The sequence below is a fragment of the Marmota monax genome, unplaced genomic scaffold (assembly GCF_021218885.2).
Source record: "Marmota monax isolate L192 unplaced genomic scaffold, Marmota_monax_Labrador192_F-V1.1 WCK01_AAM20220418_F8-fsc00024, whole genome shotgun sequence".
Lineage (NCBI taxonomy): Eukaryota > Metazoa > Chordata > Mammalia > Rodentia > Sciuridae > Marmota > Marmota monax.
The window spans coordinates 18,558,717-18,694,689 of NW_026695224.1; the positions used below are offsets into that span (position 1 = coordinate 18,558,717).

The 135,973-nt window shown below is 42.2% G+C and overlaps 5 protein-coding genes across 10 annotated transcripts; 4 read left to right on the plus strand and 1 right to left on the minus strand.

The window, feature by feature from the left end:
* Nucleotides 1–1,043: 1,043 nt before the first annotated feature.
* On the plus strand, nucleotides 1,044–14,999 carry LOC124086649 (chemokine-like factor). Of its 2 annotated transcripts, XM_046435069.1 has the most exons (4): nucleotides 1,044–1,234; nucleotides 7,418–7,576; nucleotides 12,120–12,215; nucleotides 14,822–14,999. In XM_046435069.1, exons 1-4 carry the CDS (start codon nucleotides 1,154–1,156, stop codon nucleotides 14,942–14,944), a joined length of 459 nt encoding a protein of 152 aa, XP_046291025.1. In that variant the 5' UTR covers nucleotides 1,044–1,153; the 3' UTR covers nucleotides 14,945–14,999. The 2 variants fall into 2 exon arrangements, with proteins under 2 accessions (XP_046291025.1, XP_046291027.1); XM_046435071.1 differs by lacking the exon at nucleotides 7,418–7,576.
* Nucleotides 15,000–15,294: 295 nt separating this feature from the next.
* LOC124086392 (uncharacterized) lies at nucleotides 15,295–40,645 on the plus strand. Its single transcript, XM_058575901.1, has 4 exons — nucleotides 15,295–15,943; nucleotides 31,766–31,924; nucleotides 38,889–38,987; nucleotides 40,496–40,645. The coding sequence occupies exons 1-4, from the start codon at nucleotides 15,467–15,469 to the stop codon at nucleotides 40,634–40,636; spliced, it is 876 nt and encodes a 291-aa protein (XP_058431884.1). The 5' UTR covers nucleotides 15,295–15,466; the 3' UTR covers nucleotides 40,637–40,645.
* A 174-nt stretch (nucleotides 40,646–40,819) lies between these two features.
* On the plus strand, nucleotides 40,820–46,482 carry Cmtm2 (CKLF like MARVEL transmembrane domain containing 2). Its single transcript, XM_046435072.2, has 4 exons — nucleotides 40,820–41,378; nucleotides 41,506–41,664; nucleotides 45,086–45,187; nucleotides 45,806–46,482. The coding sequence occupies exons 1-4, from the start codon at nucleotides 41,238–41,240 to the stop codon at nucleotides 45,908–45,910; spliced, it is 507 nt and encodes a 168-aa protein (XP_046291028.1). The 5' UTR covers nucleotides 40,820–41,237; the 3' UTR covers nucleotides 45,911–46,482.
* Nucleotides 46,483–50,406: 3,924 nt separating this feature from the next.
* On the plus strand, nucleotides 50,407–58,977 carry Cmtm3 (CKLF like MARVEL transmembrane domain containing 3). 4 transcript variants are annotated; one of them, XM_046434308.2, is made up of 7 exons: nucleotides 50,407–50,460; nucleotides 50,793–50,903; nucleotides 51,103–51,296; nucleotides 54,228–54,383; nucleotides 55,267–55,362; nucleotides 55,750–55,870; nucleotides 57,886–58,977. In XM_046434308.2, the coding sequence occupies exons 3-7, from the start codon at nucleotides 51,150–51,152 to the stop codon at nucleotides 57,912–57,914; spliced, it is 549 nt and encodes a 182-aa protein (XP_046290264.1). In that variant the 5' UTR covers nucleotides 50,407–50,460; nucleotides 50,793–50,903; nucleotides 51,103–51,149; the 3' UTR covers nucleotides 57,915–58,977. The 4 variants fall into 4 exon arrangements, with proteins under 4 accessions (XP_046290264.1, XP_058432014.1, XP_046290263.1 ...); XM_046434307.2 differs by lacking the exon at nucleotides 50,407–50,460 and having other exon boundaries at nucleotides 50,589–50,903; XM_058576031.1 differs by lacking the exons at nucleotides 50,407–50,460; nucleotides 55,267–55,362 and having other exon boundaries at nucleotides 50,555–50,903.
* A 597-nt stretch (nucleotides 58,978–59,574) lies between these two features.
* On the minus strand, nucleotides 59,575–119,777 carry Cmtm4 (CKLF like MARVEL transmembrane domain containing 4). Of its 2 annotated transcripts, none has more exons than XM_046434306.2 (4): nucleotides 119,555–119,777; nucleotides 74,092–74,268; nucleotides 67,708–67,806; nucleotides 59,575–66,857 (listed from the first exon to the last, which is right to left on the minus strand). In XM_046434306.2, the coding sequence occupies exons 1-4, from the start codon at nucleotides 119,738–119,740 to the stop codon at nucleotides 66,693–66,695; spliced, it is 627 nt and encodes a 208-aa protein (XP_046290262.1). In that variant the 5' UTR covers nucleotides 119,741–119,777; the 3' UTR covers nucleotides 59,575–66,692. The 2 variants fall into 2 exon arrangements, with proteins under 2 accessions (XP_046290262.1, XP_058432013.1); XM_058576030.1 differs by having other exon boundaries at nucleotides 119,642–119,776.
* Between the last annotated feature and the right edge of the window lie 16,196 nt (nucleotides 119,778–135,973).

Consider the following 135,973-nt stretch of genomic DNA (forward strand, 5'->3'; position numbering starts at 1 on the left):
GGAAAACATGGAGTATCTTAAGGACCTAAGACTGTTCTAGGTATGGAAACACTAGCATCAGTGCGAGGTAAAAGTAAAACTATGCGAACTAACAGACTTACAAACCTAGACTGTGATGCCCTGGGAACACAGATAGCATAAGAGATCCAGGCCATTAGTTCAGGCTACACAGCTACTGTTTGCCAGACCCTGCCGGGAGAGACACAGACACAGACAGGTCCTTGCTTTTGTGGGATATGTATTATTTTTTTAACTAATACACAAAAATTGTACCTATTGGGACTGGGATTGTAGCTCAGTGGTAGAGCGCTTGCCTCTTATGCATGAGGCACTGGGTTCGATCCTCAGCATCACATAAAAATCAATAAATAAAATAAAGATATTGTGTCCATCTACAACTAAATACATTTTTTAATTGTACCTATTTACCAGGAACCATATGATGTTTCAATACATATATACATTCTGTAGTGTTCACCTCTTTGTGGTGAAAACACTCAAAACCTTTTCTTTGGACTTCTTATTTTTAAGCGAAATAGTACATTATCATTCTCTGTAGTCACCATAGGGTGCCATAGAACACCAGAACTTCTTTCTCCTAACTATAACTCAGTACACATTAATCAATCTTTCCTCACAGGAATCAGCCTTATGATATCAGCTAGAGATAAAGGCTGAGGAGAGAGTGACGGTGACCACTCTGCACAAGGTGATCAAGGGAAATCTTCTCTAAGGAGGTGGCATTTGAGATGCCACAGTCTGCGGAGACACAGCAAGCATTCCTGGGTCACCCTCCCTTGCCCTACCCCAACCCTGCCAGAGCCGGCCTACTGGGAAGCTCCTGGGGAGAGTTATGGAGAGTTATGGTCCTAGGTACCAGGCAGGGCGAAGCGGGCTAACAGGAGGCGGAACCACTTTGTTGCACTCCCAGGTTGGCTTTGGGCCAGGTCCACCAAGCGGATCGCAAGGCTCCCGTTGGGCGCAGGCGCACGAATGCGAGGGCGGGGCGGGGCGGGGGGGGTTGCTGCGCACGCGCACGAGGGAGGGAAGCCCAGAGGGGCGGCGGCCGTTGAGATCCTCTGCGCGAAGCTTGGCGGGGTCGGGTGCTGCGGAGAAGGATCGAAGAAGTGCAGCTGTCAAGTCCGCTGGCGCAATGGAGACCGCCATGCAATTGAAACCAAGACATCGCCCCTTTTGCTGCAGCGTGAAAGGCCACGTGAAGATGCTGAGGCTGGTGAGGGACAAGGCTGGGGACAGGGCGCGGGGCGAAGTGAGTCAGACAGCAAGGGTGCTTAAGGGCCCGGAAGAATGGTCATTAAGTTTACAGTGGAACAACGCCACATTGGTTCCGTCAACTTTGTTTTTATCAAGGTTTCCCAACAAGTAAGGCATTTTGCTCTGCCCTCTAGGGGGAAGGAGTCATAGAGCTCTGCCCTCTCCCGAGAGGGTTGGGGATACAGTCATTAAACAAAGTCCACAGACCGACCTCAATGGCCTACTCTTGGACCCCCAAGCCTGCAGATCAGGTGACCAGGGGATGCAGTCATAGCTGTACCACTCAGAACCCAACAAGATCGGAAAGATCTTAAGGGTTTGTTAGATGCTAAGGTTACTTACTGTAAGTCAAACATTTGATGTGATGAAGCTCAAGGCTGATATTGTCCAGAGCAAGGACAAAGACGGAACTTGCCTATTTTAAGGCTTCATACTTATCAGGAGCATTGCAGACAGTTCTGGACCGTGGTTTAGAGGAAATTAATTATCATTTGGAGGGGAGTGGCTGGGCTAGTTAGAGAAGTGGAAACAATCTTAGTTGAAGGAATTCTAGAAAACTCAAGGAAAATGAAAAAAATATTGTTTTAAATTTTAAAGAGTTAACATGGGAGAGGAGGTTGAAATAGTTAAAAGTTACAAGGAAGCAGTTGCACATAGGAAAGAATTTTATATTGGCAAAAGGTTCCAAAGTTAAATTGCCACTTGGGAAGCACTCTATTCCGGGGCAACAAAGATAATATGCACAGAGGAGCACTTGGGAAGGATGTTGTAAAGCTTCAGACTTCAGGTGAGTGAATAGAACAAATTGTATATAAGATCCTTCCCACACCAAAAGTCTGAGATTCTGAGAAAAACCTATATAATAATACAAATTAGGATGCATATGAGAAGTTCAGGAACCTACATTGGAGTTTTTTTTTTTTTTTTTTTTTTAAGGAGGGGGAGGGAGAGAAGTGGGGGGGAGGGAGGGAGAGAGGTGGAGGGGGGAGGGAGACCTTTGGTTAGGAATAAATAATCAGGTGAAAAGTGACCTGAAGATCTGGAGTGTTGTGTTAGGTACCAAAAGCTCTAGAACACTGAAAGAGGAACAAGTTTCATGAGAAAAGTTTAGTTTTTGACATTATTTCCTTAAGCAAACAATCTGAATATTTAGTGTATTCCAAGTTCTGGGCTAATACCAGGGACAACAAAAATGTACCAAGACAAGTCCCTTACTCTTAGGATTCTTCAATTTAGTCAAAGAGACAGATACAGAAGCAAATAACTATATAACAGGAGATAAGGTAGAGATAGGGTACAAAGGTAAGGCATCTAACTAAGGAAATAAAGAGAAGTATTAGGAAACTTTTATAAAGCAAATTAGGGTGGGGTCTAAGAAAGAGCCACCAAGGCATGGAGAAAAAAAATATGATTTATACAGCAAATTATGAGAAGTTTTGAATGTTGCCTTATTTATTCATTCAATGGATATTTATTGAATGTATAACATCTGTCAGGCACTGTTCCTGGCCCTTGAGAGGTTTCAGTGAACAAAGTAAAAGATCCCTATCTTCATGGAGTTTACATATTGGGGTAGGAGAGCCAGAGAGACAAACACAATAAATTAATCATGTGATATTCTAGGAAGTGATAAGTGCTATGGAATAAGAGAAAATAAAACTGGGTAAGGGAGGATACAGAAGTGGGTGGAGGGGAAGGAAGTTTGAAAAGGAAGTTTGCCATAGTAAGTTAGTCCTTGTTGAGATGACATCAGAGAGTTGAGGGAGTTATGTGGAGAAGAGTGTTTAAGTCGGAGGAAAATCCAATAATGGTCCTATGGCAGGAATGTACCTAAGGGGTCGATATTGAGCAAGGTAACAAGTGTACCTTGAGTGGAGTGAGAGGAACACAGTGGAGATGAGAAGGTTTTGAGTAAAGGAGTATATAATTTGACTCATTTTTTTTCAAATATATTAACAATAAATAGTTTGATGGGAAGAGATGGGGTGGGGTGGTTGCTGGAGGGTAAAGATAGAACCAAGAAGGCCATTTAAAGCTGTTGTGGTATTCTGCACAAGAGATGATGGTGACTCAGACCAGCCACTTGGTGGCTGGTGGTAGCCGAGTAAGTAATAAGAAGTTGTCACATTTGAGTTGGGCGAGGTGGCACACGCCTGTAATCCCAGCAATTCAAGAGGCTGAGGCAGGAGGATTGAGAGTTCAAAGCCAGTCTCAGCAATTTAGAGAGGCTCTAAGCAACTCAGCGAGACCCTGTCTCAAAATAAAAAAATATTTTAAAAAGGGTTTAGTAGTTAAGCACCCCTGGGTTTAATCCCCAGTACAAAAAGAAAAAAAAAAGTAGTCACATTTGAAATATACAAGTTGAGTATCCTTTATCCAAAATGCTCGGGTCTAGAAGAGTTTCATACTTTCATATTATTCATATGTTATGAGATATCTCGGGGAAGGGACCCAAGACAAAATTCATTTGTGTTTCGTGTACCTTATGTACATAGCCTGAAGATAATTTTGTATAATAATTTAAAAAATTTTGTGCATGAAAACAAGTCTGTGCACTCCTTCAGAGATCAGTTGAGGAATTTTCTTCTTAAATTAGCAACTCAAAAAGGTTTGGATTTTGGAGAATTTTAGATTTTCAGATTAGAGATACTCAATATGTATTTTGAAAGTAGTACCTACAAGATTTGCTGATGAACTAGACACAGAGTAGGATAAAGAGAGGAATCCAAGATAACACCAAAGTTTTCTGCCTAAGCAACTAGAAAGATTCAGTTGTCATCTGCTGAGATCAGAAAGCCTATGGGTGAATCATATGTGAGAGGAAGACTAGAAGTTCAATTTCAGTGTTAAATTAGAGATACCTATTGGACATCCACGTGGAAATATTGAATAGGGAGTTGGAATAAACAAGACTGGATTTTGGTAGAGAGGTCAGGCTTCAGAAATAAAAGTATTTAAAGCAACAAGACTAATGAGTAAATCAAAAGAGCAGTATAGGTAGAGCAGAAAAGAGGACTGTGGGTTGAGCTCTGGAACATTCCAATATTCAGAGGTTGGGGAGGAGAGAAGAGACTAGCAAAGAAGAACTAGAGGGAGCAGTGGGGGGAAGGCAGGAATAGGAGAAACCAAGAGTATGGTGTCCTGGAAGCTAACTGAACACACTCTCAGGAGGGCGTGGTCAGCTGCATCAAATACTGATATTAATTCAAGTAAAATGAGGACCAAGAAGTAAACTTTGGAATTATCTTGTGGATAAGTTGTAAGACAAGTCTGCTAGAGAAGTAGACAGGAGCTAAATCACAGAAGACCTTGAATACACGATGAGAGGGAGGCTCTGTCTAAAGACCATGTTGAAGGATTTTAAGTAGGTGAGGAAATGCATACACATTTGCATTTTAGAAATTTTACTGTAGCATCTTTGGTAGTTCTAGGAAAGGATGCTGAAGAGCAGTAGTTGTAGGGATGAAGAGCAGAGAGTGACAAACAGGTTTAGGCATGAAGTCAACTCAGTTGTCAGGAGTAGGAGCAGGATCTTAGTCTTTTGGCTTGGATAACGAAGTAGATCGTAGTACCACCAACTGAGGTGATGAATAGAGGAGAGGCAAAAATGAGCTCAGTTTTGGTGAATCCAAGATTCCTGTAAATCTGGTTAGGGTTTCTGAATGTCTAAGTGTGAATTGTGGGCTTTAGAACAAGAACAGAGACTTAGATTTCACACAGTGGGATGTGGGCCAAATCCAGAGGAATGCCAGCATTTTAAAGAGGTGGATAAAAGTGGAGGAGCCCACCAAGAGAGAACAGATGCAGGAGACATAAGAATAAGGGAAAGTGACCTTTGGAGCCAGATGAACAGAGAAATAGGCCCTGGATTCCATCCTGAGTAACACAAAAGAAAGAGAAAAAGCATGTATTAAATTTAGTACTTTTGAAATCAGTGATAACAAAGTCAGTTTCCATAGAATACTGAAGAGATTTACAGGAATCTTGAATTCTCCAAAATTGAACTCATTTTTGCCTCTCCTCTAGATGTTTGAGATGTGAACAGGGTAGTTAAAAGATAACTGGAAACAAAGGCCACAAGTTTAGGAAAGTGCATCAAGGGAGAACCTGGTGAGACAGAAATCATGGAAATTGTAAGGAAGTGGGATATTACCAGTGCCAATAACCATGATACATACAATAAGGCCACAGAGGATGGGGACTGAAAAAAATGAGCCTTGATTTTATTTAATTGTTTATTTGTATACTTAACAGTATTAGGGATTGAAACCAGGGGCTCTCTACCAGTGAGCTACATCCCTTGCCCCCTTTATTTTTTTTGAAATTAGGGTCTCGCTGAGTTGCTCAGGCTGGCCTCAAACTTCTCCTGACTCAGCCTCCCCAGTCACTAGGATCATAGGCATGTACCACCACACCAGGCTTGACCTTGATTTTTATGATCCATGAATTCATTTGAGATGACACATTGCTAAAGTGAAGTAATTTAGTAATTTAGTTATTGGTAGTCAAACTAACCAATTTAGAAATTCAAAGATACTTTGGCACTAATAAAGTAATTGAAAGAATTATGAATAAGTAGCCTATGTAGGCTTAAAGTTAAAAAGAATATGTAAAATGGTACCATCTGGAAGGTATTATAAACATCTAGCCAGGGAAGACTCTTGACTAAACCACTTCCAAGAACACAAAGAGACTTTAGATAGAGCTCTATTTCCTAAGAACTTCATGGCATTGATAGAACTCCCTGGAACTCACCAACTCTTTTCCTTTAATAATTCAAATAATATTGACATATTCTCTATCTTCCTTTGGAAATGAAAAAAAAATTGAATTAGACTAATTATCTTCAGGGGTGTTTTTTCCCCACACTTAAAATGTCCTTAATTCTGTTGGCATTATGTTTAGTGAGAGAAATCATGTAAAAATGTACTTTAGTAGTACAGCCATCAAATATCAAAATGTTTTTTTCTCTGACAACACGTTTTAATCCCCACTGGTATTTTTTCATGATAACATTCCACTTAAGTTATTACTCAGCAATAAAAGAGAATAAAATCATGGCATTTGCAGGTAAATGGATGGAGTTAGAGAAGATAATGCTAAGTGAAGTTATCCAATCTCAAAAACCCAAATGCTGAATGTTTTCTTTGATATGAGGAAGCTGATTCATGAAGGGATAGGGAGGGGGAACATGGGAGGAACAGACGAACTCTAAATAGGGCAGAGGGGCTGGAGGGGAAGGGAGGAGGCATAGGGTAATTAATGATGGTGGAATATGATAATCATTATTATCCAAAGTACATATATGAGGACATGAATTGATGTGAGTATACTATGTACACAACCAGAGATGAAAAATTGAGCTCTATATATGTAATAAGAGTTGTAATGCATTCCACTGTTATATAAAAATAAATAAATAAAGTTTTAAGAAGATTCCAGATTGCCAACAGTTAAGAAATGATGAGTGAATACTAAGGAATTATAGATAGCCAGTACACAGACATTTTTGAGAAGCAAAACAAGATGTAGAAAACAGAACCGGGATTTCTATAAGGAACAAGATGAAAGGGTGTGTGTGTGTGTTTATTTTTGGAAAACACAACTTAAATTTATTAGGATATCAAGGAAAGGAGCTAGGAGAGGAAGGCAAATTAAAAGTATGAGAGGGAAAGAAGCTATTTGGTAGGAAAAGATGAAGAAAACAAATGTGGGAAACTGTAGTACCAGAAGGACAAATGAAGCCAGGCACCGAGGTGCGCCTACGATCTCAGTGACTTAAGACACTGAGGCAGAAGGATGGTAAGTTTAAAGCCACCCTCAGCAACTTAGCGAGACCTCATCTCAAAATTGAAAAAAAAGGAGTTGAGGGTGTAGTTCAGTGGTAAAGAGCCCCTGGGTACAATCCTCAGTACTGGAAAAAAAAAAGGTAAGTGGAGTAATTACTTAAAACACGAGGGCCACCCCTAATCCTCTAAAACACAAAGAGTTTCTGTATTCATACATTTTAGTCATGCTCTTATATGTATGTGTATATGACAGAAGCCTATTTATTTGATCATTGTAGAAATGATCACTTTTACGGCTTAAACTGTATTCAAAAATCATTGAGTAAAGCATGGTTTGTTTGTTTTCCTCGTAGGTAGTAACTGCGACATCGATGACCTTTTTTATCATCGCACAAGCCCCTGAACCATACATTGTCATCACTGGATTTGAAGTCACTGTTATTTTATTTTTCATAATTTTATATATATTTAGACTTGATCGAATGATGAAATGGTTATTTTGGCCTTTGCTTGTAAGTGTTCAGTTTCATCCTTAAGATTTAATTACTTTTTCCTGCCACTGTGACATATTTTAGTAAACTCTGTTGCTTGATTCTCTTATACCTTTAAGATGATCTCAGACTCAAGAAAAAGGAACTCTACCCGCTGCTCATATGCTGCGTACTGTCCTTGAGGGAGGGTCTCCAGGGGATCCTGGGCTGCCACAGAATATAAATTCTCCTCTGTGTTCCACCTACTAGTAGATGTGGCTGGCCTTTCTTTTAAGAGAATTCACTCAAATATGGGTCTTCTAAAGAAATTTATATTTAAATTTCTTTATGATCATGTTAATAAAATTATACAGCATTTTTAATCTTTACTTCCCTTTTAACTGCATGTTGATATGGCCTCAAAATTGGGGGATAGAGATGACAGCAGGTACCTAATATCTATCCTTGTTCATCCCTGGTCACTAAATGAAAAATCAAACTGTTTGGGGAAGATAAATAAAATACAGTGTTATCTTGCTTGAAAATGTCTATGGGATTTGAAAATATCTATAGTCTTTAATGCCCTTCCCATCTTTGGCTGGACAGGTAGCTGCCATGTCTTTCTCTGCTGTACTTGTCTTGGCCTCTTGGATTCCAGCGTATATCCAAGCGTATATCCAAGCTGGTAATTCCTATTGAGGAGAGAGGACGTTAGAGTTATTCTCTGACTATAAAGGGTAGCTTTTGGGACCACCTTTGAAGGCTAATGATGAGAATCTCAGGCTAATCACAAGCTAAAGAAGTCCCAAACAGGGAAAGCTGGGAAATAGATAGGCTCTTCATAGCCCCTCCCACTTGATCTACACTTCTGAGCTGAACCTGATTGGAGGGAGGTCTAGGAAAAGAGATTACAAGTCTTTTCTCAGATGACCCTCAGTAGCAGAAAGAAGTAAGCTAGATTGTCTAAGGATTTCTCAAGGAGATAAGGAACACTAGTCCACATTTGCTTAAAAGTCATATAGTCGGTCTTCCTGCTCTGCTTCTCCAGAGTTAATAAAACTGACACATTTTAGTATTTATCTCCAAATGCAATAATTTTCTGGAGCTTCCTACATGTTCAGTAATAAAATTGGAGCCCCAAATTTAACAGAATACACTGAAAAAGTAGCTTAGTAGTCTCCAAGTCTCAGGATCAAACCTTGCCAATGTTGTAATCACTTAGAAATAATGCTATATGAGCTGGGCACAGTGGCGCATGCCTGTAATCCCAGTGACTCCAGAGGCTGAGTCATGTTCAAAATCAGCCTCAGCAATTTAGCAAGGCACTTACTCAGTGAGACCCTGTCTCTAAACGAAACATAAAACAGGGCTGGGGATGTGGCTCAGTGGTTGAGCACCCCTGGGTTCAATCCTCAGTACCAAAAAAAAATAAAAGAATGAATGCTATATGAGTAGTTAAGCGACTGCTGCATTATGCTTCCCAACTTTTTCTCTGATCTTGATCTAATGAAATTATTTATTCAACAAATGATAAGCACCTGCTAATCCCACACTTTTAAATCTGTTCTCTGATAAAACAAAACACAAATCTTGCACTTGAAAAACTTTCAATGTAGTCAGAAAGCAAGATAGATGAGAACCCAGTGACTCAGGGCTTGGTAGACATACAGGATGGTGTGGAAGCATCCAGCCAGAAAAGGAGACAATCACAACAGGCTCATGAGGAAAGATTGCCTAAGCCAAAGTGGTTAGCAGCAGAGTGCTGGAAGAGAAAGGGGCTTCCTCAGAAGCAGTAACATACTCAAGGGTCTGGGTGGAAAAGAGCATGACCCTCCAGGACCTGCAGGCAGCTCTGAATGGCTTGAGTATCAGTTGTGGTCAAGAAAGCAAGCAGAGGGGGAGGCTTGAGGCAGTAGGGAGTCAGAGCATGCAAGGGCTTCTGTGCCCTGGGCTTTAACCAAAAGGCTGATGGGAGCTTTTCAAGATTTTTAAATAGAGGAATATGACAAGTTTATAGGTTACCATCATAGACACTGCCACCAGTGTCTATAGTGGCTTGAAGAGAAAAAAAAAAAAAAACGACAGGAGGTTCTCAAAGACCATTTAAAAGTCTGTCATCATAATCTAGGCATGAAAATGATAAAGGCATGAACTAAAGTTACAACTGTACCTAGAAAGGAAAGATGGGTTAATGAGGTAGGATTGATAGGACAGGGGAACGAGGTAGAATACCTGTTGTTTAAATATCTACCTGGAGAAGATATTGAGAGGAAGAATGGGCTTAAGGAAGGGTGGAGAGAGCTGTATGCAACGAGTTGGGGTGCAGAAATGTTGTTTAAGTTGTTTATGGGAAATTTAAATGGCAATGTTCACTACAGGTCTGAAGCTTAGAGGGAGGAGCTGCAGCTGGGGTTTGGAAGTCATCAACTGCTGATGGTAACTGAGCTTGGCCTGGCCAGACAGGCCTAGAGAGAGTGTGGAGGGAGCTGAAGGTAAAACTAGGTGGTGAGGAGTGGCCAGGGAAAGGCAGTGTCACAGAAGCCAAGATAGAAAAGCATTTCAAGCAGAAGGGTCACATAGAAAGAAAGAAAGGTAGGTGCTGAAATATACATATATTCCTATTCATTCACTGGCTGTATTAATAAAGAGCCCCCTAAAGGCCTTTTCCAGAGCAGTTTGCCACAAGTTAAGGGACAGAGCAGGGAAGGAAAGAAACAGTTGGACCACAGAGGCCACCAATGAGTAGAGGCAGTTTGGCCAGGGACATTGAAAGGTTGGCAACAGAATGTAGTCCCTGCAGAGTGAGAAGAGAGGCAGAACACAGCTGGAGAATTTGCCAGGGGCTCTTTAACTGCCACTCAACTGAAGGACTCTCCGGTAAAAGATTCCAGGTAACCTGTGGGCGGGAGAAAGGCAACTTTTAAGTACTTGTGCCTTAGTGATTAGAAGGGTTGTCATCTGCACTTGGATTTCTTATTGTTGCACAGTTGTAGTCCCTGACACAATCTGTAGAGCAGGTCTCCTCTCTATGTTAAGTGTCCCATAACAGAAAGCACACCAACTCAGCCAACCCAGGCCTTGGAGGCTCAAAATTTCTGTGAAATCTCGATTTTTGCCATTAAGTTTACTTTCTATATATTGATGTTTTGTTTTTAATATGAAAATGTTTTTAATTTCCATTAAGGATCATTGATGTCCTGGGGCAGGTACACCACTTTTTTCCTGTGGTTCTCTGCACTCCATAGAAAACCACTTTTATCCAAAAGCCTTTTATATAGAGACCAAATTGCCCACAGGAGGAAGGGCTCCCAGGTTGAAGTAGTAATGTGGCCTTTTACCTTGAATCAAAGCAAAATATTCAGCACACGGGAAAGTTAACCTAGGATTGCCAGTTTCAATATTTCCTGCAAATGAGAACTTTCTTCCTGAGTGTCTAATCTTGTCCTACCCCACCCCCATCAAACCTTTTCCAGCTTTCTTTTGAATAACTACTTTCCTAAGTTATTAGTTATGACATTTAGTATTCCTGTCTTGATTCCCTCCTGCCTGCTTATCTGCAAACATACGTAAACCAGAATAAAGACAAAGTACTTACCCATGTTACCCATACTACATATCCATTCAAAATTGTAAATGGCACGGTTTTTTTTTTTTTTTTCCTGTATTGGGGATTGAATCCAGGAGCCCTCTACTACTGAGCTATATCCCTAGCCCTTTTAATTTTTTTATTATATTTAATTTATTATATTTTATATTTAATTTAGCGAGACAGGGTCTCGCTAAATTGACAAGACTGACCTTATGCCTCAGGCCTTCTGAATCACTAGGATTGGTCAGGTGCCACCATGCCTGGCTAAATTGCACTTCTTAAAACACAGTTAAGAGTGAAAAGTGCTTTGTGTGGGGAATTTATTAAATGAGTGAGCTATATAAGGCAATATCATTGGCCAGCCATTGTATACAGATGTATATGGGATTCATCCTGAAAATTACCACTTTCTCTTAAGTGTTTGCTGTCTTTATTATTAGTTTCATTTTAGTAACAGAGTTGTTTGATATACAATGCAGACTACTCCACATATCTTCATACATTATTAAAAATGAGCATTATAACTTCCCAGAGTATCTACCCATTCTACCCTAAAACATATAATACATCTCATACTCTCCAGATGAGTTCTGCTTCCAGTGACATTTATGTCATGTCAAAAAGAAATAAATGCTTGATGTATTATAGGTAAAGAGAACCACTAGGTGTCATTGTAGACCAAATACTATATAGGTGTCCTTTACTGTAGCACTTTGGCTTCCTGAAAGATATATGCTAAAAAATTTAATAAAATATAATTTTCGAATTTTTTAAGGAGCTGATCCTTTGTTGTTTCTTGATGGACTATTCTGTCTCTCTCTCTCTCTCTCTCTCTCTCTCTCCCTCTCCCTCTCTCTCTCTCCTTTTTTTGTTGTGCTGGGTATCACACCACACAAGGTCTTGCACCTGCTAAGCAAGGCCTCTATATTGAGCTATACTCCTATACTTTGGTGGTCCTTTTGTAAAGCTGTTCTGTATCCTACTCTGTGTTTTTAGGATATTATCAACTCGATAGTAACAACATTATTCATGGTCATCGTATCTGTTTTGGCACTGATACCTGAAACCACAACATGGACAATCTTTGGAGGGGTAAGTAGATGTCTTCCTAGTTATTTGAAAACCAGAAGTACAGAAAACTATAATATATCCTTTGGGTTCATAAGCCAATATACGGTGCCTACTGGCTTGATATTCTGTATGAATGAATACATGCCCCGATTCTATTAACATGAAGAGATATGAGGTTCCTACACAGTCTTTATTGGTATAAAGGGCTATATCAGACTGGAAAAAGCTGGTAGAGTCAGTTTCAATATTTAGCCATGAGAAACCTGATATCAAGCAAAAGAAAAACATGATGAGGTATACAACGAGCCAAAATGCATTCTGCTGTCATATATATTAATTAGAGTAAATAAATAAATAAATTTTAAAAAAAGAAAAACAGGTCTCGTAGCTCACATTTTTTAAAGAAAAAGATACATATCACTTGTTAAGGTGAGACAGACTGTTCTGATACTTTTTCAGGTGGACTATAATAGATGTCCTTATGACAAAGGATGTGGTAGGAAGGCTTGCAATTAAAGGTTAATTTGAACACCACTTGAAGAAAAATAAATCAATTTAATCTGACTTTACCCTAGAAAACAGCCAAAATAAAAGAGTCAAGAAATTTAATTATACTTCCATCTGAGATTCTTCTGGGGTTCCAAGTCACTTGATTTCTAAGTTCTAATCTGGAGAATTGAATTACCAAGTTCTTCTCTCCTGCTTCCTTGTACTTTCACAGTATGGACCACTTAGAAGAATGGACCCCTCTTAGACAGCCATATATTTCAGAACCCATGGTTTTCACCTCCCTTTGGCCTAAGCAACCTCTGGAGGGACCAGAAATGCTAGAAATTAGGCAACACCATAACAGCAGTTTCCCCTAATTGCTTTTTAAGACAATCTTATTATCCCTCTCTAATATGAAGAAAAACAGCCCAGGCATAGGACTTATATTCATTCATCTATCTACTTGTTCATTTGTTCATTCATCCCTTAAGTGCTGACCCAGTAGAGGGCTGTGCTACCCCGTACAATAGTCACTAGCCAAATGTAGCTACTCAGTACTGGAGATGTGGCTAGTCTGGATTGAGATAAGATGTAAGTATCAAATACACATTGACTTTCAAAGACTTACTAGCCTGCCCCCAAAATAATACTTCATTAATAACTTGATCATATTAACACTATGTTAGATGATAACATTTTAGATATATTGGGCTAAATAAAATATGGCAAAAAAGTCAATTTTACTTGTTTACTTTTTTAATATGGCTCTTGGAAAATCTTAATTATGTGGATTATATTGATGACTCACATAGCCCTTTTGAACGGTACTGGGCTAGAGTATGAGCCCTGTCTATCCTCAAGTTGCTCAAAGCCTTACCCAGGAGATAGACATGCACATAGCTGCATAAAAGCAGTTGGCAGTAATTCTGGGCATAGAAAAGAGGAAAAAACTGCTTCCCCCTGGCAGTGGAATTGCAGTTTACCTACAATGAGGAGAAGAAAAGGGGAAAGTTTCCAGAGGGAAGAACCAGCAATGTGCATAAATGCCAAAGTCATAAAAGGATTGACAGCAGGTACTTAGTGTGGTCAGGACCTAGGAGGCAGTGGCTTGAGACTAGGTGGAAAAGGAGACTGCAGGAGCAGGAAAATCAAATTTCCTGGTGGCTGGACAAAGCTGACCTAGTGGTATAGAGACAATAACATCTCCCTCCTCCAGCCCAGGTGCTAGCTCTCAAATAGCCATCAGAGTACCTAAAGGCCACCTCCTGTTCTATTGGTCCCTTTACCTCAATTTTTTTTTTTTTTTTTGGTACTGAGTACCCCAGGGGCACTTTACCCCTGAACTACATCCCCATTTCTTTTTTATTTTGAAACAGGGTCACACTAAGTTGCCAGAAGTCTCACTAAATTGCTGAGGATGGTCTCAAACTTTCAATCCTCCTGCCTCAGCCTCCCAAATTTTATAGGTGTGCACCACTACTCCTGGCTCAACTTTATTTTCTTAAAGCCTGTTTAGAATCTTACCCCTTAAGCAGTTGTAGCCCAGCCATTGGGAGTTCCCTGAATCATCACTCCAGTTCTCCAATTTTTTTTTTTTTTTAATCACAGTTGTAGTCCCCATGATTTAATCTTGAGCTGGCATTAGCTTTGACACTTTCTTTAGTGGTTTGACAATAGAGAAGTCAAATAATTGAACACTTGGGATAGAAATGTTGATCGATAACTAAATATGGTCTGTAGGGTTGAAAGGAATACATGCAGGAGCAAGTTGGCAGAAAGACAAGTTGGGTGTGGTAGTGCCCGGCTGTAAGCCCAACAGCTCCTAAGACTCAAGCAGGAATATCCCAAACTTGAATTCAGCCTTGGCAACTTAGCAAGAATCAGTGGTTATAGCTCAGTGGTAAAGTGCCACTGGGTTCAATTTCCAGTACAAACAACTTCACTAGTATTTCTGTTCACTTAAATTATCTTTTTCCTTTCTGTAGGCAGGAAAACTTGGTAAAGCCTTTTTCAATTTTAATTTCGAGGGCAGCAGCAGAGAGCAATCTCAGCACCCTATCAAAAGGGGAATTCCTTGGGCAGACCACTTAAAACGGGTGTGAATGACAGAAGTCAATGAGACATTGTCTTTGTTCCAGGTGTTTGGACTTATCACAGCAGTGTGCTGCCTTGCCGATGGTATCCTGCTTTACCGGAAGCTTTTGTTTAATCCAAGTGGTCCTTACCAGAAAAAGCCTGTTCATGACAGAGAAGTGTTCTAATCTTGTGTTTCTTGTTAGTTGGCAATAAGTATTAAATGTGTTTCTTTATTCCACATATTATCTGCTGTTCTTTTTGAACACTCAGTATGGGAGCTGGAGGGAGAGGTTTTCCAACCCTGTACCCAGCGGGTCTTACTAGAACTCTGTGGGAGTGCCTTGAGCCCTGGGATGGAATCTGGTTTTCCCTGCTCCTGGGTCTGTGCCAGGGAAAGAAGCATCAGGACCCCTCCAAATCGTCTCCAGAACGCTGTTCCTCCCGGGCTGGCCAGCAGCACCCAAGGGTGGGTTTGAAGAGTAGAGATACTGAGTTTCCATGCTAGGCAGCAGCATCACATCCAGGTGGCAACAAGGGTGGCAGACAGACTCAGCTTGGTGGTGCTCGCGGCAAGAGCCGGGTGCACGCGAGGAGTAGGTGTTCAGCAGCCGTTGGGTTGCGACGCTGGCTCCCAGAGAAAGCTGTGGGGTCAGTGCTGGCCTAAAGTCACAGGGCTAGCCTGACAAGGCCAAGCCTGAGGGCCCATCATGGATCCCCAGGACCCCAAACATGAGGAGCCTGCAGTACCTGCAGCGGCCCCGGGGTCCCCACAACCACCCGATCCAGCACCCTCTGCAGATCAGCCTTCTACAATCCAGCCTTCTGCATCGGTATCCAACCCTCCTGAGTCCAAGCCTGGGGTGGCCAAGCGCCCTGCGTCCAAATACCCTGCAACCAAGCGCACTAAAAGAGCCAGAGCCTTTGCTCCTTCTGGGCGTGCAGAGCGACCGTACCCTGCTCAGGGTCAAGCGCGCAGGGCGCCTGAAGATCGCCGCAAACCTACAGAACACCCTGGGACACCACAAGCCCCAAAAGAGAGTCCTGGTAAACCCCCTATGTCCAGAAGGGCGATGGTAGCTGTTCAAAAGCGTGCAGAGGGCCGAGCTAAAGTCCCGGAGACATTCAGGGACAGCGCCAAGTATTTTTGTTTCTCGCCTACTGGATTGTTGAAGATCCTGAGACTGGTGAGCCGAGAGCTGATGACCTGGCTGGGCGGGATGCAGGCCGCGAGGCCTCAGGGAGTGATGTCCAGGGGTGCCCCCTCGGGAAAGCGTCCATATCCCCTCTGCCACTCTCTTGTATCACCTTACCTTTCCTCCCCATTTCTTGCCCCTTCCACACTTAACACTTACTACTAAATTTGCCCCCTACCTCCTGCCCCTGTCTTTTATATATCTGAGCCTTCCCCTCACAACTGAAATTAGAGAAGCAATGAAGATAATAGAAAATTTGTAAGTTAGCAAACATAAATAATAGGTTTGATTAATGTAAGCATTGTCATTTGAAAGAACTATTGATAGAACTCTGACCAATATAATCCATTAAAAACTGGGCAAGAAGCAGGTGCGGTGGGCGCATGCCTGTAATCCCAATGGCTCAGGAGGTTGAGGAAGGAGGATCACAAGTTCAAAGCCAGCCTCAGAAAAAGCAAAGAGCTAGTCAACTCAGTGAGACCCTGTCTCTAAATAAAATACAAAATAGGGCTGGGGGTGTAGCTCAGTGGTTGAGTGCACCTGAGTTCAATCCCCGGTACCACCATCCTCTCCCCCCGACCAAAAAAAAAAACTGGGGAAGACAGAATATATAAAGTTAGAAAGCAGAAAGTGAAAGGATCTATAGGAGATTACAAAGCCAATGGATGTGAATAATTGGATGAAATGGTTGATCTGCTATGAAAATGTAAATTACCCAGACTGATCCCAGAATAGATAAAAATCTAAACAAATATAAACAGAAGAAAATAAGAACCTTATCAAAGTAGTACCTTCCAAAATGAACCAGGCCCAGATATTTTCACAGGTAACTCTTTCAGACTTTCATAGACTATACTTCTGATACTACTCAAACTTCTTCAAAGATTAGAGAAAGAAGAAACACTTCTGAAATGTTTTTACCAAGTCAGTTGAATACTGATGTCAAAACCTGATCAAGTTTAGAAAAATAAAACAAAGATCTCACTTGTTCCAAAGCAAAACAATAATATAAATGGGCTGGAGATGTGGGTCAGTGGTAGAGTGCTTGCTTACATACATAATGCTGGGTTAGATCCCCAGCAAGACCAATAATAGTAGTAGTAGTAGTAGTAGTAGTAGTAGTAATAATAATAATAATAATAATAAATTATTATTATTTATTAGCAGAAAATGTTAATCAGGATTTTTAAAAACCATATCACAGGAAGAAACATTAGCATGATTCAATATTAGGAATCTATTAACATAATCCACCATATTATAAGTAATATGAGATAAAATTATGAGATTAGATAAAAAATAGGGTTCGGAATACATGATAAAATTTAACATTCCTTTCTGGTTGCCACAAAGGAGGATGAGGAAAAAAAGAAGCCAGTAAAGCAGAGAGACATAGGTATTTCATCAACCTTGTAAAAATAAGCATTTCAACCCAAAAGTCAGTATCATCTTTAATTAAACAGCAGAAGTATTCCTATTAAAATGAGGAAGAAAAAGGACACCTACTAGCAACAATATTATTCAATATTTTCTCTGGAATCACTAATCATCACAATTGAGAAAAAAGAAGTAAGTAAGAACATTTGAGAAGAAGCAGCAAAATATATCATTTCTTTCAGCTGATATAATTGTAAATCTGAAAAACCCCAAATCAATTTTAGATTGTCATAATTTAGGTGACAACTGAGTTAATGAATAAAATAAAAGCTTTTCTGCAAATAACCACCTAAAATATAGAAAATATTTCTTTTCACAACAATAATCAAAAGGATCAAATACCTACAAGCAAATGAAATAAACATGAAATACCTACACAAAGAAAATGTTAAGACTACCGGGAGGAAAAAAGAAGAAACACTAAAATAAAGGGAAAGACTTTTCATTTTAATATTCTTTTTTAGTTGTAGATGGACACAATACCTTTATTTTATTTATTTTTATGTGGTGCTGAGGGTCGAACCCAGTGCCTCAACATGTGGTAGGCAAGTGCTTCATTACTGAGGTACCAGCCTATCCCCAGCCTTTTTTTTTTTTAATTCAGGTTTTATTTTTATTTATTTATTTACTTATTTTTGTGGTGCTAGGGATTGAACCCAAGACCTTGTGCATGTAAGGCAAGCACTCTACCAACTGAGCTGTATCCTCAACCCCTATCCCCAGGACTTTTGATCTTTTATCTTGATCAGGGTCTTACTAAATTGCTGAGGCTAATCTCCAGTTTGTACTCCTCTAGAGTCACTGGGATTATAGGCACGCACTGCCATGCCAGACCCATACTTGGTTCTTGATTAGGAAGACTGAGTTTTGTAATCTTTCTAAGTTAGAAGGTATGTGAAATCCCAATCAAAAGACCAGCAGGCTTAGTTTGGGAAACTTGACCAAGACAAAAATGGGAATAAACAGTCCGAAAATGAAAAACAGGAGGAAGACTGGGCCACACAGCATAGGGTGAAGTTTCTGTTTTTCTAAAAGTACTCAAAGGAGTTGGCGATTTAATGAGAACACTCAGATTCAGGTACATCTGAGAACTTAGTATATGACAAAGATTGGACTTCAGATCCATTGGAAAAACATTGGCATTTCCCAGTCCATGATGTTGAGATGACCAACAGTTGTTTGGAAAGGAAAAAAACAAAAACAAAATAAGGCTCTACTTCACTCTATCAAAATCATACATATTTACTTCACTTTTCCAGTATACGTACAGACTTCTTTCTAGAAATATAAACCTGGCAATAGTGATTAATTTTTTTTTAAAGAGAGAGTGTGAGAGAGAGAGGGAGGGAGAGATAATTTTTTATTTTTTTTTTATTTTTAAGTTTTTTTTTCGGCAGACACAACATTGTTGTTTGTATGTGGTGCTGAGGATCGAACCCAGGCCGTACTCATGCCAGGCGAGCGCGCTACCACTTGAGCCACATCCCAGCCCCAAGAGAGATAATTTTTTAATACTTACTTTTTAGTTTTCGGCGGACACAACATCTTTGTTTGTATGTGGTGCTGAGGATCGAACTCGGGCCGCACGCATGCCAGGCGAGCGCGCTACCGCTTGAGCCACATCCCCAGCCCAATAGTGATTAATTTTAAGGAAAGAGACCAGGAAACATTCAAGATGGTGGATTAGAAGAAGGTTGTAATTCCAGTTGGTCCAGGATTTGAGATTCAAGCAGTAGGAATATTGCTTCTCAGCAAGGTGGGTGGAAGAGGGAATTCACTCAAATTCGATATTAGACAATTGTCACGTCCCACAACTAAACACTCAAGGTCACTCCACGTGAACTGGGCTGGCACGAAATAATCACACAGAAGCAGAGAAATACCTTTTTCTTTGGGTCCTGTGACAGCTCCTGATTTTAGGGGTCCGTGGAAAGAGAAAGAGGAGCACGTGCTGAACCCTTTTATTGGGAAGAAGCCATTCAAATGAGGCAATGGGTAGGATTACAGGGGAATAGGTGAGTGTAGCTCAACCCCCCGACACACAGGTGATGCCTGTACCTGGAGCCACACCTTGCTATCCGGCCTGGGACAACGCCCATGTCACCACGAAATATAGTGATTGGTCAGAGCCTCGTGCTTCAGGACTGGAATCCCTGGTCATTCAGAGCAGCTCCCCACAGATAATCAGAGTGTGTTATAGACTTAAGAAATTTGCATGCCTTGAACAAAGAGCAATAAAACAGTACATTGAAGCCAAGTCAGTTGCAGCAGCAGTGGCAATACTGGTTCAACAAAGAGGGAAGGAATAGCACAGAAACAGCGGATAAAATTGGCACGGAAAACATCCATAGATCAGAAAAGCAGCCTGAACTTTACTGTTTCAAAGGATGCACAGCTAACTGGTGTTTGGAAATTGCTCTTTATTTCTCAACGGGGAGCAGAGAGCTGAGGCAGGAGCCATCTGGAGGCGACCACATTGCAGCAGCTGCTGCTGGAGCCCAGGAGAATGATCATGGCAAACATTGCCCTATTGCCCCAGCAAGTGCCTAGGGTATATTTACCGGAATGTGAGTGAAACAGGGCACAGAGAAGAGTGTACCTGGGGATTCAAGTCAGAAAAATGAAGTCAACTCCAACTCGCTTTCCCTTTGAATCTGGAGGCCCACGTGACCAGCTGAAGAAGGTCAGGAAACTGAATACACAGGAACTGAGCCTGGGAAGGCCATATTTGTGAGCAGCAGAGTGTATGAGAGCTGTGGAAGACTGCTTCCTGCCCTGAGGAGAATTCTTTGGAGGCTCCTGAGCCTCACACTCCCAGCAGAGATCAGCATCTTCCAGGCCCTAGAGGGGTGTTGATCTAATTTCTCCAGAGCAGATAACACCCACCAAAGCCCCTAAGTCCTGGTCAGACCTAAGTCCCAGTCCTGGAACCCCCCTCACAGAACTCAGCCGCAGCCTCTCCCTAGAAGTGAATTGAGCTGATATGTCCAGACAAAACTGCAATCAGCAGTATTTCTCATTCCATCCTGCCTTATGCTAGTGAGAAGGGAAGCTGAGAGCTGTTTCAATCAACTTAGGTTTTAGGCCACTCCACCTGGCAGCTCAATGAGCAAGCAACACAGAAAGAGGAAGGGGTTAAACTTTAGCCCTTGCATATCTCTGTCTCTGTCTCTGTCTCTCTCTCCCCGCCCCCGCCCCATAGTGCAAGAAGAAATGGAAAGAAGGATAATCGGACATAAGCAGCAACCATCCATCCTTGTCTACTGTTTTGACAACCTCAGTGAAGAATTCTTTCATTTTTCATTAATGGTCATTAATATTTATTTTTAGTGTTCTTGCCACACTGATTAGTTCGTAGATACACATACATATTTCTTTTTTCTTCTTAGCATTTTTTATGAGAGTTATTTTTCCTTGTCTTTTGAGGGTTAGGGTTTTGATTTGTTGATCTTGTTTTTGTTTCTCTTTGTTTCTCTTTCTCTCCTTCTTCCACTAACAACCAAATTGTCTTGTTCTCTCTTTCTCTCTCGCTTTGCTTTTCCTATTTTTATCCTCTTTTTTAAAGCCAACCCTTTTAGCATCTCTTCTGCATTCTCACTCTTCATATTATGAACATTCTAAACTTCCTTATAAGCCCTACCACATATTCTTTTCTCTTAACTGAATTTTTACCATCCTTTAGAACGATTTGGTTTATGTAACTTACATCCCCACCACTCATATTTTTGCAGTTACTAGCATTGTGCATGACAGAGTTGACACCTATTGTTTACTTTAATGCCAGATCTAGTTCACCATATTTGTGTTTGCTATTGGCAATTGCTGACACCACCATTCCTGTTTTTGTGGCAATTAGTGTTGTGAATGTCATAGTGCATACCAGATATTTATTTTGATGTTGTATACTGTTTGCATCCATTGTTACTATTGTTTGTTTCCCCCTTTTCTCTGCTGGTAATTTACAGGGAAACTACCCATTCTCAGGGTAGAAACTCTCCTGCTAAACTAAACCCAGCCAAAAGACAATGCACCTTGCTCCACATACAAATTAACCACTCTCAAACTTCAGCTATACTTTAATACAAGAAATTGAAGAAATAAAATCCCCTAGTGACCCAGCCCCAAGTAGGAATGGCCTCAGGTCCCACACATGGATATCTACTCCCACAGGGGGGAAAAAAAACAGAGAAAATTAACACAAAGACTGTGAATACCACACCTATGAAACGTTTCAACCTAGACCACTCTAGGACACTTTGGCAAGAGAAAGATGTGCCCTAAAAAGGTCCACACATAGAGTGGAAGAAAAATCCATCCCAACAGATGCATAAACCCAACACAGGAATATGAAAAAACAAGGTAGCATGACACCACCCTAAGTTTGTAATTTATCAGCTACTTCAAATAGTTTGAATGGATGAAATATCAGCTAAAGAATTCAAAAGTGATTATAAAAATGATCAATGAATTCCAAGAGAACACAGAAAAACAAGGAATTCAATAGAGGTCATCAATGAGAGATTCAATAAAGAAATGAATACAAAGCAGTTAAAAGTCTCTCTCATAGAATAGATCATTCTGAAGAAAGAATCTCAGACCTAGAAGACAAAGATGGCTGGCCTTGAACATTCAAAAAGTATTAAAGAAAATAAATAACCATGACTAGATTATACAAGAACTTCAGAACAACATTAAGAGACCAAATATAAGAATCACTGGAGTTTAAGAGGGTTGTAAGATGCAGGTTAATGGAATGGATAACCTCCTCAGGGAAATAAAAACAGAAAATTTTCCAAAACTTGAGAAAAGGATGGACATCCAGATACAGGAACCCCAAATAGACAAGATCAAAAATGAATCACTCCACAACACATTATAATTAAAATGGTTAACATACCAAACAAAGATAGAATTTCAAAAGCCTTGAGAGAAAAATGTCACAGGTCAAATTTAAACAAGTCAATCAGAATTACAAACAGAAAATAGCAGTCAGCCAAGATTAGTATATCTAACAGAGCTATCTTCCAGAATCAAAGGTGAAAAAAAAAAACCCTTCCAAGATAAGCAGAAACAAAATGAATGCATATCGACTGAGTCAGCACTGCAGAAAATGCTTAAAGAAATATTTCACAGAGAAGAATTCAAAAACAAGCCCCAGAGCTCATAAATGAACAAATCTCATTTTAAGGGTAATTAAGCAAATGAGAAACAGGACCAAATTAAACATTAGAAAAAAATCAAAATGGCAGGAACTAATAAACACTTCTCTATAATAACATGAACGTAAATGGTCTCAACTCACCAGTTAAAAGACATAGACTGGCAGAATGGTTTGAAAAACAAAATCTTATTTGCAAGAGACACACTTTACAGGCAAAGACAGCCATAGGCCAAAAGTGAAAGGATAGAAATTAACATATTATGCAAAGTAGCTACTCTGTATTCAACAAAGCAGACATAAGCCAAAATTAATCAGAAGAGATAAAGAAGGTAACTTTATATGGGAAAAGGAAATAATCTAACAAGAAAATATAATGCTAATAAACATTTATGCCCCAAATGTTAGTGCACCTAATTATGTAAAAAAAGACACTATTCAAAGACTCAGCTAAACCCCACTACTACAATGATAATAGGTGATTTCAACACACCTTTCTCACTGATAGGTCATCTAAACATAAACTTAGTAAAGCCTCTTTGGACCTGAAAAATATTGTAAATCAAATGGACTTAACAGATATGGATAGAATATTTTATCAAACATCTAAATACACTTTCTTCTCAGGGCTCCATGGAGCCTTCCCCCAAATAGATCATATTTTAGGTCACAAAGAAACTCTCAGCAAATACAAGTAGACATAATTCCTTGCATCTTATTGAATCATAATAGAATGAAATTAGAAACCAACACACACAAAAAATCCCTACAGAAACTATATAAATATATGGAGATTGAAAAATACACTTTGAATGATGAACAAGTGATAGAAGAAATTAGGGAAAAAATTTAAAAGTTCTTAGAATGGAACAAGAATAGTGACACAACACACTGGAACCTGTGGGACACTATAAAGGTGGTTTTTAAAGGAAAGTTTATTGCTATGAGTGTTTACATAAGAAAATCAGAAAGATTCCAAATAAACAAGGATGATGCATCTCAAGGCCCATGAAAAATAAGAATAAACCAATTCCAAAACCAGTAGGAGGAAGAGAATAAAATCAGAGCCAAAATTAATGAAATTGAGAATAATTTTTTAAAAATCAACAAAATGAAAGGGTTTGTTCTTTCTAAAAATAAATGAGATTAATAAAACCTTAGCTAAATTAACCAAAAGAAAAAGAAGACTCAATAAAATTAGAAATGAAAAAGGAGAAACCACCACAGACATCACAGAAATCCAGAGGATTATTAGGAACTATTTTGAAAACTTATACACCAATAAATTGGAAAACCTAGAAGAAATGGATACCTTTTTAGACATATACAACCTACCCAAATTAAATCAAGAGGACATAGAAAACCTGAGCAGACCAATGGCAATTGGCAATGACAGAGAAGCAGTAATAGAAAGTCTTTCAACAAAGAAAAGCTCAGAACCAAAGAAAAGCCCAAGAATTCAGCTGGACTCTCATCTGAATTCTAGCAGACCTTTATAGAAGAACTAATGCCAGTGCTCCTCAAATGATTCCATGAAATAGAAAGGAATGGAACACTTTCAAATTCATTCTATGAAGCCAACATCACACTCATACCAAAATGTTAGGGTCTGTAAACAAGTCAAGATGGCGCCTGGCATTTTGCCAGAGGGAGTGGTTTGTGAAGTAACGCCAGCGAGCCATTAAGTGTGGAGATTCCTTATTGGTTGACTGCTGTATCTAGTTTATGTTAATTAAGATAAGCTGTGTGTAATGTATATATACCCCTCCTGTCCTGCAATAAACGGCTCCCACTCCTGCTGCATCAATGTACACAAGTTGCTCGTCACCCCCCGGTTATTTTGCCCAGCCAGCCGGGCTGCAGCACCAAAACCAGATAAGGATACATCAAGGAAAGAATACTACAGAACAATATCCCTGATGAACTTAGATGCAAGCATCCTTAATAAAATATTGGCAAATTGTGGGGGAATCCAAGATGGTGGGCTAGAGGGAGGCTGCAATCTGTGTCTCCGGGACCTGGGATTCAAGTAGTGGGAATACTTTCTCTGTGAGTTATTAGAGGACCCCTGACAGCTGCTCTGGGGCAGGTATCCAGGCCTCAGTGTCAGCACAGGACTCCTGACCACTCGTCCACACAGGTCCTTCAGGTGTCCAAGTAGGACCCCGGTGTTAGTACTCATGCAGGAATTCCAGCCACCACTCCCATGTGGACCCCCATCTACCAATGTGGGGCTACTCCAGTCACCTCCATCTTGGGGCATTGCAACCACCCCCACAATCCCCTACACATGGTAGCCTGCATCTGGGGACATTGCACTGGGACAGGTGACAGACGCCAGCCACAATACTACATGCCACAGAGCTACATCTCTGAACACGCTGCTCAATGCCACCACCAAACCCCACCGCACATGGCACCCCATCGCTGAAAGCATCTGTCTCCATCTTGGGACACATTTATCACCATCTTTACTTGGGGCAACTCCCAATTTGGAACACTGGCCAAGGCTTAGAAACAATATCAAGGTACCAAATGTCCCCAACTCCCCCCTCTCCCTAGCAGCTGCTAACCCAGCACAGTACCTGTAGCTACGTGGCCAATCCATAACTTGCAAAACCAGGTCACAAAACCGGGTACTGAACTGCCCAATATAAAACAGCTTTCCATGACAGGTGTGCAGCCCCCAGAGTGCAGCCCACAAGAACTCTGGAGAGAAAGGTTCCTGACTAGGAAGTAGAAAGGGAGCCGGTGAGTGAGATACAATTTAGAGACTAAATTAGAGACCAGGAATTGTGAAGTCTACAGGCAATATAAGGAAATAAGACCAGGCACCCATATCACACAAGTGGGCCCCGTAGGAGATCCTTGAGGTGCAGTCTCCCATCAGGGACGAGCAAGTATTATACCCCACCTCCAGGAGCCCTGTACCTAAGACCAACCCTCCCACTCTAATAACCCTCACTATCCTGAGGGCAGAGATACCAGCAAACAACAGACAACCCCACCTATTGGATAACAAGGGAAGCTGGAAAGATTCTGATCTCCAACAAAAACAATCCTTGTATTTTCCTTGGAAAGTTTTTTCTTTCTCTCTCTCTCTCTCTCTCTCTCTCTCTCTCTCTCTCTCTCTCTCTCTCCTCCCATCCTCACACCCGCAACATTTGTGAAACCAAGTATTTTTCATGTATTAGGCTACTGAGGACTGGGATGTTTGAATAGTATATTACACTGGTGTTCTATATTCTTTTATCTCCTATTTTTACATTTTTTAAATTTTTCTTAATATTTATATTTGTTTGTTTGTTGTACTCTACTGTCTTCCCACTTACTTGTATCCCCCAAAATCACTTTCTCTCTCTTCTCCTGCTACTAACCAACTTTTATAGATTCTTCTATCACATGTTCTAAGATCTAATAACTCTATATCCTCACCTCCTACCCCCTCAGCATCTCATCCTACACCCCACCCCCGGTTCTTTGTCCCCCATTAGAAACTGTAGACCCTTTTGCAAACCTACTGTTTACATTGTAGTTAATAATTGAACTTACCATTTCTGTATATTGAGACAAAACTGTAAACATCTTAATAGCAGCTATTTGGTTTAAGGTTGTATATTGTTTGTATTGAGATCTGTTCACATTGTTCTCCCCATAAAAGGAGAAGTTTTGGAAACCTGCAGAGACACTATAAGCCTACAGGGTAAAAACGGTAAGGCCTCAGATCTGCAGTGCTAGAAGGGAAGACACACAAATAACATGAAAAAACAAGGGAAGAAAATGCCCCCCAAACAAACCAAGATGTAATACATTATTAGAATCCATGGCCAGCATAACAGAAGAAATGACAGAGAAGGAGTTCAGAATGTACACAATTATAATGTTCTGTGAATTAAAGGGTGCTATAAGAGAGCAAATACAGGCAGCAAAAGATCATTTCAGTAAAGAGCTACATAAGCAAATATAGGAAGCAAAAGAGTACCTCAATAAGGAGACAGAGGATCTGAAAACAAACAAACAAACAGAAATCCTTGAAATGAAAGAAACAATAAACCAAATTAAAATGTCAACAGAAAGCATCACCAACAGATTAGATCACTTAGAAGACAGGACCTCAGACAATGAAGACAAAATATATAATCTTGAAAAGAATGTTGATCACACAGTGAAGATGGTAAGAAACCATAATCAGAACATTCAAGCATTATGGGATAACATAAAAAGACCAAACTTAAGAATTATTGGGATAGAGGAAGGCATAGAATTCTAAACCAAAGGAATGAACAATCTATTCAATGAAATAATATCAGAAATTTTTCCAAAAATGAAGAATGAATTGGAAAATCACTGAATATACAAAATCACAACAGATCCACACCAAGACACATTATAATGAAAATGCCTAGCACACAGAATAAGGAGCAAATTTTAAAAGATACAATAAAAAGCAATCAGATTACATATAAGGGGAAACCAATTAGGATATCTGCACATTTTCAACCCAGACCCTGAAAGCTAGAAGATCCTGGAACAGGGCTGGGGTTGTGGCTCAGTGGTAGAGTGCTAGAAGAAGAAGAAGAAGAAGAAGAAGGAGGAGGAGGAGGAGGAGGAGGAGGAGGAGGAGGAGGAGGAGAAGGAGAAGAAGAAGAAGATGATGATGATGATCCTGGAACAACATATACCAAGTTCTACAAGAAAATGGATGCCAAACAAGAATCTTATATCTAGCAAAATTAAGCTTTAGATTTGATGACAAAATAAAAACCTTCCATGATAAACAAAAGTTAAAAGAATTTACAACAAGAAAGCCTTCATTACACAACATCCTCAGCAAAATATTCCACAAGGAGGAAACAAAAAACAACAATAAAAATCAGCAAAGGGAGGTATTACACTAAAGGAAATACTAATCAAAGGAGAAACCAAGTCAAGTTAAATACCAAAAATAAACAAATATGTCCAGGAATACAAATCATGTCTCAATAATAACCCTGAATGTTAATGGCCTAAATTCACCAATCAAAAGACATAGAATGGCAGATTGGATTAAAAAAAGACAACACTATGCTGCCTTCAAGAGACTCATATTATAGGAAAAGACATCCATAGACTGAAGGTGAAAGGTTGGGAAAAAACATATCACTCACATGGATAGCAGAAACAAGCAGGGGTTTCCATCCTCATACCAAATAAAGTAGATTTCAAGCCAAAGTTAATCAAAAGGAATAAAGAAGGACATTTCATACATCTTAAGGGAACCATACATCAACAAGATGTCCCAAAATCTCTGGGACACTATGAAGGCAGTACTAAGAGGAAAGTTCATTGCATGAAGTTCATTCCTTAAAAGAAGAAAAAGTCAACAAATAAATGACCTAATATTACATCTCAAAGTCCTAGAAAAAGAACAAATCAACACCAAAAGCAGTAGAAGACAGGAAATAATTAAAATCAGTGCTGAAATCAATGAAATTGAAACAAAAGAAACAATTGAAAAAATTGGATAAAACAAAAAGTTGGTTCTTTGAAAAAAATAAATAAAATTGATAAACCCTTAGCCATGCTAATGAAGAGAAGGAGAAAGAAAACTCAAATTACTAACATCTGCAATGAAAAAGGAGATATCATGATGGACACTACATAAATTCAGATATAGTTATAAATTATTTTGAAAATTTGTACTCCAATAAAATAGAAAATATCAAAGGCATCAACAAATTTCTAGAGTCATATGACTTGCTCAAACTGAACCAGGATGATTATACACAAGTTAAACAAATCAATTTCAAGCAATGAAATAGAAGATGCCATCAGAAGCCTACCAACCAAGAAAAGCCCAGATAGATACACAGCTGAGTTACACATGACCTTCAAAGAAGAACTAATACTCCTCAAATAATTTCATAAAATAGAAAAAGAGGGAACACTTTCAAATTCATTCTATGGGGCCAATATCACCCTGATTCCAAAACCAGACAAAGACACATCAAAGAAAGAAAACTTCAGACCAGTATCTCTAATGAACATAGATACAAAAATTCTCAATAAAATTCTGGCAAATCAAATACAAAAACATAAAAGATCAGGCACCACAATCAGTGAGGTTCATCTCAGGGATACAAGGTTGGTTCAACATATGGAAATCAATAAATGTAATTCATCACATCAATAGACTTAAAGATAAGAATCATATGATCATCTCAATAGATGCAGAAAAAGCATTCAACAAAATACAGCACCACTCCATGTTTAAAACACTAGAAAATCTAGGGATAACATATCTCAACATTGTAAAAGCTATCTATACTAAGCCCCAGGCCAACATCATTCTAAATGGAGAACAAAGAAATCAGAAAAACAATTCCATGTACCATGGCCTCCAACAATTAAAGTACCTAGGAATAAATCTAATCAAAAAGGTGAAAGACCTCTTTGATGAAAACTACAGAACATTTAAGAAAGAAATCAAAGAAGACACAAGAAGATGAAAAGATCTGGATTCATGGATAGGTAGAATTAATATTGTTAAAATGGTCATACTACCAAAAGCAATATACAGATTCAATTCAATTGCATCAAAATACCAATGGCATTATTTCTACAACTAGGGGGAAAAAAAAGTTCTAAAATTCATTTGGAAGAATAAAAGGCCCAGAATAGCAATTCTAAGGGGAAAAAAAGGAATGCTGGAGGCATCCCCAATGCCTTTCTTCAAATTATACTCCAGAGTTATAATAACAAAAACTGCATGGTGCTATCATGAAAACAGACACATAGACCAATATTACAGAATAGAAGACACGGAGACAAACCCACACAGATATGGTCATCTGATCCTTGACAAAGTTGCCAAAAACATACATTGGAGAAAAGACAGACTTTTTAACTTAACAGTGCTAGGAAAACTGGTTATCTGTGATAGTTTAAATATAAGGTGCCAGTTGGGCACAGTAGCACATGTCTGTAATCCCAGCAGCTGGGAAGTCTGAAACAGGAGGATCTCAGATTCAAAGCCAGCCTCAGCAACAGGGAAGCACCAAGCAACTCAGTGAAACACTGTCTCTAAATAAAATACAAAATAGGGCTGGGGATATGGCTCGGTGGTCGAGTGCCCCTGAGTTAAATCCCTGGTACCCAGAAGCAAAAAAACAATAAATTTGAGGTGTCCCCCAAAAGCTCATATATGAGACAATTCAAGAAAGTTTAGAGGTGAAATGATTAGGTTATGAGAGACTTAACCTAATCAGTGCATTAATCCACTGATAGGGATTAATTGGTGGTAACTATGGACAGGTAGGGGGTGGCTAGCAGAGGTCAGTCATTGGGAGTGTGGCTTTAGGGTTTATATTTAGTCTCCAGGCAAGTGGACCCCACCCCCTTTCTCTCTTCTTCCTGATGGTCATGTCCTGAGCTACTTTCCCCCTTCATACCCTTCCACCATGATGTTCTACCTCACCTCAGGCACAGGGCAATAGAGTCAGCCATCTATGGAGCCAGCCATATATGGACTAAGACCTCTGAAATTGTGATCCAAGTAAACTTTTCCTTCTCTAGAATTGTTCTTGTCGGGGCTTTTGGTCACAGCAGCAAAAGGGCTGACTAAACATTATCCATATGTAGAAGTCAACTTGAAGTAGATCAAAGACCTAGGAATCAGAGCAGAAACAATGCAACTCCTAGAAGAAAACATAGGGCCAACACTCTACCAGACAAGCATAGGAAAAGACCTTCTCTATAAGACCCCAAAAGCTCAGGAAATAATGCCAAGATTTAATAAATGGATGGCTTCAAATTAAAAAGCTTCCACAGAGCAAAGAAAACAATGAAGAATATGAAGATAGAACGGGAAAAATTATTTGCTAGCTACTCTTCTGACAGAGAATTAATATCCAGGATATATAAAGAATCAAAAAGAAAATTTCCAAAAACCCAATTAATAAATGGGCAAATGAACTAAACAGATACTTCTCAAAAGAAGAAACACAAATGGCCAACAAATATATAAAACATGTTCAACATCATTAGCAATTAGGGCAATGCATATCAAAATTACACTGAGATTTCATCTTGCTCCAGTTAGAATGGCAACCATCAGGAATACAACAATAATAAATGGTGGAGAGGACATGGAGAAGAAGGAAACTTTCATACTGTTTTTGGAATTATAAAATCATACAACTACTATGAAAATCAGTATGGAGGTTCCTCAAAATATGAGGAATGGAACCACCATGTAACCCAGCTATAATACTACTCCTTGGTATTTATCCTAAAAAGTTAAAGTCATCATACTGTGGCAATACATGCATACCCATGTTTAAAGCAGCACAATTCACAATAACCAAACTATGGAGCCAGTGTAGGTATCCGTCAATGGATGAATGTAGTATATCTACACAGTGGAGTTCTAGCAGCCATAAAGAAGAATGAAATTATGTCATTTGCAGGAAAATGGATGGAACATTAGACCATTATATTAAGCAAAATAAGCCAAATTCAAAGAAAGTCAAGGGTTGTATGTTTTCTCTCATTATGTGGAAGCTAGAGAAGAAAATGGGAAAGAAAGGGCAGAGGGATCTCATGAAAATTGAAATGGGCCCTTTCCTCTACCAGAAAAGTAGAGGAAAGGGCCCAGGCAGAGGGAAGAGTGGAGGGGAATGGGAAATACTGAGGAATGATATTAGCCAAGCTATATTGTTATGTTACGTGCATGTATGAGGATGTAACAACAAATCCCACCATGATGAACAACTATAATGCACAAATAAAAAAAATATGGAAAATAATAAAACAGTAATCAAAAAAAAAAAAAAGAGAGAAACTAGGGTTGGGTAGAGGAGGAGAAAAAAATTGACCTCTTTTTTTAACCTTTCTATATTGTGTTCATTTTGATTATTTTCATTTCTTAAAAATATAAGAATTTTTCAAAAAAATGTATGTGCAAAACAATACAGTCAATTGCCATATGATCAGACTTACATGCTTCTTTTCTTTAATATTTATATTTTAGTTGTAGTTGTACACAATACCTTTATTTATTTATTTTTATGTGGTGCTGAGGTTCGAACCCAGGGCCTCACACGTGCTAGGCGAATGCTCTACCACTGAGCCACAACCCCAGCCCCTCAGGCTGACGTTCTGACTATTTTTTTGTTGTTGTTGTTGTTGTTTTTTAAATGGCATGTGCATTTAAAGAAATTCTGTTTCTTTCATTTCAGATTCTCCTCATAGCAGCAATCGCCTGTTTTGTCTCCGGCAAAGCCCACGAGACATATATAGCAATCACAATTCAGGAAGCCTGCATCGTCCTTGTTTTCATTCTAGTATATGTGGTAACCCTTCAACACTTGCTGGTCTTTTTACATTGGCCTTTATTTGTAAGTGTTCATTTTCATAATTCAAGCATAAGCTTTGCCCTCAGCCCCGAGAGTAAAGGGCCTCCTCAAGGCAAAACAACAGAGCTTTCTCTCTAGACAAGGACATTAGCTAAGCTATGACAGTGAGGGTGTTGCCCTGGTCCCAGAGGAGAAACCAGCCTAATGCCCAGAAAGGTTCCTCGGACCCCTCTGCCACAGGAAAGCCAATACCACCCACGCCTACTTTCAGAGTATAAAACCCATCTCGTTAACATACCAAACACATGGTGCTTTGGAGTTCGTCCTAAATGAAAAATTTAAGTAGCACATTCAGTAGGTAAACACATTGCTCACCTACTGCTTGTGAACATGGCAGAGTTATAGAAAGTCCTTCAGAAAACCCTGCAAGATCCTAGGAATCAACCTTTCTGAGGGTGTTAAAGGTTCATACTTGCAAGTGGGGAGTTATCCAGAAAAGGACACACTGCACACACTCCTTTGGTTGCTCTTCCCAGACTCATGTTCTTTACCGACTGAAAGAATTCTAGTTGGTTGGGTCTCAGACTACAGAGGAAGTCTAGGTGTCGTCAATGGATCAATGTCCAGAGGTAGTCGTGGGTCCTGTTCCTAAACTTGCCCCCTTAATAGCTATGTGATCTTCAGCCTCCGTTTCCCCATCTAAGAGATGCAGAGAGGGAAAGTGTGATGATAGTAACTACCTCATAGTGTTCCTATAATATTTCAATGTGTGTAGAGCTGGCACAGGAGTTGACACAAAGTACACATTCAATATGAGTGGTTCCAAAAAAGAAGACCAAACCCAATCCACCATCAGGTGGTTGGAGGCTTTTGTCACTCCATCTTGCACAGTGAACAATCCTGGCTTGGAGCCCACACCTCATTTCCTCATAGCACGTTGTTCTAACCTTAAAGTAGGATTGGTTGCTGTTGAACTAAAACTCAAATATTTTCTTCAAGTGCATGAGGGGTTTTCTGAAAAGGCTGCTGAGCTTTCTCTGTCCCACAGAGTACCAAGCAACAGGAAGCAGACAAAGCAAAATATGAGCAACTTTATTTGGACATTGGAAGACCCTTAGTTATGGAGAGCTATAACCTTGGAGAGGTTTCTGAGGGGAAACTAAAATCTCTGTCCATGGAAATTGTCAAGAAGGGAAGGTAAAGTAACCATTTTTGAGCACATACCATGTGCCAGATACTTCTTCCTATATTGCCTTATTTAATCCTCACAACAACCCAGTGAGGATGTGGTCACCCCACCCCCATTTAATAGATGAGAAAATTAAAGACATGGAGTTGCCCAAGGTCATGTGTGGGTGCATTGAAACTCACTTTAAAGCCCACGTCTGTCTGTCTCTAAAGCCCAGACTCTTCCCAGACTTGATGGTTTCTCTAGCTCCATCCTGCCTAATACCTCCTTAAGGCAAGGAACTCAGTGAGACTATATTTTTCCCTCATCCTCAGATTCTCTAAATTTTCTCCCTGTATCTTCTCCTATTTCCTCATGTTTTTCTTGAAATGTGGAGCCAAAGGTGAATCGATTATCCTGCACTGTCAGCTGTAGTCGGGAGGACCAGAGCCCTCTGAGAAAAGGATTCACTCAGCCTAGATCTACTGCCATAAAACAGGAGAGCTATTCATGGCCAGCCTGGGCAACTTACCGAGACCTTGCCTATTAAAAATAATTTGGAGAGCTGGAGAGGGTCATGAGACACCAGGGTCCAGGGCCAATGTTCAGGAAGTATCCCAGACAGGCTAGATAGAGGTAGGGTCTCTGGGGATGAACCATGTCATGTCTTACAGTGATCACAGGGAGCTCACACCAGCTCTCATAGAATTGCAGTCCTTGATCAACTTCAATAAAGCCAGGTCCCCTTGCCTCGTCTGTCTAGAGTAAGAGAATCCTCCTTTCTTTGAAGATGGCTATGAGAGTCCAGATTTTGATTCAGAGCCCCTGCCTTTTTCTTGCTACTGTTTTCTAAGGCACAGGCTAGTGTCATAGCATATAGATATGCCTGGTGAGCTCTCAAAAGCTTCAGAGTGGGGAAACTGTCTTACCAAGAAGATGGCCCAGTTCTGATGCTCCACTAACTAATCTTACGTGTACTGAGCAAGCACAGTTGGTTAGATGGTGAATGATCTAATTGATTTGGGAGTGTTTAAAGACCCATCAAAACAGGACCCAAACTCTCCTATCCAGTCCCTTCCTTTCTAATCTTCCCTTATGGATTCCATGAGATGTAATATATGTACATACCCATTTCTCAGGGGACAGGTAGCTACCACTTGGTAATAATAGGGAGGCCTTGGCCCAGCAGGTAAAGTGCTGGTGTAGTGAGGGTGTTGGTGCTAGAAGGTGATGACTTGGTACTTCAGAGTGTAGGTGGACTTGGAAATGTGTTGACCTTAAGCTGCAGGAATCACTTGGGATCTTGCCACAAGATCAGTACAGGAAGCCACAGAACCCTCAACCTGTTTCATACTGGAACGGTTTTCTGAGCTCTGCACGGGCTCATCGGCCAACAAGAGTCACCCAATACTCGTGGCTGCCACTTCCTTTCAGTCTTTCTTTCCCAGGAAAATAGTTTCCTTCCCAGGAGGTAGGATTAGGGTAAGTGGTGATTTCTAACACCAGGGTAGAGTTCCTTGTTTCCCTGTTCTCATTCTTATCTGGCAAAGGACTGAGGATAAAGGTCCCCACCAGGAAGACAGAAAGTCTAACTCATCAGGGCTTTAGATCCTCAGTAAATCTTTTTTACTTTAAATCCTCAGTAAAATCTTTCTGCATCCTCAGATTCAGATACAGGTGGTCTGCTGAGATCTGTGGACTCTGGGATTACATTTTGCCAGGACCACCTTCTGGACAGTCTCACACTAAGTCTGAGTTTAGCTGCTTTTTAAAATAAGTCTGTGCCAGGGACCCTGACACATGGGGAGGTAGCATTTTGAGGGTTATCAACTTTACCTATCTTGGTCTCTTGTCATCTGCCAATACAGCCAACAAAAGTATGGGTTATAACTATTGTCTTCCGAGTAGCCTATATTTTAAACATTTCTCTGCTATCAAAAGTATTACCCAGGATGGTCATCTCCAGTCAAGGAGATGTTTTTGCCAATAGAAAGCAATTCTTTTTAAAAAGAATATAATAAACATAAACTAAAGCCTTATAGAAGTGATGATTCCAAAACTATCTGCAACGTCTTTACATTTATAAGAAACAGCATCCACTTTTGAATGTCCCCTTCAGCAGGGCCTGGTTGTATACACCTGTAATCCCCGTGACTCAGGAGGCTAAGATGGGAAGATCACAAGTTCAAGGTTACCCTTAATAACTTAGTGAGACACTCAGCAATTCAGAAAGAACCTATCTCAAAATTAAAAATAAAACAGCCTGGGAATGTAGCTGGGTTGTAGAGTGCCCCTGGGTTCAATCCCCTGTAACAGCAGAAAAAAAAATTTTTTTTAAATAGAATGTCCCTTCAAATAAGTTTATTGTAAAATAACAATTTTGGTAATTTCTGGCCGGCTTCTGTCATGTATTTGGAGAACTCTGGGAGTAAATGAAACCAACAAAAGTTGCCTTTAGTTATTGTTATTGTTTGTAAATTCCTATTGCAAATTCCACATTTTGTGAAACAAATTATAAGTGTTTAAATTTGTTTTGATATTCAGTGATTTTTAAAAATAAGCGTTCAATATTAAAGCATATTTTTTCTTTCCTAGTTACAATTTTATGCAATTTTGTATATCTCAGAGGCTGATTTGGGAGATTTACCTGGAAAATAATAGTCAAGTAGTAAACCTACTTCTCATTTTAGTCAGGGGACACGATTTGAGTCAATAGGATATTTAGGAAAAAATGAAAAAGATAATGAGTAAGGACAGCAGCCAGGGAAAGCTGAAGTCCTGCAGCACGTGGCTGGGTCCAGCTGCAATCATAGCCCAGCCATCAGGCAGAACACATCTGTCTGTCTGTCCAGATGAGGCCAATAAGTGGTCTGTGTCTAAGGCAAAGGGAGGAAGATGGTTGATAAGGTGGCCTCGGGCACTGGAGTCAACTGCTGAGGGTCCTAGCTACTGGCTGGCTCAGCCACCCTTGGGAAAGTTGCTTACCTATCTTTAAATTGGGGATAATAAAAGTTGTTGTGAGAATCAAATGAAAATACACATTGACAATTTGGCACAATGCATAACACATAGTAAGTGCTCAATAAATGTGAGCTACAGTAGCAAGCTACAAGGCGACTCTGAGTTGTGAGAGACAGTTCAGGACAGTACTTCTTTGTAAGCAGGGACCAGAGCAAATTATTGTGTCCAGTTGTCTACTGAGGAGATAGGACATGGAGTCAAAGATTAGCTGGGCCTAGTCTGTGGCTGGTTTATTTTATATTACTATTATATCATTATTAATGTGCTTTCATCCAAATTCTTAATGATCCTGGACCACGGCTGGTTCATTGGGATTTTTAAAAGTTCACACTCTGCTTCTTAGTTGTAAGCATTCTCATTTGCATCTTTAAATATTTTGGATAACACAGCCCTCAAGTGCTAAGCCTTCTGCACCGCTGTCAACTCTGTGCCTGCTTCAATTAGGCCTACCCACTGTAGGCATCTCACTTAGCCTGCAGAACCCTACTGGGACTTGCTCTTTCCAGAGGCAAGTCATGTTCCATGATAGAGGTCCTGGCTCACCAACCTCAACAGGAAGAACACCTGGAGTTTGTAGAAAGTATACTACCTGTGCACATTTGGGGGGCAGATGTCATGAATCCATATTCTGATGCACTCCCACTACCTACTAGAGTCCTATTATCAGATGTTTTCAGATTCATTATACCATTTAATCCTCAGATCAACCCAATGATGATTCCCATATTAAATTATCAAATTGGCAGAGGGGTGACAAAACTTGCTCCAAGTCACACATATAAGAAATGACAGGCCAAAAGAGTTCAGCAACAAAAACACTCTCAACTTATTTGTTCCATACGTTTTGACCTTCCAGACCCATTCCACAGAAAATGTCAAAAGTGGATTAAAACCAGTCATGGTGGCACATGCCTGTAATCCCAGTGACCCGGGAGACTGAAGCAGGAGGATTATAAATTAGAGGCCAGCCTCAACAACTTAGTGAGGCCTAAGCTACTTAGCAAGACCATGTCTCAAAATAAAAATTGAAAAGGGCTGGGGATGTGGCTCAGTGTTTAAGCTCCTCTGGGTTCAATCCCTGGTATCAAAAAAAAAAAAAATAGATATGATACTACACTTTTAGTTTAGGTCTCGGATCAGAGACATCAGTGAGCTGAGTTCTGTTATTCAATATTAGGCAACTTAATAATCTTCTCTAAGCCTCCTTTATGTTTACTGTAAAATGGGGATCATGATATTATTGACTTTGGAGGCTGCTTTTTGATGGTTAAGTGAGAAAATGATTGGAAAATGCTTGGCACACTGATGAGCTTCATTCATAGCATCCTGATCCCATACACCGAATGGCAGGGCTCCTGTCTCTGTTTGAGCACTAGAATGCTCTACTGCCAGTCAGGCCATCAATATTTCAAATATTCAAATTAGGTATCTGGGCCATCGGGTGATTTCTAGCACCCCAGGCTTTGGCCCCTACTCACACACGGGTGCCACTGGCTGGTGTTACTTAGCCATGGAAGTGCAACATCTGCTCACACTGCCCTGGCTCACCAACCTCAACAGGAAGAACACCTGGAGTTTATTCATCCTCACCTTTTCTTTCAGCATACAAAGAGATAGGTTGAACTATCAGTTCAAGAACTCAATACTGAAATCCAGAATAAAGCCTCGAAGCCCAGAATGGTGGTGCAGGCCTGTAATACTAGTGGCTGAGGAGGCTGAGAGAGGAGGTCAAAGCCAGCCTCAACAAAAGCAAGGCCTAGCAACTCAGTGAGACCCTGTCTCTCAATAAAATAAAAAATAGGGCTGGGGATACGGCTCAGTGGTGCCCCTGAGTTCAATCCCTGGTACCAAAAAAAAACCAAAAACAAAGAACCTGCAGATGTTGGGGCAGACAATTCTGGTCACATCTCAGGAAAGAGCAAAGTCAACTGCACAGCCATTCACTCCAGAAAATCATTCCTGGTCCTTAGAGGGGTTCAGGCATTCTCAGAGCATGTGAACTCGGAGAATGAATGTGACCGCAACTTCAAGAGCATTGAAGATTTAGGAGTGGAATCCAGTCAGCAAAGTGATAATCTAAAATTATACTTCTCCTCCAATATTATTTTTACATTAAAACAAATGTGCTATAAATAGAATGCATACTAGGCATAAGTTTAAAATATTATAAGACTTCAGAAAATCATATTGAGGCAGTGCCAATTTGGGCTAGCCCCTAGACTATTAGAGGGTTTTTTTTAAAATATTTTTTTTTAGTTGTGGTTGGACACAATAACTTTATTTATTTATTTATTTATATGTAGTGCTTTGGATCAAACCCATCGCCTTGCACATGCTAGGTGAACGCTCTACCGCTGAGTTACAACCCCAGCCCCAGACAATTAGGTTTTTTTTTTAATTTTTTATAGTTGTAGATGGACAGAATGCCTTTATTTGTTAATTTTTATGTGGTGCTGAGGATCAAACCCAGTGCCTCACACATGCTAGGCAAGTGCTTTTCCACTGAGCTACAACCCCAGCCCCCATTAGGTTTTTTATGCTCACTTTCCTATGCACTTGAAGAAAAGTTGTTGTTGGTGGTGGATTTTTTAATGGTGTTCCAAAAGGAACCTATCTCTGGAAAGTCCCTATCCAAGACAAAATATTACATAAATTCATGTCTCTAGAAAATATAAGAATTATGCTCTGAAGGTTCCTTTTAATCTCAAAGGGAAAGTGTATAAAAGACATCATTCTTAGATGTGTAATTGACCAATTTAAATATTTTATGAAATTACATTTTCATAAAAAGTTGACCATTTTTAACTTGCATTACAGGATCTTATCAACAGTATCATTTCAACTGTATTCCTTTTAGTAGTTGCCATCTTGACAGGGCAAGAAAAGGAAAGAAGGCCATTATTTTATATTGGAGGGGTAAGTAGACTCCATTTGAGATGGGTATTCTAAGACTCTGAAAAAAGGAAACTGGCAGACTATCATTATGTCATTAACAGATTTCCACTGCCACGCCTTGTTTTTTTGCAGTGACTTCTTCAGATGATATAGTTACACAAACTCTAAGCTTATGAAAATCACAATTCTAATATGCATTTTTCAAATAAACACAAAAAAACACCAAGAATTTGCAGAACCCCTCTTGAGAATCATATACACCACTTTTGAAATATTACAAGATTTTTTTTGCCTATAAGTAAGACTGACTTTTCTGGGCTAGAGAATTATATTTTAGAAACAGATGAAAAGAGAGATTGTAGCACATTGTCAAAAGTTGAGTAACCCAGCCCCTTCAGGAAGGCACTCCTGCCTCATGCTCAAGTGCCAGTGGGTGTCATGCACCAGGCTAGGCATGTTCTGACTTCATCTTTATAGACAAAGTTCTGGGTCACAAGACTGGGACAAACTGGAACTCAAACCCACATCATATGAGAGAACACAAGAAATGGCACGTAAAGGCTTGGAAGATGGGGGTGGGTGGGAATTTGGTTCAAGGAGTTAAACAATGGGGACAGAAATTAATCCAGAAGGGAAGGGAAGAGTTTAAATTCTTTGAATTTATTCCACCATCAATAAAAATTTTGTCAATACCACTGGATTATGTGAAACCACAGCTCAGTGCTGATAGTAGGGCCCTGTCACCCTGGGGAGCTCACACATTAGCAGAGGCAAGACCTACCAGCAAACTTCATTAAGCATCCAGGGATCAAGTAATCAAGTGATTATGAAAATAAACATCCAGTTCTATTGCCCTGGTCCCCATCTACTAACTCAGCGACTAAGCCTTGCAGGGGTTCCTACCCATTGTTGACTAAGTATCAGTAGCCCAACACACACACACACACACATACACACACACACACACTCCTCCTTGCTCCAGCCTTGTTCACTTTCCATTTATCCCACGACCACTGCAAGTAGGTTTTTCTGAGTTTCAAACCTTTTTCTCACCAGACTCTGCATGGGGGCAACCTCAAGTTTGACTCTTCTCTCAGAGGTTTGGCCTCACCGCATTCAGGAGATTTCAGTCTAGTGCCTGGGTTCTTTTCTTCCCAGTTGGGTCCCTTGGGCACTCCTTTTTGCTCTTGGAAACAGATCAAGAATTCTTTCCACTGAGACCTTCTCAGAAGTCCCCACCCCACCCCTGCTGGAGTTTCCCAGTGCTTTCCTGATACCTCAAGGCATGAAAGTTGTAAAGGTGGGGGGATGGGGGCGGGAGTGTTACACTCTGGCAGCAAAATCACCATTTCCAACTCCCCTTCTGGAAGAAAGGCAGAGCAGGCAGGGAAAGGGTATGGGAGGGTGGAGGTTACAGGAGACCCCTCTCAACAGCTCCTGCCCTGAGGTTGGGAGAGCCTTGAGGGGTTGGCTCTGAGCTGCAAAGTAACCCAACTTTCCCTTCCCTCCTGTGGTCTTGTGTCTGACAGGTCTTCTGTCTGGTAGCGGCAATCGTGTGCCTCATCGATGCATTGGTGGTCACCAAGGAGATGAGGACTGCCATGAAAAAGGCCGCCAAAGTCAAATTCGTGCTTCCCAAAGCCAAGAAACCCAAGCCCCAAGCGAGCTGAAGGTCGTGCCAGCACCTTCGCGGATCCACCCGTTTGTGTCTGTGTGTAACCACTCCCTCCGTGCTACTCCTGAGCTCACACACTGTCATCCAATCCGGCCTCCATGTGAACATAAAATCAGGACTGCTAAGTCGGGAGCACTTCTGCTTCTTGGTGTTGCCTTGTGTGAAAGTCCTGTGCACGGTATTGCGCCGGCGGAGCCCCCAGCCCCGGAGGCTGCGGGGAGGGGCGTGGCCCCAGGGTTCCTGCCTACCGGGGCCCCAAGGCACGAGCGAGCGGCGCCCACAGACCTGGGGCTGCCTGGCAAAGTCTCGCTAGGAGGAGAGTTCCTCCCTGAAGTGGGACCCAGTGGAGGCTCCTGGGTGGAGGGTGGGCGGATGTGGCCGCCGCCGAGTGGGTGCGACCTGTGCAGGGCCACGCGGTGAGGCAGGCGGGCGCGCGCGGAAAGGGCACAGGCGTTGGTTTTCGCTGATGAAGGCAGTTAGCTAAGCTGGGGGCGCCCTGAGAGGTCAGTAGCACCAGACTCTCCAACAGGTCCGACCTGGCCACGGACTGCAGGAGAGGTTAGCAGGCCGCGAGAAGGCGAGGGCCCCTGCCAAAGATGGCTGATAAAGCCAAGAAGCAAGAGCCCGTGGATGAAGTGGGCACAAGGACCGGATTTACCCGCTACAAATGGGAATTGAAAAGCAGCAACAAAGAGTTCTGGCGCTCAGGGCACGCAGTGGTCAAGTTAATAAGTGTGGTGAGACGGACCTTGGTTCTAAGGCCAGGGATGGGGAGGAGGAAGAGCTGGCTGCAGGGGTCCTCGGAGGGGCTCGGCAGTCAAGGACAGCCCTCTGCAGCTGCTCATGTATATTTTTTCCACGCAGATCTGCCTGTTCTTAGCACTGGCATACTTCAACGCAGCCACGGCGCACCCTGCCTTGACTCTCATCATCACCTTGGAGGTGTTCATCTTTTTCTTCTTCATTATCATATACACCTTTGCCATCCAAAGATACCTGGTTTTCATCTTGTGGCCAGTTTCTGTAAGTGAGGGGCAGTGGGAAAGGCCGGGTTGGTGTGCCCTTCCTATGTCTATGTTAGCAACTGGAAAGTGACTGAACAGAACAGCCTCACCTCGCATGCTCGTGCTCAGGACCTAGATGTGGTCCAGGCAAGGGCAGCTAGGCAGGTGGGGGAAAGCTAGGCAGAAAATGCTCCCCCAAACCAAGCTGTGTGTGTTGGGGTGGGTTGTGTAGGGAGGGGACTCTTATTGCCAGTCAAAAGCTTCACTGTTTTTGAAGGAATCAAAGATGTAACCACCAGCTCTTCCTCCTAACCCGTTTGCTGGCATACACTGATTGGGAAGATCATTGCAGAATTCAAAGAATAAAATCAACCAACTTGTAAGTTAATAAGATAAAATGAGAATTTCTTTTAAATATCACTTCTAAAGCAGCCGTACATCTCCTGTGAGTATTCCCATGAAGGATGATTAGTTCAGAAGGCTGTCAGCCCAAAGCAGTCCCCTAACTGCTGGGCATCTACTCAGCCTGTTTCCTCATCTATGACATGAAGACAATAATAATCCTTGTGGGGCGGGTGTGGCAGCACACACCTGTAATCCCAGGAACTTGGGAGGCAGAGGCAGGAGGATCACAAGTTCAAGGCCAGCCGGGGCAACTTAGTAAGACCCATCTCATTCATAAATAAATAAATAGGCTGAGGATGTAGCTCAGTGATAGAGCACCCCTGGATTCAATCCCCAGTACCACCAAATAAATAAATGAACCTGCCAAAAAGTAAGTGACTTATGTAAAAATTATAAAATTTTATTAATGGATCATCAAAGATAAACCTAGATAAATGGAGAAATACACCACATTCACAGGTGTGAAGAGTTGCTATCATAGAGATGACAATTCAATTCAGAACTTAATAGGAGTTTTCATGGAACTTTACCAGGCAATTCTAAAACTCTTAAGGAAGAATTAAAAGAATTATAAGGGATGGATTTGCCCAATAAGACCTCAGATTTCCTAGCTCAGGGACTGATAAAAAAATCTAATAAGATTGTTAGAGCCCAAATTTTTGTGTCCTCTCCAAATTCATATGCCAAGATCCTAATTCCTAGTGTGGCTATACTTGGAGATGGGGCCTCTAAGGAAGTAATTAAGATTAAAAGTGATAAGGTAGGGACCCTGATCCCATAGCATCATATACTTGTAAGTAGAGACATCAGATTGATATCTCTCTCTCTCTCTCTCTCTCTCTCTCTCTCTCCATCTCCATGCACACACATTTAGTGAAGAAAGGTTATATGAAGACATAGGGAAAAAGTCATCTCCAGCCAGGAAGAGCCTTTGCCAGAAACCAATTTTAGCACCTTAATCAGGGACTTCTAGCCTTTAGAGCTATAAGAAAATAAATGTCTGCTTTTTAAGCCACCCAGTCTGTGGTATTTTCTTATGGCAGCCTGAGCAGAGTAATACAGAAATAGAAAAGAGAACTTAGACTCCATTATATGGTGGCTTGATATGTGACAGAGGTGGCATTACAAAACCGTTGAACAGAATAGTCATTAAGTGTTCCTGGGAGTACTGTGGGAGATAAGAAGAGAGAGGGACAGACGATGTATCCCTTAAAATTAAAACTTTACAACAGAAGACATAAAAATTTTAAAACAAACCATATTCAAATAGGACAAGAGATGTGAAGAGGAGGTCCACATACCTAAAACATATGTTTTTTAAATATTATTTTAATATTCATTAGTGACCAAAGGCATCAAAATTAAAATAGCATGGAGGCACCATTTCAATTTATCAGATTGGCAAATACATTAATAATCCAGATGATCCTGGGTGTTGGCAAGGACAGGAGCATGGGAGACAGGAGCTGTTACTTATGGCTGGTGCAAGTGTAAACGCCACTAGCACTTCAGAGACAAAGCTTGGTAAAACCTAGCTAAGGAGATTGGCAGGGGTAGGTGGGGTGCACAGACAAGGGGGATCATCATTGCAGCAGAGTTTGGAAGAAGGATTTTTTAAAACTCTCTCTCTATTGGTTCATTTAAACTCTCTCTCTATTGGTTCATTCCTACAGTAAACTGCATCAGATAACAGTGATAAATGTTTCTCAATATGGATAAATCTTAAAAACTTTAAAAAGCAAGTGTCGGCTGGGCATGGTAATCCCAGCAGTTCAAGAGGCTGAGGTAGGAGGATTGTGAGTTCAAAGCCAGCCTCAGCAATGGCAGGATACTAAACAACTCAGTGAGACCCTGTCTCTAAATAAAATACAAAATAGGGCTGGGGATGTGGCTCAGTGGTTGAGTGCCCCTGAGTTAATCCTCAGTAACAAAAATAAATAAATAAAAAGCAAGTGTCAGAAAATATGCTACCTTTATTTAAACTTTTGAAACAAAATATATTGTTTATGAATATATAATATTTAGGAATATTCAAACTCAGGAAAAGTGCATATCAGTTTCTGGGAGACAGAGGGACAGGAAGAGGGACGGGAGGGTGAGATGGTAGCTCATTCTGTAAAGTTAAGGTCTCTTCCATGTTTTTAAGAGATCGCGAAGCAAATATTGCAAGATGTTAATATCTATGAAATTTCAGGGCTTGGTGATCTGGTGGAGGTGGGATGTTGTATTATTTTCTGTGCATTCGAAATGTTTCAAATTCAAAACAAAAGACCTGAGATGTGGTGGCCAAGGAAGGACAACCAGCAGAAGATGGCATGATGGAAACCCAGGGGGAAGTGGTGTAGCCAAACACTGCAGGATTGGCAGCCTCTCATGGGCAAGCACGTTTTTGTCCCAGGCTCTCATCCCAGGAGCATTAGAAGGGGAGGCTGGTCTGATATGGCCATCATTTGGCCAACTCAAAGAAGCTTTATTAGTAGGGCCAGGGAGGCAAGAAGATGGCAAGGGCAAGACTGAAGCCGCAGGAATGGAGGGAAAGGTCTATGAAGGAGGCAGCCTTCCTGCCTTAAAGAGGGCAGGGGATATAGGAAGAAAGGCAGGGGCAGGGCTGAAGAGGGAGCTTCCAGGCTCCCAGTGAGGGACCTCCTGCTAGCAATGCAGCTCACCCCTGCTCCAGAGTGCAGGCCCTGAGAGCAGAAAGAGCATGCCAGGCAGTCCTCAGAAGGAACACCAGGAAGTCATATGTGTGGTGGGGGGACCAGATACGTGATTTTATAGAGGAGATGGCTGGTGGCAGTTGTGTGTCTCCCCAGGCTCTAGCCCAGGGCAGTTAAGCCTGGACTTTGAATCCCCTATTCAAAGACCCCAGCTGGGAGGCACTGGTATATCCACCTAGCCTGGGCCACATATACCTTTTAATATGTTATATATAGGTTTTAAAAATCAGGTAGGAGTTTGAAAAACAGGAAGCTATGCTGGGTCAGCTGTTGCTGGGGATTGGCCCTTCAGAGGCTGACTCTCTCTCCCACTCTCAGGACCTCCTCAACGACTTGTGCTGCTTCGGGTTCCTCATGGGCGGCATATTCTTTGCTATAAACAGTCGAGAAACAATGCCAGTGGAGTACGTCGTTGGTGTGGTGAGTCTTGAGTGATTGGGGTGTTTTCCTTATTTAAGGAAAGAGCTCATTTTCACACACACACAAAAAAAAAAAAATTCTTGAGATGAAAGCCAAGTTTAAAACTAACGTTGGTAAATATTTCCAGTGAAAAAGCCATGTGGTTAAAGATGATGCCCAGGGAGCTGACCCAAGTTAATGGCTTCCTTCTTGAAGCTGCTGACCCCAGAGCAAACGGTCCCATCTGGTTGGTTCTAATACTTTTTTTTTTTGTATTGGGGATTGATCTCAGGGAAACTCGACCACTGAGCCACATCCCCAGCCCTATTTTGTATTTTATTAAGAAACAGGGTTTCACTGAGTTGCTTAGCGCCTGGCTTTTGCTGAGGCTGGCTTTGAACTTGTGATCCTCCTGCCTCAGCCTCCTGAGCAGCTGGGATTACAGGCCTGCACCACCACCTAGCCTGGTTGGTTCTAAAGAGAAAAAGAGACTTAAGGACAGGGGAAGGGGAGGATTGAACTCAGAGAATCTCAGTGTGGAAGTTTGAGTGGACAAGGGGATATGTTAACTGGCATCAGTGGATGAATTACAAAACAGGATGTTTTTTGCAATGTTCTGAGGATCCTTTTGTCTTCCAGGCCCTCATGGGTGTGGCAGCACTGTTTGCTTTTATCGATTTATGTCTTCAAAGAAAACACTTTGGCAAGAAGGGCCCTCCAGCTGCTCCTCCACCAGCGTCATGAAGGAGATTCCCATTTCAGAAATGGAAGTGTATTTTACAGCAAAACACTTGGACTGTCTTCCTGGTCTGCTTTCTAGAATGGTTTTCTTTTCCATTTTAACAACTTCCTCTTCTTGGAAAAGAATTTTCTCCTTAAATGAATTTTAAAACTCGAAGTTGATGTAAACATTCTTTGGTTCACTTAACAAAAGTTACTGGAAGTTATGGTACAGAGGGAGAGACCTGAGACCCAGGGCTCCCTGGGATCACTCTTGGGCCAAGGCACAGAGAGTTTAGGGGACCAGATACACCAATGACACTGGTGTTTGTCAACACTGACCAGCCAAAGGGGCCAGAGGAAAATAAGAGATTGGAAAACAAATGAATGCATACATTTTGTTCACATTAATATTCTCATTTTATATTTTTTAAAGCATCCAAGTGGTCATTGTGAGAAAAATAAGTTTGTTGGACTTCCTTGCTCTTACAATGGCGTTTAATGCTGATCCTCATTTGAAGTTCACTAAAGAGGGGTTGGGGGGAATGTCATCACCTCAGGGCCTAAACTGGGCTGGAAATATGGGCTGAACTTGGGCATGAGGGGACACTGGGGGTACTTCACTCAGAGATGACCAGCTACTTTTCTGGGACCTGGGACCTGAGCATAATCCCTGAGCCAGACTCCAGCTAAACCCTGGAGCCACAGTCTCCACCAAAACCCCTGTTTTAGTTAGCTTTTTCACTGTTGTGACTAAAGGACACAACCAGGACAACGGTAGAGGAGGTAAAGTTTGAGGGGTCACAGTTTTAGAGGTCTTGGACCATAGAAGGCTGGCTCCATTCCTCCAGACTCAAGGTGAGACAGAACATCATGGCATAAGAGTACGGCAGGGGGAAGCAGCTCATATGATGATCAGAAGCAGAGAGACTTCACTCTCCAGATACAAAATATACCCAATGAACCACTTCCTCCAGCCACACCCCAACCTGTATCCAGTTACCACTAAGTTAATCCCATCAGGGATGAATTCAGTGACTAGGTTGAGGCTCTAACCTAATCATTTCTCCTCCAAACCTTCTTGCATTGTCTCATGCATGAGCTTTTGCAGGACACCTCATACCCAAACCGTAACAGTCTCCCAAGCCTCCCCACCAGGATCCTGCTCTCACTGGACAGACCATCCATCATGGCTTGAGAAGGGCCATTCTCATGAAAAGAAAGTAAGCCTCCAAATGGATGCCTGAGGAAAGGGGTTTCTTGGAGCCCTAAGCCCAGACAGAGACAAAGTGGGGGAGAGGCTGGGCCTTGGGGGCCAAATAAATGACTTGGGCCTTTATCCCAAGTGACTTGGCACTCCATGAAGATGAGGGAGTGCAGGGTCCACTTTTCTCCAGGAGAAGACCAGGCTTGGTTGCTGCTGCAGAGTGGGTACAAACTGTAAGGAGGCTGCAGCTTGTGCAGGTCAGGGAGACGGGCAGCTGGGACAGTGTGAAGACCTGAAATGTGGAGGACTCAGGCCGGCTCCTCCACCCCACCTGTCCACTACTCACTCCTCTGTGCTCCCAAACCACCCTGTGCAGGCTGCAAGCAGTGTGAAAGCAACTAGAGGGAGCCCCATGATAGGAAGAAAAGAAAGGAAAAACCCACTACCCTGCCAGTAACCCAGAATTCCTAAGAATTTAGCCAAGAGGAATGGTACTGGATAAGATAGGATAGACAGTAAATAGACAATAGAGGAACGGATTCCATTAAGGTTTCTCTAAATGTAAAGCCATCTGTGAGATTAATCTATAGAAGGAAACCAAACATTCCAACCAACTCCTTTATCCAGGGGTAGTGGGGAAAGGGAGGCAAGACAGACCTGAGTATAGGCTACAGACTCGAGGGCTAATCAGTAGTCTTGGTACTTTTCCAATTCCTGATTAGCATAGATACCAACCGATGCCTATACCCAGTAGCTATATAAGCCTCTAGACTAGTACCCTTAAGAGGCAATTCCTATTGGGTCCCCTCTTGCCCTCCAGGAGGTATATCTGATCTCACTTGAACAAATCTTTTACACTCACTCTTCTTTGTCCATGGATTTCACTGTTCGAATTCACAAGACAAGAACCCAGAAAGAAATTATGGGTGAGCTGCTAGGGCATTCTGCAATACTGGGAGACACAGCTTGCCACTGAGAGCTGCTAATCAGAATGGGCTTTCTCAGCTGCAGAATCCTATAACTTACACAGATCCTACCCACTGGCAGAAGCAGAGAATCTGATTTTGTCTTAAACTGCAGTTTCAATATACTGGAATGTTCCTAACAGCCAAAAAACTAGACAGATAAACTGTGCTGTTGTGGAAATCACGTTCAGCAAGAGACCAAGCACCACTCAGGGTTGAAGAACTCAGGTTAGTTATGCCAGTGGACCCAAATTAGCTAGTGCTCTGAAATTCTGGGCACTGTGCTGAGGTAACATGGGACTTTTATAAGAAATGTGACATCATTTCTTAGCTATTACAACATTGGTGGGTTTGAATTCTTGGCCTATGTGACCAAAGACCATGCACAGGAATTCTCTGGATAAGCAGTTCACAGATGCAGGACAAAGGCAGAGAAACACCTGCGAGTGATATCACAAAGTGGCCTTCACTCCAGGCAGCAGTTTCCCAAGATAACTGTAAGCTTACATCTCTAATATCTATCTATCTATATAAAAAACCTAGCATAGAAATGTTACAATTTAAACAAGTATTTAAACTACACTCTTAGAGACCAGTAATTAAGTAACACTCTTACAAAGAGTGCTATAAAGTAATATTCCCCTCCTCAATGGTACTGTGCCACTATAGCTTATTTTAAAACTGATACTTTTCCCCTTCCTCTTCTCCCTCTCCTCTAATCCTGTGGGGTGGGGAGCAAGAATAACTTTCTTCCCATCTCAGGAGGAGTTATCTGTCCTTTGGCTCACACAGGAAAGAAGAAGTCAAGACTTCAGAGTTGACTATTAAAAATACAGTGACTGTGTACATTGTAACGGTTAAGTCTTTGAACACCCACGTGCTTTGCTTTCGCTTCCACCGGGTAAATAGCATAAGTAAAATGGCTGGGTCACACAGTAAGCCAACGTTAACCTTTTTAAGAAATGGCCAAACTTTTCCAAAGCAGTGGTAATAATTGACACCCCCTATCCCCAGTATAGGAGAGTTCCAATGACTCTACATCCTCACCTGTACTTAATAATGCTCCCCCATTTTAAGCTATTTTAATAGATATATAGTAGTATCTCACTGCAGTCTTAATTTGCATACCTAGATGTCTAATGAGGCTGAGCATATTTGCACTTTATTGAATATTCATATACCTTCTTTGGTGAAATATCTGTTCAAATATTTAGAAAATCTTAAAAATTGGGTTCTTACCTTCTTATGACTGAGATACAGTCAGAGCCATATTTTTAATAACAAATCAGAACAGGGTTCTGCTCTTTTAGGACTCCCAACTGGCCTCTTGCCCAGGGAATTGTGAATAAAATCCAAACACCAGGTTCTCCACAACCCCAACCTGGCCCTTCTCTGATCAGTTTCCTCTTCAGTCCTTTCTTTGATATTACCTGCCTGGCTGTCCTCTGAGCCAGTAGACACCTATTACCAGGAATCATCTTATTTGGAATTCTTTGACTACTTAGGACTCTTTGCTCCCCTGTAACTCCCCAAACAGCAGAGCTTCTCCACAGTCTGGGCTTCCAGCACTGCTATTAAATGAACAGACGAATGTTGAGAAAGACTTCTCTGAGGAAATGACACTGCATTATGGTCCCTGAGGAATAAGAATTTAACCAGATAAAAAAAAGTTGAGAAAGAGCATTCCAGGTAGAAGAGAGAGCATGAACAAAGGCCCTGCGACAGGAAGGAGCATGGTTTGTTAAACAAACTATAAGAAGGTCAATGGTTGGGAGAGACAAGGGAGGAAAGAGCCACAGGGGCGTTTATCTTGTGTACACCAGATCCTGAGCAAGATGGGAAGTTGCCCAGATTGGGTTTGGTTGGTTTGGTTTGGTTTGGTTTGGGGGAGGGTGGTGGTGGTGGAAGTGACTGTGATTGGTGATTTAATCATCCTTCTGGCTGCCAAAGGAGGAAGACAAGATGCTTCTTAAAGAGCAACCACAATTCAGGAAGAAAGGAGCAGTACGAAATGGACCGAAGGAGGCGCTGAGGTCAGCACCTCCAATCCCAGTGACTTGGAAGGAAGGTCGGAAGTTCCAGGCCAGATTCTGCAATTTACTGAGACCCTGTCTCAAAAATTTAACTAAAAAAAAAAAAAAAGGCGGGTATGGGGGAGTCGATGGTGTAGGTCAGTGGTAAAGCATCCTGGGGTTCAATTACCAGTACCACCCCCCCCCAAAAAAAAAAAGTGGGTAAAGATCAGAAAGTTGGACAGGCCTTGGTAGTGGACTGACTGTGAGGGTGAGGGTGGAGGGGGACAACCCCCAGTCTCTATTTGTGAGACTCAGGACAAATGGTAGTGCCCTTCACAGAGGCCAGGAGCCGAGGACGCCGAACTCTAGACGCCCTGGAGACACGTGGTATGTGGCGGGGTGGGGGAGAGGGAGAGAGAGACGCGGGGGGAAGGGAAGATGGGGTGGGAAGGAGAGAAATAGGGACAGCAGCGATGCGTGGGCGTCCCCCGGGATGGACTGGAAAACCCCGGCCCCGGGCAACCAACAAAGAGGCCCGGAAGGAGGAGGCGCTGGACTAGGACGGACGGGGGTGACCAAGGAAGTCACAGGGAAACTCCAGCTCCGAGAAAGAGGAGGGAATGGAGCAAGGAGCTGGAGGCCAACGCAGGGCCAGGGCAGAGGGAGGACGAGGCGGGGGTCTTTGCGGTTGAGATGCCTACGTTCTTGGGCACGGGCAGGGGCAAGAAGTTCGACAGGCGACAACGACTGCAGACAACCCTGCCCGGATGCGGGAGCTCGGTCGGGGTGCCCAGGGGCGGTAATAAGGGGTCTACGCGGCCGAGCGAGGGGTAAGGCGAAGTGCGAGGCGGCGGCGGCGGCTGACGGGGCGGCCTGGTGGCCCGGGTGCGAGAGAGGGGAGGGGACGGAGAGGAGGGGACCCGGGGGCGGGGCGGGGGCGGGGGCGGGGCGGCACGGGATGCACCCAGCGCTGGGCCAGTCTCGCCTCTTTCTCCTTCCGCACGGTCTGGGTTTCCGCTTCCCTTCCAGGCGCGGAGTGAGGAGGGAGGCAGAGCCTCGGCCCTGCAGCCGCTGCCATGTGGCCCCCGGACCCGGACCCCGACCCGGAGCCCGAGCCCGCGGGCGGCTCCCGGCCTGGCGCTGCGGTCCCCGGGCTCCGCGCCCTGCTGCCGGCGCGCGCCTTCCTCTGCTCGCTCAAAGGCCGCCTCCTGCTGGCGGAGTCGGTGAGTGCAGTGGGGACCCTGCCCGCGACCCTGTCGAGGCTGCCCCGATCCCCGCCCACCAGCCTCCGCGCCCCGCCGGGCTGCGACCGCCCGGCTCCTCTCGGAGGCTGACGTCGAGATGGCGGGGGAACGGATGTCGCGCTCCATCCCCATCTGGGCGCCCCACTCGCGCCTCCCCTTGAAAGCCCCCGAAGTTGGACCGACGCCCGCAAGTTTTGGAAGGCCTCACTGAACCCGAAGCCGAGTCGGCGGCGAGGCGGGTCCCAAACCCAGGCCTCCCCGAGTTCCTCAACCCGCGAAGCCCAAGTTGGGGGCCAGAGGACGCGGTGTGGGGGACCCTGGTGAGGAGTTTGTCCCCGCGGGCCTGGCGCTGTGCAGTTTCAGGCGCTTCCACCCTCCCTGGGCCCTTGGAACCCGCTTGGCAGCGTGCAGAGAGGATCTGGCTGCTGGACGTTCAGGACTCGCGGCCGTGGGGGAGGGTCTGCTTTCCGCCTGGGCCTCGAGCTGGGGCCGGAGGCTGGGAGGGGGCCGCGTGGAGTGGGAAGCCCCGGCCCCGGGACTGGGTGAGGCCTGGATCGCGCACTGGGGGCGCGGGTAGCCCCAGCGGCTCTGGGTGAGGGTCGGGAGCCAGCGGGGTGACTTCATCTCCCTCCTCCCGGCCCTGGCTGGGCTCCTTCCTCCTTCCCGCAGATCCCCACCCCTCTGTCCCCACCCCGCCGGGCAGGGCTTCTTTGTCCCTCCGACACTCCTGATAACTCCCACACTGTCGCGTGTGGGGCGGGGACTGGCGAGGGGCCTCAGGGAGGGGGGAGGAGGAAGAGGCCGGGCAGAGGGGAGACCAGAGGAGGGACTCTGCAACTTGACAATACCTGTTTTCATTCCCACTTGTGGATTTGGGGAGAGAATGCTAGCAGAAGTAGTTAGGGGCTTCAGCAGGTGGCTTGGTTGAGGGGCCAAGTTATAGGAGGAGTGTGGGGATTGAGGAAATATTCTGCCCCAGGACCTTTCCCTTGAACCCCATAGCAGAGGGCAAGAGGTGGTTCTACAGCCTTTTCTGACTTGGAGGCAGCGCAGGGGTCAGCAGCCCAGCACCTACTTAGCTCCCAAGTGAGGCGACAGGCAGACCCAGGGACTACACTCCCAGGGACAGCCTCCACGTTGGCCACCTCTACCTGCCCCCCCACCTCTGGACCTCCAGCCCCACCCCACCAGCACAGCCTCCTGAGTAGGGGGTAGGATTGCCAGCCAGGCACACAGGCCCTTTGGCCTAGCTGAGTGCAAGAATCCAGGAGGAGGAGGAGAAAGGAAGGGTAGGGGTGGGTACTCAGGATACAAGGGAGATCTTCCTAGTTACTCCTTCCCCCTGGTCACCTTCCTCTCACCCCTAGGCCCAAGCAAGTGGGAAGGCTGGACAAGGAGGGGGAGGGAAGAAAGTGGCCACCAAAAATGAGGGAATAATAAAATGGGAATCAAGGTGGGTTCCCCAGAATCCAGTTTGAGGGGGCATGGGAGGCTGGAAAGGGAGGAACCAAGAAAGCCTTTGGCTGGGGAAATAGGAGCTGTGGACAGGGCCGCGCAGAGCCTTGCCTTCCTGGCAGAACCTGGCAGCACCTGGCAGCCTCAGCGCCCCTCTGCCTTCATTTCCAACCTGTCCAAGATGGCAGTGGGCCCCTAGGGAGGCCTAGCTACCCTCGTGGCCCTGTTCAGGGCAGACAAGAGTGCCCTGGGGACTCCCTGGAGTTCCTGCAGCTCATTTGTTTGAAACAGCCACAGTGCTTCCTGTGGGGCATCTGATGTCCTTGTAGGCCTCCATGCAGCCAACCCCTGAGCTAGTCAGCCATGGACACTCTCAAATCCAACCACAGTGACAGAAACCAGGGTAGATGAAGGCCTCCAGGGCAGATCAACAAGCCCTGGTTCAAATTCTGGTGCCTCTTATTAGCTGTGTGTCAGAGTCTGCTCATCTATGAATAAGGGCTGTGAACAGCGCCTGGCCAATGAGTATCAGAGGAGATACCCATATGAGTCTCAGCAGGCACTGGGAACAGAGGAACCACTGACCCATCCAACAGCCCCATGTTCTTGGTCTGCCCTGCACTGCACACCATCTGCAGGACTAGTGGGGCCTCAGCATCCTCTACACCTACAGCCTTTTGGGCAAAGCTGCAGTGAACATTTTGATTCTTATGTTCAAGTACAGCTAGCTCCACCTTTCATAAAGGCTGGCTGTATGCAGGCTACAGCAGGGCCCAGGTGTCAGGGCCAACATACCTTCCCTGGGTAGTTTTTTCCTTCTTATTAAGAAAATTTTATGTGACTACATAAAACAGCTGAAAGATTTATATTATTCATTTCATGCATCCACCACCTAGATTGTATAGTGGTTAATACTTTGCTATATCTGCTTTATCACCTATCTCCAACCCATTTTTATGTTTTGATGCAAACTAAATTGCAAACCTCAGTACATTTCAACTGTAAACACTTCAGCATGCATATCATTAACAGATCAAGATTTGTTTTTTGTTTTTCAGATAAAATTTATATTCAGCAAAAAGCCCATATCATGGGGGTTGGATGTTACTTTTTTGAAACTGGTTGCTATTTAGTTTTGGTTTGCCCCTGCTAGGCACCATTTGCATTGGGTGGATTCTGTCAGAGAGCCAGTAAGGGGAAGGGTGAGCAGCCCCAGGAAGTGGCCTCCTGGGGGGCTGGATGCACATGGGAGGTGGGGCTTCAAGATTGGGTGCTGGCAAAGGCCAAGGCTCAGCATCATGCCCAGAAGGACTGAGGCTGCCTGGGTGTGAGCCTGGGCTTCATGAGGGCTTTCATCCTAGCTCTGCCATTTCCAGCTATAGGACTGAGATATTCTGGACTGCAGGGCCTGGACCAGGCAAGAAGAGGCTCTGACTGTGCCCTACTTCCCTACAGGGTCTTTCCTTTATCACCTTCATCTGCTATGTGGTATCCTCAGCGTCTGCCTTCCTCACAGTGCCTCTGCTGGAGTTTCTGCTGGCCCTCTACTTCCTCTTTGCTGATGCCATGCAGCTGAACGATAAGTGGCAGGGCTTGTGCTGGCCCATGATGGTGAGGACCAGGGGAATCAAAAAGGAGGGGTGGACTCTGATGGTATTCATCACAGAGCATCCATATGAGGAATCCAGAGTCCTGCATTTCAACCATGCCCGGTCTTCAGAGAACTGGTGGGACAGTTTGCAGCTGGTAATCTTCAGATAATCCAGGCCCCACCATCCAGCAGCTGGACCTAAAGCAGGTTGTGGCATCTGCAAGGCAGATCTGTGAAGCAGGGAACCTGGCTGGAGGCCTCTCTGACCACCAGGTGGCGCTGTTGCTCCCAGTGGGGTCTTGGAACCCAGGTCAGCCACAGGAATTCAAGTCATTTTCAGAGGCAGGGCAGGTTAGCTTACTTGCAGAGCTTACCCAGACTTAAACATATGGCATCCTAGCATTGTTTGATCACCTGGGAGCCTCAGACCCCTGCCAGTGGCCTCTGCTAAATGAATATGCTGTAGAAAAAAGACAGCAAAGGCTGGGCTCCAACCCTGGTCTCTTGACTTTACCTCCAGCATCCATCCTTTCACCCTCTGGGGAGGGCTGCTCCTCCATCCATAAGCAGAAACCAGGATCCATAAAGGGATTGGCCACAGTGTGTGGCAAAGCGAGGCCAAGGGCCAGGTCTCCCTATTGGAGAATCTGAAAGGAGCAGGTTGACCACATTTCCAGCTTTCACCACCACCAAAGGGCCAAGCCATAGAGCAAGCAGGGTCAGGGTCAGGGCAGTGTCAGCCCTGACAGGAGGCATGGCAGGAGGGATGACAAGGTTCAGGACAGGGCAGGACTCCACAGTTGCTGGACCTGGGTATGCCAGGACCTGGCTGCCAGGCCCCCTCCACTCTGTGCCCCACTCCAGAGAGCTCAGGATGGTGTGGCCATGCCCCTCTCTCCCCAGGACTTCCTGCGCTGTGTCACCGCTGCCCTGATCTACTTCGTCATTTCCATCACAGCCGTCGCCAAATACTCAGATGGGGCTTACAAAGCAGCTGGGGTGAGCAGCAGCTCTGCCTCTGAGAAGAGGGTGCCAAGCAGTGTCCCCCTCTGAAGCTCTGATTCTTCTCTGGATACTCAATGGGGTGGGACCTGGGAACATCCTTTTCCTGCTTGGACCTCTTGGGATCCCTATAGATCTCAACTATTCCAGAGTCCTCTTATTAGAGATTTATTCTGCCCTGAGTTTTGAAACGCTGATTGTCAAACCAGGCTCACAGCTTATTTCCCCTTATTTGGAGGGTCTGAGCCTATCTGGCTGGGCAGCTTCTTAGTGCCACCCCCCACCATGCCCAGCTTCTTGGACCAGGGACTCCATGCTTCTAGTGATGTATTCCATCTACCCTGAGCAATGTCTCCTGCCACATTCCCTGTGTCTGTCCCACAGGTTTTTGGCTTCTTCGCCACCATCGTGTTTGCGATTGACTTCTACCTGATCTTTAACAACGTGGCCAAATTCCTCAAACAAGGAGACACCACAGAGGAGAACACAGCCCAAAGGGCAGAAGGTCAGTGATTGCCCTGAGGTTTCTGCCAGGGAACCCGGCTGAACACCTCTAGGATCACTACTGGGGCCTTGTCCTCCCTTGGGGACACTTTGCTAATCTGAACCTGACATAGGGCCAGGAAGTGTTTTTATAGCCTCATTGTCATATCCCCTCATGCAGTCACAAAACCTGTCCTACCTAGGGCCTCGGGCTTTCAAGGAGGGGCAAGCTGAACACATGCCCAGACCTTTGGCCCTACAAGGCTCCCATCATAGATGAATCCTCAGGGTAGCCAGTCATTCTCAGGACAGTTCTCCACCTGGGATCCAGAGTAACCACCTCCCTGGATCCTGCTTCCTCTGTAGTCTAGCCTGCCTCGGCCTGGGGACCAGGGACCCAATCTCTCATCCTTTTCTGCAGCTCCCAGACAAACCAAGGAGTGTTTGGGTTTTATTCCCATGAAAAGTACAGTAAACATTCTGGCCTATCAAGCCATCCTTGTCCAACTCAGAAAGGCCAGCATGTATATTACCTGATCTCTTAAAAAAAAAAGAAAAAAAAATGTGGAAAGTTGGAAGGTTCATTGATCTGTCTGTAACAACACAGCCATACTGTTTTGCCTTTAGGTGCTTACGCTCTGCACAAGGCCTGAGTCAGGGGCTCTGCACAGGTTTATCAGGAGGTGCCACAGCTAGTTTGGAACTGCAGCCTCTCCAGGGCCTGCCTCAGTCACAGTCCAGAGAGGCAGGAGGGATGGCATGGATATAAGTGCTGACACGGAATGGAGTCCTCCTCAAGGGCTCCAAGGCCTGTTGCCCATTTCTCTGCCCTGCCCCCAGGTAGACTTGAAAAAGAGGTGTTTGGCTCAGCACCAACCTCACACCATTCTGGTGTCCTCTGTGCTTGCCCTGGCCTTTGTGTCACCCCTTCTTTGACCATCATGTGCTGGCACTAGGTATGCACAGATGGACATGAAAACTCAGTCCCAACAGGAGTTGAACCCCAAAGCAGAGCTACACCGGACATAGCAGGGCATGTGTTATACTAGGGGTGCAAGAGGAGGTATCAGGGAAGATCTCCAAATGGGGTGCCAATTACAATAAAATGGAAGCTAACAGGTAAGAATAAAGCAACTGAGGGTGGTCCACTGTGTGCCAGCCTTATGGAGGTAACCAGAGACTTATGGAGGAACCCTGGAAACCCTAGAGCTGGGTCTTGATGGATGTATAGTAGTGTGCAGGAAGAAGAAATGGGGCTGGTGGGAGGAGAGGAAAGCAGAGGATAGGGTGCTTGGTCTAGGTGAGACAATTCTCTGGAGCCATCAGTGCTCATAGCTGGGCAGATAAGACAAGGGAGCTCTCAAGGCCTATAGGCCCCACCTTGGAGTTGAGACCTTCCCACTGAGTGCCTGTTGTCCCAGGTGGGACCCATGCTTATTAGGAACCACCAGGTTCCCAACAGCTGGGCTCTAGGGCCATGGAGATCTGTGCAGCAAAGATGAGGTTGAAGATTCTAAGAGTGCTGGGCTGGCCACAGAGGAGACAAACATCTAAAAACAGCAACTGGCACTGGGGTTGGGGCAGGGGTGGGGTGTTCTCCTTTCCTGGGCTGGGGAGTTCCAGAGGGCTCTGATCTTCAGTAATGGGATTTCAGGAACCCTGAGTCATGCCTCACTGACAGGCCCTTAACATTATAAAACTGTGATCACAATATCAAACAAGGAAGGAGGAAGAAATTTGAAACTATGAAACAGCTAAAAATGGACTGCTGACTTTTCGGTATATTTTAATTTGGGGAATAAGAAAGTAGTTATTTTTGCCTTCTCCTGCTAAATAAATTGGGGACATCCTCTGGAGTCTTGTGAGGGTATAGAGAAGGGGCAACCAGACTTCAGTCTGGAGTGGAAGTGTCCCCATCCCCCCACCCCATCCCCTACTCAGAGACTGCCTGGGGCTCCTGCCAGCGACCTAGCTGTGCCTCTCCAGGGACTACTCCCAGGCACTACTGCCCTAGAGACTCCTCTGCTTTCCTTTCAGAGGAGAATTCAGACTCTGACTCCGACTGAAGGCCTGCCCATGCCAGCAACCTGAACCACACAGGACCTTCAGGCCAGCACCTGCCTGACATGCTGAGGAGCATGTCCAGGGGAAGCTATGTGTCAGGAGGAAGACTGCCCAATGGCCCTCCCCACTGCCTCAAGTTTACATTCCTGAGCCCAGCACATGAGACTGCACTCCTTAGCTTAGTGCTGTTGAACCACTCCGCAAGTGAGGGCATCTTGAATATTCCACCTCTTCCCATTCCTGTCTGCATACCTTAAGCCCTTCAACCTCAATACCAAAGACAAGCACAAAGAGATGCAGCAGACAGAGCTGTGTTACTGCCTGCCACAGCAGTCAGCTCCGGCTGCAGGGCTGAGTCAGGGCGGGAGGGGGATGGCCTGTTTCAACTAACAGGCGTGAACAGAGACAGAACCACCGCAGGCCAGCCCACCAGGGCCCCGTGCTTTGCATGGAGTGCCCCTGCTCATGCAGCACTTTGGTAAGGAATCTTTTGTTCAAGGAGCACAAGTTCCTTCCTCATTGTGAAACAGGAAGGAAACTGACCTTGGCCTTACTGTCCAGGAGTGGATGACACCCACCCAGCACTTCACACTTGGAAACATCTTCAGGTGAGATAACTGTACCAAGTCTAACCCTGTTTCAGACAGGAGCTCACAGATGCACAGGTCAGGGCAACACAAAGGAAACCCATTGATCCATGGCAGTGACCATGTCATGGGCAGCTGGGCAGGCCCAGCCAAACCTTTCTGGTGACAAATGTTCTCATCATCCTTCCTTCTGGATACTGGGGCAGGTCTATTGACCACCTCATGAGAGATGAGCCCTCTGTGTTTGCCTAAGGATTTTTTAGTGTTATATATCTTTGATGGCATTTTGTACCTTTTTATAATTTTTTATACAAAAGCAGCTTTAACAAATGGCATTTTCTGTGAGGCAAGAGGCCTCATGAATGAGCCAAAGTTCTGACCCATGTCTTGGGCACTTATAACCTTATTCTTCTCATGCATGTGAATCTCGTAACCTGAAAAAAAGCGTTTAATGGATTAAACCAGACTGACTACCTGCTTTTGGTGTGATTGAAAAACTCTTCCACCACCCAGAGCAACACTGTGCAATATCCTAGCATGCTTCAGCACAAACTGGTAACACACGAGTGAACCCTGACAGCTATAAGTCTTAGCAACAAGGCATGCATATTCACTCGTATGCCAGGCCTAGCATAAGAATCTGGCCAGCATTTGATCCTCTTATTTCATCTCATAGTCAAGGAAATGGAGAGAAAGGGTAGGACTCTGGCCCAGGGCCCTATCACACATCAGGATAACCTCCCACAGCAGCCAGACCCTAGGCCTTTTGAACAATGTACCTGAGTTGCAGCCTGGAGGACCCTGGTGAGTATCTGGCCCAGGCTGATGGGAAGAGGCAACTGTCACACACAATGTGTCCTGAAAATGTGATAAAAGTAGAATGGGAAGAAGCCGACAGAGTTGCATGGTGGAGTTTCTGCTTCACCTTGCCAGTCCAGCAGAGCTGGTATCACAGAGGCCATTGCATCCTGTGGACTGGGGCTCTGTTCCACCTCCACTGAGCAAGACCATTTCAGAAGCTGGGTCCACAGCCTTTTGGGGGGCAGGGGCAGCAAGGCAGAGAGAAGAGACAATAGCATTTTTATATGTTCATTTATTAAACAAGAACTCCTTCATGACAATTTAATACAATATTTATTAGCGATTAGTGTTGAGAAAATTATTTCCCTCTACATACAAAAATACAGATTTGAACAATGAAAACAATCAAGACAAGTACCATGAAAAATTGGTCCTTCAAAAGAAATAAAGGGGGAAGATCTAGGGTAATGTTAGGCTTTGTATACCGTCAGGGACAAATCAACAGGAGCAAATGCTTTGGGGCCCACAAACCACATCAAATGTGTAGGAACAAACCCAAGAGCCAGTCAGAGCCACAGGAGGCTCACCCCACAGCACCCATGTCTACTTGAGAGGCCAGGATAGAACTCTGTCCCAAACAGCACAAACCAACATTTGTCCAGTGGCCATCACCTCAGAACGCCCCACAGCTGTGTCCATAAACTGCCAAAAATACTTTCCACAAGCAAAGTGGGACAATTAACATTGCCCCCCAAAAGTGCCACTAGCTGAAGTACCGATGAATGATCTGTTATTATTTAGCTTTTGACTGGACTTCCGTCATTATAGAATTACATGTTTTGAATCTTCAGAAGGACAAAAAAAAAAAATAAAGCTACAATTTCATGTTTCAGTAAATATGTACCTTCATTCTGCAATGGCTCAACTGGTTTACTCAAGATTATCCTTGACCAGACATCCTCAGTCCTACAAGGGTGGGAAAGCAGAAGGAGCCACTATAGAGTCTGCCTGTGCCCTGGTTTCACCCGTTCCTCGCAGCAAAGCAACTACTGCATCCAGGCCTGAAACCCCAAGAGGGCCATGAGACACCCAGGTCATCCATGAACCTACATAAAGTCTGAGAGGAAGTGACGTCTAAAGAAGGCTACTGTGTTTCTGGGAACCAAGTGACACCCAGACTACCCTGGAAGACTCCAGGCCTTAGAATACCTTCAGGTTCCCAGGGGAACGGGACAGGGAGCCAAACACGCACTTTCCACCATTTCAGACTCAATGAATGGGAAGTCAGGGCATGGGTGACCTTTTCTTTTGGAAACATTTTCCTCTTACTGTTCGAGGTGAGTGACACTTAGTCTCTTCTAACTGAGCAAAGGATTAAATAATGCCAAATGCAATTATACTGACTCATAATTGTTTCACAGAAATATACTATTACTCTCAGACTATTTAAATAAGCAGAAACAAGATGTGGGGGACATTCAGCAGAGAAGAGACAGGAGTAGCAGGGAAATTTTTTTTGTTGTTGTTTTGTTTTTGTTTTTTAAAATACATATTAGGTTTAAAGGAAAAGTGGCCCAAACCTCAAGACCAGCATTGTTGAAAGGAAAACAATATTAAAAGGACACAGTCTAAAATCATACTACAAAAATAGTGTTATCTGTTTTAACTAAATGTACATCCTTTTTTCCAATTCCATGATTGACAAGAGTGCTTATGTGACACATGGAAGGCACCAAAGGTGAAGTGATTATTTATCTTAAAATATACAAAGACAGAATTAACTGCTTTGAAAAAAAATACAGTCATACCTGTAATAAATAGTTTAGTGTTTTGCCTAAAATTTCAACATATACAAATAGTTTTAATCCCTAGCATTCTCTTAGAGGGAACCATGTCAAACTAAGTCAAGTTCCAAAAGCACTGATTTTATGCAAATAGATCAACTTCGTTGTGATTTGAAAACTCATTTTTAAGTGGTCGAGAAGAGAAAGCTGGAAGCAGGCGGCCCCAGCTGGGCCTGGGTCAGTATGGGGTTGGGGGAAATCCTAGGCATCCTGTCCTTGCCCATGTCCTCCCCAGCCCAGGGACCAGGCAGTTTTCCCTTCAAGGCCTGAAGATTTGCATTCCACACTTCCACAGAGAGGAGAAGGAAAGATTGACACTTGTAATATCAATTTGGGAAAAATCGGAAAGGCAAAACAAGAGTCTGGAGAGGGAAGCAGTCATCAGTTAGGCCTGGCCTGGCCTTGGGTGGGCACCAGATCTCCCTTCACTGTCCTTAGTTCCTGGTCACTCCTCGGGTGCCTTGCCTTATAAATAGGGGATACTTTCAATGGGGTGTCAGCAGCAGCATCCAAGACAACTCACACTAGATGGTTCAGATTGTTACTGAACCCCACAAATCATCAGAACCTTCTTTCACACCATTTCTCTTTTCAGGCATAATTATGAAAAGAAACTCTAGACCTTGCCCTAAATCGCATCAACAAAGATGATTAAGATAGTGCCAGACACATTCTTACCATAAAATTAGAACCTTAAAAGTTCCAACAGCCCACCAGAGTCCAAGCAGTATTAACCCTTCACCAAAGGCTCACCTGAGTTCAAGTCTCAGCACAGTGTGTGAACAACTAGCTCAATGAAACAAATCTGCTAAACTTCATTCTGGGCAAGCTGCCTGTTGATTCAAGCTCACTGGGCTTGTGGGTCATTCTTTTCTTTACTGTTACATTTATGGAATAAGAAAAACTAGAAAGGAAAAGAATTCCAAAGGTTGAGAAATTGTATTCAAATGGAAAAAGAATATACTCCAGACAAAAGAAGGGAAAACATAAGACTGCTGCCTCTGTTTCAAGCCAAGGTGTGTGCGAATGTTTACGGTCATGAAGAAAATTCGGTTTCAGAAAAAAAATTCTTCTAGATCTAACATACTGAAGGTAACTTTTAGAGACAGTTTATAAATAAAGGAAACATAAAAGGTCAAATATTTCAAATTACTTTCTCAACCAGACAGATCTTCTGATTTTTAAGGTATCTGCTGAGAAGAAAGATTTTAGAGTCAGGAAAGTTTAAAAAGCAAAAGGGTGGCCCTCTTAGATCTGTGTCCTTCCTGGGGTGCACCTGAGCCAGCTCAAACCCAGAGTAGATGCCAGGAGGCAAGAGCATGGAGGAATACCAGTCCCCAATGGTCAGCTCTCGTCTTCAGGCTGATTCTGAAACCCAAGATCTCACCCTTCTAAACATAAGAGCATAGGAAGGTGGTGAGCCAAAAACACATTCCTTAAGTAGCCTGAGGTATAAACACACCTGGTGCCAACAAAAGCCCCCTTTCCCTTCCTCCTCACTTCTCACCCACCCCTGTGTTGACCTCATCTGCCCACCAAGTCCCTTGCCTAGTTGGTCCTAGGAGTGGGTACTGATCAAAATCAGACAGACCAAGGAAACAGAAGACTTGGATCCTGCAACTTCTCAAGAAACTTAAAAGGCACCTGGAGACCTCCCAGGTAACAGCAGTCCCTAGAGCCAGAAACAACTTTTCTTCTGCTCATGAAAATTGCCCAGCAGCTCTCAGTCTAGAAAGTGTATTACCAGTTCTGCTACTGCTCCACAGACAAGGTCTAGAGAAAATGACAATCAGGTAGTGGCACAATGATTTCATGATTGCTTTGTTTTGGACACAGATGGCACAGCAGTAACCACTTAATACTAACTTGGCCACAAGTCTTCATGCTCTTTTTTTTTTTCTTTCTTTTTTGGTTAGGACAGGTCCCAAGACCTACCCACAAGAAATCTGGCACAGACAGACATGAGACCTCTGAAAGCACATTGATAGGTAAGGGGTTTCTTCCAAATAGTGCATGCAAAACTAGGAGTAGAGGTGAGCTTGGGCCACACACAAGGGTTATCTGAGGCTCATTCACAGCAAGCAAGAATTCACATACATGTGCAGATAAGAGTTAGGGCTTCCTCTCCTCAGAGAATGCCTGTGGCTTAACCCACGTCTGAGTCACTAGGAAAGCTTTACAGAAGGTGGATAAAACTGCAAACTTGAAGAGAGTAGGAATGTTTTCACAAGGCTCTTACCAGAATCATCTAACCCAGGGTGGAGGCCAGATACCCTTGGCCTGTTGCAGGAGATGGTAAAGTGGACCCAGGGCCAAGCACTCAGAGTCTGGCATCCTTGCCGATTTCCCTGTAGCTGTGCAGCCAACTGGAGCACTTCAGTGACCATTGCTAAGAAAGATGTAGGCTGGAAGTAGGGTCATTATTACATTTTTTTTTTTGTAGATAAAAAACAATCTCCCTCGGATGTCTCTTTGTTTTAAATCAAATTCCACTGAGAATATTTTAATCTGTTTGCCCTTACCATAGGCCAACAAGCATTTTTAGGTTTTCATGGCAACAGTCTCTCTGTATGAAAGGAAAAAGGGGTTGCCTTCCATGTCTTCAGCAGCACAAAAAGGGGTAAAGGAATCAGAAAAGAAAAGCACCCAGCTAACAAAATCAGTGTCAAAATAAACTTCCTCTGAAGATGTCAGTGTTTGCATCCATCAAAACCGCCATAGGTTCTACCAAGTGCTGCGGGTTGCCACATCTCCAGGAACACATCTCCCTTCCAGTTGTACTCCAACAATGAAAGCCAATTCATCCCACCAGAAAACAGAAATCTAAGGTTGCCTTAGCCTTAAAATACCTCAAACCTAAGTGACACTGGTCTAAACTGGAACTACTAGTTGCAAAATTGCTTCTTCAATTTTCTAAGAGATCAATTTAAGACCTCCAAATCTAGATTGTCTTTTGTTTGTACACAGAAGCAACATAAGAAAAATGCAGGTTTCTTTACATTCTCAGTAGACAGCCGTATTCCCTTCATAACTTTCCCTCCCTACATTATGGGTATATGAGGAGACAGGGCTATGCACTACACCAACTAGAAAGTGTACAGGCCACTTCATGGAGAAGCCTCATGACAAATGATATTAAGTAGTTACAGGGACATAAACAGTCCAAAGATTCTGTCACTAAGATGCAAATTAACTCCAAAGTCTCTCTGGGTACAGGCATCATCACTTTTTATCATGCCTCAGCATTTCTGGTCTTGATTGGCCTCAGAACTTTTTTCAGCTGACAGTACATATTAGGAGGCAAGTCAACAGTCTCCTTTCATCAGATGATAAACTGGTTTTACTGAAGTGACTTGGAAAACTTGAGCAATGATCTTGCCTGAATGGTTTTCTCTTTCAGTCTCACTTCAAAAGTAGCCTTAATAAAAGGCCAAGTAACTTGACTCCCAGCAGATATCTGATAAAGTTCAGGGTGGTCCTTCCAAGTAGGCCCAATCCAATGCAAGCCTCAGTCTTTATGATCCTATTTTAAGTGGAATTCTCTTTTTTAATTGGAAGATAACCTCAGTTTTGATTATGTAGACTCACTCATCAATGCAGAACAAATATGTAAAATGAACAGATAAAATTCAGATGTCATCAGCTTCCCACACATCATTACATATCACAGGTTCAAAGTTTGTGAAGCATGCTACGTACTGACTCACAACAGGCAAGGAAAGAGGGCTCCATCAGCTACACGGCACACTATACCCAGCTGTAACCAGGCCAGGCTGACCTCTGTGGCAGAAGAGGGGAGTAACCACAAGACTAGCTGGGTCATCCCCTGATGCAGACTTGTGCTTCATGTGATCTGGGCCACTGTCTGGACAGGAAGTGCACCAGAACTGATCTATACTGGATGTTGGGTTAGGGAGCTAACCTTTAACCTGACCACAAGGCACAGCATGGCACCACTTCCTGTAGAGTCCTAGTCTAGCAGACACCCATCCTCACTGTTGAACAGGATGCTGCTCTTTTCTGAAGAACACAATGCCACACGTGCATTAGAGGGGGCTTCCTACAAATATTCCTCTCCTTACCCCAAACATATACCACCCCTCTTCTCTCTTCCGGGTTGTCTACCTCACAAGACATTGCTAAAGCTATAAACAGTCCTCAGTACAAGATCCTGGGGTTTCTCCAGACTACTACAAAATCCTTCCACCAGTGGTACCTTTTCCTTGGTGAGGGCTAAACACAAAATATGAGAGCTACAGTGATGTCTGTAAACATTAAACAGTTTAAAGAGTGAAAACCTGACAAACTAAAACAAATTTTTCATTAAAAGATATTAGTTTTTAACAACAACAAAACTATAACATTATAGGGTCTTATTTTAACCCTCTCATTCACCACACACACACAAATCTTCACTTTTATCAAGAATCAATCAAAAACCTTAAGTAACTAGGACTTCCCCCAACAACTCCCAAGAGCTGCTGTTGATAGTGATGGCGCTCAGGCCCCCAGGGCAACAATCAGTGCCTACTGAAATGTCAGTGGGAGGACGTGTCCTGGTGCAAATTCAAGTATTTTCAAATCCTGGACAAATCTACTCAGAATCACTTTAGAACTCACTTAGAAAATGAACACACACCCCTAAAACACAGGGAAGTGTTTGTGTGTGCTGATTTGTAACACAAATGTGGTCCATGAAGGCAGCAAACAGGCAAGTGCTTTGGCTGCTAAAATGTATTGTTTCTTTTGCGGCTTTTACCTGAGTCGGTAAAATTACAGACACCCCACAATTCATTCTCAAAGTATTTAGGGTAGACAGGAATCTGGAAAACAAGGTGGTCTCCATATTCCTGGAAAAAAAATCTGGGACTCAGGAAGATGATTCATTTGAGGAAGAATCAAGTGATTTCTCAGCAGAGTAGGAAAGAAAAAGTGACTCTCCCGTGAATCAGGCAGTCCTGGGAGCTGTCCCCCCACAGGACACCAGCTTTTCCTGTCCCTGTTATGACCAGGCAGAAGATCTACCAGCACATCCATCACCAAAACCCTCAGAGTACCCTGTGGCCTTCAGGATGTGCTAGCTACCTGGACACCAGGTGCAGGGAAGATGAGGAGAGTGGATCCTGGTAGCCAGACTCAATACCTGCCCAGAGCACTGGTGACTGTTTTAACCCTAACCTTCATTCCTTGACATGTATTTCCCCTCTTTAGCAGCCCCATTTAACCCAAAGTCTTGACTCATCACAAATACATGACAGGATGGCTCAGAGTCAGATGGGAGCCTGCACTCTGGGACACTTAAGCCCTAGAGTAGACACAGGAGGTCAGTGTGGCCAGAGGCTCCCACAGCCACCCAACACTCGAGGACATGGGTCTTTTCAGGCCACCACACACCTGTCCACTGGGCCACTATGGATGCCCTTTCCCAAAGTGAACTTAAGAAGACAAAATTCAACTAAATCACATGAAAGTTTGACGTGCCGAGGGAAAGAAAACTTGATTGGAAAGATGGGCATGAGGATGAGAGGAAGGAGGACTCCAGAAATCCTCACGTGTCCAGGCACTGGATCTCGGGGCGACTGTCCACGTCTCTGGACTCAGTGCGGGCTCGAATGTAGTCATTGGCGCTCTGCTGGTGGATACTGACTCTCCATTTCTGCACAGCCAGGAACGTGCTCACCGCATAGGCTGCTGTGGCCAAGGAGCCAAATATCTAAAACACAAAGACACAATTCACCTCAGGCATGCAATCCAAGTGGCTTCATGGGGACCCCAGGTAGATGCAGCTCCTTCTAGCTGCACCCCATCTACAGCCTTGTGGAATGTATGGCTGTCACACCTGGTGGAGGTGCTCCTTGTGTGATCCACAAAAAATCCTGCCTCAATCAAAGCCAGCCTCAGCAATTTAGCAAGGCCCTGTCTCAAAATGAAAAAATAAAAAGGGCTGGAGACATAGCTCAGTGGTAAAGCATCCCTGGGTAAAGCACCCTCAGCCCTCTAGTGTCATCTTTTGTTGTTGTTGTTGTTTACTGGGTTAAACTGCGGTACCCTCCAAATACATTTTGGACCTTTTTTAAAAATCACATACGTATCTCTTTTACTGTTTGTATCTTCATGCCCTTTAGTCTCAAATGTGAGAATGTAATACAGACAAAATGAGATGAAGAGAGAATAATAAGAGTTTCAAATCAAGCCACAGGGCTGAATTCCAAATCCCACCCCCATCTGCTGCCACTTACCCCGGCAGCTCCAGATGAGACACGTGGGGTTTTAATTACTTGGTAAGGCTTGGAGAATCTACTGTGAGGCACTGGGAGAGAAGTTTTTTAACTCTCCCCAACTACAAAAATGAAACTTGTTCTTTGTGAATCAACAGCAACACAGAAGCCTGGAGCGTGGGGAGAGAGCAGGTCCCACGCATCTCCCCACCCTCCACGTCAGCCTCCACACTCAAGAAAGAACTCAAGGAGGATGAGTAGTAGGACACATGCCAGAGGACAAAGGACAGAAAGTCACAGGAGGTGTGAAGTCAGCCTGCATTTTACCAACTCAAGTTCTCTTACCATAGCAGCAATTTCTGCTCCGGTTTTGTGGTTTAAAGCAGCCAGTACAATTGAGGCAATAAAGAAAAAGAAAGTGCTGAGTCCAGTGTTGACCAAATCCTAAACAAAAAAATAAAAATAATTTGAAAAGAACAATTTGAAAATCAACTGAAGAACTTCCAAAATAGGATGCACAACATGCAACCTCCAATGGCCCCGAATCTCAGCCTTGAAGACACAGATACTGGTCACACAAAGGAAGACAAAAATAATAGTTCACGGTTAATGGTTGCTTGGCAAACTTGCACAACAAAATCCACCACATCACCAATTCTTGACTTAAACAACAGCCATTATTTACTGTTTAGCGTCCTGGTATCTTTTTAATTTTTTGCAGTGCTGGGGTTAGAAATCAGAGCCTCACAATTGCTAGACAAGAGCCCCACCACTGAGCTATACCCTCAGCCCTCTAATGTCATCTTTTGTTGTTGTTGTTAATATTTTCTTAGATGGTGCTGGACCTTTATTTTATTCATTTGTTTATATGTGGTGCTGAGAATCGAACCCAGTGCCTCACATATGCTGGGCAAGAACTCTACCACTGAGCCACAACCCCAGCCTCTCTAGTGTCATCTTTTTAGAAAGATGCTCACACAATGGTCTTAGTGTGGACAAAGCATCCTAAGGGTCCAAATGTACTGAGACTGATGCAGTCCCCAGCATTCCTTGCCTCCATGTGTAAGGTTTAAAGCACATTATTTTCAGACATTGCGAACACATGTTCTTACCTAGATTTTCAAACCTCTATGTCACCAAAGTCACTGCAGAATTTTCTCCTAAACCTCTTGCAAAGCAAATGAAGTTACTTACCTAGTGTTTCACAGACTTAACTTCTGTCTTATTTATGAAAAGACTACAACACACTGATTAAGAGCCATAGCCAGCAGCCAGGCTCAGTGGTGCATGCCTGTAATCCCAGCAGCTTGGGAGGCTAAGGCAGGAGGATGGTGAGTTCAAAGGCAGCTTTAGCAAAAAGCGAGGTGCTAAGCAACTCAGAGACCCTGTCTCTAAATAAAATACAAAATAGATCTGGGGGTGTGGCTCAGTGGTTGAGTGCCCCTGAGTTCAATCCCTGGTACCAAAAAAAAAAAAAAGAGTCATAGCCAGCCTAGGGTCTAACTAATACTATGACTTCAGATGAACTGCTGTGTTCCTATGTATTTTATGTGGACTAGCAGCCCCTTCTCCCCAGAGCTGTTCTGGAAGACAAGCAGAACTATGTAGGTGACAAGCCAAACACAACACCTGGCCCACAGCTGGATCCTCTACACTGGTACTTCTGTTATTGCTTTGGCACTAGACCCCAATAGCCTGGGTCATACTATATGGCCTCTGTGAACTATAAAAGCGATGAAAATTCAGGAAAAAGACCAAACTGCTTAAGTGCTGGTTGACTATACCATCAACACCTGGTGGTTCATCCGGTCTGGCCTGACTTCAAGATTGACTTGCTCTTTTTAAAGATGCAAAGAGACAAGTTTCAATTTAATAGTACTGAGTCTGGGTAGTAGAAACCACCTGGATTTCCGCCACACTTCTTCATGGGCTAGGGCAAAACTGCAATGTAGGGACTGTGAGGCTGTCTTCAAAAACACCTGCCAGCAGGACAGGGTTCAGATGTGATCTGTGAAGCCAGGGAAATTTCTCACAAATTCAAGCCAGAAAGTATCTAGATATACTTGGCTCTGGGATAAGATATTGTTGGGGTGAAAAATATAAAACACATTTCCCAAAGCAAAGATTATTCAGAAGGAAACATATTTTATGATATAATGTTGGAAGTCAAGCATCAAGCAAAATTGTGACTATGTAAAAATACAGATGTGATAAAAAGGGCTAGGAAATTAAAAAAAATTTTTTAGTTGTGATGAACACAATACCTTTATTTAATTTATTTATTTTGATGTGATGCTGAGGATCGAACCTAGGCCTCATACTTACAAGGCAAGGGTTCTGCCACTGAGCCACAATCCCAGCCCAGGCTTAGAAAATTTAAGGGGAAAAATTTAAAAATTGTAGGAGTACCAGTGATTTTAAACTTGTTTTAGCAATGACAATCAACATTAAATAAAGACTGAAAAGATAAATATGGTCAGAGAATATAGTGAAAAAATTTAAAAAGATGTTTTCAAAGACAAGATAATATCCTACTATGATCCCCCACCAGGTTATTCAGCCAATAAGATGAAACAAGGGGGAAAACACAAGCAACTGCTAACATGAGCACATCGACCTTCAAATTCCACTGAACTAACCCATTTTTGAGGCTGAAGCCCTCGCCTCAAAAATGAACCTGCATATTACTGTGCTTCTAGAGCTGTGCTGTCTCAAACACATGTGGCTACTGGACATTAAACCCACTGAGCTACATAAAATAAGAAGTTCCATATTTCAATCACATTAGCCCACTGCAAGTACTCAGTAGCCACCTGCAGCTCATGGCTGCACACAGAGCAGTACAGATCAGAAAACATTTCCACTGTTGGAGAAGCTTGTTGGCCAGAGTTGCCCCAGGGCCAATAACCAGGTCACACACAAGACAGGGACAGAGGAACAAGTAAAGCCTCACCACCAGGGCGCTTGCAGCTAACTCCAGAGTGTAAAACGCTTCACAGGATAGACAAATGACCCAGTGTTTCTAACAAATCAATAAAATAAAAGGAATGAATGGAAGGGGGTTATTTGTGTGAACCTCGTGTAGACTGTGACCTGAATAAGACAAATGTAAAAAGATATTTTGAGACCAAGGGGAAATTAGAGTATGAACTGAATATTAAATAATATTAAAGAATTGCTAATTTTATTGATATAACAATCATATAACGCTATCTTTTAAAAAGAAAGATAGTGAAGAAATAAAGGATTTTGCTAACTAATGAAAAAAATCATTTTAAAAGTTTGTATTTCTATTTAACACTATAAACCAAAATAAATCAAAGAAAATAAAAATTATATGAATAAAGCAAAACCACAAAGTCCCATGTGTATGTTTAAAAACCCTTCACAAAAAATACTTTTTAAGCTTTACACCAAATATAAGACATCCAATAAAATCTTGATAAATAGTAAACCTTTTGATATTTGATAAAATGACCAATATTCTTAAGAAAATGTAACAAAATAAGGAAAGGCCATGAATAAGCAAATTTTTTTTTCCTTTGATACTGGGGATTGAACTCAGAGGCACTCAACCACTGAGCCACATCCCATGCCCTATTTTGTATTTTATTTAGAGACAGGGTCTCACTGAGTTGCTTAGAGCCTTACTGTTGCAGAGGCTGTCCTTGAACTTGCGATCCTCCTGCCTCAGCTTCTCGAGCCACTAGGATTACAGGCATGCACCACCATGCCTGGCTATAAATAAGCAATTTTTTAAAAGTATAAATGGGGTTGGGGTTGTAACTCAGTGATAGAGTGCTTGCATTGCACGTGTGAGGCCCTGGGTTTAATCCTCAGCACCATATAAAAATAAATATATTTTAAAAAATACAATGGAACTTTAAAAATGAATAAAATTTTTTAAAGTATAAATGGCCAATAAGGAAGAAAAATGTTCAAATTTATTTGTAAGCAAAGAAGTGAAAATTAACTTGGCAATTGCAAGCTTCTTTTCTGGAAAAGACTACAACTCTGTATATGTATGTATGTATGTATGTGAGAGAGACAGAAAGATAGACACTGACACACAGACCAGCCAGCAGGGCTCACATGACATAACTTTCAGGAAAACTATTTGCTAATAGGCATACAAGATTTTGAACAGGTTCATATTGTCTACATATAAATTCCACACTTGGAAATTCACCTTAAGTACTAATAGAAAGTGCTAATATACCAAAGGTCTAAGTATAAGGAGGTCCTTCATGACATTATTTAAAGAAGTAAAAAACCAAAAGCAGGAGCTGGGGCTGTGTCTCAGCAGAAGCGCACTTGCCCATGTTTGAGACACTGGGTTCGATTCTCAGCACTGCATAAATATAAATAAAGAAAGGTCTATCAACAACTAAAAAACTATTAAAAAAAAACAAAAGCAAACAAAATGCTCAAGAATAGGGCATTTTACTAAATAAAATGGAATTTCCATAATAACACCATGCAGTCATTAAAAATAATGATGTAGCTTGTTATAGTTTGGATACGAGATATCCTCCCAAAGCTCTCTATTTATGAGGAAGTAAAATGATTAGATTAAGAGAGCAGTGACCTCTGATTAGGTCAGTGATTAGAACAGTGATTAATCCAGTGGATTAATCTATTTGATGAATTAATAATTTGAAAGAAGTAACTGGGTGGTAACTATAGGCAGGTGGGACATGGTTTGTGCCCTGTAAGTATTCATCTTCCCTGAAGCCCCTTCTCTCTCTCTCTCTCTCTCTCTCTCTCTCTCTCTCTCTCCTCCCTGACTTTGCCATGAGCTAAGCAGCTTTACTCCACTGAGCCCTTTAGATTAATGGTATCACATACACTGACAAAATGGAATTAGGGGCATAAAGTCTAAAGGAGAATGGCATAGTTCATCAATAACACTTGAGAAAAGATATTCTCATACTGGCAGCAGCCCTACTGGTTTGAGAGCTTACTACATGCCTTTATTCCCATTTTCTTCATTTTATATTTAAAACAATCCTGCAAGGAAAATATTATCTCCATTTAACCAATGGTGAGACTTCACTAATAGAAGGCTCATATGATGTACCCAGGTTCATGCACAGCCCTTAAGAACAACCCTGGACTTGATCTGACCAGGTCTATTGGCTTAAAACCTCTGATCTTAACCTTCCCAGAAGCTACTTCTTTGTCAAACAGGTCTTTCTATAGGGTGTTGTATGCTCTATAGCCCAGCCTGCCCTCAGAAAGCACCTACTGAGAGGACCTTGGAAACAACAGGCAACTGGGATACCAGCAAACAGAATGAACACCTTGACCTTGTCCCCCGAGTATGCATTAGTTGGGAAAGTTTGCAAGGCTCACTTAAGCTATCTGTCTACTACACTATTGGTTGAGGTCACACCTCAAGCATTTTTTAAAAATATTTTTTAGATATTAATGAAACTTTATTTTATTCATTTATTTATATGTGGTGCTGAGTATCAAACCCAGTGCCTCATACATGTTAGGCAAGCGCTCTACCACTGAGTCACAACCCCAGCCCCCTAAGCATTTTCTTACATATAACACAAACTTCATCTAAAAAACAGTTGAAATGTTTAAACTTCTCACAAAAACTTACAAAGTGCTTCCAGTTATCTTTTGGTTTTAGAACAAAGTTAAATTTAAAATACCATCACATTTTCCTTAGCTTTCAGTGTTAAGACAAAACTTGTAGAGTTTTCAACTGACATTAACTTTTCCAAATCAGTAACTCTCCTTTCATTTTACTCCCCAAAACAGTTTGTGGGAGCATTCTGTCAGGAAGATCTTCCTACCTGTACACCCAGGGACACCATGCTAGCAGCCCTGCCAGGCAGAGCGACAGCTCAGGCTTCCTCCCACAGTGTTGCCCCCCACTCTGCATGGAGCACCAGCCAAAGAAAGAAAGAGGTGCTCTGCAGTGCTCTCCTCATACCCCCAGCAGCTGTGAGTCCACAGGCTTCTCTCACAAGCACAGAAGTGTGAGGTGGCTGGTTGTACTTCTGAGTTTCTCCCTCACTGATTCCCCCTGAGCTCTTGCACATGCTTGTTTACAAAGAAATATTAAGAAAACCAAATTATATTAAAATTCCTTCTTGTTCAAGAACAAATAAGGACAACTAACACAGTTTAGAAGAGATAGCCTGGGACTGGCCAGCCCTCAGCTTCCCATGCCATCTGACAGGGCTGTCCAAACAGGGCTGAGAATTCAAAGTATGGAGACGAGTGGACATGTATCCACTCAAGACTTTCTGATCAAATCACCCAAACCTTCAGTCCTCCTAGTTACTTTGAGTTTAATAATATTCCTAGGCTTTACACAATATTGACATTTTCAATTCTTCCAGAATCAATATTTTTATAAATGGCTTTTGTGTGTTGTCTGAAAAATATGCAAATGTATTAATTCCATTTCTTTCCCATATTCTGCAAATACCAGTATAACTAGTCTTCTAAGGTGATCATAAAATAGAAATGACATCTTTAAAAGGTCCAACATAATTTTGTTATGTTTCTACCATTAGTTAAGATTCAATTTATTTATTTTTTCACTCAATGCAGTAAAGAAACATAAAATTTCACAGCTGAGTTATAAAGGAATGTTAAAATATCAAAATAAACTAGAACCAAACATGTCATGGAGAGATTCCAACTTTCCCTTGGAGCCAAGCAGCATTTGATCCTTTCACAGAAAGAATGGTAACTTCTACTCACTGTCAGGTTCCAGTTGATCTGGGGGATCCTCATGTGAAGGTTGAGACTGAACAGAATCAGCAAGACTCCAGTCACCACAAATGCACTACAGCTTACAAACTCAAAAAAGTAGAGGCCTTCACATGGGGAGCACTCCATGATGGTCTCGATACAGATGAATGCAATCAGGGCCAAAATCTAGGAAGAAAATTGGAAACATACATGCATGTATATATTTAGTACACATCTGTGAATATACATGCCCATCATATTTATGTTCAGCTGCAGAGTTTTCCTCTGGGGACAGCAGTTTAACTGTCAGAAATATGAACTACTTCAGTTTCTACTTAGGTAGAAACAGGTAGAGGGGCCTGAATGAAAGGTTGGAATTCCTAATGTAAACAGCGAAGGCTCTACCACTACACCAAAACCAGTTTAGGGAGGAATGGCACCCCTGTGTGAGTCACTGGCCCTGGGGAGGAAGGAGGAAGTAGAAAAGAACACCTCTGTGACGTTTTAGTTCATCCTTTGCCATCATAATTTCAAGTTGCTTGTTTCCAATTTATGGTCTCTACCACAGTTATGCTAGACACTGAGAGGATGGAATCTTGTGCTATCTGCAACTACCTTGGTGATTCATGTTGGGGTCACATAGGCTAACTAATGATTGGTACAATCTCCTCTTTCCTCAATTAGAAGCCCCTGAAAGAAGAGGCCCCTAATTAACCCATATGTTTGTGAAAGTGTTATCACTGGACTATATCACAAGAAGATAGAGTGGCAGCTTATTAAAAATTTAAAAATCTGCCATTAACAGAAATAATTTCTTTCTGAAGAACCAAAGTAACATTATAAGCAGTATGTCTCGCGAATGTAAAAATCATAAAGTCAAACAGATAAAAATGGAAATTACCAAGTGAATTTTTAAAGGTAGAGTTCAGGAGAAGAGGTGGCCCAGGGTTAAGCTGTTGGTCCTAAGATCAAGGGAGGTCAAGTAGTCTTGAGCAATGAACAGCAGTTCAGCCTTGGGCTCCTGGCCTCACCTCTGTTCCCCAGTGTCTCACAGCCCACCCCATGTCAAGCCCACACTACCATGTCCAGGCCAATCCCCACCCTGCAGCTCAAGGCAGAAAAAGCAGGAAGGCAGATGCAGGCAGCCCTGACATCCTCCAGAGACATGTCCTCCAGGGCCAGCCTCCCAGCATCCCAGGAGCCTTGTGAGCAATGGGGAAGCTCTGCCTCCCTTCCTTGTCCTGTGGAGTCAGAATCTGCTTCCTGACAAGATCCCCAGATTAACTGTGAAAAGCAGCCAAGACACAGGCTGTTCTGGGGCTCTTCCCTGCCTACTCAAGTCCTACTCACACATACCAATGCTCCATTCTCAGTGCCACCTCCTCCTCATGCTGTCCCTGAATTTCTCCCTGCCACATGTCATTTTATTCTACCCTGTCCCAAGAAAGCATTTTACTCCTACCCCATGCATCTCTCTGCACCCTGAGTGTTCGGTGTGCAGGCCACCTCTGTCCCTTCCTAAGGCACCAAGCGCAGTAACTTGCAGAGTTGGCAAATGTGGGCACAATGACTTGCAAAGCCCCACACTTTCCTGTCAGGGTCTCTGTGTAAAAGGAAAGCTGTTTCTGCTATTACCATCAGGGACACTTCCATGCTAATCTTATGTGGTCTTCTTACTTTCTAGTCCAAGTTAACATATTAAAGATGCAGATCTTGTTGATCAAAGGATACAAGATTTCAGTTTGCAAGGAATAGTTTAAGAGATCTATTGTGCAATATAAGGGCTACAGTTTTTATACCAATGGATTTATTTTGAAAATTATTGAGAGAGTAGAGCTTAAGTCTCACTGGAAAAAAAAATAAGTGAGGTGATGCTCATGTTCATTAGCTTGGCTGGACCATTCTACAATGTATACGCATTTCACATCATATTGTACACAATTAATATGTACAATGTTTAGTCATCCATTAGAAAATGAAAGACAAGACAGGGATCTCTAAATACACGCTTTGTACTTTTCCTAATGACTCTCTTTATAATTCTCCACAGGACCACAGCCTTTAATTCTCCATCTGAATTACATGCTTAACTTGCAATCAATACACAAAAGAAACAGTTCATATAAGGCAAACTCCTAAACATCCTTTTTTTTTTTCCACCCCTGTAATCGGATCTACTAATCTTGGGCAAGAAATAACACACTGTACTGATGAGTTACAAATGTTTCTGGTATGTTAACTTCAACCATATTTGTGTGGAAAGGTAACACCTAAATTCTTAAATATTAAAAAAAATGGCTTCAAGAAAATGCAAATCCAATAGGCTATTCGTTGTAACAGTGAACATAACAAAATATCTCTGCTCAACAGCTCATAATTTAAATGTTTTAATTAAATAAAAAATAAAGTAAGTTAGACAATGATAAGAACAAAGGAGAAAAAGCAGGGAAGGCAAGTGAAGTGTAACTGGGGCCAGGGTGTGAAAACTGTGGACTGTGGACCCTAGAATGCCCAGCTGAGAAGGGTCTGAGAAAGAACTACAGGAAGGCAGTAAGGTCCTGGCTTGCAGGAGGGAAGATCAGATACATAGAGCCCAGAGACATGCGCAGACCTGGATGTGATAGCCTACTGTGCCTGAGTGTGAGGAAAGAACTAGAGAGAGGCACAACCTGATTTGGATCTTAAAAGGGCCACCAACTCCACAGACCAGAGGCAGGAGGCTAGGGCAGAGGCTAGAGAAGAGCTGGAAGGCCTCTGCAACACCCTGGAGAGAAGATGGTGGCATGGATCAGGGTGGTATCTGAAGGTGATGAGCCCAGATGGTGAGAAGTGTTGAATTCTGGGTGTATGTTGAAGGCAGAGCCACAGGATCTGTGCTGACACACGATGGGATGTGAGAGGAAGAGGAAGGCAAGCACATTTCTAAGGTTCTTACTTGAGCAACTAGAAGAATGGCATTGCTGCACAGGGATAGGGAAGCCTGCAGGGGAGCAGGTTTGGGGAGGAGTTCAGTTTGGGACATGCTAACACTGTAACAGCTATCAGGCTTCAAGTGGAGCTAATTGTTAGATATGTGAACCTTGAGTTCTGGGGAAAGATTGGAATGGAGATGCAATTGGGAATTGGGGGACAGGATGGAACGACCACCCAGAGTGTGAGTACAGACAGAAAAGAGGGCTAAATGCTAAGCAAGTGATACTCCAACATGTTCATGACAGAAATAGCCACACAGCCTAAATTTCAATTTGAGTTTGCCAGCTACCAACTGGGTGTGGCAGCCAGTCCCTCCAAGATGGCCCCAACAAGGAGTCTTCCTAGTAGTCTCATCTCTGTGACACAATGAAGAAGGCTGACCCTCTTGCAGAAAGAACTTCACAGGTTAGGCCAGAAAACTCAAGTGTGATTTCTTCCTTCCTCTCTGTCTCTCTAGGATCACTTATTCTGGGGAAAATGAGCTAATATGGTCATGAAGATACTCAGGTAGCCTTATGGAAAAATCTAAGTGCCAAAGAACCAACAGCCAACAGCTATGTGAATGAGGGGTCTTAGAAGCAGGTCCTCCTGTCCCAAGTGGGCAGGCCTTAGGTGATACCATCCCAGACAATAGCCAGACTGCAATCACATGAGAACCAGAGCAAAGCCACTCTGGGATTCCTGACCCGCCGAAACTGAAGGATAATAAAGTTCTGTGGTTTTAAGCCACTAAGTTTTGAGGTAATTGGTTAACAGTAATAGATAATATATTAGGGAGGGAACCTCAATAATATTGTAATCACTAATATCAATAAAAAGTAACTACCAGTACTGGTTACCTACCATTTCTCACTCTTTACCATTTAGTCCCTGACACAAACCTATGAGGTAACATTAGTCCCATTTTATAGACAAGGAAACAGAGGTCCTATGAGATAGATAGCAAGAAGGAATGCCAGTATTTCACAGCCAAGATTTGATCCTCATCCTCTCTAGTTTTTATTGCCTTACTATGCTATTCTTCTTATCAATTCCTCATCCCCAATAGCTGTCTTCTTTGCATATCTCAAATGGTCATTATGTTCAAAATCAAAATATACAAACGAGAACTCAAACAGTAACATGCTGTATATAAAATAAGGAAATAAATGGTGTATTAAGAATTGTAATGCAAAAATAAATAAATAAATAATTTTTAAAAATAAGGAAATAAAATTATAACCTATACATATAGTTTTTAAATCAAAAAACATGTATTATACATCTTGTTTTCTAGCTTTTTTCTTTTACATAGTATCTGCAGGCATTTCCATATAAAAAGAAACATACATGTTATTTTTTTGACTACATAGGATATATAAATACACAATCTATAATTTCATCAATACTCTGTTGATAGGTGTTTAGGTGTTTTCTAATACTCAGCCATTACCACCAGTACAGTCTTTTTTGGAGGGGAGAAGGTACCAGGGATTGAACTCAGGGGCACTTGACCACTGAGCCACATTCCCAGCCCTATTTTGTATTATTTAGAGACAAGGTCTCACTCAGTTGTTTAGTGCCTCGCTTTTGCTGAGGCTGGCTTTGAATTCATGATCCTCCTGGCTCAGTCTCCTAAGCTGCTGGGATTACAGGTGTGCACAACCACACTAGGCCTAGTATATATATATATATTTTTTTTGCCTGATATTTAGCACAGCAAAATATCAAAACATCTTCCAGCACTGTGAAATCTAATAATCACTGGTGAATTAAGCCCACCTATTGCCTGATAAGGACTCAGACCAAGTCAGATCGGAAGCCAATAACTTGTAGCAACAGAGGAATCAAAAGTAACCTAACTTCTAAAAACTTTGCAGTGGACAAATATCAAGTATAAAAATATGTATAAAGATGTTAATGAGATATAAACATGAGAAAGCTAAGGTATTGCTAATCAGAGAGCCTTTTCTGTGTAGTTCTTACCAGCTGATCTAGAGTATTTTCGTAGCTGATAAGTAAATTGGCATTATAAGATTGTCAAATTTACCTAACTGTGGCTAATTAAGGTTGGCAACATCAAAAAGGAAGATAGGAGGACAAGGGGAGCGCTGTCTTACAACACTTTGTAAATGCTCATAAAGTCCAAAGTTAAACTGCTAAGTCCTTTCTGGAGGCTGTGACGTGAACAGGACTGTTCACCAACACATCGGAGTCTCCTCTACCCAGGCACATGGGGGTGCTGCAGAATTTTCCAGAGGCAGATTTTCTCTTGAAGATGAAGCTGATGCTTCAAAGCCCCTCCCTTGTGTCAGCTCCAGAAATGTGTTCACAGGGTTCTGTTTTTGTAAAACCTAAAAAAGCAAGTTATTTTAACTGAAGTTACCTAAGACCACTCCCTACCTCCTTCCATTCCAACTTCCTCTTTGGGCCAGGTGATGATGAAATAGCAATGGGCATTTTGGGGATCCTGCTAATTGTAAGTTGAGGGAGGGATACATTAAATTTGGGGTTAGCTAAAATTCCCACATATGGTTAAATTCCTATAGCCCTCCCAGGTTAAGAATGGCTTCCAGATATGCTTCAACATCCACTGCACTGACTAACCAGACAATGTAAAAAAAGGACAGGCCCCCAAATTCATAAGATAAACATACCCTACAATGCCCAACTAGAATAGTCTGTGAACAGTGGAGGAAACATAAGGAGCTAGAGGCTCATCTGTGGGAAATTCATTAAACTAATAAACTGTGAGTGCCTCCACAGAAGCTGTGCCTTATCGGGGATATACTCAGTAATGCCGCATCTCTCTCCAGCCATGAGTGCACTCTACCTTTTCCTCCCTTTCATGATGGAAATCACATGAAATTGAACTCATTCCAGGGCTTGTAGGTCACAAACCTATAGTGTAGAATAGATAGCAAGTACACACGTGGGAAGCCGCAGTTTTGTGTATCTCATTGTATTGTACTGAATTTTGATATTTCTGACAAATTTTGAACTGACAAAGTCTGACAGTTCCAATTAGAATGGTACACAAAAACTGCCTGCAACTCACTGAAACATCCTGAAGAAACAAGTGTTTCAGTGACAAACTCCTACACATATGCACCAATAAATCAATATATGTAGAAGAGCTTTTGCAGGGGGAAGGATAAATGCTAGGGATTAAATCAGTGCCTCACACATGCTAGGCAAGCACTAGACCACTGAGCTAGTGCCCCAGCCCCTTAGAAAAGAATTGTAAAACAATGTTCTTAATACAAGGTAGTGGCAACTAGAATCTTAGAATTTCTTGTGTAATAAATCTAAATTTCAGAGTGATTTTGTGTACTTTTTCAAAATACCTAATCACACTGAAATTGAAATACAATAGGAAGGATCCTTTTTAATGGAGGCCAAAACAAAAACAAAAACAAAAAGCCTTCTGAATTCATAATTTAGTATGCTTCTTATTCTAAATAAATATTTATTATTGCACCTGGTAGATTCACAACACTGGGATCTACTTCTGGGCTTGGACAATGAAACATGAATTTGTGAAACATCTGTTACTTCTGAGAGTAGCATTTAGGAGCCATGAGCAATTTTACCATGTGCCTTTCCCTAGCCATGGCAGCCAGCAATGTTCCAGACAAGGGCAGAGGGTGAAAGGCAAATGACAAATAAACACATGGACACACACACTCAACAAAATAAATGCAAATTGGGATATAATTCTCACCTATCATATTTATAAAAATATAAAGTGGCATATTGTGCTAAAGCTGAACAACCCTACACCAATGGAGAGGGTACAGACTGGTCCAGCATTGACAGTGATCTTGAGATTCTTCTCAAAATTATAAGTGTCCAGGGCTGGGGGTGTGGCTCAGTGGTAGAGTGCTTGCCTAGCATGTATGAGGCACTCAGGTTGATTCTCAGCACCACATATAAATAAATTTAAAAAGCTATCAAAAAAATAAAATTTTTATGGGACTGGGGTTGTGGCTCAGCAGTACAGTGCTTGCCTAGCACATGTGAGGCCCTGGGTTCGATCCTCAGCACCACATAAAAATAAATAAATAAAGATATTGTGTCCAACTAAAAAATAACTATAAAAAATTAAAAATAAATAAATAATTTTTTTAAAAAATTATAAATGTCCAGCCAGAGAGCAAGGGTTAAATAAGTGATAACACATCTACATACAATGAGAAGCACAAAGCAGAGAAACAGGTGCTTGTATGTGCTGGAGGGGAAAGATGTCTAGGGATACTTAAAGAACCAGAGTGCAGAATATTAGGCCTATAGTAACCCCATTTTGGGGAGGCACAAAAACCATGAGGCTATCTGTGTTCACAAAAACATAAACACTAAAAAAAGTGGAGACCTCTATGAGTTAGAATTGACTAGGGTACAGGAGAATCAGGTAGATTTTCTTTTTTATTTTAAACACTCCTGTAGTATATGAATATATAAGAAATATGTACACTTAAAATTCATGCATATGCATTTATAATACATGCATACATATTAGAAATATAAATGCATGTATAACCAACCATATGTATGTATACATAATATATATAGCACAGGAAGATTCTACAGTAAAATATTAATAGTGAATCCATCTACAACCATATAGGATAGATGGTCTTAGGCTTCTTTTATTTTCTAAGATTTCTACACATAAAAAGTGTGTTTTAATCAGAAAAAAAGTAAGTGTTCCATTATGAACACTTTTGAAATATCCAGGTTTATTTTGAGTTAAATGTCAGTGACCTCTAAGAATCAACCCCTATTTGTTTTGAACTACTCATGAATATTTTACAGTGAAATCAAAAACTTCAATGGAAAATGAAAGCCACCCTGCAAGCCTATGTTGATTCCATTTCTTTATCACAAGAGTTCATCATTCCAGAATCTCTTTGATGGCATGCAAACCTACTTCCTGGCCACCAACGAACTACAAGCTGATAAAGCAGGTGCATAGTAAGAGTCTCCTCCTCCTGAACACACTGACAAAGACAACCAGGAAGGAACAGTGTCATTAATGTCTTGGAAGGCATCTTTAAAGATTGGTCAAAATTCACCAATTTATCAAAGGATCTGATGAAGCATTTTAAAATATATGTACCTAAAAACAGCAGCATGGTAGTACAAATTTTTTCATTCTAAACTACTTGAGAGGCCTTAAACACCACCAGATGCTAAAATGACTCCCCATTTGAAATGTCTACAGCAACACAAGCCTGGAGTACTGTGTGATATTCGCAGGTGAGCTTCCTAGCATTCTACAAAACAATATTTCTACTGAAACTGTTTCTAGGGTCATGTTTCATAAAAAAGCTTCCTAGCATTCTACAAAACAATGCTTATACTGAAACTGTTTCTAGGGTCATGTTTCATAAAAACATCACAAACATTGAGAAATAACCTAACCATTACTGTGTAAAATGAATTCCAGTCTGTCATGATAGCTGTAGATGTCCTTAGTGCTGATTATCAGATATTTGATGATCCAGAACATGAGATGCCTCTTCTCACTTCCCCTGAAGTAGAATGGAACCAGGAGATTAACTTTGGCTAATAAGATGTGTGTCAATTTCAGGCAACATAGTTTATTGCCAGTTAGATTTTCCTGAGATCTTCCTCTTAACTCTGCCTCAGTACCAACAAGATTTGGTAGTTACTCCAGCAGTCTGAGTCCCGAAGTAAGGATGCTTGGAACAGCCTTGGTTTGTTGTTACTGCATTATAGTCTAACTCACCCTGACAGATAAAAGAGATGGGGCCTTCCCCTATTTGGGAATAAGAGTATCTACTAAATCTGGGGTTTTCAGTCCCCCCATAATATTTTAAGGAATGTTAGTCCCCTCATTGGCTCTAAGACACTACATCCTCAAAAGTTCCTTAGATGTCTAGGGCATTTGTCATTAAATTTTAAAAGTCTCAAAGTAATATTAAGATGATTATTATCCCTTTATTTAGCTAAAATTAACTGATCATCTGCGATGGGTCAGGTACTACTCTTACTCTAGGGAGGCAGCAGTGAACAAACTGCAAATGTGTCTTCCCTCCGACCTTGGTCTTGGTTTCTTCTTGTTTATATTCCTATTTTTTTTTTCCTTCCTGCTGTGTGTGTGCATATACCCAAATTTAATCTTTTTTAAAAATATTTTTTAGTTGTAGATTGGCACAATACCTTTATTTTTTTTTAATGTGGTACTGAGGATCAAACCCTGTGACTCACATGTGCCAGGCAAGCATTCTACCACTGAGCCACAACTCCAGCCCCCCAAGTTTAATCTTAAACAAGGCTCAGGCATAGCCTCCTGCTGAGTTCACATCCTCCTATGACACACAGTCAGGCCACAGAGAGAAACCATCTAATCACGTGAGACAGAACAAGCTCTTCACCCCTCCTCTTCCTACAGCATGGCTTCCTCTGGGCTCCCAACTGGGGTATACCTCAGAATCCTGATAGAGACTGGCCAAGCACCAGGCAAATTGGAGGCAAGGTAGGACAGCTGTTTGTGTGATCCTGATTGCTCTGTGGCACTTGGAGGCTTGCTGTGCTTGGGTCTCACTCTAACCCAGCCAACCTATCAGCTCTGTTATACACACAAAATCAAATAGCTAATGAGGTGCCAGGGGCTTGGTGTCCAGGAAGGGGTGAAAAAGCATTGCTGTGGTGTGGAAGAGGAGGGTCACTGGGGACTGAGATAGTGGTAGAAGACTTGAGAAGCCTTCCTGGACAGCACTGGACTTTGGACAAGCAGGCAGGAGAATACACAAAGCAGGGCCTTGCTTTCCAATTGCATCCTTAGCTGGGGGAGGCATGAAGGATTGGGATAAACCTAGTCCCTCATCAAAGTACTTCTGTTTTATATTCCTATTAGCAGTGGTTCCTAAGCTTTTCTGAGCTAAGGACAGATATATTTTAGCCTTCTAAATTAATGTCCCAGGAAGAGTGGTTTGCAAAGCATCGCTCTGATATCTACGTTAGGAAAATATTTCTGTTGTGCTTACTTTGAAACTACTGACACAGGCTGACACTTTCAGTTATGGAGAAGTAGCTCAAAATTCACACAAGTGTGCATGGCTAGGGCCAGAGCAGCCACGCAGCTCTGCGTTTGCTTGTGCTAAGCCCTGTGCTATTTCCACCTTAACTACATCTCTAGTACTCATAGCACATCAGCATCTTAACAGTTCTGAAAAGTGCAGTCAAACCTGTTTACCTTTATTTGATACATGGATTATGTTACATGGGCCAGAATTCCCAACCCAGCATACCTATTAACACTTGGCACAGAGGTGTCTGGAGGAAAACTGGTTTGGGAAATATAAAAAGCACATGCTGATCCATACTCAACTTTGTCAGATCATGCACAGTTTTCAGACTAAAATACAGAAACTCATTTACTCAGCAGGGTGGCAATGACACAGGACACTGTTAACTGGGTGATGACCACATGTACACAGAGCAGAGTCCACAGTATCTTCAGAACCAGGCAGAACTCTAATCAGCTCCAGCACATTCAAAATTAAAATGTCTCTTCCCACCAATACTGAAAACATACTTGAGGAGAAAGACATGGTTTTGGTTTGGATTCAGCCACAAAGACACTGCAGGCAAGTTGTTCCAGCACTGCTTCTGCTGAAAGACCTCGTGACTATCCCGGGCAGAGATGGCAGGAAGTGTTGGGGACAGGGATTTCTCTTCAGAAACCAGCTCCATCCTCAGCACTCACAGAACACATTAAGATGGGATCCTGAAACCAGACAGAATAAGAAGGCCTCCCACCAACACCTTCTGAGTCCCTAGAACAGGGATTTTACGCTACTATGCATACATCCATGTTGAATGGCAGATCCCCTTAAAATCTAAACAACTGGCCCAGTGCCTGTAATCCCAGCAGCTCAGAAGGTAGAAGCAGGAGGAGCCAGCCTCAGCAATTTAGCGAGGTGCTAAGTAACTCAGTGAGACCCTGTCTCTAAATAAAATACAAAATAGGGCTAGGGATGTGGTTCAGTGGTCAAGTGTCTGAATTCAATCCCTGGCACCCACCCACCCCCCAAAAAAAAATCTAAGCAACCAGGTTAGAAGTCATGTTATATTGTCTGCTAAGAGGCCCAAATTAGCTGTGCCTTGCCAGGCACCTTAGAATAACAATAGCTTGTAACTAGAGAGCATCGATAATGTAAAGATGCCATCTGGGGCTGGGGATGTGGCTCAAGCGGTAGCGCGCTCGCCTGGCACGCGTGCGGCCCGGGTTCGATCCTCAGCACCACATACAAACAAAGATGTTGTGTCCGCCGAGAACTAATAAATAAATATTAAAAAATTTAAAAAAAAAAAAAAAAAAAAAAAAAAAAAAAAAGATGCCATCTGGCTCTAGGACCACACATTATCTCTGATCCTCACACATTCAGGAAGCAGATGGCAACTGTGTGTGGCCCAGGTTTGTTCAAGGGCTCAAGTACAGTATCTTTCCCCAGTACCATGATCTCCCACATGCGATAACTAACATTAAGTTATCTGGAGTTTTTTTTACACCTTTGGCCACAGGAAAACCATTGGTTATGCTTTCTCTTCAAGAAACACAGCATGAGAGCAGGGAGGGTAGCAGGAGGAGCCCTTGCAGTCAGTGCCACAAGGGTCTCATAAAAAGCACACAACAAGATCATCATTCTCCAAAATGATCCATGTGTTTTTCCCTCTTGAGAGAGGTTATTTCATGAAGAAGGTGGATTTAAAAATATATCCTCTTCTCCCCTGAGACAATAGAGCAAGGAACAAATATTTTTTTGGTTCTGAAACAAAGAAACTGACTGCAGGTGTAAATTATTTAACCTGCAACCAATGTCCCTGCATGTGATCTTCGGTTTCACTGTTTTTATGCAGCTAAATAAACAGTGCCCAAGCTACAGTTTTAAGAGTTGCAAAGGAATTAAAGAATAAAAGAAAACTACCTGCTCCTGAAGGTCACCAGGAACCAACTACTCTCACCCCATCCCACCCACACACACTAGCAGATGAACAAATTAATCAGTAGCAATTAGCTGAGCAAAGGAGTCAAGAGGCAGAGGCAAATAAGTTCTTTATTGTTAAGAGATAAGGACAAAAGAGTGGGGCTACCAAGGGCTCAAGGCCATTCGGAAGAAAGCAGGGGGGGTACCCATGGGAGTTCTCAGAGGACTGCAAGGTGTGGCCCCAGCTGGCAGCCACACTCCCAACAGAGCTGCCTTGGCCCCTAAGGTTTTGTTTCCATGGAAGAGAGAAGAGTGTAGGCTGTTAATGCCCCAGGAAGCTGTGTTTGGTTTGATCTGAGCTTGGCCTCCATCACAAACACCTACTCAACCAGTGATCCTGACAGATTTTTCAAGCTGGGTTCTACTGTGTAAATAATTTTGCTATTTTGGAATCCTAAAGCCATAAATAAATTATGAGTAGAACTTTGAAGATTGCATTCAATTTCAGACTCATTTTTTTAAAAAATTTTATTTGTTCTTTTTAATCATATACAATAGCAGAATGTATTTCGAATCATTGTACACAAATGGAGCACAACTTTTCATTTCTCTGGTTGTACACAATGTAGAGTCACATCACATGTGCAGTCATACATGTACATAGGGTAATGATGTTCAACTCATTCCAGCATCTTTCCTACCCCCAAGCCCTCTCCCTTATCTTCCTTCCCCTTTGCCCAATCAAAGTTACTCCATTCACCCCGAGCCCCCACACACCCACCCCGCATCATGGGCTTATCAGAGAGAACATTCAGCCCTTGTTTTATTTTTTAAATTTTTTAATTTGTTTTAATTAGTTATACATGACAGTAGAATGCATTTATGCACTTTGATATATCACACATAGATAGGATATAATTTCTTATTTTTTTAAGTATACATGTTGCAGAATTATATTGGTCATATAGTCACATATATACATATAGTAATAATGTCTGTTTCATTCTACTATCTTTCCTATTCCCATAGGCCCTCTCCTCACTTCCCTTTACCTAATCTAAGATAACTCTATTCTTCCTTAGTGCCCCCCACCTTATTGTGAATTAGCATCCACATATTAGAGAAAACATTCGGCCATTGGTATTTTAGGATTGGCTTACATCACTTAGCGTGATATTCAGACTCTTCTTTTTTTTTTTAATCATACATTTTGAAATTTCCAACGTAAGTAAGCTCTAATACACACATTAAACACATAGGACACTTGTCAACAATAGTTGATCATAAGATATCGGTTGCAGGCAAAATAGAATTATTTTTGGATATCCAACTACTTAGAGTGTTATCCAATGAAGTGTAAAACTCTTGTTTTTTAAAAAAATCTAGAAAGTTTTATGTGGTTTGATGATATAATTGCACATGATTTTAGAAAACCACAGGATGGTCAGCATCTTTCTTGCCAAGAGAATGTCCACAGAATTTTACAGCAAATGCCACCCTGCCCCAAAAGCTCCATTTTCAGACCATTTAGATTAGTAATGGAACAAAAACAATGTACATGCAGAGGACACAGGAAGCACACTGCCTTCAAACCATACACATCTGAAGACATTTAACAATGCCGCTGGCATTAGGATTTTCTTTACAGCCTCCCTTTATCATGGACCTAGTTTTATGGATGAAGCTGAAACCCAGCAGGCAGGCATCCCCTTCTCCTTCCTGTTTGTTTTTTTTTTTTTTTTAATATTTATTTATTTAGTTCTCGGCGGACACAACATCTTTGTTTGTATGTGGTGCTGAGGATCGAACCCGGGCCACACGCATGACAGGCGAGCACGCTACCACTTGAGCCACATCCCCAGCCCCCTCCTTCCTGTTTTAATTCCTGGGCATCTCCCCACCCCAACATCCCTGAAAGCCCCCATTAGCCAAGTGGAAATAGGGCACTGCATTTCTCACTGAATGAGAAACCAGCAGGCCACAGCAGCTTTTTACTAGAGACTGATTAAGGCCAAGAAAGTAAACTGTACATTCTCAGAGGCCAGGTGTAAGTCTGGAAAGCCCAGTTCACTGAGACCCACTATCCTGACAGCCCACCCAGCATCTCTGCACCATCCAGCTAAGGGAGGTCCCAGCCATATTTCTGCCAGAGCAGGAAGCAGTGAGCTATGGAGTAACCAAACAGGGAGGGAGGCATCTCTATGTGCCCAAAGCCACCATTCCTGGAGCCTCCATGCTTAACCTACAGATTGGGGGACTACTGTTCAGCAGTGTTTGTAAATGGTGTCCCTAGCTCCAGGGATAATGGCAGCCCTTAAAATGTGTGACACTATGGCTCTCCTTAAAAATCATCTTCTGCTGTGGCTTTCTACTGTGGGTCAAATGCTGTGCTGGGATAGACACTGCCATAAGCATTTGCTCCTTTACACTTTTTTTTTTTTTTTTTTTTTTTTTTTTTGTCTATGCTGTCCAGGATGGCCTCAAGCTTACCATCCTCCTGTCTCAGCCTCCAGGGTAGCTTGGACTAAAGTATACACTACTGAACCCCATTTAATCTTCATTCCATCCTGAGAGGAACAAGATTGGTTAATTTTTAACTGAAATACAATTTACAAAATTCACAATTCAGTAGCTTTTAGTACATTCAAAGTTGTAGCCATCACTATTATGTATAATTCCAGAACATTTTCATCACTCCAAGAGATACACAGTTTTTGTTTTTCACAAGTGCTGAGGCTCTAGCCTGAGGCCTTGCACCTGTTAAGCAAGTGCTCTACCACTGAGCTACACCCCAACCAGGGAGCACAATTTTTAATCTTCATCTCAATGATAAGGAAAATGAGGCAAAGATTAAGCAACACTCCCAAGATCACACAGTCTCATTAATAGCAGAGTGAGACAGAGCAGTCCCCAGAACCCTCTGCAGTGCTGGGTATTAGTGAACATCCCCCAACTGCCTTGAGTTCCACTGCTCCTTTTCGTCCTGCCTCCCCTCAAACAGAGGGTGCTCCCCAGGGTTCTGCCTCTGCTGTACTCTCACCAGATACACAGGCATACCCAATAGATTTCCTGCTTCAGACTCCCACTCTCAGATCTACCGCCCCAGTCTAAACTCTTCTCTAAGCGCCAGGCCTCAACATTGCCCCCCTCTAAAATTAGGCATCTCTACCCTAACATCCCCAGGCACCCACATGGGAGTGCAGAAGTACCCTTTCCTAACTCAGTGGATGGCATCACCACTTAGCATAGCAATTTAAGAGCTGGAGATCTGTGGAGTCCCACAGTCCCAAATTTTGATCTCAGCTCTGCTACCAATTAGCTCTGTGAACCTGGGCACATTTACTGCTCTTCTCTGAGCCTCTATTTAAAAAATTGTTCAATGGGTGTTTTTTCCTATTTTTCGATAAAATTGATCAAGGAACAGTTCTGTGGCTGTGAAGATTAAATGTGAAATACTTAGTGCCATGCCTGGCATACAGAGAGTGTTAATTAATAGTAACCAGTATCATGGTATGTGGAAGGTCCAACAGAACTCAGACATGCCTGCCTTTACCACACTCAGGTCAGGGGTATGAAAGTGACTGGAAATGCATCACTACTGTCTTCCTTTGGTCCATACCACATTTTACTTATCTGTTCATCTTTCAATGACCACTTGGGTTGCTTCCACATTTTAATTATTGTGAATGATGCTATTATGAACATGAACATGGTGTACAAACGTCTGTTCAACTCCCTGCTTTCAATTCTTTTGGGTATATATACTTGGAAACAGAATTGCTGGATCATATGGTAATTCTATTTTTACTTTTCAGGGATCAAAATTTTAAGCCTAAGAGAAAAGAGATGAAAGTATGAAAATCAAAGTAACTTACTTTTTCTTTTTTAAAAATAGCTATATCCACTAAAAAGGCCTAGAAATAACAACTCAGCAATATTGAGCCCCCTTAGTTCCCAGAATGACATATCTAAATATTGTTTCCAGCTAAAAGGAACAAGGATTTCTCTGTGAAATGGCTAATTCAGGTCTGGAGGAGGATAACACATATATGTTATATATGTATATCCAAATTTTGATTTCTAAATACTAGCATTTTTCACTTAAAGGAACCAGGGTGCCTTAAAAACTTCCAGGACTAGGGTAAGAGTCCAAGATGTATCTGAATACTTTATACTCAGAGAATGAAAGGAGCAAAGTTGGGGATCAGTTTAAAGGGGCTCCCATTGGCCAAATCTGGGACAATGTGAGCATCAAAATAAATAATGGGGGCTTGGGTTATAGCTCAATGGTAAAACATGTGATTATCATGCATAAGGCCCTGGGTTCAATCCCCAGCAAGAAAGAAAAAGCGTTAAGTATAAAAATTACAAATAAAACCCAAACTCATGAGTTCATATGAATATAAATATATTTATATTCATATTTATATATATTGAAAAAGGGAAAACTCTTTCTTTTAGACAAAAGTTCAATTAATAAATACAGAAGGAAGGGTAGATTTATAAAATCACTTTTAGCAACCATCATAACAATACTTGATTTAGGCAATAATCACCAATGAACATTAAAACTAATGGATGAAAATTTGAGAAGTTGCAAAATATTTCACAGTCTAAAAGTATATCACCATAAAAATATCTAATCATCACATAGGAAAAATAACAACTTCACAATGGAGAGTGCTGGTAGACAAGGCTTTAACCAGGTTAAGATGACCAGTAGTGGAACAAATCTACATATTCACCTCTGATATTACTCACTGAAAAGATGTACCATCGTTTCTGTGGTATTCCTGACCATACCACAGGATAACCAGAATCCAAACAGGAGAAAACAACAGACAAACCCAAATTGAGTGATGTTCTACAAAATAAGTGGCCTGTATTCTTCTAAAATGTCAACAACATAAAACAAGGGATGAGGGACTATTTCAGACACAAGGAGATCAGAAAGACATGGCAAGTAAATGCACCACACAATCCAGACTTTCTTTTGAGACAAAGAGGAAACATAAATAAGATCTACAGATTAGCCAACAGTATTAAATCAGTGCTGATTTCTTTGTTTAGGTTATTATACTGTGGTTATGTAAGAAAGTGATCTTTTCTTTAGGAAACTAAAGTTTTTAGAAATAAAAAAGCAAGGGCTGGGGTTGTGGCTCAGCAGTAGAGCCCTTGCCTCGCATGTGCGAGACCCTGGGTTCGATCCTCAGCACCACATACAAAAATAAATAAGTGAAATAAAGGTGTTGTGTCAACTGAAAAATAAATATTAAACAAAAGAAATAAAAAGGCATCAAGTTGGTCTGCGATTGTGGCTCAGTGATAGAGTGTGCTTGCCTAGTATATGAGAGTCACTGGGTTCGATTCTCAGCTCTGCATATAAATGAATGAATAAAGTAAAGGTCCATCAACAGCTAAAATATATATTTTTAAAAAGGCATCAATCTGCAATGTAGTCTTCAACAGACTTAAAACATACATAAATATATAGATATGCAATTATAGACAGAAAGAGAAAGAAAACTAATGTGATAAATATTTGATATTTGGAGACTCTAGGTGAAAAAAAACACTATTTTTGTACTACTCTTAAAATCTTAAAAATTATTTCAAAATAAAGTCTTTTATTTACTTATTTATTTTTGGGTACCGGGTATTGAACTCGGGGATGCTCGATCACTGAGCCACATCCCCAGACCTATTTTGTATTTTATTTAGAGACAGTGTCTCACTGAGTTGCTTAGTGCCTCACTGGCTTTGAACTTGTGATCCTCCTAGCTCAGCCTCCTAGCTCAGCCGCTGGGATTACAGGCGTGCACCACCATGTCCAGCTTCAAAATAAAGTCTTTAATGACCGCCAAATATTGGAATATATTAAATGTGTAAGGTTCCACAAGTTTGTATTGAGATTATGAAGGGGAAGAACAATGTTTGTCATTTAAAATTATTATTTTTTTTTTAGAGAATTTTTTTAATATTTCTTTTTTAGCTTTCGGCGGACACAACGTCTTTGTTTGTATGTGGTGCTGAGGATCGAACCCGGGCCGCACGCATGCTAGGCGAGCGCGCTACCGCTCAAGCCACATCCCCAGCCCCCATTTAAAATTATTCATCAACTTTTCACCAAAAGGTTGATGAAAGTATCAGTTTGTTATTAGAAAAACTGATAAAAGAAAAGAGTCAAGCATTTACTTTGCTTTTTCTGAACAAAGTGCACTTCATGGTAATCAAATGGATGATGAGAAAAATTCCTTAAAGAATTCCTGCTAATAAACACAGAAGGAAAAAAAGAGAAAAATCACCATTTTGTAATGCATCTAGTCCAGGGTCTCTGAATGGTAGCTAGACTCAACCAAAAAATACTCTATAGCTAATCTATTCGCTTACCAAAGTCATCCCCATCAAGATAACTTTCTTCCACTAAAGCTTTCTCTGGTTCATTTCTCAGCCCAGACCATTTTATCTCTAATTTCCTGCAGCCCTTGCTCTACGCCAGAGATTCATATATTTGGGTTCACCTGGGAATCTTTTCAAAGACTGGATACCCATGCTGCATTCCAGAACAGGTTCTCCAACTTGGTCTTATTGCTACTTTAAATGGGCTCAGTCTTTCTTGTGAGGGGCAGTCCTGTATACTGTATGATGCTTAACAGCCTCCACCCACTAGGTGTCAGTACTCAACACACACCAGGGGTGACAACAAAACATGACAAACATCTAAACGGGATATTGATTGGAAGGGGCCAAATCTCCTCTCACTCCCATGAGAAAGGACTGATCTGGGCCATGATCATCAAAGGCTATTAAAGTCACTAGGTAAAAGGTTGATGAGGAACTATAAGTTAATGGCCCAGCACCCACCAATCAATCTCACTGAAACTGAGACAACAGTTGCTACTGCCTGCCTGCTGATGTGTCTGCAGTGGGACACATGTGGCAGGTCGATACAGCTCTCTTATACTGCCTCCCAGCCCCACCCAAACCTCCAGGGGTCACCAGGTCATGGGAAATGGAAGAATGAAAGGAGAAGATTAAAACTACACTCAGGAGGCTATTGGTCAAAGCCAAAACTTGGAACCAGCTTCAACAAATAAACAGCACAAAAGAAGGGGAGTGGGCTCTTAACATATCAAGCAAATGGAATTGTGGATCTTGTTTAGATCCTAATTCAAACAAACCAAAAAGGCACTGGAACAAGTTAACATATACTGGTTATTAGATATTATTAAGAAATTATTATTTAGATGCATTATTGACATAAAAAAATTTTGGTGTTTTTTGCAGTACTCGGTATTGAACCCAGGGGTACTCTACCACTGAGCTACATTCTGATCCCTCTCTATTTTTCGAGAGAGGGTCTCACTAAGTTGCTAAGGCTGGCCTAAAACTTGTGATCCTCCTGCCTCAGCAAACTTCCTGAGTTTTGGGGATTACCAGTATGTGCCATCACACCTGGCATAGAAAAAGTTCTTAACTGGTGGAGACACACACTATTTACAGTTAAGATGCAATGCTATCTCAGACTTGCTTTAAAAATTACAACAAAAAATGAAGGGAAGAGTTGGTGAAATAAAAATGAAAAACAATGATCACTGTTAATGCAGGATGAAGACACATCAGGATTTGTCATGCTATGTTTTTACTAGTATATGTTTGAAAATTTCCATATTAAAAATCTAAAGTTTTTAAGAATGTTGAAGAACATACCCAGAATATAAGATCAAAACTCAAATAAATAGTAACAAAGTAATCCAGCTAAAAAAGTAGGTAAAGCATATGAACATACCACTTCATGAAAGATGACAGAGAAGGCAAATAAGCACATGAAAGACCTTCAACATCCTTAGCCATTAGGGAAATACTAATTAAAACCACTAAAACATTTCACACCCACTAGAATGGTTATAACTTTTTTTTTAAAGAGAGAGAGAGAGAAATTCTTTTAATATTTATTTTTTAGTTTTCGGCGGACATAACATCTGTGTTTGTATGTGGTGCTGAGGATAGAACCCAGGCCGCACGCATGCCAGGCGAGCACGCTACCGCTTGAGCCACATCCCCAGCCCCGGTTATGACTTTAAAAATAACAACTATCAAAGGATGGCCAGGATGCAAAGTTGAGCTTCACACACTACCATTAGAAATGCAAAATAGGATAGCCACTCAGAAAATGATTTGGCAGTTTCTTATAAACATATATTGGCCACATGGCCCTGAAATCCCACACATAGGTTTTACCCTAGAGAAATGGAAATTAAAATCATACAAACACCTATACCCAAATGTTCATAGGAGCTCTATTCATTATCATCAAAAATTGGAAACAACCCAAAAGTTGTTTAGTGTGTACATAAGCAAGCAGTGGTACATCCACAAAATGGAATACTACTCAGCAACGAAGAGGAACAGATACACCTAACAAGAATAAACCTGAAAGGAACTATGCTAAGAGAACAAAGCCAGACTCCAAAGCTCCATACAGTACAATTCTATTTACGTGAAATTCTGAGGAAGGCAAACCTATAAGGAAGGAATCAAGCCACAGGTTGTCAGGCATCAGCTGCAGAAGAGGGAAAGGACAAGGATGTAGCTCAGTGGTTGTTGTGGTCAGCTCTTTTGTTGCTGTGACTAAATGACCCAACCAACACAACTGTAGCAAAGGAAGAGTTTATTTGAGGGCTCAAAGTTTCTAAGGTCTCAATCCATAGACAGCCAGCTCCATTCCTCAGTGCTCAAAGTGAAGTAGAACATCATGGTGGAAGAGTGGGGCAGAGGGAAGCATCTCACATCATGATCAGAAGCAGAGAGACTCCACTCACCAGATACAAATATATACCCAAAGCCATGCCCCAATTCCCACCTCCTCCAGCCATATCCCACCACTCCATAGTTAATCCTTTTCAGAGGATTAAATCATTGATTAGGTTTAGACTCTCAGAACCCAATCATTCTTCTCTGAACCTTCTTGCACTATCTCACACGTGAGCTTTTGGGGGACACCTCCCATCCAAGCCATAATAGTGGTAGAGTACATGCTTAGCACGAACAAGGCCCTCGGTTCCATTCCCAGCGTACACACGTGAATAAATACACACAGAAACAAAAGCATTACTCACAATGTGAACAGTGCTCATCTCTGATTAATGAGATTCCAGGAAATCTGTTTGTTTCTTTTAATATACTGGTATTTTCTGATTTTTTTCCCCTCAAATTGGTGTTGTATGATTTCCTTAAAAAGCAATTTTAAGACAAGCAGATAGAAAGATAAGGAAAAGTTCCTCCATAAAGCCTTTCCCAATCCCTCACCTATTGTATATTCCTGTCACTGAACCTTTGAACCTTAAGTCTGTGTAGGTTAGAGTCTACCTGCAGCACCCGTCTGGCTAATGATTTTTGGTGACATCAGTTATGCTGAAGCTGAATGCCTGTCAGTTAAGGATGAAGCAAAAGACTTTTAATTTTTAGTGGGGAAGAGGGTTTACAAATCTTTTCTCTTCTAGAATTTTGCTCTGTTTTCACATCCACAGCAAAAATCTATTTATTAATATGAAAAGGTATTAAGTACAAACTTTATTAAAATGGATACTTCTACATGATTCTTACACATGCCAGGAATACCCCAGAGTGATATTTAAAACATTTTCTTACAATAAAAACAAAACAAACAAAAAAGTCAAATCAAAACACTACAACACTGTGACTTATCTCTAGCATAAGGAAACCAATCGGGAAGCCAATAGCCTATTTGCTACAGACAACAAAAACAAATTAGAAAGCTTCCAAATATCACAGTTTTAGGATTTCAGTTCAATTAATGAAGTAGGTCCAACTCCAGCCTGTCTCTCCACTGAATGCTGCTACCAATGATGGAAACAATGCCTGCAGCAGGTTTTCAGAGCAGGATTCTGAAAAATAAATAGTAGTAGGCAGATGGAGAAGACGCCCAGAATTCAAAGCGCTCGTGAGCTAGCAGACAGATTCTTGTTTTTCCTCCAATATCCCCAAGCTTAGACCCAAGGGAACCTCAAATGCAGAAAAGAGAACCAGGTACAAAGCCAGGACAATCCCTCTAGTTCTGGCTAGAGAAGGTATTAAGGGAATTACTGACACTCATAGACATTGAAGAAATCCTAGGTTTTATTTTCCTTTCTATATTTTTTTCCTAATTTTCTCTTATCTCCTAGATCCCAGGCAATCCTGAGCAGCCGAGGCAGATGCAAATTCCCACAGTTCTGAGGATGTAGAATTTTCGTGTACCTTCAGAGGAACTAGGGTTCCTGTGCTTTCTGCCTTTCCCTGTCCTCCCACCATGCAACCTAGAACACTGAACACAGTGTGGGAAAGGTACAACAGAGCAGGGTAACTAAGCGGCCAGCTTTGTGTTCACAGACCCAAAAGGGGATTCTAAGGAACTGGAGAGTATCTAGGAGATAGAATAAATTGGAAAGCAAATCCAGAAGTTGTTTATAAACTTCTGGACTCATCCCAAGTTTACACATGTAGATCTGACTCTAAATAGCACAACAGAGACTTTGAGAATTTAACTATGGGATAGATCACCACCCAGGTCCCAGACTGACCACTGAAATGAAACATCCAAATAGCATTGCAAAGATTTTGAAAGAACTGCTATGGAATCCTCACCCGCCAAATGACTGGTCCAAACCGACCACTTGAATCCAACCAGGCTGACTGCTTTCCGAAGCAAAACAGGCCAAAATCAACATTCTTCATAGCATTTAAACAAGACCAGATTCATAACATAACCATCAAATGCCCATGATATAAACCAAAAATGACTTGGCAAACAAAGAAACACCAGGAAAATGAATGGAAAGAGAGTCTCAGCAAAGACACAGAAGATATAAAGAAACAAGTAGAAATTTTAGAACTATAAAGCACATATCCATAAAAAAAAAAATGGGTGAGTTCAGTAGCAGAATGTAGTTGACAGAGGAAAAGGATCAGTGAACTTGAAAATAATCTGAATTACAAAGAGGGGTAAAAAGTGAACAGAACCTTAGGGTCTTATGGAACAATATGAGAAGATCTACTATCTATGTAATTTGAGTTCCAAAAAGACAGGAAAAAGATTAATAAACAGAAAAAGATTTTGAGGAAATAATAGTTTCAACTTTCCCATATTTGGCAAAAGACATCAATTTAAAGATTCAAGCCCAGTGTGGTGGCACACACCTATAATCTTAGCGGCTATGCGACTGAGACAAAAGGATTGCGAGTTCAAAGCCAGCCTTGGCAACTTAGTGAAGCTCTCAGAGACTCAGAGACTTAGAGAGACCCTGTCTCAAAAAATAAAAATGGTTGGAGGTGTCACTCAGTGATAAAGCACCTCTGACTTCAACCCCCAGTACAATAAAAAAAAAGAAAAAGGAAGAAAGAAAGATTCAATAAAAATCAATTGTGTGCTCAAATGTATCATTCATACTCAAACACTGAAAATGAATAAAGTTTGAAAGCAGCCAGAGGAAAATGATGCATTTTACACAGGCAGACAATTATCTGAATGATTTTAATGATGATGCAGAAACTTATCATTAGGAACAATGAAGGCTAGAAAGAAGTGGAATAACATTTTAAAGTACTGAGAAATTGACAACCTATAATGCTATATCCTTCAGGAATATAGGTGAAATAAAGACATCCTCAAGTAAAGGACAAGAAGAACTTAGCCAGGAAAACTACTACAAATGAAATGCTGCAAAGTTATTCAGATAGAATGAAAATTAATCCAGAGGTGCTGGGGATGTGGCTCAAGCGGTAGCATGCTCGCCAGGTTCGATCCTCAGCACCACATATAAACAAAGATGTTGTGTCTGCCGAAAACTAAAAAATAAATACTAAAAATACTAAAAAAATTCTGTCTCTCTCTCTCTTTAAAAAAGAAAGAAAGAAAGAAAGAAAGAAAGAAAGAAAGAAAGAAAGAAAGAAAATTAATCCAGAGACAAACCAGGAACATAAAAGAAAAGCCACAGAAATGGTTAAATCCTAGGTAAATACAACATGCAATTCCTCTCAATTTCTTTAAACTCTGTGTGATAGTTAAGAGCAAAATTAGTAACACTACCAAATAGGGTTTCAATGTATGTGACAAATAAAACAAGGGAGGAAAAGGGAACTATGTAGTGGCAAGGTTTCTATATTTCATTGGAAGTAATAAAATATCAATTATAAAATAGACTGTAAGAGGTTAATGTAAAGTTAATTATGTATAATGTAATTCCTAGAACAAATACTTAAAAACTGTATAAAAAGGCTGGACATGATGGCACATACCTGTAATCCCAGAACTCAAGAGGCTGAGACAGGAGGATCACAAGTGTGAGGCTAGCCTTAGTAACTTGGCAAAACCAGGGAACCTCCTCAACTTTAAAAAGACCATCTAAAGAAAATATACAGCTAACATCAAACTTAGTGGGAAAGAATGAATGCTTTCTTCCTAGGAAACAGACGTTGATGTCTGCCATCACCACTCATACTCAACATCATACTTGAAGACCTAACCAGTGCAAAAAAAAACCCCAACTAAACAAACAAATAAATGAATAAAATACATACAAATTAGAAAGGAAGCCTGTAATCCCATGACTACAGAGGCTGAGGCAAGATGGTCCCAAGTTCAAGCTGGGCTCAGCAACTTAGTGAGACCCTATCTCAAAATAAAAAATAAAAAGGGCTGGCGATATTGCTCATTGGTTAAAAACCCCCTCTGTTTTCAATCCCCAGTACCAAAAACAAAAAAACTCACAACTGTCCCAATTCATAGAAGCATAACTGTCAATGTACATAAGTAGATAATCCCAAAGTAATCTATAAGAAAGCTCCTAAAATAAATGAGTTAACAAGACTGCAAGATATGGAGCCAACATTAAAAAAATCAATCACTGGTCTGGGGTTGTGGCTCAGCAGTAGAGCAGTTTGCCTAGTACGTGCACAGCCCTGGGTTCTATCCTTAACACCACATAAAAATAAATAAATAAAAATATAAGTATTGTGTCCAACTACAATTAAAAATAAATATTTTTTTAAAAAATCAATCATTTCTACACTCTAGCAATAAATGATCATAAACATAAAAGAAAAAAGTATGTGTGATGTGTGTGCATATGTACATCTCAGTTATCACAGCTCTGAAAAGAATGAAATACTTTGATATAAATCTACCAAAACATGCACAGGAACTAAACACTGAAAACTATAAATCATTGAATAAAGAAATCAAAAGATAGCCTAAATAAGTGAACGGGTCTACTGTGAGCATGGTGGAAAAAATATAATTAAAATAACAATTCTTCGCAAATTAATCTACAGATTTAACACAATCTCAAAATCCTGGCAATGTATCTTTTAGAAATAAGCTGATCCCAAACTTTATATGCAAAGTCAAAGGAACCAAAATCAGCTAGTCATGTTGGATCCCTACGAGGGCTCTGTCCTAAGAATGGATTATTGTCACTATAAAAAGGACACACAGCAGCTCTGCTTCTGACATGTGAGCACATAGTTTTAGTTCGTTTCTGCCCCTCTATCTTCTGTTACATAGGATGCAGCTAGAATGCTTCATCTGATGTTGGCACCTTGATCTTTAGCATCCCAGCTTCCAGAACTGAGAGAATAAATTTCTGTTCTTTATGAATGACCCAGTCTGTGCTATTACGACTTGGTCTGAGTGACTTTGAAAAAGAACTAAATTGGAAAACTCTTACTACTTGATTTTAGTTACTATAAAGCTACGACATTTTTTTTCCTGGTACCAGGGATTGAAGTCAGGGGCACTTAGCCACTGCCACATCGCCTGCCCTATTTTGTATTTTATTTAGAGACCAGGGTCTCATTGAGTTGCTTAGTGCCTCACTGTTGCTGAGGCTGGCTTTGAACTCAAGATCCTCCTGCCTCAGCCTCCCCAGCCGCTGGGATTATAGGCATGTGCCACTGTAAGGGCTAGTAAAGCTACAATAATTAAGACAAAGAGATGTTAATAAAAGGATGGATAGGCTAATCAATGAAACAGAATAAAGAGTGCAGAAACACAAATAAAACCAACTGACTGTTGACAACAATGGAGAGATGGTTCAATGAAGAGGAATAGTCTTTTCAACAGTGTTGGAACAGCTGGACATCAACAGGCAAAAATCTAAACCTCAACCTAAACATTTCACCTTGAATAAAAACTTAAAAGAGATCACTGACCTTAATGTAAAATGTAAAACTGCGAGAAAATGGGGAAAAAAATCTTTATATACTGACATTCTTAAAAATAATACCAAAAGCACAATTCATGAGGGGAAAAAACTGATAAATTTCATGAAAATGAAAAACCTGTTCTGCAAAAGAGACTGCTAAGAGGATGAAAAGACAAGCCAGAGACAGAGCTAAAATATTTGCAAGTCACATATCTGACAAAAGTAGTAGAATTATAAAAATTCATCACTTAGAAAACAAACTGTCCAATAAAAAAGAAATGACTTGGATAAGTCATCCAAGAGAAAATATACATTACAAATAAGCACAAGATGCATAACATCATTAGCCATTAAGAGAAATGCAATTAAAACCACCATGAGCTGTCACTACTACTACAAAGCTATTACCAATTAGACATGCACATACCCTCTGACCCAGCAATTATCTCCTAGGTATTAAGCCCTGTGAAAGAAAAAGCTATGTTCACATAAAATAATATATGATTATTTATACTAAATATCATAATCATAATCACCAAAAATTGCAGACAACCCAAATGTCCTTCAACAGGATGAATGAGTAAAGAAACTGAGGTACAGCTGGGCATCTATACTCCCAGCTACTCAGGAGGCTAAGGCAGGGGGACTTCTTGAGCATAAGAGTTCAGGACCAACCTGGGCAACATGGAAAGACTCCTACTCTTAGTGGGAAAAAAAAGAAAGTATCTGAGATACATACCTACAATGGCAAACTACTCATCCATTAAAAAAAAAATGAACTATTGATAAAACACAACCACATGAATGAATCTCAAGTGCATTATACAAATGAAAGACAGTCTCAAAAGTACATATTGTATGATTTCATTTCTATAACATTCTGGAAAATACAAAGCTATAGTCATGAGAAACAGATGCGTGATCACCAAAAATTGGGAGAGACTATGAAAGAATAAATGTTGTGGGCTAAAACTCTTCTGTATCCTAATGTGGTAATGACTAAATGAATGTGTGCATGAGTGCATATGTGCATGTATACATTAAAACTCACAGAACTGTACATCAAAATTTTTCAATGTACTGCATATTAATTTTAAAAACAGAATAGTGGAGACGACCACCATTGTTGGCATGTGCCCAAGCTTCTATAATGCAAATTTTTGCCAGTTTATTTATGCTCTCAAAGAAAATGATGTACATTCCCTAATTAGATTTTTTTGTTTAATTCAAATTCAAGATATGACAAATTATAAATTAGTTTTAGTTATTTCTTCCAGATTCAAAAGAGAAAACACAGCCTTCAATTTTGCCACTCAATCTTGAAACAAAAGATGAATTTTCAAAATGGTAACCAAAACAAAAGCAAGACAGTGTCTACTAGACAGGGCCAACCAGAAAGGCTAAAGCATACTGCTCAGAAATTTGCTGTACACATGATTTGTACTCTTTGGTACATATTCTGTATTTCCATAAAAGGTTCTTAAAAGCACCGGGTACAGAGGCACACATCTGTAACCCCAGCAACTTGGGAGGCTGAGGCAGCCTTAGTAACTTAGCAAGATCCTATCTCAAAATAAAAAGGGTTAGAACCTGGTGGTAAAGTGCCTCTGGGTCTAACTCCTAGTTAAACAAAAGTTCTTAAAAACAAAAAACAAAAATTTCTTAAAAGTAACAATGTAAATTTATATTTGTAATTCCAAAAGCCAGTAGGTTTTATACCCAATGATGAACTATAGAACAGCATTTATAATATCCCATTTCTTTAGGTTTGCACACCCAGAAACAAGTCTAGAATGACACACCTAATTACTAATGAAGGTCATTCTAACTGATGAGAACACTGGCAATTTTTACTTGTTTCTTCATTTTTCCACTATAGTCTGATTTTCTTTTAAACAGACACAAATATTTTTATAATCAGAAAGTAATTTTTTTTCCATCCTGGAAAATGACATTCAAGTTAAAAATGTGGTATTTATAACACAGACAAATGTGTATATGAATTTAACTGTGAGCTCCTTGACATAAAGGAGCTTTGTAAGCCTCGTCCAGCACCAGATTCCCCAAAGACACTTCGCCAGATGTGAGGCTGGAGCAGGAAAATGGAAATAGGGAAGGTTTCTCAAGAGAAGCAGTAACTTGGAGAGTCTGAATAAAGGGGAGTAAGGAATCAGACCAGTGGCAAGGGTGACTGGATGGAAGTAACAAAGAGGGAGAGTGGCTACTGGGAGAGAACAAAAGTATACAGGGGGACATGGACATGTGGAAGAGGTGTCAGGGAAAGAGCAGAGCTGAAGCAAAGGCCTGTCAAGGGGACAGAAAGAGTGGTTTCATGGAAGACCAGTGTCTGACCCCTCCTGGAGCTGCCCATCCCATCCCTACTCCTTTCCCCTCCTGCTCCAAGGGAAGTGGCCCCAAGCTGTTCCTCACATAGGGTGTCAAGCTCAAGACCTTGAGATATCATACACAAGGGGGATGGGTACCTCGCAGCAGGGCACCAACCCCCCTAACTTGGCCTAGCTGGGGAAAACTCCACCCAGTCATACGCTCTCAGGGATTTAATCACCAACAGCAAACTGGCATCAGAGAGAGCAGGTGATCAGGAAAGAACATTTTAAATACAGTCTATCAGAACAGATCATCCGTATAATCTATTACATGTAGAAAACGTAATGCCTGCAACTTTACTTTAACATTTAAGACTCCTCTGACCCTTAAGAGTTACTGGGGGCAGTGGCACACATCTGTAATCCTAGTTGCACAGGAGGCTAAGGTAGGAGGATAAAAAGTTTGAGGCTAGCCTCAGCAACTTAACAAGATCCTAAGCAACTCGATGAGAAAATGCCTCAAAATAAATTAAATCAATTGGGATGTAGCTCAGTGGTAAAGCACCCCTGGGTTCAATCAACACCCCCCACCCCCGACAAAAAAGTTGTTTTGGGAGGTTATGCGAGTATAAAACAGAAAATGCCTAAATGTACACACCATAGATTCTGAATGTTGTACTGCACTGTGTGCAGCCAGTTAACAGTGCAATGTGGCTTGTTCTACTAGGCCTCTTAATAAGGCATTCATTCCTTAAAGCCAGGGATTGTGTTTTCCCCTGCAAACGAGTCAGGCAGCAATGTTTTTCACATACTTCCCCTTGCAGTCTACTTACTTTCAAACACAGTATTTTCTCCTCTTGGCAGGGATCCACAGGTACCAAGAATACTCCTTCCCTTTTAGTTTGCACCTTCCACTTGCTCCTTGACAGACTCACTCATGGGACTCTTTCAGGCCAATGATGGCCAGTCCTCAGCTGTCTAGACAAGACAGTGCCATATCCTGCCCTTCATATTGGGGCCATAGGCCCTGTATCACACCAGCCGATTTTTGTCCTCAAGTTCTCAGACCAAGGCAGTCAGTGTTCATGAGTCCCTGGCAAGCACAGACAAGCCTGACAGATGGGTAACCCTGCATAAGTTGGCAGCTCTTGGTTGGCCTCAGGCTAAAGCAAGGCCAGAGTGGCACTGGGCAGAGCCAACATCACTTTCAGACAATATCGGGTCACAGTCTATGAAGGGAGCTCATGGGTCCTTTGGGGCTCCGGGGCCACAGGATGCCTTGACCAGGCAAGCTAGAAAGAAAAATTGAGCACTACTGAGTAAAAGTAAAAGCCCCAAGGTTAGTGAGCCCCAGTTGCTGCCTTCCAGTTTCTCTTGAAGGCCTGGATTTCCTGCAGCAAATCCAAAGGAACCCCATGAACCTACACGTGGCAACTGAGAGCTGACCAGTACCCGCTGCAGTACTAGCAGCAGCCTGGCCATTCACGAAGGCCTCTTGCACATCTCAGCAGAAACCCCAGAGTGGAAAGCCCATGGTAGTTTGCACCCACCTCTGGTTTAGTTGTGGTGTCCCCCCAAAGCTCATGTGAGACAATGCAAGGAGGTTCGGAGGAGAAATGATTGGGTTATAGCCTTAATCCAATCAGTGACTTAATCCCTAGTGGGATAAACTGAGTGGTAACTGAAGGTAGATGGGGTGTGGCTGGAAGAAGTAGTTAATTGGAGATATGGCTTTGGGGTATATATTTTATACCTGGAGAGTGGAGATCTCTCTCTCTCTCTCTGCTTTCTGATCATTATGTGAGCTGTTTCCCCTCTACTGCACTCTTCCACCATGATGTTCTGCCTCACCTCAAGCCTCAAGGAATGGAGCCAGCCTTCTACGGACTAAGACCTCTGAAACTGTGAACCCCTAAATTAATCTTTTCTCCTTTACAGTTGTTCTGATTGGGTCCTTTAGTCACAGTGGTGAAAAAGCTGATTTAAAAAACTACCCAATGGTAGTTTTGATAACTTAAGTTTTGACATTTGATAACTTAGGTTTTGAGAGAAACTCTGAGTTTTTAATTATATCCAACAAATGAAAGCTCTAGCTAAAATAAATTGGCAAGTCATCTGTTTATCTGTATTCATTCAGTCAGTCATTGGTTTTGAATGCATCATCATCTGCACACATGGAAGAAAATGCTGGAAGGTACTGCATATGCTTATTAATTCAAAATAAATCTGTTTTAAATACTGTATGTGGAGCATATCTGAAGTACACTTTTGCTTGGTTTATAATCACACTCCTATTTAACTTATCATCACAGTTAAGCCATGTCTATAAAATAAATGTCCCAATTAAATAATCAAGACATAAGCTACTGGGAGAGCATTTGCCTAGTATTCCAAAGACCCTGGGTTTGATCATCTAGCACTATCAAAAGATAAAAATTAAAAATTAAAAAAATAACACAAGCCGTTCCATACAGTACAATTCGGATGAGATCCTGGTCTGGATGGGAGCTTAGCTTGACCAGAGGATAGCAAATTTAAAATGGCAACCCCCTCTGAGCTGACAAATTGAGAATGGACAACCTTTCCTCCCAGTGGATACTCCAGACCTGGGACATATGACTGGACAAACAGAGCATTCAAGTTGGATCTCAGCCTCCCTCATCCTCTCAACTAGACTAATTGTGCAGTACACAACCTATCCAACTGTGCAAAGTGGCCTTAGACTATAGTGACTTACAGAAGGATGTTGGGGAACTTTCTTTATTCTTCTTCTTTTTTTAAATATTTTTTAGTTGTAGATGGACACCATACTTTATTTTATTTATTTTTATTGGTGCTGAGGATTGAACCCAGTGCCTCACATGTGCTAGGCGAGCGCTCTACCATTGAGCCACAACCCCAGCCCCTCTTTGTTCTTCTTTGAAAAGAAGATCATTGAGTCAATCTGATTAAATTCTGTACTTGGAAGGTCTAAATGATCTGTGTGTTAAGTATTAAGAAGTTTACTGTTGCAGGGCACAATGCCACAGTCTTATAATCCCAGCTGTTCAGAAGACTGAGGTAGAAGGATAGCAAGTTCCAGGGCAGCCTCAGCAACTCAGCAAGGACCTAAGCAACCAAGACCCTGTCCCAGGGTCATACACATAAACATAAAAAGAGCTGGGCACATAGCTCAGCAGTAATTACCCTGGGTTCAATCCCCAGTTTAAAAAAAAAAAAAAAAAAGTAGTGGTTTACAACTGTATACAGCTACATTTTTTTTTTCCAAATTTAACTTTGTTTTCATTTATACCAATCTGGTCCTGAGACACAATAATAGATTTTATAATTGTTTGAAAAAAAAATGCAAGCAGCCTTCAGAACTCCATGGAGCTAGACACAATGTTCTACAAACCACTGGCCCTGCAGGGCTCCCCTTGGGCTTCATTCAGCCTGGCAACTTCATTCATCTAACTAGCTTGACAACTCCTGGGCCTCTAAAGCTGAAGCTTTTCCAAAGCATCCAACAAAGATGATGGAAGTGAAGTGCAGGCATACGCAGCATCTGCCAGGCAACCTTACCACAAAGCCTTGGAGCCAAATACCACAGGAACACACTCACCAACATCCTTGCCATTGCCGTGTACTTCAGTACCACACACACCATCATGCAATGCAGAATGACTTACCTGTGACAGTGGGGGCCTTTTTGCCCAGTTTCAGCTCCAAAACCACACTCTACAAAGAATATAGACAAATATGCTGACAAATTATCCTGATCTCACTTCACTAGCATAAAAATTAAGGAACTAAAAAGCAAAAGTACATCTATCAACAAGAAGGGTATCTTAGGGGCTTGGGATGTGGCTTAAGTGGTAGCGCGCTTGCTTGGCATGTGTGAGGCTCTGGGTTTGATCCTCAGCACCACATAAAAATAAAATAAAGATATTGTATCCACCTAAAACTAAAAAATAAATATATATATATAAAAGAAGGGTCTCTTAAATCCAAGTCTGGGGCTCCTCACCAGCTGCCTGGTCCAGTATATTCACTCAGGCAATTTGCCTAGACTGGAGTCCTTTAAACAGAAGAGCAAAGATGAAGGCTTGATTTGTCATATATAGTGTTTCTTTCCTAAGCTACTATCCTAAAAATGCCTAAGGCTCTTCACAATTCATTAATCTCCCCCATAATCACATAATGGAATAAGAAAGATTATCAAGGGGTTGGGGGATGTAACTTAGTGGTAGAGTGCTTGCCTAGCATGTGTGAGACCACCAAAAAACAAAGAAAAGACAGAAATATGATGAAAATTCATAAACTGTCCCTGTTATAGTTTGGATCTGAATGTTCCCAGTGGTTCCCAGATGGTGGTGCTATTGGGAGGTAGCTGAAACTAAGAGGTGCAGCTTAGCTGAAAGAAGTAGGTCACTGGGGGTATGCCTTTGAAAGGAATACCAGACTGACCCCTTCTTCCCTCCTTTTCTCTTTTCTCTCTCTCTCTCTCTCTCTCTCTCTCTCTCTCTCTCTCTCTCTCTCTCTCTCTCTCTCTCTCTCGCTGCCATAGATGAGCAGCTTTGTTCCACCATGTACTCACTGCCATATGTTCTGCCTTGCCAGAGGCCCAAAGATAAGGTTGAGTAACCATGAACTGAAACTATGAACCAAAATAAATCTTTTTTCCTTTTAATTTTTCTCAGATATGTTGTCACAGTAACAGAAATCTGATTACTACAGTCCCATATCTGGCTTCACAATAAGGAAAGGATCAAACCTGTACCCCAGGCCAAAGGAAAGAACACCAGCGCAAGATTCAGGTTCCAGGACCACCAACAAACTGGGTTGCCACTGGCAAGTTACAACTTCTCTAATGGTCGGATTTCTCACCAGTAGGAGGACAAAGGAGAAACACTTGTGGATGGTCTCAAAATACTGAGTTTCTGACTGTACTGAGAAACATTGAACTTTCATTATTGATTGACATCATGCTGTCACCTTCAACATGAATTAGCTCTTTTTCTTTTCTTCCTGGACTTGGGACTTGTACCAAACTTATCAATCCATCAGACCGAACTTGCATGAGCTGGCAAACACTTGCCAAACATCCAAGAATTCACCACTATGGACCCTGAACAGAAGAAAATAAGGTGCTCGGGGTTGGAGTCATGCCTCAGTGGTAAAGCACTGCCTAGCACATGTGAGGCACTAGGTTCAATCCTCAGCACCACATAAAAATAAATATAAAATAAAACAAAGGTATTATGTCCATCCACAACTGAAAAGAAAATAGGGTCCTGCTATGTAAATAAGTACAAACTTATCACAATAAAACACAGAGATCCATCATTCAAGTGTGTTCAGAAAGCCAGTGTCTTGAGAGAAGGACATACGTGATGTAAGCTAGTGCTCTATCACAGTACAACACAGGACACAGGACATCAATCAAGGCAAAGAATAAACAATGAGGAAGGGCCAGCAGGAAGAGGGAGGAACAAAGGACTCTGCCTCACCCCAACCCAGTCAATTCTTGGGGTGTCTCCTGGCTGAGCAGGGGGTGGAGCAGTCCTGCAGCAGCAGCCTGCTACTGCAGAGGAAGAAGTTTCCAGCTAGGCTAAGGGGGCAAATATATTTGGATAGAACCTAAAAAGAAGACTGACTGGACCAGAACCTGGCCAGATAAGGCAGGAGGCACTGGCAATCAGTAATGGCTAATATTCACCAAGTTCTATTCTGGGTTAGATAACTTCCATTCAATCTCACGCCAACACTCTGCTGGCAGGTAACCCTCCTATCTGTATTCCTGACCCTCTGGGCCTCACTTGAGGCTCTTAAAAGCCAGTCTGAGGCCTAAAGGGCATGGTTCTATGTGCAAATGGTCAAGATCTACTTTTCTTAAGAAAAATAACCAGAGGGGCTCGGGTTGTGGCTCAGTGGCAGAGCACTTGCCTAGCATGTGTGAGGCACTGGGTTCAATCCTCATTACCACATAAAAATAAATAAAATAAAGGCATGATGACTATCTACAACTACAAAAAAAGAAAAAAAGAAAGAAAGAAAAGTAACCAGAGAAAAACAAAAACAAAAAACAGTAGAGAAATCTAGAGTGAGGACCAGAAGGCCAAACAGGATGCTCATCCAGCAACCCAGATACTTAAGGATCACCCTCAAGCTACAGGAGCAGAGGAAAGAGAGAAAAGGAGATAAATGAAATTTGAAGAATCTGATATATATGGCTTAGATATAAATATCTGCCCAAACCCTTTCCTGTGAGGTCACCATCTCAAGATAAACCGAACAATTCTGAAATGGACCAAAAAGGTTACTGAGTAACTTCAATGGAAAACTAGACCTTGTTACTAACTTTCCAAGTTCTAATCCTATGGAACTTGCACTCTTCATATCTTTGAGTTATTTTACAACTGTTAAGCTGTATATAACTAACAGCAGTGCAAATGGTTCCTGTCCATAGACAGGCAAATGAATTCTGTCTGAGAAACAGAATTGATCCCACTACAAGTAAAGCTGCATCCACTTGAAATCCATTTCATGGAATGTATACATACTTACTCTAAAAATTTTTCTTTGAAGAGTATATATATATATATACATATATATATATATATATATACACACACACACACACAAACATACATACACACACACAAATATCTTTTATTTATTTATTTTTATGTGGTGCTGAAGATTGAATCCAGTGCCTCATGCATGCGAGGCAAGCACTCCACCATTGAGGTACAACCCCAGCCCAGTTTGTAACATCTTACTGGCTCCCTCATTAATAAAATCATTTATATTTGCATGAGTCATGACATTATCCTTTAAAAATTATCCTCTAAAACTCAGAAACCCAGGGCTGAGGATATAGAGTGCTTGCCTAGCATATATGAAGCTCTGGGTTCAACCCCCAGCACAAGCAAAAATAAATGCACAAAAAATGAAACTCACAAACCCAAGTCCAAAAGAGCACAATACTCTGTATTAGCTGCTCTAAGAAGGGTAAAGGTAAAGGTGAAGTGCCTCTGGGTTCAAACCCCAGTATTAAGGGGAAAAAAAAAAAAGGAAAAGGCCCCAAAGGTTGATAATTCTTCCAACCCCAATACCCTGGTGGCAAACTGGAGGTCCATCTCATGTCTCTCTCCCCCACCAGCAATCAGGGGCTGCAGCTTACTCCTGAGTTTTGTCTAAGCACCTAACCTGATCCTGGCACTCAAATTTATATAAAGAAGTATCCACCAAACTGGGTGTGGTTACATATGACTAGAATCCTAGATACCCAGGAGGCTCCAGAGTCTGAGGCTCAATCAGGCCACTTAGACCCTATCTCAAAAACAAAACAAACAACAACAACAACAAACAAACAAACAAAAAATCAGCAACTACCACTAGAAGAGTTGCTATCCCTGGGTTTTTCTTCCCTTTTCTTTTTCCTCCCCTGACCCCCACAGCCCTGGCACAAAAATCTTTGAGCCTCAAACTGTTTTTCATAGCTGTGCTGGAATAAATGGGAAACCACAAAAATGAAGGCTTCTACTGCTCCCGTCATCAAATCACAGTGGCAATAAAGAAATCATCCAGAACTCTCCACAATTTAACTTTGAGCATTTTAAGTGTTTGTTAACTCATTTAAGTCCCAAATTTAATTGGCCATATGAAATTTTCAGAAACAAAATTCAATATTTTTTTTCCAGGGTGAACCCAGGGCATTATGCACACTAGGCATGTGCTCTACCACTAAGCTATACCCCAGCCCCCAAGTCAAAATTCTGGACTACAGTATTTCTTAGGACCCTCTCCCGCCCTCATTGAGATCACCCCATGGTCTTTACTTTAAATCAGAGAGCTTTGTAAGAACAGCCACTATGACCCTTGGCCCCAACCCCAGCTGGAGTTTTTTACATTTACACTGTCTACTACTCTAAGGGGTCTCAAAATATACTGGCTTGGCAGAGAGGATCAACTCTTTCTTTCTCTGAACATGTTAATCAGAAAGCGGACAGCTTCAATAACGATAGAATCCCTGGTTTTCATTTTACACTTTTCTAAGCAAAACGCTTGGCAAAGCTTCCTATGGTTTCCCCCCACTTTTACAAAAATCTGTCTCCTAAGCAAAAGCTTCTGTTTCCCAGTGGCAGTAGACACTCTTTAAAAAAAAAAAAAAAAAAGTTAAAAACAGAAAAAGTCATTACAATAGCATTTTATTTCCATATTTTTCCCCAATATTTTCCACTTAAAACAGAGTCCTTTAGTTTATAAATATATATTGTTTTTCCATGAATTCCATGTTTTCAAATAACTTGACCACACAAACTGTGTTAATTATCTATTATTTTTTCTTTCTTTTATCAAAACAAACACATATTCAACTGTTTATTCAGCATCTTATTAGTACCAGGCACTATTTTAGACACTGGGCACACAGCAGAAAACTCAACAGGAAGACTCTACTCTCATGGAACTTACCAATGAAGAGTAATAAAGCAGCGCAGGAGGAGAAGTGTCCTGCCATAAACACAGTCAATAGGGAAGGGCTCTCTTTAAGCAGGTACCTGAAGAACAGAGCCAAGTGGGCATCTTCAGGAACAGGGTGAAGGATGGAAAAATAAATCCCAAGTGCCAAGACTGAGGTAGAAGTATATTCATCAAAACATTAACCAATACTAAGAGTTGGGGATGTAGCTCAGTGGTAAAGCACTTGCCATGCCATCCCCAGCACCACAAGAAAAAAAAAGTTAAACAAAGCATCTGATCCATATAAATAATCAGTACAATAAAATTCTAGTTAAAGAAATTTGCCTTATTTTGCTTAGTACAGTTTATATTAGTGTTTCTGAAATATAATTAGTACTCAGTCCTTCATTCTATCTCAGTCCCCCATTATTTCCTTAATAAATTCTAAGGATGACCCCAGAGAACCCCATTCTGAAAACCAATGACCAAACCCTCTCATTGTATGCAAAACAAATCCACACTCCAGGCACACTGGGATGAAGGCAGAACCCCTTTTGAAGGGAGAATTTTTCACACAAAAATCCTCCCCATCAGTAAAGTTTTTAAAACAGGGCAGTTTCAAATGCTAAAAAAGCACAATCTTTTCTCCAAGGAGGTGCTACTTTCTGAATTCTGTACCCTTCCACTCATTTGTCCCCTCTTCAGCCAGATGCAGCCTCACTCTTGAGCCCTGAACCACTCTACACTGAGTTTAAATTGGCTCTTTGCTGCCACCCAGGATGCTGAGGTCACCCCCTTGGGCAGGGCTGCCTTGCTCTCTACTGTTCCTCCTCCTTCTGAAGTCTATCCTTCCTCCTTCTGAAGTCTCATATTGCTAAGGAATCCAAATCCCATCTCATCCTGCCCTGCTTTTTACTTCTCTTGTATATATAGCCTGTCTCCAAGGAATAATCTTATTTTTCCAAATAAAAATATCAGGACACATTGTAAATACATAGGTATGTGTTACATGAATTGCTATAATACAGTGTCTGAATTTCATAAAGTAAAATAATTTTTTAAAACTTAAGACTACTCTTATTCATAGTTTGATGAAGAAACATAGGAAATTGACTGTTTAGAAAAATATATTATCTGTGATCACTGTCACAGGCCTTCTGTCTCTATTCCATAAAAAATAACTTAATTTTTCCAATGAAATCTGACCTCATCCTACAAAAGGATTTAAAGCTACTTAATAAGGACACAAGAGGCAGTGGTAGCAGCTGTTTGTTAAAGGCTAAAATGCTGCTATGTGCAAGTTACTTTAACACCATTGGGAGGATCACTGAGGGGTTAAAATAAAAATCAGCTGTGATTGTCATAAACACCTCAGCCCTAATGGGGTAAACTAAGCGAATGGTGCAGCTCAGGTATATCCTGTACCACTTCTAGGCTGGAAATAGGTCTCTCTCAGGCACTCAAGTAGGCATTTGTTTTAGTCAACAACAGAATACCTGAGACTGAGGTAACTGATAAAGAAAAGAGGCTTCTTTTGGCTTACAGTTCTGGAAGCTGAGAAGTCTAAGAGTGTTATGGTTCAGATGTGAGGTATCCCCAAAAGCTCATGTGTGAGACAATATAAGAAGATTCAGAGTATATTTGGCTTGTGAGTCTTAATCAGTGAATTAATTCCTTGATAGGGATTAACTGGGTGGTAACTGAAGTGGAGGGGTTTGGCTGGAGGAGATGGGCATTGAAGGCAAGGCTTTGGGGTATATACTTGTATCTGGCAAACAGAGGACTCTCTCGGCTTCCTGATCATGGTATGAGCTGTTTCCCTCTGCCACACTCTTCTACCATCATGTCCTGCCTCACCTCGAGCTCCAAGGAATGCAGCCTACTGTTTATGGACTGAGACCTCTGAAACTGTGAGCCCCTAAGAAAACTTTTCCTCCTCTAAAGTTGTTCTGATTGGGTCCTTTTAGTCACAGCAGCAAAAAAGCTGACTAAAACAAAAGCCTGGCTCCAACAGCAGCTTAGCTTCTGGTGAGGGCCTTGTGTTGCTTCAACTTATGGTGGAAAGCAGAAGGACTAATGAGCATGTACAGGGGAGAGAGAGAACATGAGCAATAGACTTGCTTCATAACAACCCATTCTCATAGTAATGAATCTAGTCCTGCAAGGGCGAGAACTCACAGGAGAAAGGCATGAATCCATCCATGAGGGCTATATACCCATGGCCTAGACAATTCCCATTGCATCCCACCTCCCGACACTGCTGCACTGAGGAATTAAGGTTCCAACTTAACCTCTGAGGGACACACTCAAACCATGGCTTCATTCATTCTGGCAGAAGAGAAACATCCAAGACTCAGGAGGCACACTCAAGTCCTGTCCTTGCCTCTTGGCAACCTCTGCTGTTCATGACCTGGGAGAGATGCTCACTAATTTCTAATCAAGAAAAGTTCCTTCAGGGCTGGAGTTGTGGCTCAGTGACAGAGTGCTCACCCAGTTCATATGAGGCACTGGGTTCCATCCTCAGCACCACATAAAAATAAAGGGGGCTGGGGATATATCTCAGTTGGTAGAGTGCTTGCCTCACATGCCAAGGCCCTGGGTTCCATCCCCAGCACTACAAAAATAGATAAACAAATAAAGGTATTGTGTCCATACAAATAAAGAAAGAAAAAGAAGGGCTGAGGCTGTAGCTCAGTGATAGAATGCTTGCCTACTATGTGTGAGGCACTAGGTTCGATCCTTAGCACCACATAAAAAACTAAACAAATAAAGGCATGCTGCCCGACTACAACTATTAAACAAAAATTAAAAGAAAAAGCTCCTCCAGAGCTGTCAGGAAAAAAATAATTTGTTCCTGAAATGGTTAATCTGAATTGTCAACTTGATTGGATTAAGAGATGCCTGAGATTAAGGCTTCCAGATGAGTCGCTGAGATTGTGTCTAAGAATGATTGGGATGTGGGATAGCAAACTGAAGTGGAGACCCTCCCTAAGAGTGTGGGCAGCACAATAGGTTGGAGGCTTGGATGGAATAAAAGTTGGAAGAACAAGGAAGTAATAACAGATACAAGCTTTTCTTCTTTGTGAACAGGTTTTTGACTGCTTCAGGGATTGCCTGAGGACATGAGACTCCAGCTCCTTCACTCTCCCAAAGTGGACTCTGCCAGTGACTCTCCAGCAAGTATCCAGAAGCCTTTGGTCCCAGACTAGGGTAGCATCATTGATCCCTCTTGTTCTGAGGCTTTGGTGTATTGGACTGCACAGCTACTGGTTACTACAGCTCTTCAGCCTGCAGATGGTCATTGTGGTAGTATACAGCTTTTGATTGTATAAGCCAATCTAATAAATCCCCTTTTATAATCATTCTTATATATACATATATGTATCTCCTGTTGGTTCTGTTCCTTCTAGAGAACTCTGACTAATACAGGCCCTGTGGCAGGGGGAACTATAAGGACTTAACAGAGTTCACCCTTTCCCAGTCATCTGTATATATGGATAACCATATGGGAGACCTGTCATACACTGAGCCCTTCAAGGTAGGTTGTGGGAGAAAATATCAACCAAACCTGGGTTTTATTTTGTTCAATTTTTTGGTACCAGGGATTGAACTCAGGGGCACTTAACCACCAAGCCACATCCGCAGCCCTTTTTTGTATTTTATTTAGAGACAGCATTGCTTAGCGCCTTGCATTGCTGACGCTGGGTTTGAACTCACGATCCTCCTGCCCCAGCATCCAGAGCCTGGGTTTTGTTTTTTGGAATCTCAGGGATTGAACCTAGAGCTATGTGTATACTAGACAAATGCTCTACTATTAAACTACATCTCCCAACCACTCAGCAGTATTTTTTTTTTTTTTTAATGTTCGGGAATGTGATGGGGATTGCCCTTTGATGTAGTAAAAGCACTCCTTGAAATTTAATAATGACAAAAAAGTAAGCAACAGTTCAAAAGAGGAATTTAGGCTCTGTTCATGAGAACAGTTACTATACAGTCTAATAGCAAAAAGTTTGGAAATCATGGTCACAGGACTTTGCCACAGAGGCCCTTACACAGCCTTTGGAAACAAAAAATTCCAAAGTCCTGATCATTTGAGCCTGACATACTAAGATGATTTCTAACTTTCTTTAATGTTATAATGTTTTAATAAACAAAATCCATCAGCAGCAACAAATTTATTAATTACTTGATACTGTACATTTGAGAGAATCTGGGACTGATGAGCTCTACACCTTGGCTATGGCCAGGACACAAAATTGCATCTTTATAAATGTGGCTATTTTTACCTCATGTAGTTCCCTTAATTTATGTTCATAATGGATTTTAGTAAATATGCAATCTGGGGTTTTTGTTGTTGTCCTTTGTTTTTTAATACTGTCCTCCCACCCCAGGACATCCTCCAGAAAGCAATTTTCAGTCAGAATTGTATTGACTGTCTTGAGATGAAAAACTGACAAAATTCCCATCAAATAAAAGATATGCCATTACCCAACCTGAAATGCAAATACCTCAATTTGCCTTTGAGCTACCTAAGAAAGCATCTTATTTTAACCTCCTAATTCTTATACTTCCTAAAATTCCCAAATAAGTCAGAGGTGATATGGTTAAGATTTCAAAATCAATAGAGCTTAAAAACTGGGGAAGGTAGGGGGTAATAGTGGAGATTAAACCCAGGGGAGCTTTACCCCTGAACTATTTCCCGAGTTCTTTTTATTATTTTGAGACAGGACCTCACTAAATGGCTCAGAATGGCCTCAAATTTGTCAAATTTGGGATACTCCTGCCTCAGCTTCCCTAGTCACTGGAATTATAGGCATGTGCCACTATGCCTGGTTAACAAAGCTAAAATTCTAATTTAACATCTCCTATTACCTATCTTATGTTATACAAAGTCCTAAACAAAGCATTGTCAGGTAAACTGGACATGGAGGGACTCAATAAAGGGATATGAAGCAACCAGAGGTTTCTGAAGGGTCTTTCTGGAACGGACTTGTCTTTGAGAAGCCTATCCCCTAGTTCAGTCAGTGGAGGAGTGCAGCACCACAAGGGACCCACAAGCTTAGGAATAGCCCATGAAGAAAGTAAAAACCCTTCTAATCAAGTTTGTCACTCCAGCACTGAAAAAACTGACCCATAAGATACTAGGCTGCCTAACGACCAGAAAAACATCTTGATCTGGACAACTTCACTATTTAAAAAGTCTTGTCCTATCCAAGGCCTGTTCCCACATCATAGTCTTTACTATAGTATGCCCATATCATCCCAAGAGCAAAACTCTACTTTCAACCACATTGATTAAAAAATAATAAGCAAAAGGTCTACATACACTACACATATTTCATTAAATAGCATCTGGGAGCTAAAAACCAATATGTTCTCACAGAATTCACCCTTGGGGAGGAAGGGGGATAATATAAGTCAATTGTTCAAATCAACTTTTTCTACAAAATGTGAACATTTATTGTTTGATAAAAACACTGTTGACATTGTCCCCAATAAGAGATAAGTCCGGGTTTTGTTCTGAAAAGATATAATCTATGCAATTGCACTGATTAATTTTCATAATAATTCAGATTAGTGTTACTATCAAATGACATTCCACTTAAAAATTTAAATCATCAGCAAGTAAACTACATTTAATTAAAATATATAATTATGATGGAGGGGCAACATTTCAATCACATTTCCTTAGAGACAGAAAATATTAATCAGCAATAATGACAGTTAACATTTATTACACACCAATTAAATATCTAATGAGATAGCTGCTGATTTTTATATGTTATCTCATTCTCTTAATCTTTCAAGAGAGGCTGCCGATGTGGCTCAAGCGGTAGCGCGCTCGCCTGGCATGCGTGCGGCCCAGGTTCGATCCTCAGCACCACATAACAAACGAATATGTTTGGGCTGGAGATGTGGCTCAAGCGGTAGCGCGATTGCCTGGCATGCATGCGGCCCGGGTTCGATCCTCAGCACCACATGCAAAACAAAGATGTTGTGTCTGCCGAGAACTAAGAAATAAATATTAAAATTAAAAAAAAAAAAAAATCTTTCAAGAGAGGTACCGGCTCATTTTCCAGACAAACCTCAGGCTTATGGTTGACTTTTATTATGAGTGGTACTGTTAGAGCTTGTTGTAGCAGCTATGGGAGATTTTTTTTTTTACCATTAAGATGACACATGTAAGTCTCACACATGTTTGACCACCTGGGGAATTTTATTAAAATGCAGATTATGATTCAGAAGGTCAAGGTAAATGAAGCCCCTGATTCCAAGAAGCTCTCAATCTCAAGGGGATTGAACTTTGGGGCACTTTACCACTGAGCTACATCCCAGGCCTTTTTATTTTTGAGACAGGGTCTTGCTAAATTGCTGAGGCTGGCCCTGAAGCTGTAATCCTTCTATCTCAGCCTCCCAAATCACTGGTATTACAGGCATAAACCAGCACACCCAGACAAAAACCCAGATTTTTATCAAGGCTGAGCATCCAAGTACACCAAGACCACCAAGTCACCACACCCTTCAAGTAGGTAGGTCCCTTTCTCTTTCATATATATATATATATATATATATATATATATATATAGTTGTAGGTGGACACAATACCTTTATTTTATTTTTATGTGGTGCTGAGGATAGAATACATGCTAGGTGAGCACCCTTACCACTGAGCCACAACCCCAGCCTGCTGGCTATCTCTTGATGTTTAAATTCTAAAGAACAGGGCTGGGGATGTGGCTCAAGCGGTAGCGCGCTCGCCTGGCATGCGTGCGGCCCGGGTTCGATCCTCAGCACCACATACAAAGATGTTGTGTCCGCCGAAAACTAAAAAAAAAAAATATTAAAAAATTCTCTCTCTCTCTAAAAAAAATAAATAAATAAATTCTAAAGAACAGACAAATTGCAGAGGTAGGAGAGATTTTAGGGGCTGAGCCCCAAAGTTCTTCCAGATTAAAGCCCCCAAAACCACAATAGTACTTTTCTGAAAGGTAAATAAATACCACTGGCTTCCATTCCTGGCCATAGGTGAAATGTCCCACTAATGAGCTGATAATGCACACTCTGTACAAACTACTGAATTTCAATTATTTTACCAGATCTGTTGAGTGGCAAGTTAGTTTTCCATTGGCAAGTTCTATTTACTTTCAAAGGCCCACAGAGTAAACAAAGCAAGGTACTTGACAAGGTATTGTATTCCAACCAGGTCCAAGTTCAGTCCTACTGGGCCTTTTCTTATTCGTTTCTGATTATCTGTACTGTATTCAAACACTGGCTAGCTGCTGCTTTTAAGTGATTATATAGCTCCTCCCCACCTCCTACATTCTCTTTGCTAACAGCAATGATACCTAACTACAAAACCAATATACCTTTGAGAACATTCTGGTTTACTAGATTAAGTTCAGTTTAAAAGTCTAGACAGATAACCTACTCCATTTATCTTTCTTTAAAATTCTTCAAAAATACCCCGAGCAATCATCAGAACAAGCCTCTCATCCATGACAGAGATAAAACAGTCTGTAATTCTGTGATTTACAAACACTGGGACCTTTATTTAAAGGTTCACACATGATATTATTCCCAAAGAATGTTTATGTATGCACCCAAGTAAGTAAGCACAGGAGGACCAATGCTTAAAGCAATGAAATACTCATACATTGCAGTTCCATACAAATGGCTTTTGAGGCTAGGGAGGTCTACCTGTGTAGAGGAGTATGTGGGACACACAGGTTTTTCAAGCTGCAGTATGCCTTGTCCACAATTGAGCTAAGCAACAGCCCAAAGAGGCCTGTCTAACAGGAACAGAACTGACAGACCCATCCCCTGAACACCATGAGGCTAAAAATCAGGACCCTGAGAAATGAGTTCTATTATGGACAAGTCCAAAAGAAAGTTCCCTGTTTCTGTTACCTCCAAAACTGGCTGCCCTACTGGAGTGAATTAACTCTGGGTATCAACTGGGCAGTGCGAGACATCGGTGTTGGGCAGAGGATTCCGGGATGCAGAGGACTCAAACCTCTGCAGTAGAAACTGGAGACAGCAGGGAGATCTAGGCTCTCCACTGCATTTGGGCTACATGCCTCCCATTCAACAAATATTTACTGAGCGTCCACCATACACTAGGCACCCTTCTAGGCGCCAGGGAAGAAAGCAAGCAGCAGTCCTCAGTCTCCAGAGGCCGAGGCAAAGACCGTACGTTGGCTGAACGGGGCCCCTAAAACCTGCCACAGGTTGCTAAGTCAGAAAACCGCAAGATCCCTGGCGCCAGGCTCCACACATCACCAAGTCCAGTAATGAAGGCGGGAGTGGACAGGTAGGCCAGGGGACAGGTACGCAGGCAGACGACACACCTGAGGCTACCAGTTTGGGGAGGGCAGGCTCTAGCCGTGGGCCAAAGAACGGGGTAAGGGAGGACGGCCTGGGAACCCTGCCCGAGAGAGGGGTACGAGAAGCAGGGGCTCTGGCCCCGGGACGCGGCAGAGGCCGGCGGGGCCTGCGCCCCCGCAGCGGGAGTGGGAGCGGGGCGCGCGGAGGGAAGACGCGCGGCTAGGCCGCCGGCCCCGCACCTGGGGCCCCGCCCGGCACCTACCACTTGGGCGACCTTGAGGCGGCCGAGCGTGCCGCGCAGGTAGTCGGGGTCGCAGCGCAGGCCGGCCAGCCCGCGGCGCTGGCTCACCGGCTCCGTGGTGGGCTGGTACGGACTGCTGGCGCCCGAGATCATGGAGGTGCTCGAGGCCTCGCCCTCGAAGCCGTCCAGCTCCTCGCCGCTCCGCATGCTGCCGCCCGACCCGGGCCGCCTCGCGCGGCGGGCCCCTGGCGCCAGGAGCGGGCGGGCTCAGCGGGGACGCCGCATCGCCGCCGCCGCCGCTGCCGCCCGACTGCCCGCCGCGGCCCGCCCCGCCGCCGCCTCTGCGCCCGCCGCCCGCTGCGGCCGCGGCTCGGTCCGCTCGGGCTCGGGTCCCGCCGCCTCAGCAGCGGAAAGAGAGGGAGGCGGGAGCGGGCGCAGAGGGAAGGAGGCGGGAGCCTCGCGCCGGCCGGGAGGGGGCGGAGCGAGTGCCCGCCCGAAGGCCGCTCGGCGGCGCTCCGCGGCCGGGCGAGGTGCAGGCTGAGGGGCCGCGCCTCGGCCTCAGGGGCGGGGCGTCATCTTCTCGGCCCCGCCCCCAGCCCCGCCCTCACCTGCGCCGCGCGCTGGCCGAGCCACTGGTGGTCGCCGGCGGTCCAGGCTCTCGAGAACTGGGGTTCCGGAAAACCGGTCGTGGGGACCTGGAGGAATCGATGGAGGGTCGAGGAGGGCCGAGGAAGCAAGGAACTGCTTTCCTAGGGCCTCAATATCTCCTTTGGAGAAAGTGGAGTCCTCAACAGGTAGCTGGGGGACTTACCGGTGAGGACCAAGATGAGATGTGCCACCTGAATGAAGACAAGAGTGACGGACAAGATGGGAAAGTGTGTGGGCTTCTGCACCGGGCGCCCTGCAATAATCCAGTTCTGAGGAACAGCAGACTAGAGTGAGGGGTAGGGATTAGTAGAGTCTCCAGGACACACACAGGTCCCGTCTGAATTCTGGACCCCCAGCCTGCTGAACACAATAGGTTCTTGGTGACTAATGCTGCTTCCTCTCTTGCCTCAAAAGGTTTTGCTACCTCTGTCTCAGCATCAAGCCAGGTTAAACATAGATTTTGCCCTGAAGACATTAATTAGGGACCAATTTGCAATTCAAGTGTGAAGACTAATTTTAAGTTCAAGTAAAACGCTAGCTTTCTAAGAATTGTCACTTGAATACTGAACCCTTCCACACCACATATATCTAGGGCTTCCCTTGCTCTAGGCACTGAGCAAGGCACTTGGATAGGGAGTTAGTATTATTGCTATTTTACAGAAAAGAGGACTAAAACTTCCAGAGTGGAAGTGGTTTGTCCAAGGTCCAAGGTTAATTGGTGGGCAGAGCATAGGTACCAACTTTTTTCAAAGATGGAAGGATAACAACTAATAATTTATTCAACCAACAAATATTTTGGGGGCACTTACTGTGCGTTAGGGAATATGCTAAGAATTGAGAGAGTGCCAGTTCAATAGTTTAAATAGGGCTGGATGTAGGCTTTGACGTCTGCTGGTGTCAAGTATGTCTAGAAGTTGCGGGTAAATACACTAACAAAAAATAAAATGATCAATTGAAAACTTTTTTTTTAAAGAGATTTTCTTTCCCTGGATCCCCTTCCAAACCCATGTTCCATCCTGGAGTTATGTTCTCTGAAGGAAGTAAAACAGAAGGTCTCTTAGCCAGGGATCACTCAGCACAATGATTACCCAACACAGACAGTTGAGAAATTCCACCTACAGGCACAGACCTTCCAATGAACTTTTTAGGGCCCTACTTTGAAATATAAATGACAACTAAGAGTCACCAAACATTTGAGAATGGCCTGTAATATAATAGAGATCAAAACACAATAAAAAGTAAGGAGGAAATAAGATATATGTCATGAAATGTTTTATACACACACACATATACAAACCATTTTATATATACATCAATACATTACTGTATGTACATGTATATCTATATGTAGCTATAGATAGATATTTGTATTTTCAGATAAAATTAGAAGATGTTGTAACATAAAAAATTTAGAATAATCTGGGGCTGGGCATGGTGGCACACAATTGTAGTCCTAGCATTCTGGAAGCTAAGGTGGAAGAATCACTTGAGCCAGGAGTTCTCAACTGGCTGGGCAACATAGCAGGACCTCATCTCAAAAAAAAAAAAAAAAAGTGCCATGTGTGAGTGTGCATCCTGTAATTCTCACTCAGGAGGCTGAGGCAAGAGAATCCCAAGTTCAAGGAAAGCTTGGGCAATTCAGCAAGATCCTGTCTCAAAATAAAAAATAAAAAGTGTTGAGGATGTAGCTTGGTGGAAGAGTTCTTGTCTAGCATGAATGAAGCCCTGAGTTCAACCCCTAACACTGAAAAAAAAAATTTAAAGAAAGAAAATGAGACAAATGATGAGAAAAATAGAGAAATAGTCCAAAAAATAATAGCATAAGACTTCCATAAAGTTAGAATAGAGGAAATGGAGAGGAGAAAAAATAAAATGATAATTCAGTAACATTCATTGAGGAAAAAAAGAACAAGTTTTTTATTTAAGGATCCACTAGTGCCTAGTGAATATAAGTGGACCCATACCCAACCCACTCAGACCAATGAGGCAAAGAGAAGATACCTTGAATTAAAAAAAAAAAAGAACAAAACAGGTTTCATTATAAAGAATCAGGAATCAGAAAGGCATCAGACTTCTCCACAGAAACTTTGGAAATCAGAGTGGAGCAAAGCAGGGCGCAGTGGCACATGCCTGTAATCCCAGTGACTCATGAGGCTGAGGCTGATGCAGGAGGAGCACAGGTTCAAAGCCAGCCTCAGCAATTTAGTGAGACCCTAAGCAATTTATAGAGACCCTATCTCAAAATTTAAACAAAAGATAAAAGGGGCCAGGCGCAGTGGTGTATGCCTGAAATCCCAGTGACTCAGGAGGCTGAGACAGGAGGATTGCAAGTTCAAAGCCAGCCTCAGCAAAAGCAAGGTGCTAAGCAACTCAATGAAACCCTGTCTCTAAATAAAATACAAAATAGGTCTTGGCTCAGTGGTCAAGTGCCCAGGAGTTCAATCCCCAGTACCAAAAGAAAAAAAAAAAAGATAAAAGGGTTAGGGTGTAGCTCAGTGGTTAAGCACTCCTGGGTTCAGTCTGGTACCAAAGAGAGAGAGCGAATGAACAAACCCTTCCACATCATGATAGAAAATAAACCCCACCTAGAAGTCTGGTTCATCTGAGTAGAGGCCAGGTAGAGGGTTGATGAAAGACTCTTGGATGTGCAAAGATGCCTTCTTTCAAGATGCTGCTGGAGGAGGACACCAAAACAAGGATTTAAACGAAGACAGTGGAAGATAAGCAGGAAAAAGTGGATGCAGCAAGAGGGAGTGAAAAGGGACCCTAGGATGAAGCAGCAATAGCCACTGTGCAGCAGGGCTGGGGTCCAGATGGAGGGCCAGAGTCTTTGAGAGAGACTGCTTTTAGACAAAATTAAGAGTGTGTTTGATAGCTGGACTTCTGTAGTTCTAGCTACTTAGAATCTGAGGCCCAGGAGTTTGAAGCCAACCTGGGCAACATAGTTGAGATGCTGTCTCAAAAAAAAAAAAAAAAAAAAAAGCCTAAGTATGCAAGGCTCTCAGTGTTGCCTCTGGGAAGCAGGAAATGTCATGGCGATAATGGGCCTTTTAGAACTATTTGATTCTCTTAACTATGTGCCCCTGTTACTTTGATAAAAATAAAAGTTGGGCTGGGGGTGTGGCTCAGTGGCAAAGTGCTTATCTCACACATGTGAGGCACTGGGTTCGATCCTCAGCACCACATGAAAATAAATAAACAAAATAAAGATATTGTGTCCATGTATAACTAAAAAAAATTTAAAAAAATAAAAGTTAAGTTTAAAACAAATTTTTAGAAAAGGATCTCAGGAGTCGGTTTTAAACAAGGCAGGCAAAGTCCCCTTCAGGGACATGGAAAGCAAGTACCGAAATCAGTAAGGAGAGCAGAGTGTGTGCTGAGTTGTTGAGGGAAGGAGAGTACTCATAATGGTGTATGACTTAACAGCAAAAGGATTTAATTACATCTGTGGGTCAGAATTTAAGCTGAGATCAGAAATATGAGCACCAGCTAGCTAGACAAGAGGACAGTAAGGGTTGGTGGAAGAGTATTCCGGGCAGAGGGAACAACATATGCAAAGGCCCAGAGATGAGCACATTCAGCAACACTGAAGAACTCAAGTGCAGAGTTAGTTCAAGGAGAAGAGACAGACAGAACTGAAATGGAGCCATGGACCAGTGTTAGGAGGACCTTGGGGGCCATGTTAGGGGGTGGGCTCCAACTGGAAGAGTATTCAGCATGAGAGCCGTCCCAGGAGGCCTGCCTCATGAGATGCTCTCTCTGGCTTTGGTGCCAGAGGACACGGATGGAGCAGAGGCAAGACTGGAGCTCTTCTCCAGGACTCATTAACTGCTCTCTGTTCCTGGACACTCGCCCAAGTTTATTTTTAGTTCGAGAAACAGACTAAAATTTTTCTCTTCTGATTTTTAACAGAAGTTCACAGACTTCCAAAGGGTGTTGTTGGGAATCCCACATGGATCCTTAAATAGTAGATAAAAATTAGCATTATGGTTCCTTCCTCTGTGTTAAATTGTAATACATCACAAGTCCCTGGCAAACCTGTGCTTCTGGTGTCTACAAGTGCTAAAGACAAAATGAAGACAATAACTGACAAAGAAACAGATGGCCCTTGGACAGGTCCCCATTCCAGGATCTGGCCCACGTGGCCAGGGCTGACTAAGGCACCCAGACTGAGAGGAGACTGATGAAGAAGCCAGATGCTACTTTATGCATTGTTGCCAGAGTACAGACCGGGCCAGGTCACAGACTCTTATCGCAGACCCTGAACATATCCTGATGTATCCTCTGAGCAGCCAGATTATGTGGAGGGATAGCTCATGCCTGCAGACGTGCTTGGGCTTTAGGAGACTCTTACAACAGGGTCTTTTTCAGCCTGGGCAGTTTTTGGATGCTGACAAGTTTTTTATCATTGACCCTTTCTCTGTGTTTACAGTTGTCTGTTCTTTGTACAATGCTCAACTTGTAGCATCTTTACTTCTGGATACTTCCATTCACCTGGATCAGATTTAGCATCTCCTCCCATTGAGCCCTGGCTTAACTCCCTCCAAGAGCAACAACCTCCAAATCTGGGAATCCCCCACTGTACCCACTCTGCACACACATACATGCACCCTGATTCTTTTGAGCATCAGGACTCATGGAGACCTCTGATCTCAAAGCATTGGTCTTATAAGTTTAGATTCTAATTCCACAAAGGCCTGTGAGCAAAACACCTTCTCAGACTCTAATTCCTTCATGTTTTGTTCCTAGAGGCAGTGTCTGAAAATTATGAGAGGGGTTCCCACTTCATTTCTTAACTAGGCCTCTCCTCATTGTATCCTTGCCAGTATTGGGGGTAGGGTAGGTTTTTCTGTAACTTCAATTAAGCAATTGATCTAATCTTCTTTTAATAAACTCAGTAATTAGCAGAAGCCCTTAGAGACTTCTACCTCAAATGGAAAATACAGGCAGTGGTCATAAGTAGATTTCAAGCATAAAGTATATAATGGAAAGCCTGATAAAGTTTATATTAACAATTATCAACATTAAGCAAAAAACCAAATGCACAGTAAATTGTATATTTAATGTTTCAAGACTAACAACTTGGTTTGAAATGGTTCTACTTCAAAAGGCCTTTTTAGGTACCAGTATAACATCCATATGTCTGAAAGATTAGACTGAAAGATATAAAGATAAAATCCATTTTTGTGTTTGAAAGGACCAATGTCCCATCCCTCTCTTCTGTGGCAGTGCCAGACTCCTCCAGCAATGTTCCCACATGCCTAGGGCAAAGGTCCAAGGCCTGGGCAAATTCCAGGCAGGAATGGTTGAGGGGTTAGAGTTAACTGCGGCTTCTGCAAGAACTTGTGTCTTCAGCCGGAAAAATGCTTTCCAAGTCTCCTCTAAAAATAGTGCTTGCTGGGATTTTCCAGTTTGACATTCCTTTGGCTCCTATGATCAAGGACAACCCAAACAAATCCATTTTGCACCCCTCACTGTAGCCTTTAATGGCATCTTACCTTATAGGACCCCAATTTATGGTTCCTGATACCTCCAAGCCCTGCTCGTGCTTGGTGATACAAAGGAGAATTCATCTGCACGGGAGCTGCTGAGCCTCACTCCCTCTTCCTTCCACCAGAGAGAAAGGGAGTGTTTTTCTGGGGAAGAAGAAGTTGAAAAAGTGCCCACAAGAAACGTGGGAACTGCCTTCATTTAACTCCAGTACTGGTGTTATTAGCCCTGAGGTTCACTCAGGGAGCCACCGAGGTCACCAGGAGGCAAACATCTCCTGATGTCCCACTCCCATCAGCCAGGTATTGAGCCATGTGCTGAGACAGCCAGGCTCTTGACTAGAGTGCTGGGGTTGGGAGAGTAACTGTGGAACTATGGTGGTCCATTCAGCATCTATTCCCTTCATCATTAGGCAATAGTACCCTTCCCTGTTCCTGGACAGGTGGTGCCAACCCAGGAAGAGTGAACAGCTGACCCATGATTCCCTTCCAGCCTAAAGATCAGCTCAGGATGGGTACGGGACCTGGGTTGAGCCAGTAAGAATCCTACTCTGGGATTTTTCTCTCTAAAATGGAGAGATTCTCAAATTTAAGGTGCACAGGAATTACTCAAGGGGTAGATTCTCAGTATCTCCTCCAGATACTCTGATGTGTCGATCCAAGAGGGGGACAGGTATCTGCTGCTACGGGTATTGATGGAACTACAAGGTCAGTACAACCACCCGGGGTGGGGAGAGCAGGGAAGCCTTCACTCAACCGTGTGTGATCCTGCCAACTGCCCCTGCCTTCCCACTGACTTTTTGGTGCTAGGGATTGAACCCAGGGCCTCCAACATGTCTCCTGTCCTATTGAGACAACCTCTTGCTTGGCAAATAGACCCCAGGTAGGATTTTCCTCTCTATGGACATGATATTTACACAGTGCCACCTTTGTACCAGACACTACTTGGTTTTTATATATTAACTCACTTAACTCTCACAACAGTTGAGTGAGGAGGGCTAACTCCTGCATATCCTGTAGGGCTCAGCTAGATGGGAACACTTTCCTGAGTCCCCAGGTTCAGTCAGGTACTCCTATCCTGGCTTTCACAGTCCCTTGCATCAAAGAATTTATTACACTATATTATGATTCACAGTTTTCTTATTTATATGCTGTCCTTCCAGAACATGAGTTCCTAGAGGGCAATGCTTCACTGATCTCTGGCCTGGTTCAGGGCCCAAAGCATGGCATAGCAGTGTAACCTCAGACAAAATATTAAACCTCTGTGGGTCTCAGTTTCCTAGTCTGCAGATTGTAAACAGTTTACACTTGTGCTGAAACAAAGTCAACACTCTGCAAATGCCCACTCACTGTTGGTGTCATTGTTCTGACCAAGGAAGATAGGGCAAGGCATTCTGGAAAGAGGAGCCTGTTTTAGGCTCAGGACCTGGTGGAAAGGCCAAGGGGTTCAAATGGAAGTAAGTAGTCTGGGTTCTTGTTGACACATGGGGAGGGTTCAAAGGTATGTGAAAGGAAAGGAACAAATGGGCAGAAACAGTAAGTTGGGACAGATTCTGAAAGACTGCTATGGTCCCTCAAAGGCCCATGTGTGCTGGACATGGTGGTACACATCTATAATCACGGTTACTAGGGAGACTGAGGCAGGAGAATCTCAAGTTCAAGGTCAGTCTTGGGAACTTAGTAAGAACTTGTTTCAAAATTAAAAAGAAACAAAAGGGCTGGGGAATGTAGCTCAGTGGTAGAGCACCCTGGGTTCAAATCCCTAGTACTGCCAAAATAAAAAGTCCATGTGTTAACGGTTTGGTGCCCAGAGTGGGAAGTGGTTCAAACTTTGGAAGGTGGGACCTTGCAGGAGGTCTTTAGATCATTGAAGGTGTGCCCACAAAAAGGAATCTGGGACCTGAATCCATCAGTTTTCCTCTCTTGCTTCCTGGCATGAGCTGAGCGGTCGGCTCCACCATGTTCTCCCTGCATGTCCTTGCTATCCTAAGTCCAAAGCAGTGGGATCACCCAATCTTGGACTGGAACCTTCAGAGAACTATGAGCTTAAGAAACCTTTACTAAGTTAATTGTCTAGGCATTTTGTTATAGTAATTTAAAAAACTGATTAATACAAATCCCTTGCAGTCAGGGAGCCACGGGAGCTGCACTTTGTTCTATAGGCAAGAGACCAAAGTGATCAGATTTGGGTGAAAACAATAAGTACAGATGAATAATTCAAAGTCTTATCTCTTTAGTATCAAACAGATAGTAGAGACACTATTACCTTGAATATACATAGAGTCCTTTTAGAGGGAAAAAAGTCTCAGGGACCCCGAGAGTACATCTGTGGATGGTTAGGGATCCCCAGACCTATTGGGGGAAACCCTGGAGCAGCTAGAAATACACCAAGACTTCAGGGAGTCAGCTCCATGAACAGCTGAACTAAACTTTTTTTTTCTGTTTTAATTTTTTTTTCAAGATACACATGACAGTAGAGTGTATTATTTATTTATTTATTTTTAATGTGGTGCTGGGTATTGAACCCAGGGCCTTGTGCATACAAGGCAAGCACTCTACCTACTGAGCAATATCCCTAGCCCTAGTAGAGTGTGTTTTGATATATCATACATACATGGAGTATAACTTCCCATTCTTGTGGTTGTACATGATGTGGAATTACACTGGTCGGGTATTCATATATAAACATAGGAAACTTAAATCCAATTCATTCCACTGTCTTTCCTGTTCCTATCCCTCCTCCCTTCCCCTTATTCTCCTCTGCCCAATCCAAAATTGCCCCATTCTTCCCTAGCTTCCCCCCCCAAAAACATTATGGATCAGCATCCAGATATCAGAGAAAACATTTGGCCTTTGTTTTCAGGAGATTGGCTTATTTCACTTAGCATGATATTCTCTAGTTCCATCCATTTACCAGCAAATGCCATAATTTCATTCTTTATAATTGAGTAATATTCCATTGTATGTATGTGTGTGTGTGTGTGTGTGTATGTGTATATATATATATATATATATATATATATATATATATATATATAAAACATTTTCTTCATCCATTCATCTGTTGAAAGGCACCTAAGTTGGTTCCATAGTTTGCTATTGTGAATTGAGCTCTATAAACATTGATGTGGCTGGTCACTATAGTATGCTGATTTTAAGTCCTTTGGGTATATGTAGAGGAGTGGGATAACTGGGTCAAATGGTGGTTCCATTCCAAGTTTTCTGAGGCTGAACTAAACCTTGAGAGAAGGATGGGCCTTGGGCAAGTAGTCAAAATAGGCAAAGAACACATGGTGGTAGGACATAGCAAGTCTCTACTAAGAGATTGGGGAGGAGTTGAAGAATATATGTATTAAAGAAGCAGTGGGGCTGGGGGAGGTTTCAGGGGCCATTGTGAAAGGCCTGTCATGCCAGTTTTGTTCTTAGCCCACATACATGGACAGACCTGAGTGTTGGTTATTTTAACTTATTTATTTGGAAACAATCACAAAATTACCAAAAAAAAAAAAAAAAAAGTAAGTAAAATACAAAGACCACCATTTTTGCCCTGAATTATGTTAAGAGTAAGTTAAAAACTAATACTCCATCACCCTCAAATACTTTAGTGTAGTGTTTATTTTTACAACCAAGAATACACAAAAAATGAGGAAATTATTATTGATACATTATTATCCTTATTATCTAAACCCTCAGATCTAATTTGAGTTTTGCCAAGTGTCTTTTATGTTTTTTGTAGTAAAATGATAGCATCAGGAATCACAGGTTGCCCTTCACTGTATCTCTAGTCTCTTTTAGACTAGAACAGTTCCTCAGACCTTCCTTGACTTTCATGATCTTAACATTTTAGAAAATGACAATTATTTTATTTTTTTTAAATAATTTATTTTATTTATTTGTATGTAGTGCTGAACCCAGGGCCTCTCACGTGCTAGGCAAGCGCTTTACTGCTGAGCCACAACCCCAGCCCAACAATTATTTTCTATAAACATGTTTTGGCAGAAATAACCTCAAAGTGATATATTCTCTTATTCAAGAGGCTTATGATTGTCATTTGTCCCATAACTAATGATGTTTGCTTTGATCAGTTGATTAGACTTGTGTCTACCAGACTTTTCCACCATAATATACTTTGTAATAAATATACTCGGGATAATTTGAACATCAAAATAAATACGTATTGGAATGAATTTCAATAAATCTTATAACTTTGATGTTTTCTTTATTTTTATTTTTGAAGACAGGGTCTCATTAAGGTGCCCAGGCTGGCCTTGAACTCTTTTTTTTAGAGAGAGAGAGAGAGAGAGAGAGAGAGAGCATTCTTTAATATTTATTTATTTTTCTAGTTTTCGGCGGACACAACATCTTTGTATGTGGTGCTGAGGATCGAACCTGGGCCGCACGCATGCCAGGCGAGCGCGCTACCGCTTGAGCCACATCCCCAGCCCCTGGCCTTGAACTCTTGATCCTCCTGCATCAGCCTCCCAAGTAGCTCAGATTATGGATTACCACCAATGTGCCCAGCTCAACTTTGAAGTTTTGCTAAGGGCTGGAATGCTGTTTCACATGGAACTTGTTCTTTTACAGTGCTGGGGATCTAACCCAGAGCCTCACACATACTAGGCAAACACTAACATTGAGCTGCATCCCCAGCCCTTGGAACTTTCAATTTACTTATTTATATCAATATAGACACATTACTTTCTACTTCATTTGCTGGTTGATAATCCATTACCTATTTTCTTTTTCTTTTTGGTACTGAGGATCAAATCCAGGAGTGCTTTACCACTGAGCTCCATGCCCAGGCCTTTTTATTTTGAGACAAGGTCTTGCTAAATTGCCAAGCTGGGCCTTGAACTTGTGATCCTCCTGCCTCAGCCTCCCAAGTTGCTGGGATTACTGGTGTGCACCACTGTGCATAGCTTGCTTGCTTGCTTGCTTATTTGTTTGTTTATTTATTTATTTAAATGCTCAGATTGTCCCTGGTTTGGCCAGTAGTTTTGTTTTTGATATGTCTTGGTCTCCATACTTCTTTATGCCCTTATTTTCTGGCACAAATGTTCCAGACTCATCTTGTGCTTTTCCTATTCTAGCTCTGGCATCTGTCAGTTCTCCAATGAGCCCCAAATTCTTTTTGAGGTACTGAAGATTGAATCCAGAGCCCTCATGCATACTAAGCACATGCTCAATCACTGAGCTACACCCCAGCCCCTCAGTTTATTCTACTGGAGAATGATATTTAGAAACCAAGATCTTGGCACAAGATGTGCTCATTGCTATTAGGCTGCTGCTGTTCCCAGGTCCTCTCAGTGAAAAAAGCTAAGGGATACATGTATGCACATGAACACATGCATATGTATGCACATATTTACATCTAATTGTTTTTATGTCCTGTGTGTATAAAACCATGATGTCACACTGACACCTCCAATTCCAATCCAACATCATAGGGTTCATTCTAGTTTTCCCTCCCTTGTCTGCCAGTGAGAAACCCCCTATTATCCTTTATTCATTAACTTACTGGACCAGTGTCCATGTATTTAACTGATCTCACCCCACTGCCATACCCATCCCTGCACAGATGTCCTGCCCACACATGATGGGGCCACCCAACTAGGGTTCTTACACCCATGCTTGGCTACTCTACTCCATATGGATATTCTCACCCAACCTGGGCTTTAACAGTCTGCACCTGTCCCACTCTGCAGGAAGTATCTTCACCCTGCTTTGACTAACACTACATGGCAGGCCATTCTCCCAAACCCACTCATAGGAACACGCTTCATCCTGCTTAGGTTCCAGAAATCTGCTCTGGGTCTTCACAGATCCCCACTCCCCTCTGAAGCACATACACCATGCCATGCCCACCTAAAGGCTTTAGGGCCAATCTGTTCAGGGAGAAGAACCCTACAAAGATTTTGGCTTTTTAGTAGGGAAAAGCTGACTGTGGTGTCAGAGATCACTTGGGTAGTCACTTGTTCCCAGGAGACTACCAGCTCTTATAAGGGAAGGGCCTCCCCATTTCCTGCACATAGTGTGTCACCAACCCATCCCCACAACTCCTTTTAAGTAGAGGTAAGGAAGAAGCCCCAGGAGGCCACATACTTCAACCATATACCCGGATGCTCATGCATTCAGATGGCAGAGAGCTGCCTTGCCCAAGAAAGCAGGCAGTTGCCCAGGTGATGGAATTTATGGCTTTGAGAGCTTGTCTGCCTTAAAATAGCTCTCTTGCTCAATCTAAAGTAGCAATTTATTCCTTCAGCTTTAAGACTGGGGTTTGCACTGCCTGGCCTGGGGAAGTGGGCAGAGTGGGAGAGGAAGGCAACATGGTAACACCAGCATTCTCTAATCCTGCTTTCTGTGGATCTTGGCAACAATCATCCCCCCCCCCCCCCGCCTTGGACCTATTTTCCCATCTCTGAGATCACAATTTTTAAGACCTTTCTAAGAACTTTTAAGGTCTCTCCATCACACAATTAGTTCAGGGCTGGTTCTGCTTCAGGACCCTTTCTGCAGAGGTACTGCACTAAACACTCATCTCAACCAGTTTATCCTGTCTCCCTGGGAAGTAGGTGAGAGTCTCCTTGCCACTCAGAGGACGATGAGATCTGAAGAGGCAAAGGGATTTCTCCCCAGTCACACAACTGTTAAAAATCCTAGGGCCAGAATTCAAACCAGTCTGACTTTGGGTTCCCAGCTGAAACTGCCCAGGTGTCAGAGCTGTGACTGAGGGCTAATTTTCCTTTTGTCAGAACAGTTCTGGTCCACTTGAGTGCCAAAAATACTGATGTTCCCAAGTATGGGGAGAACCATCTGGCAGGCAGAGTGGCTAGACTGAGGCTGTGTTTGGTGATGCTTCCCACAAGGACCCAGCACCAGCTGCAGGGAGATGTTGGCTTAACCTCCCTTTGTGCCTAGGACAGTAGTGCCCATGGGTACGACATGAGAAACCAGCTCTTGGGGGCAAGAACTGCCAGGGATGTCCTAGTCATAGCAAACCCACCAATTCTACAAATGCTGGTTTCCTTTAAGGTATCAGAAGGAGGGGCAGGAGAGAGGGTACTGAGAAGCTGCATGATACCATCCATTTGGCTGTAGAGTTCAAATTTCAAAGATCATAGAAACACGGACCTTTGCAGAGTCTCAGAACCTTGCATGTGAATGTTCTCAAGAACATTCTGTGGGGCTGGGGAGATAGCTCAGTTGGTACAGTGCTTGCCTTGCAGGCACAAGGCCCTGGGTTCAATCCTCAGCACCACAAAAGAAAGAAAAAAAAAAAAAAAGAACATTCTGTGGAACCTGAAGGTAATCCACAGTCAAAGCTAGGTGGAAAACCCCAAACACATGCCTTTCTGAAGAGTCACACCAGTCACCAATAAAATAAATTTAAAAATTTGTTTAGTTTTGAGTGTTCCAAAGCTGCTCAACCACGTTAGAAGATGACCTCAGAATACCTTTTGGAACACCTAGACTTCAGCTTTTACAAATGGGAATAGGACTGTCAAGAAGGAGGCAGCCAGCGAGGGGCAGAGCCTGTGCCAGAACTGTGTGCACTCCAGTACTGTCCTCCTCTGGGCCTGTCGTGAGAGAGAATTCATCCTCTCAAGGTGCAAAACCATCTGACATGAACTAGAACCTCTGAAATGCCATCTCAACATGCATACATTTTCTGTATGCAAAAGTTAAATGACTTGTTTAGTTTCCTATATACACCCAAGCTTAATTCCAGGCCAGCGTTTGTTAGATGAGTCTGTATAGGTCAGAAATGGATTCATAGTCAAATGATGCCAAATATTTTAAATATCAAGGACAGATGTAACATGACACAGGCTGCTGACAGATGTACCAAGGCACCCTTACTCTTTCAAATAAACGACTGCCTTAAAAAGGAACATAGTTTTAAAATTGTTGAGTTCTTCCCAAAACAAAAATGCTTCACATTGTGTTTCTAGTAAGACTTTAGTTCTTTGCAGATGCTGATGGGATGAGCAAGTTGTAGGGAGGGGAAAGGTCAGTGGGGAAGATGGAGGAGGCTGATGATCACTTTGGAATGCTGATTCAGTTTTCTATGCAAAAAAAAAAAAAAAAAAATAGGTTCCATTAAATAAATGTCAACAGAAAAATATTGCACATGAAAATACCTCACTGTTTTCATTTATCTTTACTTACTTGATAAAAACAAGATGAGACACAAAGTATTATTAACAGTACTGGAAAAATCTGTAATTCTACCCCACAAAGGGATTTCTTAACAGGGTTAGAAATACTTGGAAGGGCTGGGTATGGTGGTGCATGCCTGTAATCCCAGTGACTCAGGAGGCTGAGGCAGGAGGATAGCAAGTTCAAGGCCAGACTTAGCATTTGGCTGCAAATTAGCAAGACACTGTCTCAAAATAAAAATTAAAAATGGACAGGGCTGTAGCTCAATGGTAGATGTAGCTCAATACCCAATACCAAAAAACACTGCCCAAGAGTGGAGAAGAGACTTCCTGACCCACACACAGACCTGATCCCTACTGTTCCAGAACCCTATCCCCACCAGTTCCCGGTCTTGCAACGCTTGGCTGTAAACACAAGCTTCTGTCCCTTCAGGCCATGAGATGCTATGGCCTGACTTATTGTTTGGCAGCAGGGCACACTGCCTTATCTTTAGTGGGAGTTTTCACTTTTTCCTTCCTCTTGCTCTCTGGACCACTGCTGCTGGCCTGTCATCTCGGTCTCCCATTAGAAAACAGCATCTGTGCCTCACCCAGCAGTCAGAAAGCATCAAGAGAGCAGTTGGCATCCTGTTGGCTAACAATACCAAATACCAATGTCCTTACTTTCAGAATTCAGTGCTCAGGTGTGGCATCTTGTAGGAACTGCACCAGGAATTTTGAACAAGGTATCAATTCCTCTACCTCCATTTTCCAAAGAGATGAGATTAAACTACAGACTGATTCCACAAACAAAATGGGTGGGTCAAAGGATGGAGTTGCTAGAACAATGTTAATTAGGGATTACTTTCAATCAGCAACCACACTGAAGACCTACCATAAGCCAAGCATATGTGCACCTTCTGTGTTCATGACTGGAAAGAAATTTCATGCCCATTTTACAAAGTCAGGGAAAGAAGGCTCAGTGGGGAGAAATTTCCAATTTTGTTTGTGTTACTTTGTTTCTTTATCAATTTTTCTACTCTGTCTAAACTGTACTTGTTTGGTTCAAAGAGAATGCACAGGATTGGAATCCACTTGAGCTCAACCCTTCCAACTTCAGTTGCCTCCCTTCATGTGCTGCTCCTATCTAGAGAAGGCAGGCCAGGGAATTCAGAGTGGGTTACCAGTGTGTTTGAGGCCCCCTAAGACACATGAGTATGGAGACCAGCTCCCTGGCCTAGCATGCACCCCCAGGGACATTCACACAGGTAAAACTCAGGGCCTATTGAGGGCACTTACCAATGGTAAGCCCTGAAGTTCTTGCCTTAAGAGGGAAGTCCTTTCTAGATAAGAGTGTGGCAGGCAATTCACTCTGACTTTCCCAGTAAGATAATGTGACTGCAGCCCATTTTCCCTTTGCACAAATGCTCTTTGGATACATTCTGTCATTTTTGTCCACCTAATAAGAGTAACTCTTGCATCCATGACAGCAAGGGAAACAGGTGGAATAGCAGCACACAGCTGCAGAGGACCTCAGATGAGAACACTTTCTTTTTCTTTGGCAGTATTGGGGATCAAACTTAGAGCCTCACACATGCTAAGTAAGCAAGCATGCTCCCACTGAGCTACATCTACCATCCTTTCATTTCATTTTAAGTCAGGTCTCACTATGTTGTGAAGGCTGGCCTCACATATGATCTTCCAGTGTCAATCTCCCAAGTAGCTAGGATTACAGGTGTGCACCACCATACCCAGAGAACACTTTCAATTGCTGTATTTCACCATCTGCTTTGAGGGAGCAACACAAGTGGCAGCAGAGCATACTGTCAGGGTTGAATTCTGGCCCTAACTTCAGCAGCTGCTTAGCCCGTCCCTGGCCTAAGGGTCCTCATCTGGAAACTAAGATGGTAAGAGTTATATTTGCCTCACAGAGATGTGAAGATTAAATCAACTTGTACAAAACATCTAAAGTGTTACTGGTATATAGCAACCTCCAATATAAGTATTTGCTATTACAGTGTTACTGGTAGTATCATAAAATGAAATAATCCCTCATACCACCCTACAGATTGCTCGAGAGAACTGAGGTACATCACCTTAACCAAGAATCAAACCAGCATCACCAATACAGGGACAACTCAATGTGAAAGTAGAACATGTACAAC

What these genes read in the sequence shown, in the direction of transcription:
- Cmtm2 (XM_046435072.2), top strand. Translation starts at nt 41,238, where the DNA reads ATGGCTGATAAAGCCAAGAAGCAAGAGCCCGTGGATGAAGTGGGCACA. An exon ending in TGGTCAAGTTAATAAGTGTG is followed by an intron (nt 41,379 to 41,505) that starts GTGAGACGGACC and finishes TTTTCCACGCAG; the next exon opens with ATCTGCCTGTTCTTAGCACT. An exon ending in TGGAGTACGTCGTTGGTGTG is followed by an intron (nt 45,188 to 45,805) that starts GTGAGTCTTGAG and finishes TTTGTCTTCCAG; the next exon opens with GCCCTCATGGGTGTGGCAGC.
- LOC124086392 (XM_058575901.1), top strand. Translation starts at nt 15,467, where the DNA reads ATGGATCCCCAGGACCCCAAACATGAGGAGCCTGCAGTACCTGCAGCG. An exon ending in TGTTGAAGATCCTGAGACTG is followed by an intron (nt 15,944 to 31,765) that starts GTGAGCCGAGAG and finishes CTTTCATTTCAG; the next exon opens with ATTCTCCTCATAGCAGCAAT. An exon ending in CATTATTTTATATTGGAGGG is followed by an intron (nt 38,988 to 40,495) that starts GTAAGTAGACTC and finishes TGTGTCTGACAG; the next exon opens with GTCTTCTGTCTGGTAGCGGC.
- Cmtm4 (XM_046434306.2), bottom strand. Translation starts at nt 119,740, where the DNA reads ATGCGGAGCGGCGAGGAGCTGGACGGCTTCGAGGGCGAGGCCTCGAGC. An exon ending in GCCTCAAGGTCGCCCAAGTG is followed by an intron (nt 74,269 to 119,554) that starts GTAGGTGCCGGG and finishes TTTTCTTCCTAG; the next exon opens with ATTTTGGCCCTGATTGCATT. An exon ending in AGATCAACTGGAACCTGACA is followed by an intron (nt 67,807 to 74,091) that starts GTGAGTAGAAGT and finishes TTTTTTGTTTAG; the next exon opens with GATTTGGTCAACACTGGACT.
- Cmtm3 (XM_046434308.2), top strand. Translation starts at nt 51,150, where the DNA reads ATGTGGCCCCCGGACCCGGACCCCGACCCGGAGCCCGAGCCCGCGGGC. An exon ending in GCCTCCTGCTGGCGGAGTCG is followed by an intron (nt 51,297 to 54,227) that starts GTGAGTGCAGTG and finishes ACTTCCCTACAG; the next exon opens with GGTCTTTCCTTTATCACCTT. An exon ending in GGGCTTACAAAGCAGCTGGG is followed by an intron (nt 55,363 to 55,749) that starts GTGAGCAGCAGC and finishes TCTGTCCCACAG; the next exon opens with GTTTTTGGCTTCTTCGCCAC.
- LOC124086649 (XM_046435069.1), top strand. Translation starts at nt 1,154, where the DNA reads ATGGAGACCGCCATGCAATTGAAACCAAGACATCGCCCCTTTTGCTGC. An exon ending in GGTTATTTTGGCCTTTGCTT is followed by an intron (nt 7,577 to 12,119) that starts GTAAGTGTTCAG and finishes CTGTGTTTTTAG; the next exon opens with GATATTATCAACTCGATAGT. An exon ending in CATGGACAATCTTTGGAGGG is followed by an intron (nt 12,216 to 14,821) that starts GTAAGTAGATGT and finishes TCTTTGTTCCAG; the next exon opens with GTGTTTGGACTTATCACAGC.